This window comes from Cololabis saira, chromosome 6 (genome assembly GCF_033807715.1).
Source record: "Cololabis saira isolate AMF1-May2022 chromosome 6, fColSai1.1, whole genome shotgun sequence".
Classification (NCBI taxonomy): Eukaryota; Metazoa; Chordata; class Actinopteri; order Beloniformes; family Belonidae; genus Cololabis; species Cololabis saira.
The window spans coordinates 39,320,824-39,442,719 of record NC_084592.1 but is presented as its reverse complement, the minus strand read 5'-3'; the positions used below and the strand labels follow the sequence as shown (position 1 = coordinate 39,442,719).

Sequence of the window (121,896 nt, the reverse complement as noted above, 5' to 3'; positions counted from 1 at the left end):
AAGATGAAAAAAAAAATATTCCCCCAGTTATAACTAATATAGATAAAAATAGCGTTGGGTTGCCTTCATTCTAAGGCTTATACAAGACTTTTCATTTTTTGTGGCTCCAGACATATTTGTTTTTTGTGTTTTTGGTCCAATATGGCTCTTTCAACATTTTGGGTTGCCGACCCCTGACCTAAACCATGCAGGGCCCTGGTCCTCCAGGACCTGGATTTGGGGGGAAACGCAGGGATTTCACAGGATTAAAGATTAAAGTTGAACTGAACTTCAGCACTATTGTTGTTCTTGTTGTGGACAAACATACAAAAAGGAGCCAAACTTCAGTTTAATGATTGCACACGTTTATGGAAAAGCTTTCAACAGTACACAAAGGCTGGTTATTGGTTTAACATATATTATGATACACATAGTTTAAGTACTTGGCTAAATAAAAGTGAGTTATATATATATTTATATATATATATGTATATATTTATATTTTTTTATTCCTTTTTTAAAAAACAAACAAAACAAAGAACAGAAATATGGCAGCTGACAGAGCGAATCAGGTAAACACGGCTCTGGATCAACCTTTTGGCTCTAGATTTTTTTCATAGTGGCTACAGTCACATGTCTGCATCCAAGTCCGACATCCGAGGCGACATTCCCGCCATCCTCCGCCGTCCCCCGCCCGCTTCACAAACCCTTACCGAGAGCTCTGCACCGACGAGCAGCCCAGAACCAGGCTGCAACAATCCCATTTTTTTTTTAGTTTTTTTTTTTTTTTTATACATTTTTATATATTTTTTTACATTTTCACTTTAGATGCTTTGTTTCCAGACATGAGCATTGCAGTTCAGTTATTTCCGGACACGTGCGACAGCGTTGGGAGGAAATACTGAGAGACTTTCCTGCAGGGCTGCAGGAGTCTGGTGAAGCTGCCATTTCAACGCTGGTCCTGCTCAGCTTCATGAAACCACCCACGTGTTTCTGTAGTGTGTCTCAAACCGACTGAGAGCAGAGGCAGAGAGGATGATGGGAAGAACTGCGACGCCACTGAACATCTCCACTTCCTTCACACAGCACCTCGTTGTCCTTCTGACTTTAACCATTTTCCCTGTCTGTGCGTGATGGAAACCTAATGACGACACGCGCTTTAAAGACCCTCCGATAGTTACTCTACTTCCTGTCCATCACTTCATCTTCGCAGGAACAACCCAGTTCGTCTTTTCAGCTCTACGCGAACGATGTTTAAGCTGCAACGTCACGGTCCGACTCATCTTCTGCGTTGCTTGGCAACCCTCATCTATCAGGTAAATAAGAATGTAGTTGCTTCATGAAGCGCTGCGTTGAAGAATGTGGTTCCCTTCGTTCTGAACCTGAAATGAACGCGAACAGCGTGGCGTCCACGTGAGTTGTGTGCCACCTTAAAACCAGACCGATTATGCTGGCAAGTCGCTTGACCGCCGTGGCTGGCGTCTGTCGCCGTGGCTCACTGCATTATGGGATGTAGTATGCGAGGTAGACTGGTCACTGCATGCTGGAGATTTTCCCAGAGGCATCGCGCCCTCCGGGTGTGTTTCACACGTGCACTGCAGATGGTGGAAAGTGTATTTTAAACTGTGCACGAGAGTTTGGCACGCATGAGTAGTGTGGTAGACTATGTGGTTCTGAAAATGGATCAAGTATCTTAAATAATGGAACCTAAAACTGCCCGGAAGGATTTGGTGTAGCTGATAAGGAGCACCTAGTGGCCACCGGCGGTACTGCACCAGACGGAACTTCAGTAAAGATTGAAAAAAAGTGGACGAGACCCAGTACTCGAGTTGAAGGGGGATGAGGGGGGATGGCATCCCCCCTGAAATAAAAACAGTAAAAATCATCCCCCCTGTAAAACTGCCATCCCCCCTTTCCATCCCTTATGTAATTTCATCAATGAATGTGGTTTTACTGCTATTTCAACATTTAGAGTCATCACCAGAAAAATAACACCATAAAAATAACTTATTTGACAATTTTCACCTGTTTCAAGTAAATTTTCACTTGAAATAAGTAGAAAAATCTGCCAGTGGGACAAGATTTATCTTCTTATTACAAGCAAAAAAAATATTGTTCCCCTGGCAGATTTTTCTACTTATTTCAAGTGAAAATCTACTTGAAACAGGTGAAAATGTTGTTTTTTTCCAGTGATGAGTCCTGTTTTAAGTGTAATAAGATTTTTTACTGAAATGAGAAATTTTAACTAGAAATAGAACAAATATTCTTGTTTTGAATTTTTGCAGTGATCCATTTTACTTATCCTGTGAAGGACAGAGTCATATTGATAAGTTCAGAAAACTGTTTTTTATTGTTGTGTTTTGATGTATTTGATGTAAGCCCAGTGGATATTTAAAGCTTACAGAAGGCTGCATTTAACTGCTGCTATGTCATTCCTGCAGGTGTTTTGGTCAGTGCTATTATTTGTAATATATTATATTATTTGTAATGAGCACAAATTATCTGTCCCCATATGATAAAATCCACCATCCCCCCTGATTTTTTTTTACAACTCGAGTACTGACGAGACCTAAAAGTCGTTTCCTAGTAGACTCTGCTAGTCTCTGCAGGACAAGACCTTGAACACGCCTTAAATCTTTCATTCAGGGTCACCTCCTCTGACGGTTTTCCCGTATGTTGCTGGGCTCAGTTTGGTCGCCGCTACGTCGCTGCCACGTTGCCCTACACTCTAACCTGAAGCGATGGCGGCCGTCGTCGCCACCCTGCCACGTAGATTTAAGGCAGGACTGAGTTCATCCTTTATGCAGGTCTGCAAATACTCCAACAGCAGCGAGCAACGCAGCTAAAAGGCGATCTAACATACGATTTAAACCACAGATTTGACGAGCATCGTCTGCAGCTCGCTCGTCCCGCCCCAGTGAAGATACTGCAAACACTCAACGTTCCTTCTGCAGGCACGCCGCTTCTTTCTTACTGCAATGCCCCCTCGCCACGGAGGGAACTATGTCTCCTGAGCTAGCGCGCGAGTTCGGCCCGCGGCCTGCTGGCAGCTGACGTGGACGTTGTGGACGCAGTTTTGGTCACACTTTGTCGCAGAGCTGCAGGCGCCTCCGCTCGCTTTGCGGAAGACGTTTGTCTGGTTTCTGGCGTGTCGAGCGGGATCGCCCCCCGGCTCCAAACGTTCTCCATCAGTCTGCTGGTACTGCGCACAGACGAGCACCATTTGTGCACGTGTGGGGGTTTCAGAAGCCAAAGCAGAACAGCAAATTACAAAAAGATAAATACACAATTACAACAAACCGCTCCAACGGCTCCTTTTAAATATACAGACGATTGGATCTGTGGTAACATTGATTGGAAGGCACAGCGGTCTCAGGTTTTCACAGAGGTTACAGACTCTTCCAGGAAAAGCCTGACAACATTTAAACAGATAGTCGCTGGAGACTTTTTGAACATTTCGGAAATAATTCTGCTTTCCCTTATAAAAACGTCTTTGGTGTCCCGGATCCACCCGAGCCTCCGCCCAGCCGGCTCCAGCTGCACCCTGGTAAATGCACTTGTGAATTCATACTTCATTGTTATTCATGTGTCTTTGCTAAAGAAACAGCTGACAAGCACAGCAGACAGCATACATATATGGTACGGAGGGATATACAACTCGTTATAATAAGACAATGGCAGCAGCGTGAGTAAGCACTGATACAGGCAAACTATACTGGTTTGTGTCCTCCTGCAGGTGATGCACCTGGCGGCTCGGCCCGGCCCGGCTCCGCTCTACTCCATCAGGTAGGCTGCTATGTCCAGAGCAGGCTCCACAAAAACTCTCTCGCTCTGCTGGACGAGACGAGACCATCCGTTAGTTACACGTAAAAAAGGTAATACTACCTGTTGCACGTTGACCTTCAGCAGCATGTTGGGTTTTTTTTTTAAATTCACAACCAGAGGTGTCAAAAGTATTCACATTCATTACTCAGGTAGAAGTATAGATACTAGAGTTTAAAAATACTCCTGTAGAAGTTGAAGTATCAACTCAAGTATAAAAGTACTGGTTTCAAAACTACTTAAAGTATAAAGGTAAAAGTAATGTAAGGGGGAAAAAAGCCATTAAGGACAAAAGCCATTGAAAATGAATGTATCTTAGTATAATGCAAATATATTAAAGAAGCATATATGTGTACTATTGAGCATTAACATGTGTTTCAGAGAGCAGGAGATATGATGACTAGTTGCCTATAAGTATTGTAATGGTGCAAAAAGTCAAACTTCAGAGGCATGTTATCATTTATCCTAACCTTTATTGGAATGTACATCCAAGTTTAGTTGCAGGAATCTTAGGGCAACGGATGTAAGAACAAAACTGGACACGAACATCTGAAACAACCACAACCAAATTCACTCTATCCGGATGGAGCAATTTAACTGGATAGTTTTTTTTTAAAGGCCGAAATGAAATAGAGTAACGAGGCTATTTTTAAAATGTAAAGAGTAAAAAGTACAGATAATTGTGTGAAAATGTAAGGAGTAAAAGTAAAAAGTCGTCTGAAAAATAATTACTCCAGTGAAGTATAGATAACCAAAATTTCTACTTAAGTAAGGTAATGAAGTATTTGTACTTCGTTACTTGACACCTCTGTGCACAACTGTGAATTCATCGGCTTTGTTTTGCTTCCAGGTTTCCCTACATGACTTACGATTGAGAGCATGGCCGAATACTTTTTCTCCAATTTTTTGTTTGAATTTAAATCATAATATATTCAAAACTATAAATAAACTTTTACATTTTCCCTTTACTGCAGCAAGTTACAGGAAACCGCAAATAAAAGTAAGAGAAAAGATGATTGTGACCGCTGAAGGCCTTGAGGCCATCAAACGTAACGACTGAGCGAGTCTGAACGAGCGTCCAGAGCAGCACGGAGGAAGCTGCTGTTCTGGACACAAAACAGAAATGTGGCTTCCTCTGTAATCTGCAGCTCTACTGGGAAAGGGGTTTATAGGCGTTTTTAGGGGGGAAAATATCCAGCATTCGGAGTCTCTTCTGGGTCTGACGACTCTCAGCACAAGCTGGGTGACGCAGCGGGACCGTGACCTTAAGGTGGAAGTAAATCCACCATAACTGAAAACCGTCTTTGTGCAGCTCTGATCCAACGGAAACCGTGATGCTCTCGCTGAAGCTGCACGACGTTTGCTGTGGGTGGACTACGCTACGACTAGGGCTGGGCGATATGGACCAAAAGTCATATCTCGATATTTTCTAGCTGAATGGCGATACTCGATATATATCTCGATATTTTTTCTGTGCCATAATTGGGGTTTCCCCCAAAGTATTATAGCATAGCATCTCTGTTAGCTTCATTTTTTTTCTGAGGCAAACCCTTAAAAAAACAGTCAGTTTTAATACAAAGCCTCGTGCCAAATGTCACACAGGTACCTTTATTAACAGGTCTGCACAATATCAAAATGTATAAAACAAATGAAATAAAAATAAACTGCCTGCATATATAGAATAAAAATGCTTCTTGAATAAAATAAAACAAATATCCCTTACCTGCATAACAATTAAATTAAAATACACTGTAATTAATACAATGTAGACAGTAACAGGCAGACTTTTCCACTGAGGTTGACAGTTGTGCAAATAACAAAACATTTGTGCAAATCTCAAATAAAACATTCAAGTAAATTTGTCACAAAATAAGCTATATCAAAATCATTAAAAAAACAAATGTAAAAAAAAAAAAAATATATATATATTTTTTTTTAAATCGATATAAACGATATTGTCTCGTACCATATCGTGTTTGAAAATATATCGATATATATTAAAATCTCGATATATCGCCCAGCCCTAGCTACGACGGATGAAAACCAGATCACATTTCACTTTCTTGCAACTGTTCACCTGAAAACAAAACCATTCTTTCATTTCCTCCCCCCACAAACCTTCAATTGAACATAAACTGAAGTTCAACGGGAAATTTTGCTAAATCCTCAGCTAAGTGAATCAAGTTGTTATAGTAAACCATTTACACGTCACTGTGGCAGGCTGCAGGCTTTTCTCAATCTCATTATGCATTTTCACACTGGAAGCGCAGTTTGGCCGAATTAGGGGCGCTTATTTCCAGATTATTACAGATTGTAGTTTTTCTGAGCTGTTGAACACAAAAGATGAGAAACGGTAGTTTGTGTGTTGCTTTGCGTGTTTACCTGTGTCTGTGCGTTGTTGTCCAGGTAGTGCTGAATGCTGCACGAGTGCTCGGTGGGCAGCATGCTGGGGGGCGCGGCCAGAGGGCCCACGCCGGCGCTCTCCTGGCCGAGGACGGCGCCGCCCGCCGTGGGCTCGCCGCGGCTCCACTGGAGGTAGCGGGAACCTTGAGGAGGATTCTGGTTCAGAGAAATGTTGGTCCCGCCGAGGCCGGCGTGAGGCAACGCTGCTCCTCCTGCTGGAGCGGAAGAGAAGTGCTGCTGGTACATGCAGCTGCTCTGCGGGGCGGCCTGGCCGCCTGCAACGCCCCCCCGCTCCGTGGCGTTCAGTCCGTTGACGCCCCTCGGCCAGGAGCCGGCACACGGTAGTGTTTGGCCCTCTGAACTCGGGCCCTTAAAGCCCTGCATCGGCTGCACGAGCCCTGCGTGTGGCAGTTTCTGCTGCTGGCTCTGAGGCCACGGCTGGAGGGGGCCGTTGTGAACGGCTTTGAACGGCAGATTCTCCTGCAGACACGATCTGGGGAAGCCGACGGGAACCGTGGACGTACTTGAAGAGCTGAAGTTGTTGCAAGGAACCAGCGGGGGCAGAGCGTCTGCTCCCGCCGGCGCGGTGCGTTGGGGTTGCTGTGCAGACCTTTGCAGTAGATGCCCGCCTCCCGCTTGCAGACCGTTCTGATGCCACAGGATCTGGTTTGGCTGCTGGACCTGAACGGAGCCGGCCTGAGGGAACCCCACGGGTCCCATGGAAGCCTGCTGGCACGACGGAAAAGCGGCCAGCCCGTCGTCGGCTGAGATGTTGGGAATGGTGAGCTCCGGGAGCTCGACCGACGGGCTGAAGATGTCCTTCAGCTGCAGCTGCTGGAGCGGCGGCAGGCTGCAGTCGGGCTCGGCGAGCAGAGGACCCTGGTGGGACAGTTTCTGGCTTCTGCTGTCCATCTGAGCGGGCGCCGGCAGGCCCTGCGCGGGACCTGCTGCTCCGTTGGCCGCCCCCTGCTGGTGAGCGTAGAGGCCGTTCACCGGAGGGAACGTGCAAGCCTGAGCCGGCGTCTGGAAGACGGGCGGCTCGCAGAGCTGCGAGGCCGCGAGGTCGGCCACCCCTGCGATGCAGCTGGAGGGGGCGGTGCTCAGACAGTCCACCTTCTCCTTAAACATGTCGTCGATGTAGTCGACGATGTCGTTGACGATGAAAGCGTCCAAGTCGGCCGTGACGCCGCTCAGCTGATCCTCTTCCTGCCGTAACCTCTTGAACTCGTTCTCCCACTCCATCAGCTCTCCGTCGTCCACCTCGAGGTTCTGCAAGAGAGCGTCAAAGTCCCCGTTCTCCGTGAGCTTCTCCAGGGTGTCGATGACGGCCATCACGGACTGCTTGTCCTCGTCTTTCATCCCCGCGGGCTCGCCTGTCGAGGCCCCGGCCTGGTTTTCCGGCCACGCGCCGCTGGCCACGCTGAACAGGGCGTGGCTCTCCGTGAACAGCTGGTCCACGGACAGCGGGGACTCCATGGCCTGGGTGTACACGCTCTCGTCCTGCCTCAGGAAGCAGTCCAGCAGAGAGCCGGGGGCCATGTCCGTCTTCACTTCCTTGTTATTGAACATTTTATCGTACTGATACTGGGATACGTCCACGGTGGGGCCCGTGTCGTAGAGGATGGCCTCCCCCATGGTGCAGTTGAAGGGCAGCTGCAGTCGCCGCTGCCGCAGGTACTCCTCCCCCTCCGCGTTACTGAAACAAAAACATGCACACCGTTGACCTTGTGATGTCGGAAGAGCGTTGCGAGTGTTGTTGAGGTCGTCGGCGGCCGAATGCTCACGATAAAGCCCTCTGGTACGCGATGATGAAGTCCGGTCTGCCTCCTTTGAAGATCAGCTTGGCGTTAGACTTAGTCCACACCCAGGCGCCCGACTTGCTGAGGAGCCGGAACACGGTCAGCCCGGTTTCTCCTGTTTTAATCACTGAGATCACAAAACACAAGTATGCAGGTTAACAGAGCAGACATGGCAACTTAAAGGGGCATATGTAATCTTTTAAAGCAGCAGGCTTTATGAGGTGGAGCCAGATGCTGGACATGGCCCCACCTAGGGCTGGGCGATATGGACCAAAAGTCATATCTCGATATTTTCTAGCTGAATGGCAATACTCGATATATATCTCGATATTTTTTCTGTGCCTTAATTGGGGTTTCCCCCAAAGCATTATAGCATAGCATCTCTGTTAGCTTCATTTTTTTCTGAGGCAAACCCTTAAAAAAACAGTCAGTTTTAATACAAAGCCTCGTGCCAAATGTCACACAGGTACCTTTATTAACAGAGGTCTGCACAATATCAAAATGTATAAAACGAATGAAATAAAAATAAATTTCCTGCATATATAGAATAAAAATGCTTCTTGAATAAAATAAAACAAACCTTTCCTGCATAACAATTAAATTAAAATACACTGTGCAATTAATACAATGTAGACAGTAACAGGCAGACTTTTCCACTGAGGTTGACAGCTGTGCAAATCTCAAATAAAACATTCAAGTCAATATGTCACAAAATAAGCTATACCAAAATCATTAAAAAAAAAAAGTAAAAAAAAAAAAAATGTAAAAAAAAAAAAATAATTTTTTTAAATCGATATAAACGATATTGTCTCGTACCATATCGTGTTTGAAAATATATCGATATACATTAAAATCTCGATATATCGCCCAGCCCTAGCCCCACCCCTCAGAAAAAGATGGGGGACCATAAATCTGATGTCCACCCTTGAAATTGTAAAGTTAGAAACAGACTTTCTGTCAGTTCTTCTAATGCTCCTTCACCCACTAACCCGTCTCCATCAGAGCCATCAGCCCTCCTTGAAAGCTGCACAGGTGTGCATAACTAGGACCAGAGGTGTCAAGTAAGTACAAATACTTCATTACCTTACTTAAGTAGAAATTTTGGTTATCTATACTTCACTGGAGTAATTATTTTTCAGACGACTTTTTACTTTTACTCCTTACATTTTCACGCAATTATCTGTACTTTTTACTCCTTACATTTTAAAAACAGCCTCGTTACTCTATTTCATTTCGGCCTTTAAAAAAAAAACTATCCAGTTAAATTGCTCCATCCGGATAGAGTGAATTTGGTTGTGGTTGTTTCAGATGTTCTTGTCCAGTTTTGTTCTTACATCCGTTCCCTCAGATTCCTGCAACTAAACTTGGATGTACATTCCAATAAAGATTAGGATAAATGATAACATGCCTCTGAAGTTTGACTTTTTGCACCATTACAATACTTATAGTCAACTAATCATCATATCTCCTGCTCTCTGAAACACATGTTAATGCTCAATAATACACATATATGGTTCTTTAATATATTTGCATTATACTAATATGCATTCATTTTCAATGGCTTTTGTCATTAATGGCTTTTTTCCCCCTTACATTACTTTTAGTTTTATACTTTAAGTAGTTTTGAAACCAGTACTTTTATACTTTTACTTGAGTAAAAAACTTGAGTTGATACTTCAACTTCTACAGGAGTATTTTTAAACTCTAGTATCTATACTTCTACCTGAGTAACGAATGTGAATACTTTTGACACCTCTAACTAGGATGAAGCTCTGTTTTAGACGAGCTGCTCTAGTCTGGTCCTGTAGCTGCAGCTACGACTACTGGCCCTAACACACCAGTTTAGACTAACTAGAGGCTTTAAGAAACGATTTAAGTTTGGTTTTAAAAAGGTGGAGGCGGTGTCAGTCTCCTTAACCCAGACTGGAAGTTGTTTCCGTGGTAACGGTGCCTGATAGCAGAACGCCCATCCTCCAAATCTACAGCTTCTGGATTGTTATCTGGGTCTGGGTTGCAATGCAGACGATGCAGAAGAGCCGACCTACTGCGCATGTGGTTATCAGCGCAGTACATCATGTCAGCAGCGTGGATGAACTGGTAGCCCGAGCCTCTCGTGCACAGTTCAGTCTCCGTGTAACCCAGGATGAGCTTCCCCCTGAAAGAGACACAGAAGCGAGGCCGTGAGTTTGCTGCTGCTGGAATATTAATCAGCCGAAAAACAACAACAAAAGAAATTGCTGACGCCAAGCGGCGCGTCTCTCTTGCTCCGTCTCAAGGCTTCATTCTGCTGAGCTGGGCCATGACCGGGGGCTTGTCCTGGATCTCTGGTGATTGTTTTGACAGCGTGACAGTGATAAAACTGTAGAGGAAGCATTTGCAGCACCTGCTATCGACGCTCATGGGTGTGAAGTCCAGTTTGTGCTTGGTTTGGAAGAGAAGCATTTTGGTTCTGATCTCAACGATGGATGGAGGCTGGACGGGCATGGCGACGGAGAACAGCGCCAGCTGCGGCCTGTTGCAGCTCCCGTTTTCCCTCAAGAGATTTTGACTGTGGATGTACTTCAGCCGGCCCTGGAACTTAAGAGCCTGTATGGAAACCAAATGACTCGTTCATTCTCGTTTAGGAGTTTGGGATTTACTGTATTTTGGATTATTTTCTTACAAAACAACTTTGGACAAACCAGGAAGCCGGAGGAGTTGTCCAGAAGGCAGCGGAACCGGCACACGAAGCTCCTCTCCAGGAAGGACGAGTTCTCGGGAGGAAGCTGCTCGGGATTGTAGATTACTGCGTTCTCACCACCCTGGGACTCTGGAAAAGCCAGCAGAGAGACAACACAAGCTTTTATACGACTCACACAAAACTGCAGAGTCCACACAAAATAACAAAAAAGGGGTCCAGAAGGGCAGAGAGATCCAAACGTCTCACTTCCTGACGGTTACAGCACTCACATAAACCAACACGTTTCAACAGGTTCAAGCTAAAGGTGCTTTCGTCAACAAAAATTATGACCAAATATCGTCGTCAACGAACCTTTATCACCTGAGGAAAACGAGACGAGACGCAACGAAAATGCTGGTCATGTGAAGATAACGATAATTAAATATATAATGCAATATCATAGACCAGGGGTCGGCAACCCGCGGCTCTAGAGCCGCATGTGGCTCTTTAGTGCCACCCTAGTGGCTCCTGGAGCTTTTTCAAAAATGTTTGACCTTTTTTTTCCTTCTTCTTTTTTTCTTCTTTTTTCCTTTTTTCTCGACATTTCGACATTTCTCTCAACATTTCCACTTTTTTCTCAACATTTCCACTTTTTTCTCGACATTTCCACTTTTTTCTTGACATTTCCACTTTTTTCATGACATTTTGACTATTTCCTCAACATTTCCACTTTTTCCTCAACATTTCCACTTTTTTCTCGACATTTTGACTTTTTTCTCAACATTTCTCCTTTCGCCATTTGCCTTCATTCTAAGGCTTATACAAGACTTTTCATTCTTTGCGGCTCCAGACATATTTGTTTTTTGTGTTTTTGCTCCAATTTGGCTCTTTCAACATTTTGGGTTGCCGACCCCTGTCATAGACGAATAAAAAAACGAGACTAAGATGTGGATTACAAAATAAAAAAATGTGTCTTCTTCGTCGACCAAAATGAGACGAAATGTTATTACAAAGATCCTTAATATACATGTTTTAAGTAGTTTCCTCTGGTTTAGTGGGGATCTTCTCTGGGGCTGGGAAAAAAGAAGAGATGATCTTTGGATACACTTTCCTACATAGACGTGGAAAAGAAAACCGAATGAATGTATTCTTGAGTCTATAAGGTAACAATAATATAATTAAAGCTGCAAGCAGCGATGAACGGGCCCTCGCACTCACGGCCACCGCCCCCCATAAGCATATCAGAAACGATACCACCCACGACTTCCTATGTCAAACCATTCAAAAGTTATAGCAGAAAAAAGGGACAACCAATCAGAAGAAGGGGCGGGGCTAATTAAGGCCAAAGAAGCTCAAGGACTCATTACAGAGTCCCATGACACCACCCACGACTCTCTATGTCAAAACATTCAATTGTTATAGCAGGAAATAGGGACAACCAATCAGAAGAAGGGGCGGGGCTAATTTTCACCAATTATGGTCAAGGACTCTATACCGAGTCCCATGACACCACCCACGACTCTTTATGTCAAACCATTCAAAAGTTATGGCAGAGAAAAGTATTCTAGGGGGCGCTGTTGAGCCGTTAGGCCACGCCCATTAATGCAAACCATGAAATATCAAATGTATCGCCAGGCCTGGCTTGCATGTAAAATTTGGTGACTTTTGGAGAACTATCAAATATGGACCAATCAGATGAAGGGGACGTGCGCTTTTTCGCGTCTAGCGTCGCCACGGTAACACTTTTGAAAGAGAAAAGTAATGCGCGTAGTCGCAAGATGAAGACGCACATTTTGATGTATAACACTCCTGGGTGCACATTACGGTTCGGGCCGTATTAATTGCCGAAGGAATGGCATAAATTGCGCCACAATTACACAATTAATTCAAAATGGCCGACTTCCTGTTCAGTTTCGGTCATGGCACCAAGAGACTTTTCTTTAAGTTGCAACATGATACAGGTGTGTACCGATTTTCATGCATGTACGTCAAACCGTATTGTGGGGCTTGAGGCACAAAGTTTTCCGGGGGGCGCTGTTGAGCCATTTTGCCACGCCCATTAATGTAAACCATAAAATATCAAATTTATCGCCAGGCCTGCCTTGCATGCAAAATTTGGTGACTTTTGGAGAACTATCAAATATGGACCAATCAGATGAAGGGGGGGTGCGCTTGTTGGCGTCTAGCGTCGCCACGGTAACACTTTTGAGAGAGAAAAGTAATGCGCGTAGTCGCAGGATGGAGACGCACATTTTGATGTATAACACACCTGGGTGCACATTACGGTTCGGGCCGTATTAATTCTCGAAGGAATGGCTCATATTGCTCCAAAATTACGCGATTAATTCAGAATGTTTAAAATGGCCGACTTCCTGTTCGGTTTCGGCCATGGCGCCAAGAGACTTTTCTTTTAGTTGCGACATGATACAGGTGTGTACTGATTTTCGTTCATGTACGTCACACCGTATTCTGGGGCTTGAGGCGCAAAGTTTTTTCGGTCTGAACCAACCAGATGAAGGGTGGTCGCGCTTTTTGGCGTCTAGCGTCGCCACGGTAACGCTTTTGAAAGAGAAAAGTAATGCGTGTTGTCGCAGGATGGAGACGCACATTTTGATGTATAACACACTTGGGGGCACGTTACGGTTCGGGCCGTATTAACTGCCGAAGGAATGGCATAAATTGCGCCAAAGTGACACGATTAATTCAAAATGGCTGACTTCCTGTTCGGTTTCGGCCATGTCGCCAAGAGACTTTTCTTTAAGTTGTGTACTGATACAGGTGTGTAGCGATTTTCATGCATGTACGTCAAACCGTATTGTGGGGCTTGAGTCACAAAGTTTTCCGGGGGGCGCTGTTGAGCCATTTTGCCACGCCCATTAATGTAAACCATTAAATATCAAATTTTTCGCCAGGCCTGACTTGCATGCAAAATTTGGTGACTTTTTGGGCACGTTTAGGGGGGCAAAAAGGCCCTCCTTTCGTCAGAAGAAAAAGAAAAAAAAAATTCCTACAGATACAATAGGGCCTTCGCACTGAAGGTGCTCGGGCCCTAATAATAAGATAACCTTGTTTGAATTGTAAAATGGGTTTGGCTAAATACAATCTTTGACTAAAACGAGACTAAAATGTCATCAGTTTTTTTCGACTAAAACGAGACCAAAATGGTCATGGACAATTCTGACTAAAATAAGACTAAAATGCTCAGAGTTTTAGACTGAAACTTGACACGACTAAAAGGAGTATGAACGTGACTAAAACTAATAAAAACTACAATGATAGCTCGACCGAAAGACTAGACTAAAACTAAAATTGAAACAGGCTGCCAACGACCACACCAGTTCAAGCCCTTACGTTCTCCGTCTGCTGCGATGGGCGGAGGGTTGAGAGCGAAGTGGAGCTGCTCTCTGAACAAGCCTCGGTCGTCAGTGTGGATGAGGTCGAACACGCTCTGATGGACCACATCCGACTGTGGGCGGAGGAGACAAAACACGGGGGGTTAGATCACGAGCGGAGACACCCTGGACTTGTACACGCACACGAAGGCCGGCGTCTCACCTGATGGAAGCCCAGGTAGTCTTTGATAGTAGGAGACGAGTAAAACACCAGTCCGTCGCAGCTGACCACCATGACGAAGCCGTTCATGGCCTGAACAGGGAGCATAATGACAGTCAGCACAGACCAGGAAACTCCACACAAAGACAGTTTCATCCACTCGACATGTTGCCATTCCTTCTCATGTTACTAAAAAGGTGTTTATGGCATTTGAGAAGGGGAACTGACGCAGCCCCGTATCGTCGTTGAGGCTGGATTTTCCGCTGGGATTACCTTTTCCGTTGTTGGTCTGAAGCACACCCCACCCCCATAAATATCTGGAATTCTGATTCATCTGACCGCGAGACAAGTTTCCACCATGTGATGGTCCAACCCAGATTCCTTCTGCCTTCTTTGAGCCTGACATTTAAGGATATTGTCTCCATGTTGTTGGACTGATGCATGATGGTTCTTGGTGCAGAACCGTCTGAGGAATGCTGATGAGGCGTGCAGTAGGGATGGGCGGTATGGACTAAAAAATGTATCACGATAATTTTTGGCATTTATCCCGATAAAAAAAAATACCAATTCAACGGGAACTTTTCCTTCCTTCCTTCCTTCCTTCCTTCCTTCCTTCCTTCCTTCCTTCCTTCCTTCCTTCCTTCCTTCCTTCCTTCCTTCCTTCCTTCCTTCCTTCCTTCCTTCCTTCCTTCCTTCCTTCCTTCCTTCCTTCCTTCCTTCCTTCCTTCCTTCCTTCCTTCCCCCCTTTCCTTCTTTCCTTCCTTCCTTCCTTCCTTTCCTTCCTTCCTTCCTTCTTTCCTCCTGCTCTCTCCTTCCTTCCTTCCTTCCTTCCTTCCTTCCTTCCTTCTTCCCTTCTTTCTCCCCTTTCCTCCTGCTCCTTCCTTCCTTCCTTCTGCTCTCTCCTTCCTTCTTCCCTTCCTCTTTTCTCCCTTCCTTCCTTCCTTCCTTCCTTCCCTGCTCCTTCCTTCCTTCCTTCCTTCCTTCCTTCCTTCCTTCCTTCCAAAAATCAGCTTTACACAAAAACGTCAGATGACAAATTCTTATCGTGAGGAATTTTTTTGACGGTATATCGTGAACGGTAAAATATCGCCCATTCCTAGCGTGCAGTAATATTCCTCCCCAGTCGGTGACTGATTTGAGATTGAGATTGAGTTTTATTGTAATATGCTGCAGGACTGAAACATAAAGATGGACCTATGTTGTTTAGTAAAACCCTTTTTTCATTTCCATGCTGGCCCCAGTTTTGATAAAAGTACCTGCACACATGTTAGCTATAACTGCCACATATTGATGATCCCACCCGCACAAAGAGAAAAAGACATGTTTTTTGGATTTGCGTCAGTTTAATAGACACACTTGGACAGATTAACGCCATGCTGCGTTTCTGGATTCTGTCTGTGTGGCGCTTTACGGCGGGCGAAGAGCCACTAATCCCGCTGCCTGTTCACAATTAACAAACAATCGATGGCTGCTGCTGCTTCTGGAAGGCTGCTGGGATTGCATCACCGCCGCCTGTTGCACTCAGTATGCAGAACATGTGCGAACATGTGTCTGGCTGGTGAGCGTGGACCAACACGGAGCGGGTTGGTCCGAGAAGCGCTCGCCGTGGTCGCGGCACCCCCGCGAAACAGATCCAGATCAGATCCACAAAGACACGGCGTGACCTCGGTGCAGTTGTACCGCTTCACCATGCGTCGGCTCAAATCATCGGTGATGGAATAAATCACTTATTCCCCAGGCGTGTGCGTGTGTGGCAAACATTTGAAGGGTAAAAAAAAAATGAAAGTGGAGAAAACAAAACTGCAGAAGTGTTAATTAATGGTACAAAACGCACGTTTTTCTTCATCAGGACTGATTTTCACACATTAAAAAACACATTTTTCTAGATTATGACGATTATATTACGAGGTTCTCCCACGACTCAAACGCTCGTCGGTCCGCCTTTAGCGGCGATGGGGTGAACTACAGTATGGCCTCATCATCTGACATCTCTGCGTAGAATTTGAACCCCTTCGTTCACATCACTGCGTGGGATCACCGAGGTCTTTGGACGTTTTGAGGACACACAGCTGTACCTCTTCATCCCTTTCCTCTGACGTGCAATCTAACGTACAACACGCGCAGTGAAGCTCTGAGATGTGAATCACGGCGTTCTTTGTATTTTTATGAGCGCTGCACAGCTTGACTTTGGCATAAATGTGATGGGATGTCCGCTGGCGGGAAGATTGGTGAATTTTCTGGGATTCTTTCCAGTTGTGAGTAATATTTTTCACCGCAGAACATTGAACCCTCAATTGTTTAAAAATGGGTGCAGCAACAGTTGCTTCTCTGTGATGATTGTTTAGTCTTTCCCTTCTGGTATTTTGTGAACACGTCTGAATACTTCAGACCAGCAAGCTGCGAAAGCACCTTGCTGCTCTGATCTAGGGCTGTTCGATTAATCAATTTTAAATCGTAATTGCGATTATGTAATTAGAACGATGTTAAAACGAGAAAATCGTAAAATCGATTTTTTACTTTTTTTTTTTTTTTACCTTGTCTGCACACATATTAATGATTGATGGAAATACCTCTCAATACCTGCGACAAGTGCCCCATGGGAGAGGCTCTTTAGTGTATAGGGGGCGTTGTAACATGCCACCGGGCATCCCTCAAGCCAGATGCCGTAGACCGGCTCGTGTTCCTTGCAAAAAACTTGCAAATGTGAATATCAAATGTAATGACTGACATTACACACCTCTACCTCCTTCATGGGTTGCATTATTATTTAGCATGCAAAGACCCAGTTTAGTTTAATTAGAAAATGTCTTGTTTTATTTAATTGGAAATATAACTTACTGTATGTTTGCAAGTGCTGATTTCCTGATTTTTTTTTTCAGAGAAAAAAACTTTATATTTTATTATATTTTTTTAAACTTTTTTTCAACTTATTTTACAGAGTTTTGCACTTTATTCATTCATTTTTGGTTTAATAAGAGCAAAGTTTGCACTTAAAGCCCAATGGGGCAAATGTTCAATAAAAAAACAGCATATTTGAAATAATTTCTTTGCCTTTTGTCAATTCACAAAATAATCGTAATCATAATCGAAAATCGGATTTTAAGAGAAAAAAAAAATCGAGATTTTATTTTTGGGCAAAATCGAACAGCCCTACTCTGATCATAAACTCATCAAGGGCTGATGATTAGAAGCGCCTACATGCAACTTTCCCTCTTATATCCTGAGGAGACAGTGATAAGATGGGGGTCTCAACTTTTGCACATGACACTAATAAAGTGAATACTGTGGTCTAAGCACAGACACCAGGATGATCTCTAAATCTTGAGCAGGTCGGATGTGTTACCTGAAGTAGCAGCTCTCCCTCGGAGAAACCAGCTGTGGCCACGGTTTTCCCATTCGGCCTGTTTACCACCGGAGCCACCAGACCGCCGTTGCCGTTGGTTTTCATGGTCGCTGTACAGGAGGAAGAAGAAGAAAAAAAACGTGAGCTGTCAGCACAGATCGTATTTCCAAAGCAACACAGCACACAGAGTCCATTCATCCCTCGGGTCGCCCGACTTCCTCCAGCCGCTGCGGTTCAAACGTGCTGAGAAGTTCCAGAAGCGGGCCGGCCGCGGCGCGATGACAACTCCGCTCCGTGGTGAGTGATGGCGGCCCCGTCGTGCCGCTCGGAGCTGCGTGAGACAGCTGTAATGTTTCACAGGTGTTCTCCCTTTGCACATGTTTACAAGTCATGTCTGCATGTTTGAAACTACAGAGCTATTGCTAAAACTACTGACATGCATCCGTAGGATAAACCTTTAGTTAGGGCTGGGCGATATATCGAGATTTTAATATATATCGATATATTTTCAAACACGATATGGTACGAGACAATATCGTTTATATCGATTTAAATTTTTTTTTTTAATTTTTTTTTACATTTTTTTTAAAAATGATTTTGATATAGCTTATTTTGTGACAAATTGACTTGAATGTTTTATTTGAGATTTGCACAAATGTTTTGTTATTTGCACAACTGTCAACCTCAGTGGAAAAGTCTACATTGTATTAATTGCACAGTGTATTTTAATTTAATTGTTATGCAGGGAAGGGATATTTGTTTTATTTTATTCAAGAAGCATTTTTATTCTATATATGCAGGCAGTTTATCTTTATTTCATTTGTTTTATACATTTTGATATTGTGCAGACCTCTGTTAATAAAGGAACCTGTGTGACATTTGGCACGAGGCTTTGTATTAAAACTGACTGTTTTTTTAAGGGTTTGCCTCAGAAAAAAATGAAGCTAACAGAGATGCTATGCTATAATGCTTTGGGGGAAACCCCAATTAAGGCACAGAAAAAATATCGAGATATGACTTTTGGTCCATATCGCCCAGCCCTACCTTTAGTTTTATTAAATGCCCAATATTATCACTTCATAAATATCCTTTTTTCCAGGGGTCTATGTTAGTGGTAAGGCAGGAACATCTAAACGACATATACTAAAAGATTTCTTTACGTATTACAGGTCATATATGTGGTTCAGTGTTAGAGATGCTCTGTCACATTTCCAAGAGTCCAACATCCGTCGTGACGGAGCACTGCAGTCCCTCCTACTCTGACTGTCCGTCTGCACTCTTAACTTAACTCTAACAACTGATTGGAGACCTGGGGTCTCGTTCCAGTTGTTACCCGGCCTTTGGAGAGCTCCATCTGCTGCTCCCAGGTGATTTGATTTGATTTGTTTATTTGCACAACATAAAAAACGGTACAAAAGTTTAAATGAACATAAAAAGCATGAAAATATGTGCAGGTGAGAAAGGAAGCCCTAAATGGGCTTATTCAAAGTTCTCACCAGGAAAAATACATTGTATTGAAATAATAGCAAGAACAAAAAAACAAAAAAACAAAAAAAAAACAGCGTTAAAAAAAGATGGATATAAACAGACAATTTCTCGGTGTGCACGTGCAGAAGTGAGTCCACATTAAGTGGAAGCACTTCTAGACGCTTGATCAATAAGGCTGGTCTTCAATCTCTGTTTAAAACTATTAATAGACAGTGAAGATTTTGCGATAAGTATATGAGAGTTCCAGAGTGAGGAACCTCTGTCTTTGATGGAGAACTGACTGCTATTGGTACGACTGAATGAAGAATGGAGATCCTCAAATTGTCTGGTATTATAGTTATGAATTTGCGAATTGGTCTTAAAAAAATCTTTGAAAGTACTTGGAAGCATAGGTGTTAACAGCTTCTCAACTATCCTGGTCACTTATCTACCAAATGCTTAAAAGAAGTGGCACAATCGTTGTCAAAAATCCCAGAAGCAGCAAAACTATTAAAACTGGCCCAGAAAAATATGTTTAAAAAGTATGACCACAGATGGTGCCACAGGCTGTGGCGAGAGCGGCGCCATCGTACAACTGGACCAATAAGATCATCTGTGACTTGCAGTAATTAGACACTGCATTCATGAGCGGCTGGATAACAAAGCTAGTTTAGACAGCCGCTTCCAGGTAAGGGATTGAAAGAAAAAAACCAAAGAGCGACTTGGCAGCACGTCTCTTGGCAGCTCTCTGAGGGCGCTGTGTGAGGAGAATGTGATGTAAACTGAAACCCTTCCAGGGCAGGCAGGACTATTAGTTTGCTGTTTGCTTTGGATTGGGCCCGGCATCTCTCGTCAGCGCAGTGTTTGAAGCGCTCCGCAGGTAGAGTCACTTCTCAGTGTTCATTATTCTCCGGCAGCCCAGCGTGTCGGGTCATGTTCACAGCGGAGACACGCATGCAAATGTCTGCATCTGAAATGGTGCAATGTCTTGTACCTGTACGAAACAAAACATGCACTGTATGTCCGTACACGTGTACGTTCGTCACCACGGAGCCTAACGGGTTTATGTGCATTCGGTGCGTGCAGCTTTGAGTGTTTACGCCACATCCGTACACGGGACTGTCAGTAATCTGGAGCATAAGTGTGCTGCGAGTTTAGCTCGAGCTTCTACTGTCGGCCCCTCGCGAGAAAACAGGTTCTCTCATTGCTGGAAAACTGATCTGGCAGTCTGTGTGTCTGTACACACATAAAACACACACACACACACACACACACACACACACACACACACACACACACACACACACACACCAGCATCTGATGTGAGCACTGTTGGCCAACCAGAGTGCTTGGCTTATCTGGACGGCCACTGCAGGAAAAATCCCAGGATGCAGCCTCTCCCATCGCGTCCGTCCAACCCTGTCACGCAACTTATTACAGGAGGGAAGGGGTCTCCGTGGGCCCCCCTCAGTGGGAGTTCACACGCTGTTTACACAAATCACACATTCACAGCAGGCCCGAGGCAACAGTGCAGCCCATTAACAGCAGTGGATACAGCACAGATCAGGAGAGATGCAAGCTATCTTTATTAAACTAAAAAACACGAGGACCGACAATTAGCATGCTCTTGTTTAGCTGAACTTGCAGACCTAAACAGATCCTTAACTGCTTCCCGTTCGACCGTTGCTCTCTGTTCAGTATCTGCGTGAGCAAGTGGGCCTCTTTGTGGTCCTCTGTCTGTTTTCATTCTACGTCGCTGCTTTGAACTCAGCATCGCGCGCTTCATCCCAAACTTTTTTTCTGCCGCGAACAGCCTCTCGGCTCACGGCACCGCTGTGAGGAGGAGGAGGAGGAGGAGGAGACGTGTAATGATACTACGAGAGTGGAGCACATTCCTGAGAGTCGGGGGGGAGGCGGCAAGGGACGCAGGTCTCCATCAAAGATGGGCGCTTCTTTCACAGAGCAAGAAAGGGACGTTCACGTCTCGGTGCGGTTCATTTCATTGCCCGATTTATTGCTTTTTCTCGCGTCGTTTCACACATTTATGGCCGAGGTCAGTCCAGTGCCGGTTCAGAACTTCCATGTTTCTTTACATTTAAACAAAACCAGGTCCAGATGGAGGGTCAACATTAATGGTTGCCTGGGGAAACCAAACTCAGTATGGGCAAGTGGAACTGTAGTTCCCTGCTTGAGTAAGTAAAAACAGATGTGTTATTTTATTCCCTTTTTTAAATAATGATAAGTCATATTTTCAATTTTTTTATTAATATTTTCAAATATTTTTCAATATTGACAAGATGCACCAATTACAATTTCTGTGAATGATTATGATTTCTGATGTTCTCAGTCTTCCCAACATCATTCTATGAACTTTCATCAACTATTTAACAGTGACCCAACTGGCCAGTGAAAGACAGCAGGAAACTTCAGGTTCTAGTTCAATAACTTCGTTTTGCTCTGAGTAACTGTTATATTCATAAAATTGAGCATGCTCAGTACGGCGATGCTGTTTTGAGTTACGGATAAATTTTGTTGTTGCAAAAACTTTGGTTGTTGTTCCTCCACTGTACAAATTGCTCGTTTTACTTTATGCAGATGATGTGTTCATTTATCATAAAGAAATAAAATGTAAAAATCTTATTAGCTTTAATGTTGATCCCCTTGGATCACCAGCTAATACATCACAGCATTGACTGTAAACTCTATTATTTAGTCTGTCATCGAGAACAGATTGCCATCCCGAACTCACAAATACGTTTTCTAAGAGCTGTTTTTTTGAATAAAGATACTTAGCATCCAGTTGCTTTTTAATTAACCCAGGCGGGGCATGTTTTCTCTACGAGGACTTGGGGAAGGCCGAGGGAGCCTAAATATCCACAAATGTGACGTCATCCACAAATTCACAGGTGTTATATCAAACGTTCTTGTTGATAATCGTATCACGGCTATTACGTGTGCCCAAAGAGCACCAGAACCTGCAGATCAGCATCAACTCTGTGCAGGTCCAGATCTAAGAATCTGTGACATCGGAGGCCGGGGGCAGGGCTACTGTGAGTTCCATCTTTGAAAAGTAAAGCTGGTGATCCAAAAAAACTGTTAAAAACTGAGATTCAAAATGGATGAGAAGTGAAAGCAGAAGTTATTCGTCTCTTAATATCACTATTGTATGTTTATGATATGTTGAAAAGTGCTGAACAAGTTAAGGGATCAATTAAAATAATCAAAGGCTGCAGGTTTTTCCTTTAGTCTGTCTTCACTTTTGAACTGCAACTCAATGGAAGACATTATTACTTGTAGTTGTAATACTTGAATTTCTTTCAGGGTTTTTCATGCTTCTTTCTGCGCTCCAGCAGCTGCGCAGATCAAACCAGTGGGAGTCGCTACTGCAGCTTTCCATGCAACTGCCGACATCTGTGTTTGTTTAGACGTATGACTCAGGAAAAGGTGCTGCTATCAAACTTTAATGCTGCGAAACCCGAGACGGCGGTCGGTTCGCACTGTGATTTCAGCAAAAAGAAAAGAACAAAAGACCAAACGTTTCACAAGGCGTCCGAGTCTTCCTGCGAGGCTCTCCAAGTGGCTCCGGCTTGGGTGTAATTCGACACCGAGCGGGGCCCCCGGTTCTGCATCAGGCAGCAGCTTCCCGTTTCAGAAAACAGCTCATTATAGGATTGATGGAAGTGCAGCGCAGCGGTCTGTCGATGCAGAAAAACATCCCTGTCGCTTGGGGAGAACGGGAAGCGTTTAGGTTTTGTCAGGATTCACAAAGCTGCGGGAAAACTGGCCAGTCGTGTCGTTTTGGGCTGCGTTTTATATTCTGGAGAAAAATACTTCAAAGCGGTAGGAAGCGGTCCAGAGCCGAGGCACTAAAATTCAGGAGGGAGAGAGGAAATGCTGTCACGGGCTGGAGGTCTGCCAGATTCGGAGAAGTAGTATAAAGCATGCCAGCGATGCATAGGGGAATATTATCTTGATTTGAAAACATTTAGTTCCAGTAGATCCTGAGCAGAGATCTGTGTTCTCACGCAGATGTGCAAGAAGGGGGCAGAGCTTACCCCGAACAACAGCCGAGGCAGCAGGTCGATCGGTTCATCGCAAACCGTCTGCAGCCGTCGCTTCAGTCCCATCAATGAAATTTGGTGCAAAAAAAAACAAAAAAAAAAAACAGTTGAGGGAACCGAGGAAGATGGGTTTATGTGTGTGAAATACTGCAGTTTTTATACACCTCGTATACGTCCTCGTTCAACTTCCATGCCACTGTTGTTTGATGCTTGTAGGCGTGCCGCCATTATTTGTGTGGTTGTTTTTCACCTGCGTGGGTCGGGGTTCTTCCTCGAGTCTTGAACTACTGTTTCAAGTTCAAAAAGAACCACAAGTGACGTAGCTGTGATCTGGGTGACGACCGGGATGTCGAACAACGTACTTCTTACAAAAGTAGAGGGAAAAACATGAATCGATGTGCACAACTCTTTGGACTCCTGTGCATTCATGGGGGGTTTCAGTGTTGCCCTTAGCGAGCGCCACAACCAGCGTGCACGAGCAACCCGGGTCGGCAGCCTCCGCCGACCCCTCGGGAGCTGGGATTCTGGGCCCCCGATCTGCGCCACACTCGAGCAAACCTGGACGATCCTGACTAAAATAAACAGCGATTAGGCGCTATTCGGGAGGTGGTGTCTGTTTTCACAGATGAGCCCAGGGGCGTCTGTTTTTCACACAGAACCCTGCTCTATTCTTGGCTCTTTATCTGCTTGAATAGCAGGGTGATCTGCGTTGGACGGGGCACAGAGACGGAGACTCAAAACAAGACAGAGTTCAGGTGGCTGCGTTAGGCGTGCCCGACATGCCACCAAAGAGATTCCTATCAGACTCCCAGCAGCTGGGTTTCAGCTCTCAGAGGAGGGGGGGGGGGGGGGCACGGCCTTGCCACCAACATTTTTTTCTAAATTTAGACATCAATTACTTCGATGCTGACAGCTGTTCTTGGACAGAGCCTGGAAATATGCGCAAGTTGTGACTGACACACAAATATTTTCCCTGAGCCCTGATTGGTCTGAATCACAGCCCATAAATAAATATCATAATGCATCTTCTGCGGTTGCGATCCACCCGCCAAGCTGTGAATGGGACGACAGCTGATTTGGGTTCGGCACATAAACAAACAGGGCCCTGCTGGAAGAGTCTAAATGTCACCGAGAGTCTTGGTGGGCCGGGTAAAACCCCGGCCAAGAGGGAACGGGCGGGGAGAGACGCGGAGATGTGGTCGAAAGCTGGAGAAGCTGGGAACTACGCTTCCAGAGAATGAAAATTAGACTAAATGAAAACACGATTAAATCTGTCTTCCAGTGGTCGCTCGAGTTCTCACGATATAGTGAAAGACGAGTCACCGTGGGTCCGAAGCCAACTGCAGCCGAGGCAGCAAGAAGCTCCTCCAGCTGCCAGCTGAACATCTGTCAAAGGTCCCTCTGACCCGTCCACGCCCTCCGCTGCGTCGTGTCACGTGCACGGCTCTGCGTGCGCACGCCTCAGATATGCCAAGTAACAAATGATGTGACACCGAAGCTCATGCTGTGGCGTTGCCTAGGCAACGGTGATTGCTAACAGACCCTGGAAGTTCTCAATGGACTTGGAAAGCTACAACACATTTTTCTCAAATTTCTAACAGCGTCACACAAATATGTCAGCAGCAGCAGCAGCGAGCCACAAGCTTTTCCAAAACATCCACAGCTGCCTCCGAGAGTCACGCTATGAGACGGAGCGCCTGCCCGCTCAGAGATCTGCCGCTGCGAGGCAGCCTGATAATGTTTCACTATCTGCCCCGCAGATCGGACGTGCGGCCCCTAAAACTGCTCATGTTTGTTCTTCCCTCTGAAGCCTTTTCTTTTGCCTGATGATTTACAGGATCCCTATCTTCAGTTCCAGGCATGTCCCCACTTGAACACCCATCCCTGGCTCGTGTTTTGACTGGGACAACCCCCAAGAGACAACTTTGGTGATATGGAGAAGGCTAAGCAAGGTAATAGGAGTCCATTGTATGTTCAAGCGCATCACCCCGTCCTAACGTAGAGTTTCATACGTGGTGCGGGACAAGAGCTGTTTTGCTGTGTGGTTGTTTAACTTTTAAAAAAAAAAAAGGTTTTGAGGACCCTTAGAGAGATCTGACATCTGGTTAAATTGGACCCATAACTGTATATTTTGCAATCATTGGGGGGATTACATTTGTACATCTTTAACTATTTATGTTTTAACACCTGTCTTGATCTTCCAGTTATGGAAAGCCGCCATTTTTTTGGACTGCGTAGCCCCCCCAACTGCCAGAACAAATGCTGAACAAATGTTAAGGACAGAGGGAGTCCCACAACACAGGAAGGACACCTCTGCACATTTGTATCTCCCTTTCCTTTCTTGTCCTTTCCTTTCCTGTCCTCTCCTTCAGCACTACCACAGCAACATGATATGCAGACAGCCCCCTACTTACAGACATCTGAGTTGCACTTGCAACCTTTCATTTCTACGAACAATGTGGTCCTGAACCATAAATTAATGAACAGGGTCCACCTGAGTGGTTCGCATGTCCACCTTGAGGTCTATGATGGTGTTCAGGGCTTTTGCTTCAACTATGAAGAGGAAAAAAGAAGTTTCCGGACAACAGGAGTCCCACTGAACCCCAACCAGTGCCATCAATGTTAGGATTTACAACACCACTCTAATGTGGATTTAAAAACCACAAAATAACATTGCAAAGTGTCCCAAACTACAACTTTTATCTACATGCATCACTACAATATGGTACAGATTAACAAAACAAAACCAAAAGGACTTTAATTTTAATTTGGCTTTTTTAAGAGGAAGTGCTGGCTGTGTTTTTGTGGGACGCAAAGTCATGGGACATGTTGATATTTAGAAACGTGCTTCTTCTAAATATTGTAGGAAATGACTCCATTTCAGTGAATAAAATGATTGATATGACTGTTCTCTGGTTCAGCGGCACCAATGTTACGACTGATACAGATCTACGCGGGACTGAAGGTATAGAAAAGGTTTTAATCAGCTTCGTAAACCGTAACTCTACCTTACTGGGGTGCAGACCGAAGGCATGTGTCATCTCGTTTAGTTTACACATATGCGATAATCCCCCCGAAACCGCAGAGCCCTCCCCATCAGAAATCCCGATGTAACTCCCGGCAACGTCCCCTGCGGTGTTTCGGCAGTGACTCACGTCTTTATGTGCACGTATCTTTGTACAAATAAAAAACATGTCCTACATCAAAGAGTCAAACCTCTCTGTTTCTATTCATCCACTCCCGGCAAAGTTTCCAGCCATGAACCAGTGTTTGCCCGGCACACACGCAGACACATGCCGATGTTTGCGGCGCGCGGCAGCGTGCAGTGGCGTGCAGCGGGGACAGATGTTTGCAGACTTCACTCTTCAACACCATGCAGCTCCAGCGGTTTGTGTACATCCCATCACTCATTTGTCATCTCTGCTGCGGCCTTTTTTTGTGCGTTTTTCATGAATTTATTAAAGATTTGAATGTTGAAAACCTGTTTGTTGACTCAAGAGTAACATCAACAAATGACCTCTATGTTACATGATGTATGGTCTTTGATTTTACTAAACACAAAATCTGGCACGGCCACTTTTGCGCTTTTAATCACCAAAGCCTCTTTTTTTTTTCTTTGAAAATATAAAGTTCTGAGATACAGGTTTCATGCACACGTGTGATGCCACAAATCATTATAAAAAAGTGTCTTTAACCGAAAACTGAGTCGTGTTGCTTAAATTTTTTATTGCAGTTTAGCGTGTTTTGCCAAAAGTCCCCGTCTTGTGACTGTTGGTTTGTTGCACTTAGAAGTGCAGAATTTAGTACAAACTTTACTTTACATGTGACTTTTAACAGTTTTCCAGAAATAGAATACTACCGAGGGGAGGGGATCTGCAGAGTAACTGACTCTACCCACAACTCTACAACCATCTACTCAGGAAAGTGGAAACATGAGCAGTTATGTTTTGCACATAAAGTAAATAAAAACGCTGCTGTGTGTTTACGTTTACTCCCCCCAAAGACAGACCTGTGGCTTCACTCAACCCGCAAACCACCCGGCCAGTCCTGCAAAGGGAGCTCAGGGTGAGGGGCCGTAACACTGAGATGGGCCCCCGACTGCATATACAACCAGCTGCTCTGTATTGTGTTGACCTTGACCTAAGAACCTGTTCTGAGTCCCATGAAGCTTGGTTTCTTTAGCTTCTCGCTCAGGGATCTTATCTAGGGGAATCGTGCCGGGTGGCGTTGATGCATCATTCTGGCCACTTGGTGGGATTGTTCTGCCACGTCGACAAATTACTCAAAAAGATGCATTCCGCCAATTTTTGGGTGTCAACATGTTAATCGTTCAGCTCTCTTTTCTGTGTGATGTGACAGTTGTGTTTCTCTCCTCCAGGAGTTGTGATGCTGTATTCTTTCCCACTGCTTGTGTTCCAGGGGTTTGTTCATGCAGCGTCATCGTGAAGGAGGGTTGGTGGGTCTCCGATGACCCAGATCTGAACGCTGAAAGCTGCCCTAACAAATGCACCAAGCAAGATGTGATTAAAAGTCTGACCTATTGATTTAGGGTGACATATATCCACGACATCGTCTGGGTCATCCGCTCACAAAACAGGGTTACTGGATCCTGCGCAGCGTTATCAACATGTTGAATACTTCCTTAATCTGTTTGCACACTTGAACACTGCAGCATGTCTAGAAGTTGCTGTAGATCGGGTCTGCACTTTGTCCGGCTTTGTTGCTCTCACCTGCACTTCACAGCAGGATACAGCGAGTGAGACGTGTCGTGATGGAAACCACTTTGGAGAGACACGGGCGGCCCGGGAGGCACGGGCTTGCTGCAGAAAGACTGCGGTGGAAATCCTTGTCTCTCCTTCACAGCTCACGGAGAATGATGGATTAAGCCCTTTCAAACTTTTGATTTTTTTTCCCCTTTGCTGTGCGTGTTGCACAGTGCTCGTGCGAAGAAGTCTGTCAGACTTCTAACCAGTTAAAACGCTCTTGGTAAGAGGATAAAACTTGCATCCGATGAGCTATAAATTACAACGCAGCATAATTGTCAGCAAAGCAACACACCACCTTCCCTTCGCCTCCCAATCAAACAATGGAGCGCCTGTGCACCACACCTGCGCCAATTAGCGGTGCAGACGGCACTGGCACCGGCGGCTCCACCCTGAGCGGAGCTGAAACGGTTCCAGCATGCCGTGCATCGCAGATTCATTCTGCAGCGGTTGTTAGTGTTTGAACGATACACTTATTTGAGATGTTGAGACACCACAGAAGGAACCCCTGAAGAGATGCAACAACCAGCCGTGAGGCTAAAACCCCCTCATCCTTTCTTTGTTACGACGACAGGGCAGCTGATATCCATTAGTGTCCGATGTTTCTGTCTCCCTGGCAACCTCGGTGCGCTCAGTCACTGGTCGGTTCCAAAGAGTACAAAAATGGATAAAACTAGAGAGGTGGGGGTCATCTGTTACTTTGGTCAAACCTTATATCTCTCTACTTGTTATTCCCTCCCCGTTTATTCCAGGGACAGCAGTGGCCAAACAGGTCCCATTACCGTCAACCGTTAGCCTTCAGGTTTTTTTACTTTTCCAACTTGGCACAAAGCTCTTCTTGGACGTCCAGGCTGACCTGATTAGAGTCTGACGGTCAGGGGTCAGGCCCCAGATTTTCCGAGGCTCACGTATGTCCCATTATCGCCAACAGGATGCGTCAGAAAAGCCTGCAGGGAAATTTAATTACATCCGACTCAAACGTCCCATCGGATTCAAGGGAGGTCTTGGCAACCTCACAAAACATTGTTTTCCAACAGACATCGAATAATTGTGACAAAAGCATGTATCGGGATAAAATGATGATAGTCCGAATCCTCAAGGCAATTTAAGAATGTTTAAAACACCAAAACTGTTCTGGGTTAGTGACACTAACTGGAACTGGGTAAAGATGTGTGATGTGGTCGTAAATACGTGCATGCTGGTAGTATTTGTGGCGCTGCAATGAGTAAGAGCAAACCTGGTTCTAGTTTCTTCACTCTTCCATGTGCCGTATCACCTACAGCATTGGAGTCAAAGGTCAAGCAAAACATCCCTGAATCGAGCAGATGTTTAACACAAACATCCAGACGGGAAAAATTCTTTTTTTTTTTTGCAGTGCTTCCCACAAGAAACCCGAACATGCTCTTGAGTGCATCCAGGACTGTTTTCATGCTGCTCTCCTCTGACCGCTAGCGAAGTTCCCAGATTTAAAAAACAGTCGGCGGCCGTTTATCTTGGTGGAACATGGTTTATGGAAAAACCTTCAGCGTGAAACCATGGATATTAAAGAAGTCGAGGGGAGTCGGATCAGTTGTCCTTTCTCGTCTTTGTGTGGCTTCAGGCAGCGCTGCAGCGTTGCTGCGGTTGTACCACTGCCGGCCTCCTCACTCGTCCCTCAGCAAGTCCTACAACCCAGTCACTCCCACAACTCCCCTCAAATGAAGAAAACAGAAGAAAGTATTCCAGGACCTGTTCACTGACTCCCTAGCTTCTTAGGCTGGAACAGAAACGTGACATAAAATGCTTTTAAAACCTAAAATCCTTTTTTTGGTGGATAAACTTTGTTTGTGTTATCAAATCTTTTCTTTGAGACGATTTATTCAAAATGAGTAGACAAACGTTGTAGAAAGTGTGTGGATAGTGACATAGTCCTCGCTGAGACCTGCAGGACCACTGGACACTGGACTCTAGACCTACTACCGTGCTGCTGCGCCGAGCAACTTGGAGGAGTCTCCACCGGCCGAGATGTTAGGGACTTGTCTCTACTGTTAAGCCCTTTACTGCTGGTCCATCACATCCACCAATGAACTCTATGTCTGACATTTTTTCCTTCAGACCCATCTTGATCTCTGCAGTTTTAAAAGGAGCTCACCAACCTGGGTTCTAACAAGTCGGCTGGCTCTGATAAACTCAATCTGATGTTTCTAAAGGTAGCTGCACAAGTCATCCCACTCTTTAAGGGTGGCTCTCAATTGCTACAGACCTATTTCCATCTTGCCGTGTTTGGCAAAGGTCTTAGAAAAATGGGTGCATAAACAGCTAAGCCACTTCATCTCCTCAAATAACATCCTGTCCGATCTGCAGTCTGGGTTGTGGCCAGGCCAGGGGTCCACCACAGCTACTCTGAATGTCCTGGATGATACTGTCACCTCATTAGACTTCAAGAAGTTCTGCATCGCTGCTTTCATTGATCTCACTAAAGCTTTTGATTCTGTCAACCACTCCATACTCCTGCACACTCCATAGGATTGGCCTGTCACTGCACTCCTGTGAATGGTTTGACCGCTAATTAAAAAACTGAGTCCAGCAAATAAAGACTGAAAACATTCTATCTGACCCTCTCACCATCACTAAAGGAGTGCCCCAAGGATCTATACTAGGCCCAATGCTATTCTATTTACATCAAAGACGTAGACAAGAACGATGGCAAACCCAAAATTCACCTATACGCCGATGATACCATCATATATTCTGAGGGCCCTTCTGACTGAGACAGACTGAGCTGTAGTGTGGATGCCACAGAGTGGAGCACTCTGTGGCATCCACACTACAGATCAGTCTCACCTCAATTGAGCAGTATTTGCATAGCTTTCTCAATACTAAGAAAACTAAATGGATCATTTTCGACCGGAAACATTATCCCAGCACTGCTCCAAACATCCTCTGTGCTGATTGGTCTGAACATGAGTTTGTGACCTGCTACAAATACCTTGGCCTCTGGTTGGACTCGTCATTCTCCTTGACTATCCATATAAAGCACCTGCAGTAAAAAGTCAAAGCTCATCTGAGCTTCCTTTATCGGAACAAGGCTTCTTTCACCTGTACTGCCACCTGTACTTTCAGAGTCTTCAGAGGGTTGTGGACCCCCAGAGGGTCGCAGACCCACAGAGGGCCACTGACACATCTTCAGCTTCAGAGTCTTTTTAGAGCTACTTCTCAGTTGTTGCACTTTTTTGCGTCATGTATTTTTAAATACAACTGTGCTGAACCTCAGAGCATGTCATGGACATTTCAGTAAAAAAAAGACATGAGGAGTGTCCTTCAGCACAGGTTTTCCGAGACGGGGGAGCGTCTCAGGCTGGGAACACGCAGCAGGCGAAGGCTGCCGTGTGAAATGTTTACATAATGGTTCGGCAGCCGCACTTCAGGCTGTCTTGTTCGCAGAGCAGCAGGAAAGTAGGTGAGGTGTGAGAAGAGGCAACGCTGGAATGTCACAACTCGTCCGACTGCACGTAACATGTTCATTCATATTGCATGTTCATGCTCCGCTCAGGCCGACAAAGGAAGCTGCGTTCTGCCGCAACAGGAATTTCATCTCTGTCCTTTTCATTGCGCTCATCCTTTCAGCGGATCGTTCTGCGAGCTTTGCAGCGACGGTGCATGTGCTCTTGCATCGGTAGGACTGTGTTATTTTCACGTGCACAGGTGAAACTTCCTTCAGAATGAAAGTTCAGGATGGTAAAGATGTCCGATCCTGATCATCTGCAGCTATGAAACATTGAAGCCGCCTGCCTGGCAACTCCTCGGCTATAGAGCTCTGCAGGGCGGCGGAGACGCCTGAGCGCCTCACGCGGCTCACAATACGCATGAGTCATCATGTCTTCAGAGCCCGAACATTCAATCAACACACCACCGGTCTCAGAGAGCAGCAGGGAGGCTGTTGTGGTTGTCGTTCGCAGGGAGGGTGGAGGGAGCTTATAAACACTGAGGATGTGTTCTTTCCTAAAACCAGATTCCTGCGTGCTTTGCATTCCTGACTCTGCTGTCACATGAACTGGTAGCACGTCTTCATGTCCCGCTCTCACAGTAGTTTCATTTTGACGGAGCTGGACTCAGCTGGTCCACATACCCTGGATCCACCCCTACCCCGTCGTCCTCGGATCACCTTGCGCCCAAGAAGTATACGTTTCCTCTTGTTTAGTTGTGTAGGGGTAGTTTTCTTCTTTCTTTTTTTTTTTTTAGCCTTCTTTCAGGAAGTAAACCGAGAGGACCATGAAACGTGATAAGCATCCCAGTGGCATGGAGGTTTAAAAATAACATTCATCGGGACAACATCTCTGCAGGCGGGTCAACTGTGATAAAAACCACTCAAAGCTGCCGTCCAGACCCCAAAGGGCTACGTGTTTCCTGCAGCGTTCGCTCTGTAAAAGCTTTACCAGGCAACCTGGCAGCGTGACGAGTTTACCGTCCGACAGATCCGACGATCGAGCTGGGATTCACTGCAGCGGAGGCGGCAGACCAAGGTAACGGAGGTCACCAGCATGCATCGCGGCTGCTACAGTGGGCGGCTGCCAATCAGCTTCCCAGGTCTGATCTATACAACATGACTGACTGCAGCTGAGGGCTTTAAGTGCAGGAACCCCAGCCCAGTGGACACGTTCAAAACTGAACATTTTGCGGTCAAAGGACATACTGAACAAGTCACACACTTCACGGTAAATAAACACAGCCTGAGCTTGTAAAGGTGTCATTCAACACATCTACTGGATCATCTGGGAGCATGTGGGGACGATGCTGAGGTTACCCGCAAAAATGTACTGTGTGGACACGTGTGTTCAGAGCTGCAGGACGAGGAGTTGCATCATGGAGTTTTCAATTCGTGTTGTATTTCGGGAAGATGTCGCCACGGTGAAAATAAATAAAAACACACTTCCTGTAGCCATGGTAACTTCAGCAACAGAGAGAGCGAGATGGAGCGACAGAGTGGCTTGTTACATGTCTGATTTCTTTCTTTTTTGGGGAGGAAATGAAAGAGGAAAACCGAGAGCACTGAAAAAGCTGACGTGGTTACAGATATTGGTGTCATGATTTGCTCTCGTGAGCCACGCCGCCGTCGCGCCTGTATGGTGTGAATGTCGCCTGAATCTGCTGCAGAGGTCATGTCCGGTCGAGTGCGAGTGGCTCTCAGGAGCAGGGGCGGAGGTCTGTGGATGCAGGTCTGCACCAGCTCCTCAGACGGAGCCTCGTTCTGTGAGGATGCTTCTGTCAAACACGTCGGGCCGACTTCAAGGCCACGGATCAAACCGCGACTCTCTGATTGACAGGCAGCTTCCTAAGCCACACCTGCCACAGGAGCGCCCTGAGAACCCCCTGAAAAAAATGTGTGTGTGCATGTGTGTGTGTGTGTGTGTGTGTGTGTGTGTGTGTGTGTGTGTGTGTGTGTGTGGTTAGATGGGTTCAAATAAAGACTGACAGCAGCAACGTTATGACTTCACTTATACTGTAACACAATCCTCGTTTCTGGAGGGAAACCAGCAATGTCATCCGTAAGGAGTGTTCTCACCTGCTTTAGTTTCCCTTCAGGGGTTAATTATCTATAATAAACTGAATCAATCAATCAATCAGTCACCTTTGAAGTGGGTCTTGACCCGCAGGTATCCCACACTGAGGCGGAGGACCGACAGCTTGTCCAGGCGGAAACGCACGTCTTCAGGGAAGGGCAGCAGGTCCATCAGCCTGTCCAGCTCCCCGTTCAGCCGATCCCTGTGGCGCTTCGACGGGTTCGACTTGACGACTTCATTGTTCTCAGGGTTCTTCTTCCTGAGGGGCGGAGGGAAAACAGGAGAGAAGTGTGAGTTCAGGCCTGCAGGCGAGCCTCGCTGAGAGCGGCGGCGAGGCGCGCGGTAATTACACAGCCAGCACACCGGCGGGCCACGCTCCGAGCAACTTCACCCTAACTCCGTCAGAAACTCCGACACTCCAGGAATTAACAGGAATATACCGGATACCTGCGCTACTGCAGGGACCGAAACGCTGGCTGAGAACAACACGTTTCAGAGTAATCTCGGTTAAAACATTCAAATTTCATGCAAATGCAGACGAGTCTCTATCTGGTGCATTCCTCCGTCACAGACAGGGACAACACGATTTGAGAACCGTCTTCATGACACCTCCACCAGGAGGAGATGGATTATACAGAGACAAGCTGGTACCTGATGCGAGATTAAACGATTAACAGGAGTATGTGTCTAATATGATCAGCATTTGATGCTGCGTGGTGACTCTCGTCAGCGCCAGTGCAGCCGTTGGTGCTCCTCTGGCCTCAGAGGCCGTAAAAAGGGAACAGTTTAGCTTTATCTTCCGTCCGTTTAACGTTGATCCCTCTTTGCATCTGGCTGGCGACGTGACCGGTAAATGTATAACCCTCCCAACTGTGGAAACTTTGTCTCTACTGTTCAGGGCTGCAACCAACGACTCATTTTAAGGTCGACAGATCTATAGATTAGGGCTGCACGATTAATCGTTAAAAAAATTGCGATCTCGATTCATGCTTGAACGCAATCTCATTTCCAAATGACGACGATTAAAAAAAAAAAAAAAAAAAATGTTGGATGTTTATTGTTTTTATGTTCAATGTCAGCTGTTACAAAGTTGATGCCAGTCTTTTATCAGGCACCATCATATTTTTTGTAACGTTTACCTTTTGTATCGGCAGCTTCTTAATAGCAGCAAAAGGCAATGGGGGGTTCATCCCAGCCAGAAGAATAATTTGTTGCCTCAGAACTACAGGATCTGTTACAAGTCCCCTTTCTGAAAGGGTGTTCAACTCAGGGAGGAACAAATATTGTTCAAAATTGTTATTATTGTTTAAATTATTCAAAGGTTTGTGTAAAGAAGACAAGAGATGTTTATTGTTATTATATTTTTGTTCAGCTGTTGCAAAGTTAAAGTAATAAGCGCAATACATTTTATATTGGAAAAAAATCGTGAGAGAATCGTGATCTCAATTCTAAGCAAAAAAATCGTGATTCTCATTTTGTCCAGAATCGTGCAGCCCTACTATAGATCATTAAAATGACTAATCAGATCACAAATTTGAACAATTTTTTTTTAGCTGTTAGACTTTTAAAGTTGCCTGAGACTTTGAAAGGCATGTGATAAATAGAACACACTGAATATGACCTCTTCAGTCAAAAATATCTGATTTATTAAACTTGTGACCGACAAACTTTGCTGTTAGTTAATCAATATAAACCCCTTCATGACCATCCTGTTGAGGTATTTGCGGTTTTAACACCATTATTCATTACTGGGTTGTAATTTCAACAGCATGAAACAGACATGTGGTGTTGAGTATTTCTTGCAGCCCTGGTCCCTACACATTTTCACCTATGATTTCTGATTTCTTAAATAACACCTGCTTACTTACTTATTACTTAAGTAATAATGCACCAAGTCCTTCCCCCAATGCATTGAAAGTACAACAAAAAAATGTCTTGCAAAAACTAATAATGACAAGCTTGGTCGTGTAGTCGCCGCAACTCTGCTATCTGGGTCCAAGGACGACATGGGGTCACATTTAGAGGATGTTACTATCTATCGCTCTACCCAGCACGTCACCCTTCTGCTGCACTACATGAAGAAGCCGCCTCCTGCCACCCGGGACAAAGCACGTCTATGGACAGCCTACAAATATTGGTGATGTACACCAAGGCTGCAGAATATATGGATGATGTACCTTTATCACAATGTCAACGTGTGTAACACCAACATCACAAAAACAAACAACATATCACAATGAATGCTGGTCAATTATTCTATGATCTATATGCCATTACTATTTGACCGTTAGATAAAACGTCACTTTAGAGACGCCAGGTCAGAGGATAGCGTAGATCAGGGGTCGGCAACCCAAAATGTTGAAAGAGCCATATTGGACCAAAAACACAAAAAAACAAATATGTCTGGAGCCGCAAAAAATGAAAAGTCTTGTATCAGCCTTACAATAAAGGCAACACATGCTGCATGTAGCTATATTAGTTATAACTGGGGGAAGATTTTTTTTTCATTATGCACTTCGAGAAAAAAGCCGAAATGTCGAGGAAAAAGTTGAAATGTCGAGAAAAAAGTAGAAATTTCGAGAAAAAAGTAGAAATGTCAAGATTAATGTTGAAGTACAATCTTGAGACAAAAGTCGAAATGTCGAGAAAAAAGTAGAAATTTCGAGAAAAAAGTAGAAATGTCAAGATTAATGTTGAAGTACAATCTTGAGACAAAAGTCAAAATGTCGAGAAAAAAGTCAAAATATTGAGAAAAGTCAAAATTTTTAGAAAAAAGTCAAAATATCGAGATTAAAAAGGAAAGGAAAAGTAAGAAAAAAGAGGAAAAAAAGGAAGAAAAAAAAGGAAAAAAAAGGTCAAACATTTTTGAAAAAGCTCCAGGAGCCACTAGGGCAGCGCTAAAGAGCGCTCTAGAGCCGCGGGTTGCTGACCCCTGGCGTAGATGGAGAGTGTTCTGATGATGGAAGGAAAAGAGACACGCGAGAAAACTTGTATCTGCAATGTTGGAAGAAACAAAATTGTCCCAAGTATCACAAGTCATATCGCCGGCACAATTTTCCGGCAATAATATCGTATATCGTATCTGTTGCAGATATCGTGCAGCTACAATTACACAATCTTGATAACCATGATGTTTCTGTTTTTATCAACACTTTATTCTGTTTGTTTAATACTCTGCTGCTCTTTCTGTAATATTCCTTTCCCCCCGTAGCACTTTGATTTAAATATAAAGTGCATTGCAAATTATATGCATCATCATTACTACTAGGGTAAAGATTTTAGCTCTGTGGTGCTAAACTAACAAACACAACAGACCACAGCAGTAAATCAGAGATGCTCAACATAAGACGACCAGCACTAACGAATGAGATGTGCTGCATTTGCTCATATTTCAACCAATCCACAACATTCCAGCTGTTTACGCCAACTACATCTCTATATCGCATTGCACTTGTTTGGTTTTTTTTCCAAGGAGAGTTTACAAATTTAACCATTTCCAAAATTCCCCAGCTCAACTTTCCACGGAAAGTTTCAACAAGTTCACAAGAAATGTTCCACCCCCTTTGCAAGCTTCGACCGACCTCCGCTGAAGATGTGTCAGCTGTGCAGGAAGGTGGTGAACTACCCCACAAAAATCTCACTGTTATAAAACAAAGAGAGAGAGAGAGAGGGACAAGCAAAACATTGGCTCCAGGGCTGGGTGACTGAGTATTCGTCATGTTCATGAGGTGATGCTGATGGTTACTCTGACCTTATATAATCCCAATAAAGAGGAAACAGAAGCTGCTTCTACACAGAAATCTGATGTAAACGTTGACCATATGAGCCGATAAACATAAAGCGACCAGCAGATTCAGGAGATAAAGTCTCTTCAAAAACAAAACAAAACAAAAAACTAATAAAAAAAAAAAAAAGAGGAAAAGTCAGGTTGTGTCAAAATAAAATAAAATGAGACAATGAAAGTGGACATAATGTGAGAACCTCTGAGCGCCATCCCGGGCTTGGGTTTCACAACGTCAGGAAAACGTGACGCCAGATATCACAACAGTGAAGACGATATTTTTGGTGTTAATGTCTCCGCGCTAGGGCTGGGCGATATGGACCAAAAGTCATATCTTGATATTTTCTAGCTAAATGGCGATACTCCATATATATCTCGATATTTTTTCTGTGCCTTAATTGGGGTTTCCCCCAAAGCATTATAGCATAGCATCTCTGTTAGCCTCATTTTTTTCTGAGGCAAACCCTTAAAAAAACAGTGAGTTTTAATACAAAGCCTCATGTCAAATGTCACACATGTTCCTTTGTTAACAGAGGTCTGCACAATATAAAAATGTATAAAACAAATGAAATAAAAATAAACTGCCTGCATATATAGAATAAAAATGCTTCTTGAATAAAATAAAACAAATATCCCTTTCCTACATAACAATTAAATTAAAATACACTGTGCAATTAATACAATGTGTAACAGGCAGACTTTTCCACTGAGGTTGACAGTTGTGCAAATAACAAAACATTTGTGCAAATCTCAAATAAAACATTCAAGTCAATTTGTCACAAAATAAGCTATATCAAAATCATAAAAAAAAAAAATGTAAAAAAAAAAAAAAAAAAAAAAAAAATATTTTTTTTTAAATCGATATAAACGATATTGTCTCGTACCATATCGTGTTTGAAAATATATCGATATATATTAAAATCTCGATATATCGCCCAGCCCTACTCCGCGCTGCTGCCAACACAGACCTCAGATGGTCGATACGCAACACAGGTGAGAAGAAAGGATGAAAAAGGCGATAAAAACATTATTTAATTGAGAAAAAAACGTACCCTCTTAAAATATCCCTGCCACAGTCAGAAAAGAAACATTTTCATTTCATCCGGCCATCGGGCTCTCGTGTCCGACACCTGCCCATCACTCACAACGCTACGTCAGCACATCAAGGATGACGAATCTAGCTCAGAGAGCTATGCCCGGAGAGAAAGTGAGCGTGACCGCGTGATAGACCAAACAATATCGTAAAAGCCTTTTCACCTCCACGCCCGTTAAAAAAAGAGGCCTATTGGGCTAAAAATGACTAAAGCTGGTTTAAAAGGAGCAAAATGCTGCTGATATCTGTATTGCCAGCCAATGCACAACTGTCGAGTCTGGGGATGGGGGTGTGGGGGTGTGATTCACAGCTCATCACTCCCAACATGATCTGTAGCAAATTAGGAAGTTGGAGCTGAGACACCAAATAATAAAAAAAGAAAACAGATGGTAAATTCCCGGCAGGAGGAGCATCTTTGGCCCCGTCTGACTCACAACGTTTGACGGCAGGAAGTCCCGCGCTGCACTAACCCCCGACCGAGTTATCGACACGCGGACCGAGACGCAGCTGACTCCGTTCAGAATGACACGCCGCCTGTTAAAAGTGTGACTAATCAGGCTAAGACGTCTCTCACTGCTAAGTGTCTATATGCATGGCATTTCCACAAAAAAAAGCACCATGACACGATGGCTGGGACAGATAACTTCTGTCAGCGACCACCCTCTCGGCTCTAACGATGTTGCATCACGAGATTCCAGCTCGGAAACTGGAGAGGAAACTCAGTTCAGGCTTCCTTTTCCTAAATTTACAGAAACTCTGATGGATATTTCCTCTTCCAGCAACAGACCTGCCTGCGGCCCTCATCATACCAGAGCTCTCAAAAACAGGACTGATCTCACTCTGAAGACACGCTCCAGGGAGAGAACGGGAGCTTTCTTTGTCCGTGGGGCTGAGCGGCAGACATCAGGGTGTTCTGTCTGGAGCAAACCATGTTCTTACAAAACCCTCCGTCCTCCAAGGATTCCTGTTCTCTGGGATATGAACTCATGAAACCCGGCCTCGGCCGTGATGACACTGACACACATTTGTGTGCTGGAACCAGGCGGAGGCTCGCCCGGCTGATCCAGAGGGATGACTCAGTGGTTCTGCAATGACAACAGAGCTCTCCGCTGACAAACACAGACGGCTGCTCGCTTTACAATAGCAGCCTCTGGCCTTTAAAGAATTCAGGCTGGAAAAAAAACACGGGGAAACATGTTTTCCCGTACGAGATGATTAAAAAGGGGCTACGGCGAGACTTGATCTTCACCGGCACCGGTTACTGCCGAGCAGCTGAAGTCACGTCGCAGAAAAATATGCATTTAAATCCCTCTACACGAGAGGAGCAACAGGCAGGAGCTAAAAGGACTTTACAGGAGGCGTGAAGGTGAGCCGAGGTGAGAACCGGAGACATTCCCAGGCAGGACTTTGTCAGTAGAACTGCTCCTTCTGGCTCCAAAACATTCCTGACGCAGGAACGCGGGCCTGGCCTGCTCAGCTGGAAGGGCCTTTCAGGGAGCCGAGGCCTTCTCTAAGTTAGGACTTAAGCTCCTTCCTCATAGTCGGAGTTAGGAAGGGGTGACATCCAAGAACTTTGTGGTTACAGAGGTCAATCCAGGCCAAAAAATCTAAGTCCATCTAGATTTCCTGCTTAATCCAGTTCAAGGTCACGAACCGCCATGGGACAGGTTGTCCATCGCTGCGGTTCTTAACATCGGGCTCCAAAATCATTAAAAACAAAATCAAATAACTGTGGTCTTTCAACCGCTGGCTGACCTTTGCATCACTTCAGCTTTCCTATCCAGACAGTTGCCACGGTTACATGATGTTTTTTTAAAGGAGTCGTCTGTAAGAAATGGCCAAAACTGGTACTGCAGTCACTTTCAAAATATTGTTGAGCGGCGTGTACCCTCCCCCTCCTCCCCCCGACCAGAGGTTGCCAGGTAGGCTGCAGAATGCAGCAGGAACGTAGGCTGCCATGGCTGCGATAATTAGAGCCGAGCTGGCAACCTGGATGCCGAAACAATACTGACTTCTGATTGGGAGATAGGTGGAGGGTGGAGCTTCAGGCCAAAACAAAAAATGACAACATAAACATCAGTTGAGGGCTGCAACTCCTCTTTTTAAACTGGAATATCCTGACTTGAGTGCTGTTGTCAGTGACATAAGTATTTGAAATGAACATGATTTTTAAATATCTGTTGACATATCGGGGTCATTTTATGATTCGTTTTATTATTGCTCTTACATACAGCTCCTTTAATTCCGAATTAATTATTTGGAATTAAATAATTCCGAATTAAACTATTTTCCTTCGAGTTTACATGGAAATAGTAATTCCGAATTAAGGTTTACATGGAAAACACGCTTGACCAGCTCTATCCAATTCTGCTTACGGTCTGGGGGTTGGGAAGGGTTCTGATTGGATAGGGGGGCGGACCGGAAGTTACATCTACCGGAAGAAAAACAAACTTAGTCACTTAGCCGCTACAACTTTGAAAAGCTCACAATTTTTGTTTCCTGCCATCTGTTCTTTTAATTATTTCCAGGTCTTCCAAGCTATTTATTAAATAAATGGTCTCTGCTCTTGACCACCGTTTACTGCGTGCTGCCATCTTGAAACTTTGTTTCGAAAACAAGCCCAGCGCGGAATATAAGCGTCACGGCGATAGACGGGCAAGAGAACGAGCAGCGCAGAAAGACCGGAATTAATCTAAAGCGGAATGAGTGTATACATGATCACGGAATTATTCTATTCGGATTTAAAATCGGAATAAACCAGCCACTTACTTCGGAAATAAGTCTAATTCGGAATGGCAATTTTCATTTGGAATTAGGTGTTTACATGGTAATTTTTACTCATTTTAAATTGGATTTAATTTTAATTCTGAATTAAAGAGCAATTAACCTTCCCATGTAAACGCACTCAGTGAGTGAAACCAGAGCATGTCAGAGTGAGTCGTCCCCCCCGCCTCCCCGTGTTAAGGTGCACGTCAACAAGGCGTCTCACTTTGAAGCGAGAGCTAAGAAAGAAAAAAAAAGCCTTATAAAATGGATACAACCGACCTTATTTTCTTTAAAGGTTTTATGTGGCACTAGGGGCATTTATTGAGAAAGTAGGTAGACAGAAAACGGGTAGGGGGGGGGGGGGGGCATTACAGTATAGAGCAACAGGCCGGGACTCGAACCCGCTCTGCCCGCATGAGGCGCCCGCTCAAGCCACTGAGCTATCCAGGGCCACACCAGCCTTATTTTGAGCAGTTTGAGCTTTGGTGCCTCGTTCATATTTATAGCCTCCAGGCGGTACAGTGTGTGTGCGATGTGGCACATCATCTGGTATAAAAATAGTATGTTAGGGAGACCGGGTCTCTCAGAAGAAGAGATAGGCAATCGTTCACCAATCTGCAGATTACTACGTGTAGTTGTGAAACAACTTCAAAGCAACTCTCCGCATGAAGAGTTTACAACATCCCCATCAAAAGAGTCTGAGGATCGGCAGAAATCTTCAGGGCCTCCATTAAAAATCAGGCAAGATTACGGCTGTCAGCCCAGAAGCCCTTCAGAAATCTCTGAGAAAACGCGCGACCGTGGCCTCCACCGGCACGGACCAGAGCTGCATTGAGCAAAGACGACCACAACCACATTCTCTGGGCCGAAGCTCGTTTGAGACAGACTAAGGTCGGATGAAATAATTCTTTTTGGAAAACCCAGATGCGGCATCCTTCAGACTGAAGAGGACAAAAGTTTGCATCTCTGGTGTGGGGGTCCACTAGTGCCACTGTGTGGGCAGTGGGCACATCTGGAAGGGAAACATCCATGCTGAAGGTATATACAGGTTTTTTGAGCAACATATGCTCCCTTCCAGGCGATTTCCTTTGTTAGGGATGCAGGCCGGATGGTCCAGGTGCTGAACCAAACGGCCTGCAGTTCAGATCTTTCACTCCGTGAGCAGGTCTCCTGAGGCGGAGAAGGGAATGCTACACAGCTGTAAACACGACCCCGTGACAACGTTTTTGACACTCGCTGCAACCATGAGGTTCAGAATGATCTGATTTTCTATCTTAAGATGGAAAATGTCCTTCCTTCCAATGTCAGATGTGTTTTCTAATGAGATCTGCAGATGATCGCGCTTGCTGTTTACCTTTTACACAATGCCTCGACTTTCTGAGCTGATTTGATTTTCAATGTTCTCTTTGACAGAAAAAGAAGTGCGAGGTGTTTCAGATTACCTGTCTGCAAAAATGAAACCAAAGGTCAGGTTTGCGTCACGCTTCCTATCGCCGTGTCATCCGTCTTCCTCAAGGCTGGCCTTCTCGCTGAAATAACTGCACCTTTTAACTTAGAGCGAGCTATATCTGCGCCGCGTGCACTCGCGCACGGACAGACAGACACACAGTGTGTGCCGCTGCGCTCCGGGAGGCTTTAATCAGCAGCTCTATAATTAACCCCGATGGTTAAAGAGAGAACTTCTCAGAACGACCTGCAGGAATGCTGCTGATAACAATGCGGAGCAGTGATAACAAAAGAACAAAAACAGGTTCCGAGTGGATTTTCAGGGCTTCCAGTCGTGCCGTGCGACACGTACGCAGGAGTGCTCGCTAGTGCACAAACGACGTGGTGGTCGTCCATTTCTGACGAGACCTGCCGTTTAACTATTCACATGTCAGACAAGGAACCGGCTTAAAATGCTGACCTCGCCGTCTTTGGAAAAAAAAAAAAAAAAAAAAAAAGAGCACACAGAATACATCAAATTGGTGCGTTGGTAAGATGCATGACAGAGGGGACTGGCAGCGTGCACTGCAGGCGTCCCGGTAATAAAAGAGAGAATGTGGACGGCCGCTCTGCCGTGGAATGCCCCAGCGTGGTGACCACTGCGTTTTTGTTTTTTTACGGTCAGGCTCAATGGTGCCTTTGTGCAGCCGGGTCCATCTGGCCGTCCAGGAAACCTCAGCGCCACATCTCCAGAAACACAGACGTCTGCACACAGGCCACCTCTTTATTTTGGGATACAGACCGGCAGCAGCCAGATGGGCGCATGAAGCCATGCTTCGCTCAGAGAGCAGCGTGGAGCAGGAGAGTGGAACAGGAGAACAAAACTGTATGAACGTCGTTTCCAAAACATTTCTTTGGCTTAAGTTTAACATCTTGTTTTACTCACAAAAACATACAGATGCCAGTGCATCCCACACGCTACAACTTCAAATATGAAACCTTAGACACTGCGGGGCGGGAGGCGCGAGCCCAGGCAGCCCAGCTCACACAGAACCGAGATGGAGGAGACCTTGGGGGATCCGTGCAGCCATCATGGATGAAATGCCCAGGTGGAGGTTGATCACGTTGATCGGCATGAAGGTATTTCTGAGAGTCATTTTGCACCAGCTGGCTCCGCTTGCACAAATACGGGCCTGTATAAACGGTGTTCAGCCAACAAGACGCTTTCAAACCCTCATAAAGGGAGCAGTTGTTTACATTAATCTGAAATCAGGACGTGCTCTCACTGCTGCAGCGTTCACGGGGGAGTATTTAGCTGCACTAGAGGAAGTATAGTTTTCCAAGTTTGTTTTTAAACAATTTTTTCCCCCAGCAGCTTTAAAGAAAGATGTCAATTTGAAAACCAGCAAAGCTCATCTAAAAGCTGGAGAGACTGGAGTGAACATTACACCTATGCAGGGTTGTGCAATCGATAAATGGCTCTGTGCGTGTGTGTTTGAGTGGGTGGAGGCGTTCAGTGCTTCATCACTCTCGATGATATTGTTAGATATTTAGACTGAGATGGAAAATTTGGATCACGAGAAAGTGAAGCAGCGCAGTGGAAATGGATTAGGTGACGGTGTAATGGACCACGTGGTCGCTACAGCAAAACTGATTCACAGACGTCTTCAAAAGAAAGACAAGAAGCCAAAACCAGCTCAAGGAAATGTGGAAAAAGCTTTGGTGAATCTTGCAGAAGGAAGCGGGACAAAGATCCGAGGCGATGGTTCGCGAAGAGCTGAAATCTATCAGGCGGTATCAAACAATCAGATTCCCTCCTGAATCTTAGGTTCATGATCCAGCGAATACTTGATTCCATCACAGCTGTATTAACGCCTTAACAGGCACATGGAGGGAGACTGCTGTTCAGAGGATGATGGAAAGGAAAACGGAGGATTCGGTTTTGTTATTACATAATTCAAGAACAAGAAACAGCTTGTAACCCAACTGAAAACATGAAGAGACAATAAAACTCCCTATAAAAAAGGCACAAATATATCAGTGATGCTGTTCCCAGACAGAAATCACAGACGAACATAAATGTTCTTACACTGACACCAAAGTTACTTCTTTTGTCCTCACCATGAAATATAGCCGACTGCTCTGGAGCGGTGGCCACTTGACCACTCCACATCAGCAAGCGTGCGCTCGCGTACGCAAAGAAAGCTTCCAGATTGTTGACGTTGAGTCACTATAAATCATATGACTAAATGTCAAGCGGTGTTGAAGTGAATTGTGGATTGCGTGGGTCATCGTGGGAGCGTTGCTTTCATCAAAAGTTCTGGGGATTTCAACACTTCAAAACGAGCATCAGCCAATCAGGTGGGGCTACATAGCTAGGGCTAGCCAATGACATCCTACATGGGGGGACAGTTTCAAAAGTACTGTTTACTCGTATAGTGCAAACAAAGCAATTTCATTGGTTGTTTATGATGTGATGAGAGCCTGTCACAACCGTTAGCGTTAACGCTAGCGTTAGCGCTGTCGTGTGAACGAACCGTAATGTGTACAAACTGTTCCTCTAATCCAGACCTTCCTTCACTTTCATCTATGTGCAGCTGAGGTACAGCGGACCAATTTAGGGGAAAAATAAATAAATAAGCTATGATATGACTGTTTTTTAAATAAATCAGACCCTTTTGCTGTCTTCCAGGACTCGACCAGACCACTGTCGTGATATTTCCTCATGAACTTCTTGGCGACGCCAACATAAAATTGAATCAAAAAAAAAAAGTAAAAACTTTTTTTTTTCTTATCTGAAAAATCAATCTGAATGTTATTTTAAATCTGTCATGTTTTCGTTTACATTTAGACAGATTACAGCCCATGAATCCTGCTTTTGAGAGAATCACAATTATATGTAAACAAATACACTTGCGGAGAGAAAAAAATATGACATTCTCCTTTAAATTCACAGGAATAGCTCAAGTACCTTAAAGCAGCACTTAGCCAAATGTCTACTGTATACAAATGTCCCATTGGGCTGGTGGTGATAAGATCGGGTAATCTGCAGTTGGCTGGTGCTGACCCACAATTAACTATCACAAGGACAGACAGATCCATGTCTTTTTTCCCCCTCTTTTTTGAAGGGGCGGGGCTAAGTACATGTATAAGCACAGAGCATTGAGGTATCTGCCACCAATATATCACTGACAGGAAAGTGCATCACAATGATGCTGTCGGAAGGAAGCAGGACTTAACTCAAACTTATGTTCAAGGCGATCACCAAATAGGCGAGGACAGCAGTTTTTACTGCACAAAAGAAAGATTTAACCTGTGGAGGACTCAAAACGGCATCACTCTGCTTAGCATGAATTATGCTATGAAGCCAACAAAGGCTAAGAGGCTAAAAATAAAGTTAGTAAAGCACACAGCCTGCAGCCTCTGCTATCTTTCAACTGATTTTTTTTAAAAAGCAGTTATTATTATTATTAGTTTGCACATTTGCTTGCATAGTGACTTGCTGTTTGTATATATATATATATAAAAAATGTGTATATATCTATATACACACACACACACACACACACACACACACACACACACACACACACACACACACACACACACACACACACACACACACACACACACACACACACACACACACACACACACACACACACACACACACACACACTTGATATGTGGCTGCTGCTGGAGATTGTTGCGCAACAAAGTTTCGATGTCCAATGAAAATATTCTTGTAATGTTTCTGTATGTGGTTAACTACATTCTTGGATAGAAAAATCAAGAATTGGCAACATTTTAAGAAATAGACCAAAAAAGACCAGCTGTTAAATCCAAATGCATTTAGTCATTCATCAAATATAACTTTTAAAATGTAATATAAATGGGTCTTCTGGGGGAAAACGGGGCGATAATAATGCAATAAAATCATATGATGTGTGAAGCTCTGTGTTGAAATTAAGTTCAACTGAATCATCTTGAAAACTAAAAAGGGGAAGAGAGGTTTGCGAGGACAGCATTTGTAGTGACAATAGAAAGACATTTATTGCTGAACATGAAAACTTCTGCAGAAATGGTCAGAGCTCTTAAAAACGTACATTTCACTATTCGGAGCGAAAAGCAGCCGCCACATGAAGAAGGGGAAAATAATGACTCGGTTGGAAAAGTACTTTCTTTCATACTTCTTCTCCACACCGTGTCGGTGTGTGTTTTTGAAGAGCCACGACAACAATGCCGCGTTCCATTTACCTCGGAAATCGGAACTGGGCAGCCTTCTTGGAATGGTAACTCGGGGGTGGTGAAGCTTCTCCCACTTTCCCAGTAGGAAATCCCACTTCGAGGGGCGTTCCAAATGAAAATTCCGACTAGGAACTAGGAAATTCCGACTTCCGAGGACAAATGGAACGCGGCACAAGTAGGGAGATTTGAGCGAGGCTGCGAGCCGGCGCGCAGGGCCGTGTCGGGTTACAACAACACGCCGGGCCCGGGCCCGAGCCCGGCCCCCCCGGGCCCCCCTCCCCCCTCCGAGCATCGCGTGAGAGCGAGCAGCGACTCCGCAGCTTGATTGTGATTAATGCGCGAGGGCAAGATGTCCGTGCCAGATCCAGCCTTAAGGTGGTCCAGGGGAGTCAGGGGGAGAGAGGGAGAGACTTCCCGGCAGCTCTGATTAACATCGCTTCATCTTCATTTACTCTTTTAACAGACTTTTTTTTTTTTTTTTTTTTTAATTTTCTTCAACAAGTGGCTGAGAGTCAACACGATAAAAGTCCACAGCCAGTCGACAAGCCCAGCTTAATTCGGCGTTTGCCTTCATTTTTCAGCACAATCTGATTTCATAACAAGATTATACGAGTTAATCAGCCTCATTAAAGAGTCACCTGGGCCACCTTAAGGGGTGATTTATGGTTCCGCGTTACACCAACGCAGAGCCTACGGCGTAGGGTACGCGTCGCTGCGTAAACTACGCCGTAGGCTCTGCGTCGATTTAACGCGGAACCATAACTCAGGCTTTATTTGCAGAGCACATGTCGCGCACCGGACAATTCAAAGCGCTTTAAAGTAAAAGTAAACTTGTATTACTTTCAAATGAACCTCGAAAGCACTTTGTAGCCCGTGTGTTTTTTTTTGTTTTTTTTGTTGCACATGGCCGCGCCGCGGCGTGGGAACGGTTAAAGGATCTTACTGCTTGAGGACGGGCTTCTTCCTCTTCTTGTTGGCGTAGGTCGAGTTACCCAACATGGTGTCACCGGGTTCGGCTAGACTCTCTCCATGCACGGTCCCGCCGGGAGTTCAATTCAGTCCCGCGGGGTTGACAGCAAGAAAAGAAGGGTAAAAAAAAATAAAAAAATGAAATAAAGGTAAGCAGGTAGAGCTGCCGGGGTGGGTCCGCTGGTTCTGGCCGCCCTGGCAGCTCCCGCAGGCGTTCACTGGGCTGACCTTGGTCCGCTGCTCGGGACCGGGAGACGCTGCTGGAGGAAATGGAAGCAGAGAAAAGTTTGGCTCGCAGTTTCAGTCTGTGTCCAACCCCTTTCTCTTTGGATAAACAACGCCGCCTTATTATTACTATTCGGAGTCTCTCTCTCTCTCTCTTTCTCAGTCTCACACATACATACACACACACACACACACACATTCAGACACACACACATCCACATGCGGGGCGTTTTCAGGAAATGTGTACAGTCTGACGGAGCTTAAGGTGGTCCGAACTCTTTGTGGCTGCCAACTGTTTTCTTAACATCCACAGGGTTGGGATTTGTCAGAAAAGTTTTGACATGTTAAACTGACTTTGTTGTAAACTCCTCAGCTAGAAAACATGGGGAGGGGGTTAATGCCTTAAGCAGGCCAGGGGCGAAAATCCCGGGGGGGACAGGGGGGACAAGTCCCCCCCCCATTAGTAAAGCTGTCCCCCCCTAGAATAATTTGAGACAGAATTAATAATTTTGGAACAATGCAGTAGTATTTAGTAGTTATGCACCAAAATGAAAATTTGTGGCCGAAACCGAAATCGAAAATAATAATAAACAGTAAAATCTCATTACATTTAAAACAAGAGTCATCACCAGAAAAATAACTTATTTGACAACTTTCACCTGTTTCAAGTAAATTTTCACTTGAAATAATTAGAAAAATCTGCAAGTGCGACAAGATTTATCTTATAAGTAAAACAATCTTGTTCCACTGGCAGATTTTTCTACTTATTTTAAGTGAAAATCTACTTGAAACAAGTGAAAATTGTTTTTTTCCAGTGATCAGTCTTGTTTTAAGTGTAATGAGATTTTTTTTAACTAAAAATGAGACATTTTAACTAGAGATAAGACAAATATTCTTGTTAAGATTTGGGGTTTTTGCAGTGTATTATGTCAGATGTGCTCTATTATTGCCACCTTCCACCTAATACCATTGTTTTGTATTACTCTAAGAAAGGTCTTCTGCCTGTTTGCGAGATAGAGTTGAAAATGTCAAAATGCTGTATTAAAGGAAGGCTAAAACTTTTATTCCTTGTCCCCCCCTGGATTTATTCTCTAAAATTTTACTGTTTATTGTCCCCCCCCCCCCCAACTATGAAATGGGATTTTCGCCCCTGGCCTTAAGTACTCAAAAATAGTTTAAAATGCTTAAAACAATAGTGGGAAAGCTTTCATCAGATGTGATTTTAAACTGTCAAACTCTTCATTTTTACAAAACATACCTGGAAGATTATGTGCAATCTTAAACCGCTCAAATCACATCTCATCAGACTTTTCTGACAGCTATGTTCCAAACTGTCGTTGAAATTATTTTGAGGCGACAGGTGTATACACTTCTGCACATGCTGGGATGTTGCAGTCGTAGGATTGCAAACTCCCTGAAAAATAAATAAGGGATACCTACGGTGGCCGACAAGGGCCAAACGCACTGCAACGGCCTAATGCGTCTCAGTTAAGGAAAACGGCTTCAAGTACAGAAACAATTCAAATTCACAAACTCAAAAGAGGATCGTGGTGCAAATTAAAAATCGTGCTGCAAAAAACAAAAACAAATGCAGCATCATCAAACGCGCTGCAAATATAGAGAAACGATGCAAAGCACAAAACGATATAAAACAAAAAACCATCTTCAAAAGAAAAACGCTTCTCGGCTGAGACCGAACAGCTGACTGAACCGTTTACATCCATGGTTTAAACATACAGCGGGAACGGTAATGTGATTTTTATCTGACTATATTTATATACAATGTTTATATCACTGTACAACGCTGTACATTGTATCGTCTGGTGTAACATATAATAAAGAAACGTTTCGTAATGGATGTAAACACTGTGGTTCAGTCAGCTGTTCGGTCTCTCTCTACATCCCGTGTGTCTGTCCATTGAGCTGTTACGTCGAGAGCGCCCCCTGCAGGTTTGGAGCACTTCCAGTTGTAGTGACCGGTTATCAAGCATTTTTCTTTTGAAGATGGTTTCTTGTTTTATATCATTTGTGCTTTGCATCGTTTCTCTATTTGCAGCACGTTTGATGATGCTGCATTTGTCTTTGTTTTTTGCAGCACGTTTTTTCATTTGCACCACGTTCCTCTTTTTGCACCTCTTTTTGAGTTTGTGAATTTGAATAGTTTCTGTACTTGAAGCCGTTTTCCTTAACTATATAGGCCGTTGCAGTGCGTTTGGCCCTTGTCGGCCACCGTAGACACCTCATCGGCAGGGCCGGCCAAACCGATTTACCTTCACCCTTCCTGGCTTGGTGAATTTTTTTTAGCCCATTTTTTTGTGAGTGAAATGATTTTTTTTTAACTATTTAAGTCAAACCTGAATTTAATTAGATGCATATTTTTGAATGCCATGAACACATGGAAAACAAATTATTATCCAGCAATTCACTTTAATACAAAATAACAAAATGAACTGAAAAAAATAAGTATCTTTCTTGAACAGAAACCTGTCCTGCTTAACTTAAAATTGTATAAATCAATATAAAACAATAGAAAGAAAGCAGAACATCCATTCTCTAATAGTCTAATAGTCCCTTTTCAGCTCAATACAGGACGTGGACTTTAGTTTATGAATACGGGACGATTCTGTTTTTCAAAACGGTCAGGGCAAATTCGGGCCCTTGCACAGAGCAGATGTGGTGGTGTTCTCTAATCAAGGAGAAGACGGCCATCCATCTTCAGCGCAGCACCCCATTATTTACGTGAAGAAAGTTGCTGTCATCACTTCAGAGGGACAGAGGGCGACGATAGTTTTACATTTGTGCCGCATTTATTCACACGATGGCAGATCTAAGAACGCTGTTAGAAAGTACTCGTAAATTAACTCCAGTTGAAGGAAAGCCAATAGTCTTCATCCTCGAGCTCCAACTTTCTCGTATTACAGTTGACAGACTGGCTTTCTAGTGTGGACAGTTGACAGGGACAGTTGAAATAATGATTATAATTATAACAATAAATCCATATCCCAGAGATCCCGACTGTTGAGCATGTTGTTACATATAGTTTCAGAGAATTGAAATTGTGAAAATTGGAATTACAAATAGCACAGTTAATGGAAATGTCATGTCAAAAAGAAATGTCAAAAAAGTATTTTCATCCTTACATGGGGAGCTTTTTCTGACATTTTTTTTTTCCGACATCTGAAACGGAAACAGCTTTCTTCATCTGCAGGTCACATGACATGCAAAGAGTCACACCCACTTTTCTGTCAGAACAACTTCCCTTTGATATGAAGCAACAGGCACAACAAGATTAGTAATTGCCTCAAATAACCTCCAATAACTAGGTATAAAGCCCTTAGGTCGACACAACTTGCTGCAGACGTCTGCACTTTCATTTAAAAATTACAGGGCCAGAGCGTTTGCAGACATGGAAATAACCCAGTCCAAAAATGAGAGGTTCTGGACATCATTCACTGTTGTTCTTTGACAAGCATTCACTTTGAGCTAAATGTTGTGCTCTGACATGATGCATCATCTCCTTAAACAACTCCTTCATCACCACCAAGATTCCTCTCAATGGCTGATGTAGAAAAAGAGTCCTAACGACTGCGTCCACCTGTGGTCTTTGATATAAAGTAAAGACCACCGTCTCACCTGGTCCTGGCAAACCCATATAATCACTTGTCTTCCTATGTTTCTTCGGACTTGCACCAGACAGCAGGTCCAGCATCATCCTCTTGTCCGGCGCACATTCACGATTCATTACTGAACGCCACTTTCATCCAGTCGTCAACAGTCCATGATGGCTTCTCTTTTACCTGCAACGGTTCAGCTCTTCTAGATAAAGATCCCATTTCCTCCCGGTGATGTCGTTCAGCTTGGTCACTAACACAGAGTCCTGTTCTTATATGATTTTAACTCCTTTTCTTCTGCGTTCTCTGCAGGGTTTTTTCAGCATTTTAATGTAAAGCTAGCTAATTACTGTTTTTCATATATTCATTTCAAGTGAAAGCAATGGGTTCAATCGACCAATTATCCATTATGATTAAATATTATATATTTCAAATAAGTTCTGAAGAAAATGCTGCTTATTATGGAGGACCAAAAATGGCATACCGGTAATTAAAAATAAAAGCAGAAATGTATATATATTGAGTTTTTCCTTATACATGCATTCCTTGTTTTGACATCCCTCGTCTCCTCTTTTTACTTTACCTAATGCATTTCTGCCGTATTATGCAATTGAGGGAGTGCAGCTCCTCTACTATTGGTCAATAAACAGGAAGGAGCAGGATTGGGCCAAAATGAAGACTATTGCGCAACCTACAGACAAACTACTGGTAATAATAATAATAATGCCCATATTTATAGTTAATATACACTAGATGCTTTGTTGGTTTTATGAGCACCCCTACACTACATAACGTTGATAGATAACTTAAGAAATTCACCCATCAGACAATATTCAGTCTTCACTGAGGGCTGATGGTGTAAACAATAAGGTACTTAGAGCGGCATTATACATACACTTCTTCAACCAATGTGAGGGGTATGTATGTTTATCCCAGTGTGTCACTCCCGTTGCGCAATAGTATTGATTTTGGCCCGATCCTGCTCCTTCCTGTTTATTGACCAATAGTAGAGGAGGCTGGACCAAGAAGGACAGCCCTCCTCATTTGCATAATGAGGCAGAAATGCAGAAGCTAAAGTAAAAACAGGACACGAGGGAATGTAAAAACAAGGAATGCATGTTTAACAAAAAGGAAAAAATAAATATATACATTTCTGCTTTTATTTTTAATTTAGTCAGTTTTGGTCCTCTATAGCTTAACTTTGAAATTTAGGGAAAGACAATATGACTTTAAGCTGCTAACATGCATGAAGCTAATGTACTACAAATATCTTGTGTTGGATATGAAAATGTAATAAAACAAATGTGTGTGAAGAATCCATTACAAAGTTGTTGGTTTTTCTTTCCCCCCACCAGAGCAGGTCAGAACTCTGCACATTTGGCTTCTCTTAACTTATAAACCTGCATCTATTTAACACACATATGTTCTGTGGACTTCAGTGTCACATTGAAATGCAGTTCAGCAGGATGTTGCAACATAATCGACATTCATATACAGATCAAAATGCAGATTTTGGCTGGAGGATTTTGTTCCTCGAGATCAGGCTTCAATTGTGGGTTGCTCATGTGCTGTTCAGTGAGACCCAATCTTTACAAACCTGGACATTTCTCTTCTTCATGGACCTCACTCTGAGCAGAGGGGTGTTGTCATGTTGAAACAGGAAAGTTACCTCCCCAAACTGCTGCCACAGCACTGGAAGCACACTATTGTCTGGACTTATTGTATGCTGAAGCTTTAAGACTTCCATTTAAATCTCTGGGAACGGAGGAGCTTTACACAACCGTGACAATGTGCTGTTTGGCTGGATATTCCCCAAAGAGGGTGGGAAGGTTTCTGAAATGAATGGTACTTTTTAATGTTTGAATCTTGAGCAATGGAATAAAGGCCATGTGGTCAGATAAATCAAGATTGGGGGAAGGGGTTCCAGGTAAACAGGATGCAAAGTGGCAAAGTGGCTAGCACTTACTGTGCAGGTCTGTTGGAGCGGTAGTATGATCTGGGGTTGTTTCAGTCGGGCATGGTTTCAGCAGTGGCATATCCCCTAAAATGAAATCAGCTACCAGAATAAACTGACTTGATTGTACTTTTTTTTTCCCATAGTTGTATTTTGTACATCCCAAGATAGCAGTGCCAGGAAGCATTGCGCTAAAATTGTGAAAAAGTTGTTTAGGAAGTATAAAACATTGTTTTCAGGCATATATTGGCCACTAAAAAGTCCAGACCTTGACCCACTGACAGGCTTTGAGATGAGCTGGGGAATACTATACTTGATGGTCCCATTGGTAATTAAAAAAAATCAAAAGTGGTCCGATGAAATATGTGTGACTTTCTTGGTTTTTATTTTTTATTTATCTTCTACCACCAAGGGCGTAACCATGGTTGGGAGACACTGCTCTAGCTTCATATGATACCAGTCTCTTTACTTCAAGCTAACTTAGCTATCTCAACTAACAAACTGAGCCCTTTTTAACGAGTTAAATATTTCAAATTAATTCAAATATTAACACACTCAGTTTGACAACATCACTCCTCTTTAGCTATGTAGTTGCTTACTGTCTGAAAAAAACGTCGTCCTGCTTTTTCCGCTTTTTCGGTAACGAAGGACTCATTGCTCCCTCCACGGTTTTACACAACGCTGTCTATTGTTTCCTCTGTCATTTGGCGGTCGGAGCCGGTGGTTCAAACCGAGCCGCCGTTACATGGACGCAACCAAGTGTACAATTGGGAGGGGGGTGGTCACACACTTTAGTTTTCCTTATAAACGGAAATAAATTGATCGGTAAATTATCGAAAATAACAAGAGACGGACTGTTGAGCCAGGTTTCATAAAATTAGGAAATATTTAACAAATTTGTACATAATATTATTGGGGGGGACAGATTGGTATTTTCCCAGTATTGGGGGGGACACGACCCCCCCAAAGAATGCATGGTTACGCCCATGTCTACCACTCATCCGGGGTCGTGTCATGGGGGCAGTAGCCTTAGCAGGGAAGCCCAGACTCCTCTCTGTGGCCACTTCGTCCAGCTCATCCAGGGAGATTCCAACAGCATTCCCAGTCCAACCCAGAAACAAAAGCCCTCCAGCCTGTCCTGGGTCTTTCCTGTGGTCTCCTTCTTCACCACAACATATCAACGCAGCATCTGCATCACTGTGCATACGGCACCGATCCGCCTGTCAACCTCCTGCTCCGTTCCACCCTCACTTGTGAACAAGTTTGGGAGCTCAACTTGGGCCCCTGCTTGAGCCACCACCTTATCATTGCATGTTTCAATGATCCTAGGATCCCAGTTGTCCAGGACGTATGGTCCTCGTAGGGTCACTGAAGGCAAACAGAGGTCAGAGGCAGACAAAGACAAAGCATCGGTCTAAAAACCCTTGTGATCAGGAAAACCATTGATCTCCATTTAGCATTGCTTGGACGTGGGCCACCGCAGCCCCCCCCTATGGAGCCAGGCCTGGAGGTGGAGCTCGCTGGCAAGCGCCTGGTGGCACGGTCTGCACACATGGGGTTTGGCCAGGCACAGCCGAAAAAGCAACGTAGGACCCCCTTCCCATGAACTCACCACCTGTAGGAGGGGTTATAGGGGTCAGGTGCTGTGTGAGCTGGGTGGTGGCCCTACTGGGGTTAATAAAAGTGAATTGAATTGAATTTATCTCTGTTTCTTGCTTTAAATTATCAATTATTCTCTGACAAAGTTTGTCTCACAGTGGTGAGCTACCAAGCATCCTTGGAAAGAACGAACTTTTGGTGGAGGCTCGTAATACACACAATCATGGCACCCTCACCTCTCACCATTTCATATACAGAAAGGTGATTAAGCATATGTTCAGTAAACTTTTACGTCTTTATTTGCATCTCTTCCAACTTCTGGTGAGCGTTTAAACTATTATTTTGGTTTGAACGCAGCTAGGCTGCTCAGACACCGAATCATATTCTTTATCCTCGTCTCTGTTTGACAGACACCATTTAAGTTTTATTTTTCTGGAAAAGTACTTTTCACTTGTTAGCAGGAATGCATTCAGAGACACAAAATAACAATTTGATTGAGCAAGCGTGTTCAGTCTACTTTATTTTCCGTCTGCGGTCAGTATTGTTTTGAAGTCCATCAAGGAAATTAAAGCTCTGCTCGAAAAGAAAAAGAAAAAGAACCTTTCAGATTTTTAATCTATTTTCTCTGTAGTTATTCTGAATAGCACAAACTGTGGAGTATTCTGGCTGTACACACCGAAGATGTTTGGATTGGTGAGAAGTAGCTCGGTTACCTCCAACAAAGATGATCGTGATCGCCTCACCACACTTCAGTGACAGCCTCAAACTTGTTCCCATGGAGCACATTCACACCCTCCATCACTACTCCTCTGTAAACAACAGTCTGCTGCTGGCACACTTTTACTTCCGCATAGCAGCTGTCTGTTGTGTTGACAGTCCTCGCTCGAACCTTGTCTCTCGTCCAAAAACTGCACTTCATTGATGGCAAAGAAAGCACTCTTACCTGTAAATGGTGAAAGGTTGACACATGGAACATCCTGACACACACACACACACACACACACACACACACACACACCTACACACACGTACACACACACACACACACACACACACACACACACACACACACACACACACACACACACACACACACACAGAGTGTAAATAAATGGTTTGACAGATCATTTTGACATAAGGAGGGTCTATTTTTATCTGAGGTCCTAATGTTTTTACAGGCACTTTAGTTGCTCATGTTTTCAAATTTGCACTTGAGCAAAAGAAAAGAGAGAGAGAGAGAGAGAGAGAGAGAGAGAGAGAGAGAGAGAGAGAGAGAGAGAGAGAGAGAGAGAGAGAGAGAGAGAGAGAGAGAGAGAGAGAATGAGGGAAAAGAAATAAAATAATTTTTGTTTGACATTTGTCTTGTCTGTCTTTTTATCCGCAGTTTGTGTTTTGGTGGTGGATGACTGAACGTGCCTGAGTGGAAGCTTTGACTAAAGTTCGCACTTTCTCCCGATTTCAAAAGTTATGTTTTTTTATTTATATATATTTACTTTGACTTCTCTTTCAAGGTCAAATGTATTTATTTAGCACATTTAAAAAAAAAACAAGGTTGACCACGGTGCCTTACAATCAGATGATAATAAAACAGAAATCATAATCTAAAAGCAGGAAAATGTCCTAAAAAGCATTTAAAGGTATTGTGACATCATTTTTAACATGCTTTTAACACTATTAAAAGTCTTGGCCAACATCCCTCAATTGTGTCTAAAAGAGTGTAACAAGAAAAACTTCACTCTAGTACTCCATTCCTGGCTTTTTATTACAGTGTTTTTTTGCGCTGTGAAAAACGCTTCCTTTTTCCCCTTTCCTGTCAATCATTGCGCCGCTCCTCCTCCAAACCTCCTCCAGCCCAACCATACGCTCACAGCGGCGTCGGAGAGTTAAGCCGGGAGCGACAGGCGAAGCATGCACGGAAAAGCAGCACGGCGAACACAGCAAACATAAAAATAAAGGCATGCAAGCAGCAGTGTCCCCTTATCTTAAGTCCAGTCAGTGGCCGCGGGTCTTTTTAGCAGTTTTCCTCCGGTGTTGAGAACAAAAGAGGCTCTAAACAGCTCCGTGTTAAGCCTGATTTATGGTACGGTGCGCGTCGCCGCGTAACCCTACGCCGTAGGCTCTGCGTCGGTGTAACGCGGAACCATAAATCAGCCTTTATGGTGCGCTGGAGAGGAGAGGAGGCAGGGAGCTGGGTGGAGGGGGCGGTGATTTAGCGGGTTTATACGTAACGACCCGCCACCAAACCACATGCGCCGTTTTTGCATAGTTATGCGGAAAATCCCAGAAAGCACACAATACACTGAATGTTAAAAGTTTGTTGTTTTTTGGGTGTAATTGATGTCAAGACACCCAACAAAACACAAAAAATCAAGAAAAATTTGTTTTTCATGTCACAATACCTTTAAGAAGTAATAATCTCAAAACAGCAGTACAGTCTTATACCTGACTGTGTGTTATCCTCTACTCAGATTTGAAGGCCAAATGAACATAGCTAAAGTCTGAGCAGTGTGAATGAGAAGAGGCAAGCCAGCTTTGGAGCCGCCGCTGCAAAAGCTCCATCACCATCTACTGTAGGCTTTCATCGTGATCGTGGACCGTCTGGAGGCAGCTTGTGGGTTGACCACAGTTCTCTTGGTGTGTGGATGTGCAGGAGTTCTGGCAGATAAGAGGGCACTGTTGAATTAGAAACCTTATAAAATCAATTCAGGATCGGATGGGAGGCCAGTGGAGAGATGCCAGTACTGGAGTTACTCAATCATGTTTCTTGGAGCCAGTTAAAAAAGTCGAGACGCCGTGTTCTGGACCAACTGGAAACATCGCAGGAATGATTGATCTAAACCAACATAGAGCATGTTACGGTAGTCTAAACGTGAGGCAACAAAAGCATGGATTATTTTCCTAGGTCCTGTGCAGAGAGACAGGGCTTCACCTTAGCAATGACCCGTAGGTGGAAAAGGCTTGGTTTTACCACAGCATTAATCAGTCATGCCTTTCTGAAGTGTGAAAACTGCGCACACACACACACACACAGCCAAATATAAAGTGTGAGCATGTGTTGCTGCATTTAGTGTGTGGTTGTTGGTGTCTGTCTGCTCCCAGGGTTTTAATCTCTGTGTGCTGCTTTATTTGACCGTCATATAGGCCCTGTGTCTGTATCCCTGTAACTGACAATGGGGATGTGGTTTCCACTCTGGCAGGCTGCTTACCTCACTGGTTTTATTGTCCTCCTCACGTTTATTGCAGCACCACTCCTTATGGTCTCTATCACCGGTGATACAGCGTATAGAGGACACTGCAACGGGCTGCTGTTTATCTGCTGTAGAGAACAACAGTATCTGACTGTAGTTTATTATAAGTCCAAGTTACAGTTCAATAATTATCCGTAACATGTAGATTAACTCTCCAGACACAGGATTTCGGTGGCCCTAAACAAGATTTTGTTTCTGGCCTCAGAAACACCCGAGGTGCAAACATTACATCACATACACTGCTTACAACAGAGTAAACAGTTATTAAAGGAGCCGTCTGTAAGAAATGGCCAAAACTGGTACTGCAGTCACTTTCAAAATATTGTTGAGCAGCGTGTACCCTCCCCCTCCTCCCCCCGACCAGAGGTTGCCAGGTTGGCTGCAGAATGCAGCAGGAACGTAGGCTGCCATAGCTGCGATAATTAGAGCCGAGCTGGCAACCCGGATGCCGAAACAATACTGACTTGGTGATTGGGAGATAGGTGGAGGGTGGAGCTTCAGGCCAAAACAAAAAATGACAACATAAACATCAGTTGAGGGCTGCAACTCCTCTTTTTAAACTGGAATATCCTGGCTTGAGTGCTGTTGTCAGTGACATAAGTATTTGAAATGAACATGATTTTTAAATGTCTGTTGACATATCGGGGTCATTTTATGATTTGTTTTATTATTGCTCTTACATACAGCTCCTTTAACAAATCTCTTACTCTATGTCAGGGGTCGGCAACCCGCGGCTCTAGAGCCGCATGCAGCTCTTTAGCGCTGCCCTAGTGGCTCCTGGAGCTTTTTCAAAAATGTTTGACCTTTTTTATTCCTTTTTTTTCTTCTTTTTTTTCTCCCTTTTTTTCTTTTTTTTCTCTTTTTTTTCTTTTTCTTCATTTTTTTCCTTTTTTCTTCCTTTTTCCTTTCCTTTTTAATCTCGATCTTTTGACTTTTTTCTCGTAATTTTGACTTTTTTTCTCGAAATTTTGACTTTTTTTCTCGAAATTTTGACTTTTTTTCTCGACATTTTGACTTTTTTTCCTCGACATTTTGACTTTTTTTCTCGACATTTTGACTTTTTTCTCAACATTTCGACTTTTCTCGAGATTGTACTTCAGCATTAGACTTTTCATTTTTTGCGGCTCCAGACATATTTGTTTTTTTGTGTTTTTGGTCCAATATGGCTCTTTCAACATTTTGGGTTGCCTACCCCTGCTCTATGTGGAAAAAAAAAACATGTTTTATGTGTTAAATGAATTAAACTGAACCTGATCTGGGAGCTTTTGGTCATCAACATTCATCATTTCAGACGATGCAATGGTGGGGACCATCAATCTTGCACAGTTTCTGTTAGTTTCTGTCAGTTTCTGTTTCTGCAGAGCATTGTTTGTGCTGCACAAAATAGCACTATTACAGCATCACGTTACTTTTTTTTCTTACTCACCAAGCCTGGGTTTGGTTCAAGTTTGATAATTGGCGTTTGGTAATTGTGTTCCATGTCCTCGACCAAGAACACAGAACCAACAACCGAGATCTGAAAAACTGCTCCTAAACTAGCCAGATCTGGTTGATCCGAAGCATACCAGAAATTCTATATCAGAAAGAGAAAGAGAAATGTAAGAATCAAGGTTTTGGAACATATTATTCTGTGAAGACGTTGACTCGTTAAGATTTTATTCCTTTTTTTGGATTTTAAGAAAGAGTTACTCATTTCAGAAAATCCGCTGCTCGTGGAGGTCCATTAGATAAAGAGGGTGGCCTTTCATTGTGTCCCGAACAACCCATCCCTTCTTCACTTGTGACAGGACTGGCCTGGATGGCATGTGGAAAACCTGAGCAGCCTCTAAATGCTTGTGGTTTATTATGGCACACTGTGCACATACCCACAGACCAGCTAGCTTGGGGATGTGAAGAAGAGCACAGCCTTATAGAGGGTTTTCCCCTGCACTGACCGCTACACCTGAAAGGGTTAAGAGGAACACCGATGTTTATACTTGTGGTCGTGGGTGTGAAACCAGCTGTCAGATATTCTGTTGTCCGTCAGCACTCTGAGGTGCAGAGTCCTTTTCAAACAGGCAGAGCCTTGATGAGAAGCAGGACTGCTGCCCTCTGGGAGGAGGAAGAGTTGCGTGTGAAGAACAGGAGGGCAGTTTTTAAACACAGCAAGATGTAACTGAGCTCTATTACGCCCTCAACCGCAGCCCCGTTAACATGAACACGGGGTTATTTAAAGCAGCCGCTGATTGTTTCTGCTCATTTGCACTTGTGTGGTCGGACAGCTGCGGTGTGATCTTATTAGCTGGGTATGGAAGTTACTACTGTTTGTTTGACGGGAAACCAGAGGCAGAGACCACACCGTCATTACTCTCAGGCATTATCTTTGACAAGACGTACCCTAGGGTTGCCACCTTTCAGAAATAGAAATAAGGGACGCCCTGATTTCAGCAGTGCAGGAGCCAAAAAAAAGCCCCAAAACTTCTAAACTGAATAAAAATGTGTTTATTTTATATGAAAAACAAAATGCTTTGATTTAAAGTTTAAAGTGCTTTAATAGCATTGAACTTTCATGACTGTACAGACAGCCATACTAGCAACTGAAATAGCCTCCTATGCTACGTATGTCCACATCAGCCCAGATGTAGAATATAGATACAGGTGAAGAATATGGTGTAAAAGTTAATTTATTTCAATAATTCAACTAGAATATGGTGTAAAAGTTAATTTATTTCAATAATTCAACTAGAATATGGTGTAAAAGTTAATTTATTTCAATGATTCAACTAGAATATGGTGTAAAAGTTAATTTATTTCAATAATTCAACTAGAATATGGTGTAAAAGTTAACTTATTTCAATAATTCAACTAGAATATGGTGTAAAGTTAATTTATTTCAATAATTCAACTAGAATATGGTGTAAAAGTTAACTTATTTCAATAATTCAACTAGAATATGGTGTAAAAGTTAACTTATTTCAATAATTCAACTAGAATATGGTGTAAAAGTTAATTTATTTCAATAATTCAACTAGAATATGGTGTAAAGGTTCATTTATTTCAATAATTCAACTAGAATATGGTGTAAAGGTTCATTTATTTCAATAATTCAACTAGAATATGGTGTAAAAGTTAATGAAAATACGGTACAAATCGCGTCCCGTATTAGTTCAATACGGGACGCAACATTTTTTTCTCAAATAAAGGACAATTCCGTATTTTACGGGACGGGTGGCAACCCTAACGTACCCGCTGCACGGACAAGAGTCTGTCCTAGAAATGTTTGGTTGCTCAAAGTGTAAACTAACGTTAGAAGAGGCACACAGGTGTGCTTTACCAGTTGCTCTCTGATTCAGTGATGTGTGTCTGGACCGGTGCAGGGGGGGATTAGCCTTAGGCCCGGGAGACTACCTGTCTCTTTACCACAGACATGGTCCCTCACTATGCATTACCAGAAACCTTCTTCTTTCATCATGACGGGCACAAGTCAGGGGGAGGTTCCTGGGGCTTCATTTACGTTGGAACCACTGGCATCTGGATCTGATGGCAGAGGAGATCAAAGAGACCCGGACAACAGCAGCTCTGTTCCACGGGACCCCAGACCTTAGCTGTAAGTCCTTGTCTGCACTGGTAGCGTCATGCAACCCCACAGATTGACACGTCTACCGTGTGCTGGTCTCTGAATTCAGTATATTACGACCAGAGCCGGATTAAGGCAAAGGCAAACTAGGCATGTGCCTAGGGCCCGATTGACAGGGGGGGGCCCAGACAGAGGGACAAAAAAAAAAAAAAAAAAAAAATTTTTTTTTTTTTTTTTTTGTCTGCACACATATTAATGGTTGATAACATGCCGGTAAAAACCTAAGGCATATATATATGTGCATTATTACTATATTTAGTATACATACATATATATATATATATATATATATATAAGCATACATACGCACAGAGCCGCCGCAAGGGATGTGCGAACCGTGCGACTGCACGGGGCCTCGCGCCCCACGGGGCCTCGCGCCCCACGGGGCCTCGCGCTCCAAGGGTTCTGGCACTATGGGCCGTTTTTTTTTTTCCCCCAATTTTCTTTTTTTTTTCGCTTTTTTTTCTTCCTTTTTTCCCTTATAAATATCAACAGTCACGTTCCATTACAGACCTAAATATGTACTAGTCTGTGCATATCAATAAATATATGTGCAATGATGACGCGTGTCTGTTGTTCAATACAACTGATCAGACCAAGCGCGGACACAAGCTGCTCTGATCCAGACGGGTGGAGTTGGAACAAACTGTCACACAATGTCGAGAGAACGAGACAGAATCAGGAAATTTCCATCAGGGGATGAAAAAAGAAAAAAACTAAAGAAAATGGAAAAGTTTAATACCTCTCTGAAAGGCACGTTTGATAAATTTGTTACAAAAATCACCGATCCGACTGGGTCTCAAGCAGCCGTGGGGCCCCGCGTTGAGGCAAGCCCAGATGATGATGAGGCAGGGGAAGGTATCCAGTATTTTGCTAATTGGAGAGTTAAAATTGCGCATATAGACACCCGATCCGACCCGAAAAACCCAAAAATTTCTCGCGCGCGTGAGCGTAGCGAGCGAGCGAGGGCCCCCCCGGCCTTTTCACATAGGGCCTAGGCAAATCTCCCAGATGGCTCTGCATACGCATACACATACATACATATACACATACAGACATACATACTACAGCACACTTTGTCTTACTGCAAATTTTATTGGTCTTTGTAGATTTGACTTCTTATTTAACTATTCAATTTAATCAACACATTTAATTAAGATTTTCTGCAAAATGCTCACAATCGATAAGATAAGGATAATTTAATAGCATTTAATAGAGCGTTGTAATAACGTATAAATAATACAAATCTAAAAATAGTCTGATAGACTGTTTAACATACAACTCATTTTGACTTATTTTGGAATACAAAGAACCAACTTGACTATGACTATGTTATGTAAAATGTGAATTAAGATTTATTAGTAACTTTGGTAAGTTTAAGATTTCATAAATAACATCGATGGAGGGGGGCCCAAAAATCACAGTCTGCCTAGTGTAGTCCATTTATTTAATCCGGCTCTGATTACGACCCCGTCTATACCCTGTTTTTACCACATTTGCAACCTGCCACACAGACTCAGGATGCCCCCACCTTATGAAATACTTCAGCAGAAGTGTGGAGGTGTCGACATCAGAGGACACGAGCGGAGATAATCTTAAATTTGCCAAGGCTCGGCTTGAGACACACCGGGGGGATAGGAAATCATTTGATTTACGCAACACTGCGTAAGTAGGCTGCCAAGGTCTTGCGGTGTTCCAGGAAACCTTTGTGTCCCCACTGAAGGATGGCACTCACAGTGAAAAACTTTTTTGGTGTAAGTAAGACCTTGGGTCCTGGATTGAACTCTGCAGGAAGTAATTTAATCCCAGAAGGCTTTTGTTTCTGGTGGTGGCAAAGAGAAAAGCCTGTAAGTGGGAAAGATCGTGTACAAAGAACAAATCAAAGGTGGGAGGGGTTTCATGGTGGAGTTACAGACATGACTGAGAGTCTTCCTCCTGTCTGACCAATTCCCTAAACCACGTTCAGTTTAAATCTTAAATTTGGGGCAGCAACAAAACTATTTTGAAATAATGATGTAGTAGTTATGGATTGGTTTGGCTAAAATGATCAGAAAATTGTGGCATACACCCAATATAATGCAATATGTCATATTTTGAAACCTAAATAATCTGCAGCCAAAGAAAGCTTTTTGATGTTGGTGAATAAATACTAGATCAGTTACTTGACAAGCATTTTGTTCTTTTTGTCAAACTTTGAAAAGGGTCTGCTATTTCTTGAAGTGATTATTAGCTTCTTTGATGTAAACAATACACTGTTGTCAGTATTATTGTGGACATAAAGAGCAAAGACGAAATCAGGGAATATTTCGGAAATATTTAAAGGAATTTCTTCCACAAAATGTTCCACATTCCAGATTCATTAATTGATTTTAAAAATCAGCAGTCGAGCTGCAGTGGATTGGCGTTTTAGATGTATAGCCAGATACATGGGTTGCATGTTTAAGGCAGGTGTGAGGTACAGCAGGAAATGTCGGTTGCCATGCTTTCGAGATAATGTAAACACTGAGCCTCCTCCTAGCTGGCTCGCCCACAACCGGCCCTGGCTGCAGCAGTGAGAAATAAAACCTGCTGTAAAATGAGCGGAAATTTGGCAGAGTGAGATTCACCAAACCCCTAACTGGCCTCGCAGGGCTGGAGATCTCAATGTGGAGTATTGTTGTTTTACTGCTGGTTAATTACTCTGGTTTCAGTGTGTGTAAGTGTGCTCGGATGTGCACACAGGAAAGTATGCTAATGTAACAGTTTGGGTGTGTGAGCAGCTTATTTCCAATGTTCCAGGATGATATTTAAAGATAAAGGGGCAATTGAAAAGCAATCACGTGTACAAACAAACAAATCAGGAAGTTCCTTGGTTCGTAATGTAAAAACGTCAGCATTAGTGGCTACAAGCCCAACAACTGTGGTAACTGCTCATAATGGTAATTGTTCTCAGAAGATGACTCATTCTGAGACACTTCAACCCACAACATTCAATGAAGACATTATACTTCCAGGAACATCTCCCGGCCTGTTCTTGTCTTCATGTCTTATCCCACACAGGCTGAAGGATTCTTTTTGTTATGCAAACAACCCAGATGGTCTTGGGTGCCAAATATCTGTACTTTTCATAAATGACATAGATGTAAGTTGATGGCTAATCAGTTGAATGATAAAGAATGACGAAGCATGAGTGAGACGCTCAGGCATCGGGTGCTACATGCTGACACAATTTCCAGAGGTCTTACTGAAATATCTGCAACGTATTTTGGTGAAAATACCATAGAGATCCAGTACAACAGGTTCGGTTTAAACCATGTAGTTACAGCTCTGTTAAAAGAAGCTGGTATAGGGGGCGGAGTCAGACTTTTTATTCCTCCGCTCTTTTGTGCACAATGCAACTCCTCTGAGACCTGTCTTAGGGCCTGATTTACTAAAGGTTTGCGTGTGTTAAAACGTGTGCAAACTTGACAGCACCCGCAAACCAATGTGCGAGCTGATCTACTAACAGCGTGCAAAGACGACTGCGTCTCTGAAATGCGCAAAATTGCACACGCAATTCAGTTAGTACTTTTGCCCTGATGAATAATCAATATGGGGCGTACCCGGCAGAAATCCTAAATACTGGGAGGGGAAGATGCAAATTGCTCCATTTACCACGCGCAATGAGATTTACCAAGCCTGAAAGTAATTGCGCGTATTGTGATTGCGTCTGTATTTAATACGTTCGAATTTAAAGGAAGGTGCTAATCTGCTGCTGCTGTTATTGTGGCAAGGAGGCGACATCCAAAATCAAAGAATACGCAGAGAGAGAGTCTTTATGGTGGCCCGTTTTTCTATTTCGTATTTTTGATCTGTGCCTAAAATTGAAATATGAAAAACCAGACGTTTTTCCGTTTTTTGTGTTACCAACTGCATTTATTCTATCGCAGGTTTTCTCCGATATTGCGTTTCTTTTGGTAATGTTTAAATTTCTTTGCTGTAGTTCATGAATGTGTTTATTTGCCTCTTCCACTAAAATCTCTAACTCCAACTCGTCAAATTTCATTTTGCGCTTGTGACTTGTGACTGTGCATTCCATCCAGACTCTCCATGGCGCAGAGTTTGCGCTCGCAAACCTTAAGACACGCAACAGCTCATTTAAATACTGCTGTTTGCACCTGTTATCAATTGCGCACGCAATCTTAGTTGATCACCCGCAAACCACACGCAAACAGCACGCGCAAACTTTTTCAGTGCACACGCAATTTAGTACTCTTTATTTAGGATCTTAGTAAATCGGGCCCTTAGAGTTTTGTTTAACCACTTCCAAGACGTGGCATGATGTGATACCGGGTGAAGATAAAGCGGTAGAAGCTGAGTGATTCTCTTGCGATCTGGGTCTGTGATGTCACAGTACCCCTTAAACTCTAAACAGCTCACTTAATTACACATTTTTTTGAGACTCAGACAAAGTGTCAGGGTTGAGTTATGTTAGAGATATTGATTTGGTAGCCACCTCAGACACTGGATTACATACCTTTAAGTATAGATTTTGTAGGTTTTTTTTTCATAACGTCCCCTTGAATACTTGGTTTTACCCCATCACATTAATGATCTTTGACCAATGTGACGTTGGTTTTTTTCCTCACTAAATGACAATAGCACATCAACGTTAAAAGCCTACAACTCAGAGGAGATTGTGGTCAACTCAATGCCTGCAAGTTACCCAGTTCCTGTGGTTGCAAAACCACCCCAAACTGCCATCCATCCACCGCTGTACTCGACAGTTGGTATGGGGTATTTCTGCTGAAATGCTGCATTTGGCACTTGGCACCAAACTTTAAGGCCAATCATCTCCACTTGATCTGATCTGTCAGTTGGACATGGTCTTTAGCACATTCCTATGGTTTGCTCAGATGCAGTTTGGCAAATGTTAGCTATGTTTCCATGTTCTTCTAAAACAGAAGATGAAGCTTTTGATTCAGGATTAGAAAGAAGAGCAGCTTATCAAAACAAGCTGTACGTGTTCAGTCCTCTTCCAAGGAGGCTGTCATGTACTTTAATATATTACATGATTACATGTTAAATGAGGCTTAATGGGTCTGAAATCTTCCTAGGTTGTGTGTGTGTGTGTGTGTGTGTGTGTGTGTGTGTGTGTGTGTGTGTGTGTGTGTGTGTGTGTGTGTGTGTGTGTGTGTTTGTGAGCATTGCTCCACTCTTATTTGACAATATTCAGTCTCACCGTTGAGCATTAAACTGTGGTTTGGAAATGGTTATGACACCATTTCCAAACCACAGTTTAATGCTCTTGATTGATGTGCAGCAACGCAGCAGCAAATATCTTGTAGGACCATTTCTGATGGCTTCTCCTTTTGGCATTGTGAACACAGCTGAATGCTTTAAACCAACAAACAGCCAAACCCTGTGCTAATACCGAGGTCTCCACACCTGCTGGTGATCAGTCACTCTGGAGCTGATTAGTAGCAGCAACTGGGGGCAACTTATGCCTTACAATCCTATGGAAGCAGAAATATTGCCCATGTGACATTTTTTATTTGTTGCCTTTTTGTTAAATTTAATGACACAGTGAAAAAAAAAGTTATATCAATACTTTTCCACACGAATGCACGTACGCATGCACACACACACACACACACACACACACACACACACACACACACACACACACACACACACACACACACACACACACACACACACACACACACACACACACAGATTATTAAATCAAAGGGTGCTGACAGTCAGTTCATGTCTCCTCTTGCACAAAAGTTTGATCTGTAAGTTGCTCAAGATAAAAATCAACAACCGATAATTTAGGACATTCTGACATCTCTGACTTCAAAGGGTGAGCAGTTTTTGCTCATTGTGCAATACTTTGGATTAAACTGCTTATCTCATTGACCACACATTCGTCACTTCATTACGTTAGCGTTTTCTCATACCCTTTTATGTTGGTAGTTTTTCCGCTTACGTCCAGCATCTTTTTTTATTTTTCTGCCTTCCTCGTTGATGATTGGATCCTTCTTTGAACAGCTTCTGGATTAAATCCTGAGGTATAAAGAGATATTGTTACAGAACTATTTATTCAAGGATTCAAAGAGTATAATTATCATACCAGCACACATTTACGCAAGAGATCATGTCTACAGATAGTGAGTTAGGGTCTACAGAGCCCCACCGGGGCTCTAACAGCTCCTGGGGGTCTTTGTTCGGACGCACCTGCCCAAAGCTCCTGAGCCATAGACATATATAAAGGCTAGATGACTCGTCCGCGCTGCTGGCAATGGAGAGCGACGTCGTCACACGGCGGCCATCTTGCCACAGGAGAACTTGCTCACTTTAACATTGTGTTTAATGGTGCCTGTACTGCTTAAACAACCTTAACTTGCTCAATTCTCAACAGTTTTTCTAACATTTTGGTTTGTTATGAACGTCAGAGATGTAGTTATGACACTGCATACTTGTGAATAATTATAAACATTGAAAAACGTACTTTTATATGAAAATAACCAGAAACAGATAGCTATGACATGCTATTTATATTAAATCAATATTTCTATAGTATTCTTAGTAATATTTATATTTACATTATTACCATATAATATATATATATATATATATATATATATATATATATATATATATATATATATATATATATATATATATATATATATATATAACATTATAACATCTGTGTATATATATACATGTTATATGGTAATAATATATATATATATGTATATATGTTATAATGTAAATATAAATGTTACTAAGAATACTATGGAAATATTGATTTAATATAAATACCATGTCATAGCTATCTGTTTCTTGTTATTTTTATGTAAAAGTACGTTTTTCAATGTTTATAGTTATTCACAAGTATGCATACATCTATGACGTTCATAACAAACCAAACTGTTTGAAAATCTGTTGAGAATTGAGCAAGTTATGGTTGTTTTGCAGTACAGGCACCATTAAACACAATGTTAAAGTGAGCGAGCTCTCCTGTGGCAAGATGGCCGCCGTGTGACGACGTCGCAGCAGCTCGGACGAGTCATCATGTCCTGAGCTCCTGGGTCTGGTGTGCACCCAGGTACCTGTAGCTGGAAACCACTTCCAGGGCGGCATCTTCTACGTACAGGAGAGGAGGGGGGTACCTGCCCCTCCTGAAGTCTACCACCACCTCCTTGGGGTTTTTTGACGTTGATGCAGAGCTTGTTTTCTCTGCACCTGGTCTGCACCTGGTCATCAGGTGTTCACCTCACCTCTGCTCTCGCTGATGTGTCCCACTGCTGCCGTGTCCTCAGCAAACAGGAGGGGGCTCAGCTCACAGCCCTGGGGGGAGCCACGACTGAGGGTATTGATTACTGTTTTACAAGCTGGGCACTGGCATGTTCTACAGCACTTAAACCGATAGAGTCACTCTATAAAAAAAGCCTTAAAGACATTGGATAAAAAAAACATACTCCTATCACATCTGTCTTAAGCTTGAGTTATGGTTCTGCGTCAAAACGACGCCGTGCCTACGGTGTGTGGTACGCGTCAACGCAGACCACACGCCGTCACTGACGTGCACCTCCCGAAAATTGTAACCACGCGTCGAGGCGACGCAGACCACACGCAGACAGAGAGGGCTGTGATTGGTTCGCTTGGTAGCAATGCATTTCCGGTTTCCGGTTTGAAGCAGTCGTGAACTTTCAGCGCTCTTTTCTTCGTATACGGTATGTGTGATTTTTTTTGTTTTGTTTTTTTTTGCACAATAGTTGTCCTTATCTCTTTGATTCACTGTGACCGGAAAAAGTCGGATAAACCATTCAGGAAAAGATCGCGAATTAGCGGTCACGGGGGGTACTGCACCGCGGAGAAATGGAGTGACGGAGAAGTCCGAAGGGTTCACGACGGCGTCACGGTGACGGCGTGTGCTCTGCGTTGGGTTGACGCAGAACCATAATTCAGGCTTTATTCTAAAAAAGTATGATTTTTTAAGTTTCTATATTTATAGAGTTTTCAAATGTGCTTGTTTTATCCAAAGAAGCCTACATGGTCTAGCTCCGCCACCTCTGAGGGAATTCATTAAAAAAAGGACTGTCAAAGGCATGAACACCAGGGCCTGCGACAGAGGACATGTTGAGTTTCCCTGCAGGCACACTGCATTCGGCAGGAATGTTCTGTCCATCTTGGGGGGGGGGGGGGTATTGGAATAGTCTTCCTACCACTCTCAGAGACAGCTCTACTTCACCTTCTTTTAAAGCAAAACTTAAAATCTGGCTGAAGGAAAACCAGAGGTGTGAATATTAATTGGGCTATTACATTAAATTCGATATTGAAACTGTAATTGATAACTGTATTTCTAATGTAAGGGCTTTTTTTGGGGGGGGTTGCTGGTAATAAAACAAGTCCTGTTGTGTATCATTATATACATTTAGTATGTATACGAATGTAGCAGAACGAGGGAGCTGCCCTTAATCAACACAGCTGTAGCCAATAATTGGTCCAGCTGTGTATATAAGTGGCAGCTTTCCCTGTGTCTTGCACTTCCCCCATTGCGTCATTTCTGCCCCAGACATTCTTGCCTCTCAGGTAATGCTGCTGCTGCTTCACTCTAGTTGTTAGTCTTGCTCTCTCGGTAGGTTAAAATAATTTGTATTTCCTTGCAGAGCGGCGACTGAATGCCGTGCTCCTGTTGCGTGATTTTAGCATCTCCTGTGTAGGTCTCTCTCTACTATGGTTGTTATCCACGCTGGCTGAACACTAGTGTGGTCACGGACAAATGCTGGTGACCGTGCGGGTTTCCTCTCTCCCTCACTCTATGCCTGTGTGAACCTACTAGAAGGTATGCTATTACTTTTGCTGCCTTCCAAGTTTACTTACTTTTAGCTTGGGATACTAATTTAGTTTTGTCTATAGTAGGAAGGCTCATCAGCTGACGGAGTCCCCGGTGGTGTGACGTCAGAACCACCAGCTGATTAAAGCCACCGCTGCTGTTTCGTCTCCTGCTGCAGTTTGTTGCTTGCTTGCTTGCGCTCCCACTTGCTTGCTTGCTTGCTCTTCTGCCTTGTCCTCACTGCGGTGCTTGTCTGCTCTGCTGGGGTCCCCTGAAGTCTCGCCCAGTTCCCGGCTTGACCCCGATAATAAATGTGGCGATACAGTGCCATTTTCTTTTAATTAATTTAGTTTAATAGTCTTTGGGACCAGTGTTTGTTTAACCTTGTTTATTTCATTTCGGGCAGTGTTTCTAGTGCAGTAGTTACCTGCCCTTTTGTCTTATTTTGCATGTTTATTATATGATTATTTTTGTAACAATTTGTTTGTTTTGCAGTTGCTGTAGGCCGGTGGTGGTGTTGGTGATTTGGGTGGAGTCCTTCCCTTTTGTGTGCTGTGTGCTTGCCACGTGTGGTTGAGTGTTTAATTATTTTTACGTTAATATCTTTCATTTTTGTAGACTCCCACTCCCTTCACTAGTCCCCCTCTGCACCAGTACGCTACAGCTCCTGCCCCTTATTTATTTTGCTCTTTATTTTCATGACTGGTTTTTTAGTATTCTTTTAAAACATTGTGCAATAAAAACTATTTTTATAAAGTATCTGGATTTCACGCCTCTTGCCTTGAGTAAACGAACTTGTGTGTCTTGACTAGAGATATTAAATAATTCTTTGGGTGAAATTCCCGAGGTGGCGTTGTCAGGCAATGTGATTTGACTTTGTATTGGTACAGCCCTTTACTCGACGCTGCGACACAAATGTACAATGGTCCATACATAATAACAAATATGTACGCTACAATGCCAACTTGTGCAATAACATTAGCACACACATGTCAGTGTGTGCCAGAAAAGTGCAATACGGCATGTTCAATATGCATCAGCACTTTACAACTCTGACTCTGACAGCACTTTAACTTTATGGTCACTTAATTACTGGTTTATCAATGGTAACATTTTTTATTGCTTAATGATTTTTATCTAGCTCAATCGTGTTTTTTAATGTTGTGTTTTGTTGATATGGATGTCATATCTCGTCTCGTATGTCTGCTGGTGTCCGATTTTGTGTTTGGCATTAATTTGCCGCAGGGACGAATGGTGCAAATTAGCCTCTGGCTACAACCATGCATATTTACATATGTGTTTATTAATATGTACGGCCCCTGCTCAACAAATAAAATAAATTGAATTGAATTGATTTAAGGGTGAAGGGGAGGATACGGTGCTGGGGATTCTGTTACGATATCTAGTTTAGGACATCAAGCATTACATGTGTATGAAACACATTATAATAGGTCCGCCACTTGTAGCTGACTTGTACAGCTTGAAAACTAAGAATGATGATGTTTTAACGTCATAGCTGGAAGAGATGCCTTGATGGAGTTACATTAGGAGGTAGCACATCAGTGACTCCACCTCATTTATTTGCATATATATGTGCGTTCAAATAATAATATGGATAAAAATGTTCCAGAAAAAAATAAAATGACTAAGACATGCCGGTAAACTTAGTTTGTCTCTGCCGGTTTAGCGGATTCAGAACTCATTTACAAGATTAAATTAGTAGACGCAGAACTCAAATTGTTGCTGACACAGCATTCCAATAAACACTAACTAAACTAAGTAAAAGTTTTTGGCATCGCAAGAGTTCAACCATGCAGCAGTAATCTGATTACTCTGATGTGTGTGTTATTTGATATGGTTTGAGTTTAACGGGACTTATTTTTTCCACTGCTGCAACTGGACCCAGCCACCGTTAGATTTCACAGTTTTAATTTTTCTTGGCTGCAGTTCAAACTAAAGGGTGAAAAGAAGTGGAGGTGGACTTTCAGCTCCCTGCTTCGTCCTAATGGAGACACATAGATTAACAAAGGTCCTCAGTTTTTTTCTCTTCAAGATAAAATCACAAAAATGGCACGAACAGGCAGAGCTCGCCGATGAGGTGCAGCGGGTGGCTCCCCGTTTGGAGGTGTAGGAGATAATGGAGCTCAAACTCCACTCGGTGTTTCTGTGCTCTGGGCACTGAGGACGTGAGATATCCGTCAGCGGGTTGAAAACACTAAACTGCCTCTGAAATGTAAAGTGTCGTCAGTGGACTGTTTACGCTGCGGGTTTCTGCCGGTTTCCAGGGCGACAAAGGAAATGACCTGTGAGTCACACCGGCCTGCTGACGGGTGGGGGGCATCGAGTAGCAGGAGCTAACGTCTGATTGTTCAGAATTTTCCGTCTTTAGGGGAAATACAGAAACGAAAAAGTACCTTGCACGTGTGAAGCACCGCAAACAACTGATTTGTGGTTGTTGCTGTACTATTCTAATATCTCCATGGCAACAGGCATCCCCCACACCGCCTCAACTAAAGGCCCACTTACTGATATCTGCCGGTCTGCAGGTTTGAATCATGTAATAATCAAAAGTCATGTTATTAGGGCCCGAGCACAGTGCGAAGGCCCTATTGTATCCGTAGGAATTCTTTGGAATTCTTTCTTTCTTTCTTTCTTTCTTTCTTTCTTTCTTTCTTTCGACGAAAGGAGGGCCTTTTTGCCCCCCTAAACGTGCCCCAAAAGTCACCAAATTTTGCACGCAAGCCAGGCCTGGCGAAAAATTTGATATTTAATGGTTTGCATTAATGGGCGTGGCAAAATGGCTCAACAGTGCCCCCTAGAAAACTTTGTGCCTCAAGCCCCAAAATACGGTTTGACGTACATGCACGAAAATCGGTACACATCTGTATCATGTCGCAACTTAAAGAAAAGTCTGTTGGCGCCATGGCCGAAACCGAACAGGAAGTCGGCCATTTTGACTTAATCATGTAATTTTGGCGCAAATTATGCCATTCCTTCTGCAGTTAATACGGCCCAAACCGTAACGTGCACCCAGGTGTGTTATACATCAAAATGTGCGTCTCCATCCTGCGACGACGCGCATTACTTTTCTCAGTAAAAAGCGTTACCGTGGCGATGCTAGACGCCAAAAAGCACGCCCCCCCTTCATCTGATTGGTCCATACAGAAAAAGCTTTGTGCCTCAAGCCCCACAATACGGTTTGACGTACATCTACGAAAATCACTACACACCTGTATCATGTCGCAACTTAAAGAAAAGTCTCTTGGCGCCATAGCCGGAACCGAACAGGAAGTCGGCCATTTTGAACATTTTGAATTTATCGTGTAATTTTGGCGCAATTTATGCCATGTATTCGGCCGTTAATACGGCCCGAACCGTAATGTGCTCCCAGGTGTGTTATACATCAAAATGTGCGTCTCCATCCTGCGACGACAAGCATTACTTTTCTCTTTCAAAAGTGTTACCGTGGCGACGATAGACGCCAAAAAGCGCGCCCCCCCTTCATCTGATTGGTCCATATTTGATAGTTCCTACTTTCTGCCAGAACTTTTGAATGGTTTCACTTAGAGAGTCGTGGGTGGTGTCATCGGACTCGGTTTTGAGTCCTTGAACATAATTGGCATGAATTAGCCCCGCCCCTTCTTCTGATTGGTCGATATGTGATTGTTCCTATTTTCTGCCATAACTTTTGAATGGTTTGACACTAGCCCCTTTCACACAGAGATTCCGCAATATTGGTGTAAAGAAGTCCTGCCAATACGCCGCCTTTGTTGGTTCACACAGAACCATACAACGCCGGCATAACGCCGCTCCCGTCTGTAAATTCACACAGCATGCCGGCGTTCCGCAATCAGAGGCGTGACGACAGCGTCAGCGTCTAGTGGCATGCCGGCATGCCGGCTGTGTCATTCACACAGACCCCGTTTCGGCTCTGTGACTACCTCCGCTGCCGGCTTATTGGTGGGGCCACTTGGCCCCCCCATTCCGCCTCCGTGACTTTCACACAGAACGGCGAGGCGGCTTAAAGGCGCAACGTTCCCGCCTCGAACTGGCTGTGTGAAAGGGGCTATAGAGTCATGGGTGGTGTCATCGGACTCGGTTTTGAGTATTTGACCTTCATTGGCCTGAATTAGCCCTGCCCCTTCTTCTGATTGGTCAATATTTGATACTACCTATTTTCTGGCATAACTTTTGAATGGTTTGACATAGAGAGTCGTGAGTGGTGTCATCGGACTCGGTTTTGAGTACTTGACCTTCATTGGCCTGAATTAGCCTTGCCCCTTCTTCTGATTGGTCAATATTTGATACTCCCTATTTTCTGCCATAACTTTTGAATGGTTTGACATAGAGAGTCGTGGGTGGTGTCATCGGACTCGGTTTTGAGTACTTGACCTTCATTGGCATGAATTATCCCAGCCCCTTCTTCTGATTGGTCGATACTTGATAGATCCTATTTTCTGCCATAACTTTTAAATGGTATGACATACAGAGTCGTGGGTGGTGACATCGGACTCCTTCACCTTAATTGGTGCAAAGTAGCCCCGCCCCTTCTTCTGATTGGTCGATATGTCATAGTTCCGATTTTCTGCAATAACTTTTGAATGGTTTGACATAAAGACTGGTGGGTGGTGTCATCTGACTCGGTTTTGAGTCCTTGAACATAATTGCTGCAAATTAGCCCCGCCCCTTCATCTGATTGGTCGATAACTGGTAGTTCCTACTTTCTGCCATAACTTTTGAATGGTTTGATATAGAGTCGTGAGTGGTGTCATCTGCTAAATGTCCAGCCCTGAGGAATCTACATGCAAGTCATACAAGCTTCCACTGCAGCACGCCTGAACGTGCACAAGGGTGCGAGGGCCCGTTCATCGCTGCTTGCAGCTTTAATTTTTCTTTAAACTTTACTTTTCACTGCTTGTGCATCAAACCGCAGTGAAAATTGTTTAGAATCACACTCTTACAGAACACGCTCTTACAAAAATGAAATTACTCGGCGATTGAGCCTGGCATACTGGATGCGCTGGTATGGGTAGATTGAAAGAAAGACACTATATTAACAAGGAAATACATATTGTACTATGCGCATATTTAAATTGTGTTCTTTGTTGAATTTTATGCTTCTTTATATAGGCTACCACTTTGTTTTCAAATATCCGTAGGATGATCATTCCCAAACTTATAATACCACTTGATCACTTCCAGCTGACGTCACTAAAGTCTATGAGGGTTCAGGGCTTGAGGGTTTAGGGCGGAGATTGGAATTCAGGGGTAGACTCTGGACCAATCAGAGGCCACGTGTCTGCAGTCGAGTGTCCACTTTAAACCCCTGACTCGACATGTGCCCTCCATCCAGCTCATGTCGGTGAGTCTCTGCTTGAGCTCAGCATATCTGGTGTTAACCTACGATGCCAACCAAAGTTACCTTCAGTCTGACTCAGTTGGTCTTGATTTTGAAATGTTGTTTCAGCAGAAATATCTGCAAAGCAGCTTTTATTCTAAACACCACGCCCCCAATTATGCATGAAGCTAAAGCTGCTTGTGCTCTCGTTTGAAAGTAAAGTATGTTTTTTTTCACTTTGACATGAAGTTCAGTGGAGTATGGAGGATTTTTTGTGCCAAAATTAAATAAATAAATACATCATTAATTAATTAAATTGGGAATGAAATATATCATCAATTAATTAAATGTGTCATTAATTAATTAAAATTAGAATGAAATATGTCATTAATTAATTAAAATACAATTCATTTTAAGTAAAAATATATATTTATTGTTTCAGCATTTAATTAATTAATGACACATTTAATTAATGATTTCGTGTTGCGTGTGAATCATGAAATGTAAAACTGCATTTAATTAATTAATGACACATTTAATTAATGATTTCGTGTTGCTGAATCATGAAATGTAAATGTAAAACTGTCAGTTTCACTCGTCAAACTCAGTGGGCGGAGCTAACGCAAATCTAGTGGAATCCACTGCTTTGGTCTGTACGGAGCCCTGGAGGTGACATGGAAATTATTATTGTTATCTCGTGCGCACGACTTTTTATCTCATGCCATTCACTTCAACATATACAGCTATTGATGCCAAGCATTTATCTAGTCGTCGAAGTCCGATCTCGGGAAACTGGCTTCACAAACGACGTTTTAAAAGTGGAACTATTTCCAGAGGCGGAGTTGACACAAAGTGCTTCGACATTGTCACGTGAGCGTGCTGGACCAATCAGAGTGGCCGCTGGTCCAAGATCGCTGCCTACAGTGCTGATTTTATTTGTAGAAATAAGCTTTAAATTGCACTAAAATTACTACAAACAATGTTATATGTAAACGAAAATTAATCTGAATTATAAACCTAAGAGGCCTGCTGAAACAGTGATAATTCTGTCATTAGATAGAACATTAGACAGTGATGATTCTGTCATAGGGGTTCTCCCTAATGATGGAAATATAATACCCATATGCTCAAAACCTATGTTAAACCTGCAATAATAACATGTTTTCTATTTTAATAGAGTTGTATTATAGTTATTATATATATATATATATATATATATATATATATATATATATATATATATATATATATATATATATATTATATAGTTATTATATATTATTATAGTTGTAATATTTCTGGTTCGTTTTGTTAACTCTGAGCTTTGTTGGTTGGTTTGTTGGTTTGCTGGTGGTTTTGTTTTCTCTGTTTCTCATTTTGCTGGGACGACGGGTCCCTCCGCCGAGACACAACTTTTGCGGTATGCGTTCATTGTTATGTCTAAAAATGATGCGCAGTGCCGACCCAATCAGAAACGGTACAGATATTTTGGGATTTTTTTATATATATATATAAAAGAAATACATGACTTCACACAATACACGCGCTGGTTGACGCCTCCGCTCCGACGTCGTTGCTACGGCAACCCGTCAGATCAGTCAATGATGTGGCCCAGTCTGACCAGAGCCAGATGTGATTTGGACACTTGCTAAAAACAGTGTGGACAGTCAGCCCTGAAAATCGGATATGAGAAGGAATCAGATATGAATCAGATTTGCCTGCAGTCTGAACGCGGCCCTAGTTTATCGGAATGTGTCCCGAAGCCCTGCAACAATCCATTATGTGGATTCGATTAGCCTTGACTTGATGTTCAGGGGAACCAATGAAGTGTTTGGAATCCTCCCACTGAGTTTGACGAGTGAAACTGACAGTTTTACATTTACATTTCATGATTCAGCAACACGAAATCATTAATTAAATGTGTCATTAATTAATTAAATGCAGTTTTACATTTCATGATTCACACGCAACACGAAATCATTAATTAAATGTGTCATTAATTAATTAAATGCTGAAACAATAAATATATATTTTTACTTAAAATGAATTGTATTTTAATTAATTAATGACATATTTCATTCTAATTTTAATTAATTAATGACACATTTAATTAATTAATGATATATTTCATTCCCAATTTAATTAATTAATGATGTATTTATTTATTTAATTTTGGCACAAAAAATCCTCCATAGTGGAGAGCCACTTTTTTGAGCCTTGTGATTGTTTGAGGAACTGTAGGTTTGTAGCCTCCCCTGACTGATTGGAGCATTAAACTATTCACAAATAGGGAGATACTGGGATGCCATGAAGTCCAGGAGGATCATATTCAAGGTGAGGAACTGCTGTGAGGGAGGGGGACTCTTTGTTGTGGACTTTGACACGACACCTTCACATGTGTACCAAGCTGTCACAGACTGAAGAGAAGAAGCCAGCAGGACAAACGCTGCTCTGATGTGCTTCAAGCTGCAGTAGGTCAGTGGAGGTCCAGAGTTTAAGAAAGAAAAAAGAAAGAAGGAAAAGGAAAAGAAAGAAAAGATTTTCCTGCAATAACTTCCCTCTGATGTGATGGCGAGGAAAAGGTTCTCCAAAACAAGTCAGTAGCGCCCCCTGCCGTTAGAAGGGCGGAGACGCAGCTGTGTGCAGCTGCAGCGGAGCGGCGGCCCGTGCATGCGCAGCTGCATGCATTTTTTTAATTTGTGCTGATAGCACAAATAAAAATGTTAAACTGTTTTTGTGCATTAACTATTTCACTAAGGCCCCCAAAATAAAAATAAATAATGGACGCACGAGTTCGTCCCTTCCCTTTGGACAGGTTTGTATATTTTTGTATATAATTCTGTTTTCCAGTAAATGTCATAGCCTATCAGGGCACCACAAAGAGAAACTAAGAAAATTAAGTTATTACAGTCCAACTCAGCAAAAGGCCTATAAAAAGAAGTTGTAAAATGTACCAAATACTAAAACACTAAAAAAAATAAACACTAAAACGTATTTACATCAGATAACAGCTTCATAAACAGCACATCGTTTCTTGTTCCCATATTTCTACATGGATTTTATTTTCTATGTATCTTATTTTTGTACAACCTCTGGCAATCCGGCTTTTTCTTTTTTCTAATAGGCTTTAAAAAATGTTTCAATGTTTGTATGAATCATGTCACAGACCTGTTGCCAATTAATACAATTAGTCACAACATGTTTTTGCAGGTTTTTTGTTTGTTTTTTTGCTTTAAGTACCACTTACTTTTCCAGCCTTTTGTTGTATACAGTATGTCCCAACTTTTGAGATGTTACTTTCACCAAAATGAAGATGAATATTTTCATGAAACTGTAGAAACATGTTTGGACTTTTTCCTGCATCGTGAATAAAATATGTAGGTTTTTTTATTAATTCATATACAGGACTGTCTCAGGAAATTAGAATATTGGGATTTTCTGTAATGCAATTACAAAAACAAAAATGTCCTACATTCTGGATTAATTACAAATCAACTGAAATATTGCAAGCCTTTTATTATTTTAATATTGCTGATCGTGGTTTACAGCTTAAGAAAACTCAAATATCCTATCCCTCAAAAAATTTGAATATTCTGGGAATCTTAATCTTAAACTGTAAACCATAATCAGCAATATTAAAATAATAAAAGGCTTGCAATATTTCAGTTGATTTGTAATGAATCCAGAATGTATGACATTTTTGTTTTTTTAATTGCATTACAGAAAATAAAGAACTTTATCACAATATTCTAATTTTCTGACACAGTCCTGTATAGTGCAGATAATGCAGAAACATGTATATTTGATGAAATAGAGGGTGTATGTACAACAATATTGAATAATTTCGTTCAGGCGGCGCGAGGGCCGCCTGGAGCAGTGACGTCGGCGTCACGTGACTGTGTGTCGGGTCACCGTGGAGGACAGACAGCAACATGGCGGGGAGACTGACCCGGCTTCTGGTCCCGACGGGGAGCCTGCTTCACAAGGTGAGCTGGGGGAACCGCGGGCTCCGGGTCCGGCTCCGGCTGGTCCCGGAGGGCCGGACCGGTCCGCTCCGTCCTGGAGGGCGAGCTAAGGGCGCTAGCTCGTCCTCGGTCCGTCACAGACGGGTTTGTGGGGGAAACTGACAGCAACGCTCCGTGACCTCACTAGACCAGATACACCACTGCACATTCAATTCAATTCAATTCAATTTTATTTATATAGCGTCTATTACAACAGAAGTTGTCTCTAGGCGCTTTCCAGAGACCAGAACATGATCCCTGAGAAATTATTACATAAACAATGGCAGGTAAAAACTCCCCTAGTGGGAGAAAAACCTTAAGCCAAACAGTGGCAAGGAAAAACTCCCCTTTAGGAGGGAAGAAACCTTGAGCAGGACCAGGCTCATAAGGGGGGACCCTCCTGTCAGAGGCCAGCTGGGCAGAGCAGGAAAAGAGAAAACACAGATGGAATGAAGAACAGAGAAAGGAAAGACACATACACAATGGGTAACTGGTGCACTACAGGCATGGCTATACTGTATACGCAGATGTAGACAGCAGACACTGAGGTGGTTGGAGGGGGGGACTGCAGGTCAGGATGTCAGCAGGCATCTACCAGACATCCACACAGACAGGTGGAAGCAAGCAGTGGGATGATCAGAGGGGAGGACTGCAGGTCAGCATGCAGATCCTGAAGCTCTGGCCTGCAAACATACACAAAAGAGAAAAGAGGGGGCAGACCAGCACAACAAACTACAAGAACGATGGACAACAATGATGGCTATGAGAGTAGCTCTATAGCAGCATATCTTAGGGATGGGCGGTATGGACTAAAACATTTATCACGATAATTTCTGGCATTTATCCCGATAACGATAAAAATGACGATAAAAATGATGATTAAAAAATACCAATACAAAAAGTGTCATCGACGGGAATCTTTCTTTCTTTCTTTCTTTCTTTCTTTCTTTCTTTCTTTCTTTCTTTCTTTCTTTCTTTCTTTCTTTCTCATTTCCTCAATTTATCATTTTTACCGTGAGATACAAATTCTTACTGTGGGGAATTTTTTTGACGGTTTATCGTGAACGGTAAAATATCACCCATTCCTAGCATATCTACCACAAAGCTATGTTTGAGACTATCTATTATAGTCTTGTTCTATAGCTGCAGCCCTAACACACTACAGTTTACACTAACTAGAGCAGGGGTGTCCAAAGTCGGTCCTCGAGGGCCGTGTCCTGCAGGTTTTAGATGTTTCCCTGCTTCAGCACACCGTGATAAAAGTAGCTCCAACAGAGCTGTCCAGACCTTGATGGCAAGCTGGTGACAACCGTTAATTTGAATCGGGTGTGTTGAAGCAAGGAGACATCTAAAACATGCAGGACACCGGCCCTCAAGGACCGACTTTGGACACCCCTAGAAACGTTTTAAGTTTGGTTTTAAAGGTGGATGTTGTGTCAGCCTCCTTAACCCAGATTGGAAGTTGGTTTCATAGTAACGGTGCGATAGCAGAAGGCCCGCCCTCCAAATCTACATTTGGATACTCTAGCTAGGACATGTCCACTCTTCGGCTACACATGTGCACATGTCCACGCAGCACACCTCTAGCGCAACAGCAGACTTTGATTTATCCGCAGACGTCTAATAATATGGTGATAATGGTCTTTGTGAGTGCAGACCAGGAGCCCCTGAGCTCGTGCACATCTGCAGTCGTGTGTGCAGGTCGGCTACAAACACAACGCTGGCTAAATAAATAATCATATCAGACTAAAGGCTCTAAAATCGTAATTTCTGACATTTGAAATGATGTCTCCATACAAAGGTCCAGTCTGCCTTTATTGCGGTTGTAAACGAAGGAAGGAAATGTTTTATAGTCATTGCAGAGAAAATGCAACAAAACTGCAAGAAGCGTGCAGTACGGTGGCTTGGCGCTTAGCACTGTTGCCTCACAGCAAGAAGGTTCTCGGTTCGACTCCCTGGCCCGACTGCAGTCTTTCTGTGTGGAGTTTGCATGTTCTCCCCGTGCTTGCTGGGGTTTCCTCCTGGTAATCCGTCGTCCTACCACAGTCCAAAAACATGCATAGTAGGTTAACTGTTTCTAAATTGTCCGTGAGTGTATCTGTATATCTATGTGGCCCTGTGATGGACTGGTGACCTGTCCAGGGTGTACCACTGGCTCTCGCCTGAAATAGGCTCCAGCAGACCCCCGTGACCCTGCAAAGGATAAAGCGGGTATAGAAAATGATTGAATGGAATAAAAGAAGCATTAGTAGAACCTGTTTGGTGGAAAAGGCCTACGAGAGTGAACCTCTGACGGACTTACCTTCCTGTGAAGAGCCACAGCTCAGCTTTCTCTGGGACTCGGGGATCTTGTAACTGAAGTGTCTTGTTTTGAAGGCGGGCGTTCACACCAGCTCAGTGAGAAGCCTGAAGTATGGCTGGCTGGCCTACGCTCTGGGTGAGAGGACGACTCCTCGCTTAAAGAAGTACAGCAAAATCTTTGCGGTGGATGGAAACTTGGCCTCAGGAAAAGGAGCGCTGGCCCAGAAGCTGGCTGACCAGCTGGGTAATTATCTGTTTGGAGGGACCACGATACACACGGCTGGTGTCTCCCATCTTTTGAGGAGATGGAGCACCTCTGATTTGTTCACATCTGGTAAATCTGTCTCTCTACGCAGGGATGCTGTACATGCCTGAGCCTGACACGTTCTATCTGGACAAAATGACCGGGGAGAAAGAGCCCCTTCCTGTCGCTTTCAATGGGATGTGCAGCCTGGAAAAGTTCTACACAGATCCCAAAGCTGCTGATGGAAACAGTTACCGGCTGCAGCTGTGGATGTACATCATGAGGCTGATGCAGTACTCTGACGCTATTGAACATATGCTCACCACAGGTGTCTCCCATCACGCTCCTGTCACCCAGACATTTGTCATTCACTTCATTTGAAAATGTTTGGAATCTGAATTTAAGTCAGAGGCAGGTGGATGTGGTTCTGATGTTCATCATCCTTTGTTTCCAAGGCCAGGGAGTGATCCTGGAGCGCTCCCCCTTCAGTGACATGGTCTTCCTGGAGGCCATGTTCAAGCAGGGCTACATTAGGAAGGAGTGTAAGTAACTTGCAGCCACCATGTATGTGGCTCCTCGATGCAAGAGGAAGAGCACAAATGTATTTCCATTGCATTATCTTAAATATAAAACAGACTGACTTTTTTGCTTCCGTATTTGTTTTTGCAGGTGTGGAGCATTACAAAGAGATCAAAAACATCAGCATCTGTGAGTTCCTTCCCCCACACCTCGTCATCTACGTGGACGTGCCAGCCGCCGATGTGCAGAAGAAGCTAAAACAGAGCGGAAAGGTGCCACACTCCCTCCTGCTGTGTTGAGTGTAGATTGTTATGTGGCCGTACTCGTGAGCGAACCGCAGCTGAACATTTCTGATGGGTCAGGCGCTCCGAGCAGTCTTACCTCTTTACTGTCAATCTAATGAAATCTGCTGGTGTTAAAGCAGCACAAAGAACTTATCTTCACATCAAAGTATCATTTCATTTCAATATTTGCTCACTTTTAGCAAACATGGTTGAGTGTTGGACTCCTGTCCAGAGCTGCTGGACAGCTGCGTGTAGCTTCACGGGTGAAGGTAGCTCCCGGAGTTACAGGGAACGTCTTTGCAGAGGCTACCGACTCCAGAAACTAATTACAGAAGAGTAAATGAGAGCGTGACCAAGCAAGAAACCAAATAAAACACAACGGAGCAGTTTAAAAGCAGTTTAACATCCACGCCTGTAAGCAAACCCAAAAAGCGGAGAATATTTAAAAGTTCCTTTGTGCTGCTTTTAAGACTTGGACCTGCAGCAGAACCTACTTTCACTCATCTCCCACTAGGGCTGCACGATTAATCGTTAAAAAATCGCGATCTCTATTCATGCTTGAACGCAATCTCATTTCCAAATGACGACTATTTAAAAATTTAAAAAAAAGATTTTTTTTTTTTTTGTGATGTTTATTGTTTTTATGTTCAATGTCAGCTGTTACAAAGTTGATGCCAGTCTTTTATCAGGCACCATCATATTTTTTGTAACGTTTACCTTTTGTATCGGCAGCTTCTTAATAGCAGCAAAAGGCAATGGGGGTTCATCCCAGTCAGAGGAATAATTTGTTGCCTCAGAACTACAGGATCTGTTACAAGTCCCCTTTCTGAAAGGGTGTTCAACTCAGGGAGGAACAAATATTGTTCAAAATTGTTATTATTGTTTAAATTATTCAAAGGTTTGTGTAAAGAAGACAAGAGATGTTTATTGTTATTATATTTTTGTTCAGCTGTTGCAAAGTTAAAGTAATAAGTGCAATAAATTTTATATTGGAAAAAAATCGTGAGAGAATCGTGATCTCAATTCTAAGCAAAAAAATCGTGATTCTCATTTTGTCCAGAATCGTGCAGCCCTATCTCCCACCCTAGAAAAGCAGCCTTCGTGGTCTGTGGGAACTCCTTAAAAAACAACAAAACTTGTACTTTTGACTGAAATGTGCCTTTGAAGTACTTTTCTCCTCCAGATGTGTTTTAAAGGGGACCTATTATGAAAAACACGTTTTTTCTTGCTATAACCTGGTATAACATAAAGTGGTCTCCCCTCAGCCTGCCAACTCAGAGAAGGAGGAAAGCAACCAAATTCTGCAGTGTCTGTACAGCCGCCCGGATGAGCCATCCAGTGTGATGTGGCTTCTACGAGCCAATAAGATTCTGCTCCCTTTCGTTACGTAACGAAAATTCAATTTACATAGGTTGGCCTCCCAACCACGCCCACAACTAACTCCGCCGGCCGGAGCTTCCGCCATTTTTTCATAGCGGTGTATCGCGTTATTCAGGCAGCCAATCATCACAGAGCCTCATTATCATAGCCCCGCCCACTCAGAATCCCTCATAGATAATGAGGTTAGACACTGGGATGATAAAGACATTATTAGATGCCATAATAGGTCCCCTTTAAGTTTTTTTTGGCCTCGGCTGAAAATGAACGTGTGTTTTTTTCTTTTTCCCTCCTCCTCAGTCTTACCTGCACAATGTGCCCCTGCAGTATGTGAAAAACATCGAGGATAGCTACAAGAAGTCTTTTCTGCCCAAGATCAGGTAAGGCGGTCCAGTCGTGTGAAAAATGACTTTTATACATGAGGACATTAATAGATCTCCTCGTCTTCATCAGCTCTTAGAAAACATGACGTAATACACAATACCGTTACTTGCTGTAGAAAAGATAGATCGCAACAGCAACGAGCTCTCGCTGTTGCTCCTCGTGAGAAATCTGCAGCTGTCAATCACAGCTGTCACAAACTTCTGTTTCATAGCATTGAAAATCAAAAAAGGAAGCTTTGGATCTGGAGCCAGACTCTCACCCGTCATGTTGTCGGCCTGCTCAAGCACCTGGTAACTTTTTTAATTTGTTTTCTTTATGTTTTAGAGAAACGTCAGAGCAGCTGGCCTACAACGCGGCCCAGGTTCAGGACGTGGAGAGGGTAAGAGGCCGCAGGACCGGTGCAGACCCAAGGCCTCCTGGATGTAAGTTCTCCTGAAATCACTTTAATCTCCTTGTTGTCTGCAGATTGTGGAGGACATCGAGGCTCTAAAGTTTGAAAAGGGGCCGTGGGTGGAGCAGGACGACGTCAGCTACCACCACATGAGAATGCTGTGAGTTGTTCAGCAAACGCCCAACCGCCCGAGAGTAAACATGAGCTCCTGCCGTGCAGCTTCTTAGTTCTTGTGTGTTCTTCAGTGTGGAGGACAAACAGGGAGTGGCCACGCTGACCCACGTACCCAAATTCCTGCCCGAGATCACCATCGGAGCCCACGACTACGACGAGAAATACTACGCCTACAAAGCGGTGAGTTCTGCTGCTGCTTCGGGGAACTGAGAGGTTTCACAAGTCCAGCTCCGCTTGTTAATCAGTGGTGTGTTCAAACACAAACAAGTGTGGAAACCATCGTTTCGTAAAAATCTACACAAGGATACATTTTCATGGTGGGAGATGCGAGTAGACGTGCTCTAACCAAAGTTTCCAGGCCAATTATGATTTCCATTCTGACCTGCTGACTTTTCCTGGCCTAAATGAGGTCATTTAGGCTCATTTCTTTCTTTCTAGCTCATTTCTTTCTTTCTTTCTTTCTTTCTTTCTTTCTTTCTTTCTTTCTTTCTTTCTTTCTTTCTTTCTTTCTTTCTTTCTTTCTTTCTTTCTTTCTTTCTTTCTGTCTTTCTTTCTTTCTTTCTTTCTTTCTTTCTGGCTCCTTTCTTTCTTTCTTTCTTTCTTTCTTTCTTTCTGGCTCCTTTCTTTCTTTCTTTCAGGCTCATTTCTTTCTTTCTTTCTTTCTTTCTTTCTGGCTCATTTCTTTCATTTCTTTCTTTCTTTCTTTCTTTCTGGCTCCTTTCTTTCTTTCTTTCTTTCTTTCTGGCTCATTTCTTTCATTTCTTTCTTTCTTTCTTTCTTTCTTTCAGGCTCATTTCTTTCTTTCTTTCTTTCTTTCTTACTTTCTTTCTAGCTCACTTTCTTTCTAGCTCATTTCTTTCTTTCTTTCTTTCTTTCTTTCTTTCTTTCTTTCTTTCTTTCTTTCAGGCTCATTTCTTTCTTTCTTTCTGGCTCCTTCCTTCCTTCCTTCCTTCCTTCACGTACGTAACGCAGAACCATAAATTCGACTTTACACAAAAACATCATCAACGGGAATTTATCGTTTTTACCGTGAGATGACAAATTCTTACCGTGGGGAATTTTTTTGACGGTATATCGTGAACGGTAAAATATCGCCCATTCCTAGTAGGAAGGCAGCTAAGCTGGAAAAAGAGACTATGTGTGTGACGGGTGTGAGGGGGACGAATGCTGAGGAAGAGACTAGCTGTAAGTGTCACTGTAAAGGATGCACTCATCTACAAGTGAGATTAATGAAACGCTGCACAGACGGGGCACCTGCAGGACTGACCAGTTCATTGATTGATAAATTTCTGGGATGATTGCTGAAATTAGAGTGGGTACAAACTTAAAAAAATCTGAGCGAGTCCCGTTTCAATCAGTTTCTCTTTCACCCGCTTTCTGGTGTCCCTCTACGGTTGTCGCGTGTTTCCTTTAGGGATGGGCGGTATGGACTAAAAAATGTATCACGATAATTTCTGGCATTTATCCCGATAATGATAAAAATGACGATAAAAAAATACCAATTCAACTCCACCTTTTTAACTATAAATCTCTCTCGCTCTCAGATCCGCCATGTTTGTTACACAAAAACATCATCAATGGGAATTTATCCTTCTTTCTTTCTTTCTTTCTTTCTTTCTTTCTTTCTTTCTTTCTTTCTTTCTTTCTTTCTTTCTTTCTTTCTTTCTTTCTTTCTTTCTTTCTTTCTTTCTTTCTAGCTCCTTTCTTTCTTTCTTTCTTTCTTTCTTTCTTTCTTTCTTTCTTTCTTTCTTTCTTTCTTTCTTTCTTTCAGGCTCATTTCTTTCAGGCTCATTTCTTTCTTTCTTTCTTTCTTTCTTTCTAGCTCATTTCTTTCTTTCTTTCTTTCTTTCTTTCTTTCTTTCTTTCTTTCAGGCTCATTTCTTTCTTTCTTTCTTTCTTTCTTTCTTTCTTTCTTTCTTTCTTTCAGGCTCATTTCTTTCTAGCTCATTTCTTTCTTTCTTTCTTTCTTTCTTTCTTTCTTTCTTTCTTTCTTTCTGGCTCCTTTCTTTCTTTCTTTCTTTCTTCCTTCCTTCCTTTCTGGCTCCTTTCTCTTTCTTTCTTTCAGGCTCATTTCTTTCTAGCTCATTTCTTTCTTTCTTTCTTTCTTTCTTTCTTCCTTCCTTCCTTTCTGGCTCCTTTCTTTCTTCCTTCCTTCCTTCCTTCCTTCCTTCCTTCCTTCCTTCCTTCCTTCCTTCCTTCCTTCCTTCCTTCATGTACGTAACGCAGAACCATAAATTCGACTTTACACAAAAACATCATCAACGGGAATTTATCGTTTTTACCGTGAGATGACAAATTCTTACCGTGGGGAATTTTTTTGACTGTATATCGTGAACAGTAAAATATCGCCCATTCCTAGTTTCCTTCAGCGCCAAATGCTTTTTAAACCCGGGTTCAGACATCCGGCAGAGGGCCTGCAGCATCCTCCCAGAGGCCGTGAAGGAAATGACGCCATGCTGACCAGACTCCTGGGTTCTGCGTCTGGACGCTGGGCTCAGCTTCACTTGTTGCTGCTTGGTGTGGGGGGTCGCCCCTGCGGAGGATCGGCTGGCCTTTTATGTTCTGTTTTCTTGTTATTGCCTGAGGATAAATTGGGACATCTCACGCTAAGCTCTTTATTAAAACCTACAAATCCATATTAAGGAGCCTTTCCTCTGAGGAAATCCTCTGTTACTTTCATATTGCAGGCTTTTATTCCTGTACCCTTTCTGAGCCGCCTGGCCGGCTCAGTGGAGCTCATTTTCCCCGTCTGAAATATTGAACCGCTTGTAGTTACAAATGCCAGATGTGGAATATTCTGCCACGTTGTTGGTATCATTGGTCTTGAGGGGAAACATTTGGTTTTGACCTTTTCTGTTTATTGACTGGAGACGTCTTTGTCTCCCCCTGCTGCACGAGTCGGGCTGCGTAACGTGACGGCGGGCCACGACCCGACATTTCGCTCCGAGCCGCGATCTCGGAAGAGGGCGGCAGCGTGTATCAGATTCCTCTGAAGACCTGCAAGTTTTTCAGCCAAGGGTTTCTGCAAGTGTGAAATCATTGTTCTGGGGCTGCACTTTCTTCTTCTTCTTTAAAGCTCCATGAAAGTATGTGCTTTCAGATTATCCCTCTTTATTACCCCTCTTTTGTTTACTGACATTTGAAAATCAGGATTTTCAGAGGTAAAGAGTTATATTTTAATGTTATTTAAAGTTCATATGTGTTGTTGGAGTGAGTTTTTTTCCTATTTGAGCAAGGCAAGTTTATTTGTATAGCACAATTCAATACAAGGTCATTCAAAGTGCTTTACATCAACATTAAAAGCAGCTAAATGCAATTAAACAGTAACAAATCAACTAAAAAGGGAAATAGAAATGAAAAATAATACAATGAAATAAAATATAATATAAACAGGAAATAACAAATAAAATGATAAGAGATAAAATGGTAAAAAGCACAAGTTGTTAAAAAGTAAGGGCAGTAGAGTACAGCAGGTAAGTATTTAATTTAAGAGTACGCTTGAGTAAACAGTAATGTTTTTAGGCCTGATTTAAAGGAGCTGACAGTTGGAGCAGACCTCAGGTCTACAGGAAGTTTGTTCCACCGGTGAGGAGCAGAATAACTGAACGCTGCCTCACCTTGCTTGGTTCTGGTTCTGGAACCACAACAAACCAGATCCAGATGAACCTCAGGGGTCTGGGAGCTTCATAGGAACTAACAGATCAAGCATGTATTTTTGGTCCAAGACCATTCAGTGCTTTGAAGACCAGCAGTAAGATTTTAAACTCTATCCTTTGACTCACTGGAAGCCAGTGTAGTGATTTCATGACCGGTGTAATGTGGTCCAGTTTCTTGTTGTTTATAAGGACTCTGCTGCATCTGCCTGATTGATTTCTTGTTAAGGCCTGTAAAGATGCCATTGCGATAATCCAACCTACTGAAAATGAATGCATGAATAAGTTTAAAGCACAACAAGAGTGTTGCATTGAAAGTACATGGGAATTCTGGAACTCCTTGAAAGTGATGTTTTCTGACCTGACGGAGCTTAAACGATCTTTTAATAGTCCTGCGGTTCCCTGGGAAAGGGGCAGAGCAGCTACACGTTTCCACCAGCAGGGGGGGCACTTGTGCCGACGTAATAACCTTCTGTCTTTAACTGTGTGTTGTTCTCTGGTGCTTTCAGCTTCCTGGGAAGAAGTACGCTGTTGGCTTCAATGAAGACATCGGAGACAAATACATCTGGCTGAAGTGAATTCTCCTCGACTCTACACTCGTCGCCCAAAGAGCGTCGTCCTTGGCTGTTCTGTTGTAAATCCTGATTAATATGTATTAAAAGAATAAATTTTGAATCTACGTGTCATCTGCCCTGGTCTGAATTTCTGACATGAACTCACGGAGACGAGAGGAGCCGCTGGGTTTCTGGGTGGACGCACTGACATGTCGCTGCGGCATCGTGCACTCGGGACATCACAGCCAACCAATTGTCTCCTCCCTCAAGTGTACCCATTTAAATATGATAATGAGGATAAATATCCATTAAAAATCGCTCCACCTAACAAGGAACTTGCAAAAAGTCCAGGAAAAATAATTTCTTTGGTACATTTTTTCTGATTTAAGCTGTAAAAGAAAACAGAGTAAAGTGCTGTGGTTGTGTTGACCACATTGCATTATGGGTATCGTTCCTTGCTTTGTGTTGGTTTTGGGTTTATTATGTTCGTCCGAGTTGCGAATGTTTATGTTCAGCGTTAGTGACTCCATCTGCAGGAGGAGAGACCAGTCTAGGTCCCGGCCTCAATCACTGAAGAAACATTTTCTGGAGTCCTGCAGCACATGCAGCTATATGCAGGTATCAGACTCTGAAAGTTGCCTAAACATTCAATAAAAACATTATTCATATATTGCTGAGTCGCATCAGTTCGTACCAACCAAACATTTCATTGACATGTTAGTTTTATTTTAAAAAGACAACTTTACAGAACCGGTACTTTGCTGCAAATTGTATTTGAATGTTTTTCTGTTCAGACAGTTATGGAATTTTTTAGGATCTGGATTTTATCTTGAGTGGTCGTCCCATACGGTCGTCATGGCGACAGAGATGTCCGACCTGTCAGCAGCTCCAGCTGAAAGCATCATTCATGTTGGTCTGAACCGGAGCAGCTGGTCCAGTTCAGGGCAGAGATCCAGAAGGATCCTCTTGGTACCTGAACCAGCAGATGATCCAGATCCTGGACCAGCAGGTCACTGTGATCAGCAGGTTCCTCTAACGGAGCCAAGGCTGACATTGGGATGTGCAGGTTACATTGTTGTGATTGACAGGTGTCACCGTTGAGCTCCAACCTTTCTATGTTCATATGGTTGATTGTGAGATTGTTGCAGTTCCACTCTTGTGTAACTTATCTGGTGATGTGGGGACTGTCGTGTCCTTCACGTGTGGTTGTGAACTTATTGTTGACGTCACGTTTCCTCATATTCTGGACTTCACTGCATCACCAGTGAGTGTCACCAACGGACAAAACCTCAGAAATGTGCGTACGCCGGCCTTGATTTGTGCGTGAAGGACTGCAACTTTCCAAGTTCAAATCACTTTTTGAACATCCGACCGTGAGCATAGAAAGTGGCATGCGCACGTTTTTTGTGCGCCGCACTTTTTTGTACAGTCCAGTCACCTTGTTTAGAGTTTAGAGTTTAGAGTTTATTAATTTAGCACAAAAAGATGCATGAAGCACTGCGCAAGGAGGGAACGAAGTTCTATAGCGAACTTGTACAAGGTTCCACCCCTGTCAAAAAAACAAAAGAAAGGACAAGCAGACAGCATGCATGAGCTAAACAACAACAAAAGACAAAGATCAATAGCAACAGGAATTCAAGTACTTGAAACAACTAAAAGTAAAAAATACAAAGAAAGAACAAAAAATGTGACAAAAGCAGAACAATGAGAAAGAATATATAATTAAAGGTCGATAAAATTAAAGGTCGAGTAGAGAAAGTAAATTAGGTTCCTGTGGAAAGTAAAAATTCCTTTAGGTTTTTTTTGAAAATGCATTGGGAGGAGGTGGACCTCAGTGAAGAGTTTAAGTCAGACCAGAGCTTGGGGCCTCTATAAGTAATGTTGAATTGGTGACTTGAGGTTCGGGAGGACGGTATAGATAAGCTATTGTTACTAAACCTTGTTTGTACCTTGTTTTGTTGACTTAACCCTCAAAATAAAACAGTTTTCTTTTACATTTGTGAGCTTCTAAAGACGTTTTCAGCTCAGAATTTGAATTCCCCCACCCAACACCTCTTTTAGCTTCGTCTTTTTGGTTTTCCTCCAACAAAGTGAGTTTAAATCGAGAATCAAAGTGTGAAGAAGAAAGCACAACGAGTGACTCAGAGACATCTGGACCTGGCTGAAGGAGTTTAAACGAGTAAAAGTGTGATGTTTCACACCAGCCGCCTTGCATCTCCTTGTACCGTCGGGTGTTACAGAGCTGTAATCCTTAAATTAGCAGGATTCACACCACGCACGCTGACAAGTGGAAGTTCAGGCAAAGCTGTCGGCCACGTGTATTACACTTCCACCTTTGAGGTACGCCCACGAGAAGGTTTAAAGGGGAAATATTCCTATGGAAACACTTTCTTCTGAGCTCAAGAGAGACAAGTTGTAGTTTGAAGGAGGCTCCGGTCCTGACAGCCTGCTGCTGTGGACTGAACTATGAACTCAGGGCTGAAGTGTATCTGGTGTTTTCCCCCAAATATTCAGCTGTTCAGGTGACTCTCAAACAGAGAAAAATCAGAGAAGGTGACACTGACGTCACAGAAGCCCAGTGGGACCTTTATGGGGGAGGACTGAGTAGATCTGAATACATCCAGAGGTGTCAAAAGTATTCACATTCATTACTCAGGTAGAAGTATAGATAATAGAGTTTAAAAATACTCCTGTACAAGTTGAAGTATCCACTCAAGTTTTTTACTCAAGTAAAAGTATAAAAGTACTGGTTTCAAAACTACTTAAAGTATAAAAGTAAAAGTAATGTAAGGGGGAAAAAGCCATTAAGGACAAAAGCCATTGAAAATGAATGCATCTTAGTATAATGCAAATATATTAAAGAACCATATATGTGTACTATTGAGCATTAACATGTGTTTCAGAGAGCAGGAGATATGATGACTAGTTGCCTATAAGTATTGTAATGGTGCAAAAAGTCAAACTTCAGAGGCATGTTATCATTTATCCTAACCTTTATTGGAATGTACATCCAAGTTTAGTTGCAGGAATCTGAGGGAACGGATGTAAGAACAAAAAGTACAGATAATTGCGTGAAAATGTAAGGAGTAAAAGTAAAAAGTTGTCTGAAAAATAATTACTCCAGTGAAGTATAGATAACCAAAATTTCTACTTAAGTAAGGTAACGAAGTATTTGTACTTCGTTACTTGACATCTCTGAATACATCCTACAGTTCTCCATCAGCACCGGATCTGTGTCCAGCTTCCTCCACAGACTGGAGGTGTTTGGTGCTGATGCTGCAGACGGGGACTGGACGCAGCCGTCCCCTCCTGACTGACGGATATTTGGCCACCGGGGGGGGGGGGGGGGGGGGAAACGCCAAGGCCGTAATCACTGTTCATATTATGCCGAATCTCTCAGCGGCCAGCGTGACCCTCTCCTCTGAACTCCTGCTTCCATATTTAAACATTATCTGAGCTTAAACGAAGCGTCAGCATGTAGTAAAAGGGATCTGCTGGTTTTGATTACAGGCTTAGAGGATTCAGAGGGCAGTCATGGGCTTTGAAACTGAGAAGTGGTGATTAACTTCACCGCCTTTCGCCGCGCTGTCATGTAAATGAGCAGCTCCTCATTATGACGGTAAGCCTGCAGCCTTCCTCAGAACCCTCCTACGGTGCAAAAAGCTCTGCCTGGATGATGTCCAGCTTTACAGCAAAGAATCTTAGAGCCGCACTTCTGAGCATCCCATGCAAACTGAGTGATTACGAGTTAAAAGCAGCAGTCAAGTGTGCAGCGGGGTGAGAAATGAGCTGTGAGCTGAGCCGGACAGTCGGCCGGCAGAGCGGGCCAGGCCTCGTGTCAGGCTGAGAGCAGCTTGTTTACTCGCCGTCCAGCGGCAGACAAATCAGAGGGAATAACCGACAGCACAGCAGCCCGGAGCAGTCTCACCGAGCTAATGGAGGGAGGAAAAAACATGAACTCTGCAGAAGGAGCAATAATGCAGCGCTGCAGTTGAGCCCAGGCAGCAGAAGATGTCCTGCAGAATGAAGCCGTCACTTAACGTGATGGAGTGAGGACACAACCTCACTAATCTGTCCTCAGGTCATTGATACGATTACGCTGTCATGATGATCGCGTTTGCACGTTATTACTTAGTCATCCATAAGATGGAAGAAATTATGAAGCCATTTCCAAACAATTTAGCGAGAAAACTATGAACACGTGGAAAACTTCCAAAACCTTTGTGTGGACGTCTCAGCCGCTTTATCCCTAATCAGAGTGTGTAGCGCTCAGAAAGAAAAGAAGAAAAGAAGCCTGGGGCTACATCTAAGACCTCACGACCCCCTCGAAGCATGTTTTAAAGTTCACAAAAGTACAACTGATTACACTACAAGGCTTTTGTAACAATATGTTACAGACCAACGTGAGCAAAGGGGAGTGATGTGATTAAAACCAAGCAGGGGGTTTCTGCAGAAACACCACATCCCTCAGCGGTGGAGAGGTGGTGATGAGGGGTTGGTTTCAGCCACAGGGCCTGGTATGTTGTCGTTACCGTGTCAGTATCCCGAAGGCAAATGGGAGACCATCTATTCAACATCTGCCCAACAGGTAAAGCTTTGCTGAGACTGGTGTGCAGGACTGACAAAACCCCAGCAAACCCAACCTAAGACTACCCGATAGCATCAACATTTTTAACTCTTAGATTTACTAAGATCCTAAATAAAGAGTACTAAATTGCGTGTGCACTGAAAAAGTTTGCACGTGCTGTTGTTGTGTGTTTTGCGGGTGATCAACTAAGAATGCGTGCGCAATTGATAACAGGTGCAAACAGCAGTATTTAAATGAGGTGTTGCGCGTCTTACGGTTTGCGGCGCAAACTTTGCGCCATGGAGAGTCTGGATGGAAAGCAGGCGCAAAATGAAATTTGACGAGTTGGAGTTAGAGATATTAGTGGACGAGGCAAATTGTTGTATTCAGCACCCCTGCCGTGAAAAGCACCCCCTCGTATATTCAATGATAAGTAGACCAAGAAAAAAAACAACACACTGACACTTCAATATATTTATATATACACACTCACACAAACACATACTTAGGAGTTTATATTATATATATTTACAAATATTATGGAAGACAACACAGTAAGCAGGCTATTAATTAATGACATCAATAACCATTTACCCGATTTTTTTTTTTTTTACCCGAATCCATGAGCGCATTTAAACATGAATCATTAACACAAAACTGGACGCTAAACAGAACATGGACAACAGAACATGAACAGAACAGACGAGGGGGTGCTTTTCACGGCAGGGGTGCTGAATACGGCACAACACCGGGGTATGACAACTGCAGAACAGGCGCACAATGAGAAACACTTTTTTCTCCATGAAAACACGTGATTTATTTATTATCACAAATAAAAAAATGAATGTGCCTCCTGTGGCAACCTTTTGCTGAATAATACTCGATTTAACATTCAAATAAAATATTTCTCCTTTTGCATGTGGAGATTAGCACCTTCCTTTCGAACGTATTAAATACAGACGCAATCACAATCCCCGCAATTACTTTCAGGCTTGGTAAATCTCATTGCGCGTGGTAAATGGACCAATTTGCATCTTTCCCTCCCAGTATTTAGCGATTTCTGGCGGGTACGCCCCATATTGATTATTCATCAGGGCAAAAGTACTAAATGAATAGTGTGTGCTATTTTGCTCATTTGAGAGGCGCAGTCCTCTTTGCACGCTGTTAGTAGATCAGCTGGCACTTTGGTTTGCGGGTGATGTCAAGTTTGCACACGTTTTTACGCACGCAAACCTTTAGTAAATCGGGCCCTTAGTCTCTGTTTCTAAACAACAAAAACAAAAATCCAGGGTTAAAGGGAGGTGGGGTGTATTCACCTTTAAGTGTTTAAATGCAAAACGCTCAGCTGTCGTTGTTTTTTGCAGGTTTTCGAAGAAAACGTCTTTGACTTGGCAAAAGTCAAATATGGCTAAAGTTTTGCCCTGGAAGGACTTTTTTCTTTGATACGAGACGCATATCTTTGAGTTCAGATCACCGTCACGCATGCTTGTGAACTCTCTTCCGTCAGCAGAGGACTTCCAGATGAATGTGCTGACGCTGCAGCCTCTCACGGGGTTGTGTTCGTAGCTCCCGTAGCTCCCGGGGAACGATCAGCACGTTTCCCTTCTCTTGCTGACACAGTCTGTCCCCCACGAGGTCCTAGATGTCAGGCTGCGATTGTCGAGAAAACCTTTTAAACGTAAAATAGAAATAAAGTCAAATTAAATGCCTCTTGGTTGGTAATGAGGTATCCTCGAGAATGAGCATGTCCTTCCTTCCATTCAAATCAAATCAAATCAAATCAAATCAAACTTTATTTGTAAAGCACCTTCCATACAAAAAATTTAACACAAAGTGCTTTCCACAAACATATACATAACATAAAACATAAACATAAAATGTATTAATGCCCCACACCACAGCGGTGAAGCCGTGGTGCAGAGCTCCACAACCATCCAGGCCAGAACCACCCCCAGGACGACCCCCTGCAGGCCAGAGTCACTCCCAGCATGGAGGCTCCCCATGAGGAAACACTGGAGATAAAAGCTACAAGAAAGCAGGATAAAATACACTAATAGCGTTTAAAAAGTATAACATAACGTAAAATCATAAAAGTATGTCTAAAAAGCAAGACATTAAAAACTAAAGGAATAAGACAGTAAAATGTATAAAATAGACCATAAATAATGACTAAAATATTTAGATAAAACATTAAGATAAAACAATGAAAATAAAATACGATAAGAAAGGATAAACTAAATATAAAACAGAGCAGTAAGATCCAATAAAAATAAGGGTGAGCATAAGAAATTTAAAAGAGTTAAATGAGTCAGTTAAAAGCCTGATTAAGGAGATGGGTCTTGAGCCTCTTTTTAAAAACATCAACAGTCTCTGCGGCCCTGAGGTTCTCCGGGAGGCTGTTCCACAATCGGGGACCATAAAAAACCAATTCCCACCAATTCACTATATCTGACTGATAAAAATAAACAAAATAAACCTCCCCACAGCATGGCAAGGTTTCAAGTCCCATCTGACTTTAAGGAGCCTTCTTTTAGTTGTTTTTTTCAGTGTAAAACCCTTCCTGTCAGGCTCCAGACATGTTTTCACGTTTCATGTCGTGCTGCAGGGCCATTTCTTGCTCTATCCAGACCATGCAAACACCTGGAGCTCTACGAGCCACTGGGGGGCGCCAGAGCTGAATGTTCGTCTGTATCTGGGGGCAATTAAGATGACCTGTTTGCCAGGAGTCGTTAGGCCCAACTCCCCAAATGATTCGGGGGTGCTTATGAAGTAAATTTTTTTTTTTTTTTTGTTTTGATTACTTCGCCATAAATTTGTTTCTCTATCCTCGGTTTTCACTCAAAGAATCTGCATTAATGAAATCCAGTCCATATCTCCTGACGCTGGCGACACTGACCGCTCTGTCGATGCGTCACCATCGACTCCAGTCCGTGTTTTCTTTGAGACCCCCCGACCCCCCCCCCCCCCGCTGGACGGTCCACAGAGACTCATGAACAAATCTGTCAAACTAGTCTCTCTCACAAGTTATCTTGCTTGAGTAGCTCAACTTCAGATGTTTTTTTATTACGAGAGGTTATCGTGACTGTGGCCTGTTTTGCTAATGAAGAGTGTTTTTCTTTGGTTTTATTGTGAAGTGTGAATGAATGAATGAATGAATGAATTGTTTATTTCGGTTACATTACATTATTTGCAATTCAAACTGTGTGTGTGTGTGTGTGTGTGTGTGTGTGTGTGTGTGTGTGTGTGTGTGTGTGTGTGTGTGTGTGTGTGTGTGTGTGTGTGTGTGTGTGTGTGTGTGTGTGTGTGTGTGTGTGTGTAAATGAAAAAAAACACTTTCATACAAGTTTACACTCATCAGTTTCACACAAAAAATAATAATAAACTCTGTAACCGAAAAAGGAATAGGCTGAAGCCAAAGCTTATTTGCCTACCCTGTACTTTCCAACAGAAAACCCAGATTATCTGCAATATGAAAAGAAACAAAAAGAGAAATTTCCCTTTAAATTGTTCTGCTTAACCAAATTATACTCCAATCATTTAGCATTGTAATCCTTAATTATTTTACTTTTCAATATTTTTTTAAAATTCAACAGAGATTTACACAGTTTCACTTCATCACTAAGTTGATTCCATAATTTGACTCCCAAAAATGAAACACATCTATATTTAACATTAGTCCTCACACGACATCTTTCAAAGACCCACAGCCTTCTTAAATTATAATTTGTTTCTCTTAATTTAAAGAAATGCTGAAAACAAGCAGGAAGGCTATTATTCTTAAATCGAAACAAAATTTCTAATGTTTTTAAATATACAACATCTATGAATTTTAATATGCATGACTCTACAAATAATTTATTAGTAGTGTCACGATAAGAAACTTTATTTATTATTCTTACAGCTCTTTTCTGGAGTTTAACTATAGGGTCTATATAAGTTCTATACGTATTCCCCCAAACCTCCACACAATATGACATGTATGGCATGATAAGAGAGAAATACAGTATGTGCAGACATTTTTTATCCAACAGATCCAACAGTGTATTACATTCTGGCATGTTTGTGGATCGTCTCTAGTGCATTAGGACTCTCTCTTGCAAGAAAACGGCCCTGTCTGGCAGTTCTTCAGGAAAGTCAAACTTTGTTGCGTTTGTGACCTTAGCGGTCCGACTGCCCCTTTACGGCTGCTGGAGCCTCTTGGTGACATCTCTGATTAATGCTCTTCTTGTCTGGTCCTTGAATTTTGGTGGCTTGCCATTTCTCTGCAGGTTTACTGTAACAACAAAAAGGAAAAGGCACTAAAGATATTTGTTACTTGATTGTTTAACCTTTTCTATTCTCTTGCCTATTAAAGTTTATCAGAGTTGTTTTAGTGTGTGATTGATAAATGGGCTTCGTAACACGCTGGAGTGTGAGGACGAAAGCTGATCGTGTAACAGCTCAGTTACACGGAGAAAACAAACTGATCATCGGTGAAGTTCGGAGCAGAAAGGACAGGACTCTGAAGTTGACTGTTGTCAGAGTGGGTTGTATCATAATCGACCCGGTGGGACGGTCCTGGGGCTCCTGGTTCGGGGTTTGGGATCATTCTGCTGACCTTTTCGGTCCTGATGTCTCCTCAGAGGAACTGATTTCCTGAATGATTAACTTCTTTCTGCCCCAATGGCAGCGGTCCTCAAAGTATGAATGATGAAAATGCTGCGGATCGCAGCCTCCACAGTCATATGATCTTCAACCAGTTAAACATCTGTGGAGTTTGTTTGAAGTCAGGAAGCTGGCTCAAACTTTGTTCAGTTACATCCTACAATAACCCTAATATTAATATTAATATCTGAAACTAGCTCTGCCAGAGCTGAAACGGGGACCGGTGGAGCTTGGATGGGATTAGCAGGCTCTGGGCCCGCAGGTCAGGGGTCTCAGATGGGTTGAGGAAGCCCACCGGCTCAGGCCACTGAGTGGCAGGCCACGTGACTTCAGGTCCCATTGGACCTTCACTAGTTTCTGTTTCAGTTCTGGGAGCACTGATGTCGGACACTGCTACGTAGTGGTCCAGTTAGTCAATTTCTAAGGGTCCTAAAGTGATCCAAAGGGATCAAAGTCACTTGACCGCAGGACCGAAGTTACTGAATTTAAGACAGTCAGGCATCAGTCAATTATTATTAAGGATTGTAATTATTATAAATTATCCTAATGATGGACAACTTTGTGTTTTTGAATAATTTTACTTGCAATGTTGTGAGACTGACTCACTTTTTGAACCGGCCCCTAGTGGTCATTCAAGGAACTTTAATTTTTCTTACTTCGTTGTTGCACCCTGAAAACTAAGCCATCAGACTGGCACCAGCCATCATCAGGGAAAGTCTTTTAAAGGGGCATCATCCAACCCTGAGAAGCAGCTTTGGTTGCTCGGACTCGGTCCTGACCGAACTGCAACGCTTGACTGCGATCGGGCCGTTTCCGTCAGCTGCTCACCAAGCTCCTCCATGCTTCCGTTTCCTCGTCCCGAGAGGTGGCAGACTGTATTTCAGCTTAGGACACATCAGCAGTGTGCTCGGACTCAAAGGGCCTGTTTACATGCACCTCATCATTTTACATATCTGCAAGTGACTGTTAACTGATACTAATATCTTTTACAGCAGGATGGAGCACACGTGGTAGAAACCTGCTTTCAGGCGTCTAAAAATGGTAAGATGTGACGTATCGTTGCTGTTAGTGTTTTCATCAACAACTAATGAAACAACACATAATTGGGTGCTTCTTCAACCAACTGTGCGGTCAGATTTCCCACAGGTTCCCTGACTCCGTCTGTAATGGTGTTTCTGGACAAGCTGACGCTGTTAAAAGTCTATTTATGGTCATATAGGTTCATTTAGATAGGGATTACACCGTGGAAGGCACCTTCAGCCACAATAAAACTTCACTGTCCTGCATCGCTTTTTTTAATATATATATAACATGTGCAAATGTGTTCTGATGAACATGCAGGCAGCTTTTTCATTATCGGATGCTTTATTGCTGTTCTTGATGACCCACGCTGGCATGTTTACGCCGTCCCTTGGCATTGAAGCCTCGGCGTAAAATGCATTGTTTGGGTGCTGCCATTGTTCAAAATCAACGAAAGCGTACCGGCTTTTCTCTCTTAAACAGAAACAGGCTTCTGCTCCCCTTTTCTATTTAAATTGCCTTCTTTCTTCATAACCCTTTTTTTTTATTAGTCCCCAAAACTCTGTCTGCTGGCTCTCCTTCGCTTTGGTACCAGCTCACCAACAGCCCCCTCTGCGGATTGGCATCTAGCAACAGCTGGACGTGATCCGGACAGCCGTACAAGGCCTAGACGGCTCAGCAAGGCTGCTGGTGGATTGTTAGCCTTATCGACGGCACCGCCAGACCACCTTCCAAGTCAGCTCTGGGAGTATCTGGTCACAGCCTGTGCGGTTGCCCACCTGGACGTCCAGGAGAGCTCCGATCCATTTCCATCGCTGGCACCTTTGGGGGATGCTGGCCTCAAACAAACCCAGACTGCAGCACAATCTCATGTTCACCTTCGCGGTTCAGATAAAATGAGGTGGCGTGCTGGATTCAACCCGTGGGCCTTGAGTTTCACACATGTGGTTCACATTTAGTGAAGTGTATTTATTGCAGTGCACTTGATTCTGGTACAAACAGATAAAAACATCCAGAGGAATGACCCTACCGCAGCCTTCCTGGAAGTTTTACTGTTTTTCCCATAGATCTGAATGTTCTGGTCGAGTTCTCTTACGTCTAGAGTGCTGAGTGTGAACGAGTGGAAGGAGCCAGCAAATGGCTCCTAAAAGCCAACGTCAGCAGTTTCTCTGTTTGGGCCAATGAGCTGTGGAATTCACTGTTAACAGATATGAGACATGCAGGCCGAGCACCCATACTTCATTCACATCTCTCTCTCTCCCTTTCTTTTCTGTTTTACAAAGCAGAAGTGGCTTTGCAAAGTAAAATCCCACCAAGAGCAGACCCCCATTCCCACCATCTCCGAGCTCGAAAGGATTGTTCTTATGAAAACAAAACAAAACAAACAAAGAATTTAAAATGATTACATTCAAAGACCAAATAAAGTCATTCAATAAAACCTGATTAGAAACCAGACTCAGTTAAAGATGAAAATGAAGCACATAAACCACAAAAGGAACCTTGTTAAAAGTATTAAAAGTAGGAAAATATCCTGAACTCTGACTAAAATGTTTCATTAGTCTAAGATGGATCAGTTGGTCCTGGCGCCATCCACGTTGAGGAGGGGATGGATGATTGCTCCGGAACCGGTATCCATAGCAACGCTGGCTGAGAGGGTTCAGGGCTGTACAGAACAGCAGTGGGGAAAAGCATCTCCTTTCTATTTACCACTCTTGATGGTTACTTGTACAAGTGGCTTTGAGTTGGCCTCCAGAGCCGTCTTTCACGGGCCTACCGGGGTTCTGATGAAGGCTCTCGGTGTCACTGCCGAGGTTGTACAGTCCTGATCTATTTTACAGTCAATCCAGGCAGTGCACAGGTTGGCTTGGCATCGTCGGGAACTAGGCCATCGTCGGGAACTAGGCCATCGTTGGGCACTAGGCCATCGTTGGGTACTAGGCCATCGTTGGGTACTAGGCCATCGTTGGGCACTAGGCCATCGTTGGGTACTAGGCCATCGTTGGGTACTAGGCCATCGTTGGGCACTAGGCCGTCGTTGGGTACTAGGCCATCGTTGGGTACTAGGCCATTGTTGGGTACTAGGCCATCGTTGGGCACTAGGCCATCGTTGGGCACTAGGCCATCGTTGGGCACTAGGCCATCGTTGGGTACTAGGCCATCGTTGGGTACTAGGCCATCGTTGGGTACTAGGCCATCGTCGGGTACTGGCCTTTTGACCAAAAGTTGGTCAGCGAAGTATTTTGTTAAGTTGTTCAACAAGATCTTAAAGAGAGAAAGGATAGCTGATGTCCAGAGTTGTAGTGGCTACAAAAGGTATAAAACCGACGAGGCACACAATGAAGATCTGGGAAAGGGTACCAGATTTGGGAGCAGTTGGGGGGTTTCATCCCAAGAAAGAGCATCAGAAGCGAAGGTGAGGAAGAGAGCGAAGGCTGCGTGAAATGGGTGAAAAAGAGTGTCTGCAGTTATCTGTGAAAGAAGAGTAGCAGAACGAGGAAGGACAGCAAAGAGACCAGCCTTCCTCCACTGCTTGGTGATGGCATCACTGACAAAGAGGCAGGAAACAGAGCTGGAAGTGGCAGAGATGAAGGCGCTAGGATTCTCCTGAAGTGTGACAAGAATGAAAAGGAGCACATTACAGAAACAGCCTGGATCAGACGTGTCAGTCAGAGGAAGAAGGGTTAGATTGACATGGTTTGGACACATACGTAAGAGGGAGGGTGAATAGTGAAAGGATGCTTGAGGTGGAACTACCAGGCAGGAGAAAAGGCAGAGACCAAAGAGGCTGAACGAGGATATGCTGCTGGTTGGAGGGACAGAAGAAGATGCTGCTTCCAGTGCAAGAGATGACGTGGGCAGGATGACCTAAAAACCCCCCAGACATAAACCAGGCAGGAGGTGGAACCGACTGGCAGGGTAAACTGGTCTGGTAAAGTAACTTAAAGTTTGAATAGTGGAAGCAGGTTGCATCTGTCGGCATGAAAACAGGATGTAAGCAGCTCATGCAGCCTTCAGTCTGAATATTCTCCTGATCATTGTGAAGTCGGGAGTCGTTTCCACCCTCATCCCTCCCTTCTGCAGGCGTTTCACACAGCGTGCATGCAGATGATTTGACCTGTTACAGATGACAGTTATCATCCTGTCAGTACTCATTTATTATGACCATGCTCCACTATCCCACCCTGCTCTGCCTCAGCTCAGGAAGTTCAGATGCAGCGTAGCTTTAAATATAAATGAAGACGAGGCGATGTAAAAGTCCTCCCATTAATCAGAGGGATTCAAGCCGATTTCTGGGTTTAGGAGTCAGACGTTGCTGCAGGAGCTTTGTCACAGAGCTGATGTCCAAAGCAACACTTTAAACCTGCATCTGAAGCCCACAGCCTCCAGGATTAAAACTAATTTAATGCTATATAGCAGAGTAATGTCGCTTCATAAGGCAAATGCTGTTCTGGTGAAAAGCCTGGGGAATCCTTACAGTGACTCAGTGATGAAGCTGAGGGGGGGGTGGTCACTGGTGTCGGCACTCCAGCGTCGTGGGGCCCCCGAGCTTTCAGCAGGCCAGCAGAGCAGGCAGAAGAAAGAGGAAGTCGCTGTAATCGATGAGGCCAGTCACCTCCCATCAAGCACCTCAACGAAACTGCTCAATGCAACGATTTGTTCACGCTCCAGTTGGGGCGTCTGTTGAGACCGGTGGTCTCCTCAGGCTCCCGGGACGAGGCAGCAGATGGCAGTATTGCTATCTGGAAGCGTGTTGTCAGAGCATGTGGGAGGGGGGGGGGTTGTTTCGACAATCTCCAGCTCACTGTGTGTGTGTGTGTGGCGGCGCCATACATGCTCCTGGATATTTGAGTTTCTGTGTGAAATTAGTGCAGAGACCTTTCTCTCCTCTATCTGGCTTTTATTTGGAGTTGAAAACTGAGAGGAGCCGCCGGCTACAAAGAGTCTGTCGCTGCTGCATCATATTACGGCTGCAAATATTCACTCTCATAGCGTCGGTATGCATCAACACAAAGAAGAAGATGAAGGAATACAAACTACAAAGGACAAACATTGACTGATGGATAATTTAAATAAATGACCATTTTTTTTTCTTGCCTGCGTTTGTTGAAATGTAGGTATTTAGAAACTATCATCTTGTTATTGTGGCTGGTTGTTCAATTCCCACATATCTGAGTAGGTGTTGCTGTAAAAGCAGCTATTCTTTGTTGACTCAGTGGTGACCTCATTCGCTATCCAAAAGTTAAATAATTCATTTATTGAGAATAGCAGTTTTAACGTAAGCATGCTGTCAGCTCCTCATGCAAGAACACCCACAAGAGAAAGAATAAAATCAGAGAAAAACACCGCCACAAAGGATTTCTCACCGGGTCAAGGTCTCGAACAAGCCAGACGGTGCCCTTTTTTCACAAGCTGACACACTTTCCTGAGGTCACAACAAAGTTTCTGTGGCATGTTTTGGCTAAATGCCACAGATACAATACAACAGCTCTTTTCTCCAAGCATGCCCTGCATTTAGATGCTGAGAAATAAAAACAATGGAAACATTCGATGTGTGATTATGCAGGGAATACTCGGCTTTCAGGGTGCAGAGAACACTCCGTTCAGGAGAGTTTTCTCTAACGTCGGCTCTCTATGATCTCATTGAAGGCAGGATTTCCATATATGGTCATGTTTCCCAGGTAGCTATCAATGGTAACTTTCAAAGTGCAGGTTGTGTAACGAGAGTTGAGTATGTTTCCAACCCAGATCTGCTGCCACCTGTGTCCCTGGAGGTAAGGGGAAAACTATCCGACAAATGTTTTTCCTTTCATCGCTGGCATCCATTTGTCTGAAACAAGCTCACTGATTCTAATGACATGGCAGCTAATTATAATCAACTGTGGAGTTGTGGATATTTTCTGATTCATTTTACAGAAATTCACATCTACACATACATATACAGAAAAAAAAACACAAATATGGTGAATGACATCATACTTAATGTTACACATAGCAGGCACTGAGCATAGTGATCTTATATAATCTCTGTGATCGTCTCTGGTGAATCAATGTTAATATTTACATGTGTGGAAGGTTTGAGGTGTGGAGCTCACATACAGGAAATGTCTTAAATACAGTGTTAATGATTAGATTCCTGTTTTTGTTGTCTAGTAATTTAGCTTATTTTCCTCAGTTGTCCTATGTTTTACATATTTCCGTAGATATTGTTTGTTTCACTATAGGAGGACCACTTGACAAGCCCTTATGGGTTCTTTTGGTTCCTCCCACACATTTTCTGATATATTGCATTTCTTGTTTATTTCCTTTTTTTCTACATACTGTTCGTCTGTACTTTTTAAAAATGTTGTATATTTTTACGTGCAAATAAACTAAAAAACTAAAAAAATAAATGATATGTTGAAATGCAGGATCAGCAGCAGGAGTTGTTCATCAGCCATTAGCCCTTCATGTCTGCAAGCCTCCAGGAACTCGACCAATCAGACAACACATGAGCCAAACCTGCCCATTTTCAGGAAGAACCGGAAAAGAGAGCTCTGCCAGGCGTAAAGCTACTCTAGAAGTAACAGATTCAGATTAGATGACAAACAAAAAAAGAGGTTGATACAGCCAGTTTAACCTAACAGTTAAAGGAGCTTGAGGCCGGATTGTGGCAAGATTTATGAAAAAAATTTGTATACATTTTAAGTTTTCTAGTAATAATGTCAGATGAAGCGTTCCAAACCAAAAAGAATGAGCCCTCTAGTGTATCTCTCCTTTGCCTTGAACAGGCTGTGTGCTGCAAAATGTGCTGCAATTCGGTCCCGAATTTCCCGCGCTGGGCTGCGGATGTGACGTCACATGACGCTGCATGCACGTTCTCCCTGTTCTCCCGTGCCGGCTTCACTGTTGGCTGCAGTACCCCCAACGGCCGTCGTGGTGAAGGGTGGCGCTAGAGAGTCTCATTTCTTAAAAGGAGCCTCAAGCTCCTTTAAAAGAAGAAACCTGACCTAAATGTGGGTGTCAGCGGTTTACTTTCTGTTATAACTGTTGTTCCTCCCAACCGCTCCATCCACTGGACGTGTGGAGGTGTCACCATCCCCAAATCCATCACCACTTGGCTGAAGTAAAGTGTGGCATGAAGACACGGCATATGTTTCAGGATTTGAGTCCCGGAGGACCGTGACCCAGTTTAACCTCCAATGTTTCATATGAATATTAATGCTGCTTATAATTAGTCAACATTTCCTTCACGCCACCTGGCTGAAACGCTTCCGCCTCCTTGGGGAGGGAACTTTGTTTCATGAGACCAAAAAGAGTCAATTTAAGCAACTAATATCTTTGAAATGATGACTTTATGGTCCCTTTGCTATACCTTTTGTACTTCATGATGTTTTTCCGTTGGTAACACGACAGCACGACAGCATGTCGGTCCTATTTTTACTTACTTATGTGGAGCTCAGATGTGAGGTGTAAGGTGGAACTGGAAGCAGATTTTGCTTTTTGCTTTTTTGAAGCATGTTTAGTCTTTACTCTCTTGTAGCTTGTGCCGTTCCATGGAGTAATGAGGACTGGTAACCAGTGGCTGGAGAGAATGGCCAAGGAATCATGTAAGTACTGAAATCTTAAGTGAAAACTAGTCCAATAGAGGGTCTCATTAAGCCTCTCAGAAACCTTTCTCCAGCTTTTACAGAATCATCTCGTGTCTGGCTGCATGAGTAACTAGCTGCTTTTATTTAACTTCTGCTTTTCCCTGCCTGTTGTGCCACCACTGTGGCACGATGGGCTGAGTTACCACTGCATACTTGGCACTTTCTTTTTGTCTAATTATCACTCGGTTTAAAGAGTTTCTGCACAGCTGAGGTCTTGTTATCCTCCTTTTAACAGCCACCGTGAACTGAAGCCTTTCTGCAGGTGACATTCACAGCTGCCAGAGACTCGGGGATCGAAATAGCATAATATTTTTAATATGTTAACATTTTAACATTTTCAGGACCAAGAACTGCACACAATGATCTGCATCTTATTCTAAGACATGACGCTGTTAAACTAGCTGGTGCTGTTTTGAATGGACGCAGCGCTTTAGTGAACCCGTGATAATGGACCCAAAATATGCTCCGCTGCACTCTGAAAAGTGGTTCATAATTGATGGTCACTAACCGGACGAATGTAAGCCAAAATGGATAGTGCAGCAGCGCTGAAACCTCGTATTCAGACGCAAGTAATGTCTAAGTGTCACTGGTTTGTTAGATTCTTCTTCTTCCTTAATTCTGCAGACGCCGAACGGTTCTGCTTTTTAAAATAAGGTGCTAACTGTAACATGCTTAAAGTGAACACAGCAGAACCAATGACGCAGAGCATTTACTTAAGGATTAAAAACTTGAAATGTGCTGAGTGCGTCTCAAAAAAAAGGATAAACTGTTGCTTAATTAAGTATTAGAGGTGAAGTCGGTTATGGTTACTAGGAAGTTAATTCGTTTATTTAGTCATCCCTCACAACCCAACATGTTTAAAGGGTTTCCTCGGTTTTAATGAATGAATGAAAATATATTTTTTATGGACTGCTCCAGGAAGGAGTGGCAGTCCTCGTCCTCGTGGAGGCTCTGGAGGAGCGGCCAGGCAGGTCGCTGCCCTCGTGACTCCAACCCCGACAAACACAAGTTAGTGGATAGATCCTCACGGTTTCTTTTTCACTTCCTTTATAGTTTCATTTACATCAACAATTCACGTCGATCCAAGTTTTAAAGGCAGGGTAAGACATTTTTGGATGATCCCTCATCTTTTCATGTGCCTCACAGTGGCTCCTTTTTGACTGGACTCGCCTCGGTCTCAGTCATTTTCCATTACACTTCAGTACCAGCTCATGGCAAGGTGGCCCGAAACGTCTACTGCACGGATCCCCCTCCGGATGGGGTCGCTGGCCACGAGGCACAGAAGATTGTCATATTTTGCTGCACCAAAGTTTAGTTGTAAAGTAAAAACCACAGTTGCTGTTAGCGGGTTTTACAGTTTTTCTCGATTGCTTTGACACATTTTGCACATCATGGGTCAACTTTATCTAATGCTCACACCTTCTTTGCACAGCAAGAGTCCTCTCTGGCGAATCAGTTAACTATTTCTCATTGCTTTCACACAATTTTCTTTGACTTTTAATACACTTTTCAAAACAGTTAACACACTTCTCACAAAGAGACACAAAACATAACTGATTTACCATGGCAACACCTTGCAGACACTTTGTAGCAGCCAATTGGAACTGCTCTCTCAATTCTAAAAAATATCAGCACCTGTGTGAACTCTCTTTGCAAAACAAAGCAAGTAGTCCTCAACCTATCAAAGAGGTCAATAGCTTGAAGTTGACACCAAGCACAGATCGAGGAGGACGTGGATGAGAACATGTGGCCTGATCGTCAGGCCCGTGTCGACAAAGCGTAATTTTCCTGTATTTTTATTTTTTTTTTCATATTTACAGGGTTTCATTTGATTGTGTTTCATTTACAGTATTTTCTTTGAGAATTGACCTTTGTTGTACTGCATATTGAACCCTGTCATTTTGATTGCTTACAGTATGTGCATGTGACAAGTACGGCAATAAATATTTTTCTGTCAGAATCTTGACATTTTGTACACAGTAGAACAAATGTAAATCAGAGGTGTTGACAGGAACTTCAGCAATACAAAAACAGATCTACAATATTTTACTGTATACACATTTTCTGATTTTACTGTAAATACTCTGTGACAGTATATTTCCAAGTTATATAACTAAGTTAGAGTGCTCAATACAAAACCCAAGTTGTAGTATGTTGTCAGTTGTAAAATAGTCAATACTATGAGGGTGTTGAACAAAAGTTGATATGGATTGCTGTAGTTTCAATTTTGTTATCCATTGTTAAATAAATGAGAAAACATACATGTTCAATTGAGAAAAAATTGTAGGTTTTGATGGAAAAGTTTGGTTTTGATGGATGTGTGACAAGTTTTGAAAAAGTGGTGTCATTCTGCAAACATCATAAAGTGTTTTGGTTATTTCAGCTTCTGTTAAGGGCTTTGTGTGAGCTGTTTTGAAAAAGTAAACTGTGAATGGAAAAATGGGCCAAAATGATCGAGAAAAACTGTAAATAAGGCGGATGGGACGTTACTCTCTGGCCAATCAGGGGCCTGCAGCCTGGTGAGCCAGTCAGCTCGGTTGGAGGCCGCCCCCGCTTTGTTTACGGAGCCACGGTTGTACTCGTGACATGGGCAGGTAGGATGGCGAGGAAGTGTTCACTCGGCCGGGTTAGCAACAGCCCTTAATCCCTCACACCACCATGAAGCTTCAAAGCCTCAGGTTGTTTTCCAGAGTTAAAAAACCCATTTGTGTCATCCTGATAGGAAAACATTTTGAACAACTTAGTGACACTAAAAATATCCTGAGCAGTGATTAGAAGCGCCGATGATGCTGAAGCAACCCCCTGCTGAGTCATCAGCTTGAATAACGGTGTTATTTACGGCTCCTGTAACGTGCCGCTGGTATCAGATTCAACATAGTCAGTGATACGTTTGACCATGTCTTCCAGCTTTCCTCGGGATTTTGTTCTGCATCTGCTTCATCCTGAAACAGCCTCTTCTTTTTTGCATTTTGTTTAGTTTTGTTTCGAGTCTTTGAAACCTGGTGTCCCCCCCTCACCTGCCCCCCAAGTATGCTTTTGTTTCGCTGCAGATCCTCGTCGTGTCACGTTTGCTTGCTTTCTTCCTGTTTTCTTCTTCTACTAATTTGAAAACAGGGTTTTGCAGCAATAAGCCCATTTTAGTTTGTGTTTAGAAAGTGATTTTTGCCTTCTTATCTGCGCATCTTTTCCTCACCAGCAACAAGCAGATTTTCTTGCCTTGTACTGCTTTTAGTTCCGCGTGAGCCGTTAATGACTTGAGATGCTAGCAGGTAAACAGGGTGAGATCCAGGACGCCGCCATCACTCAACTTCAGAAGAAACAGCACAGCAGCTATAAATAATTGGGGCTAAAATGCCACTTGCCAATTAGCGTCGTTATATTGCTGACATATGTGTGCAGCCGGGGCTCCCTTTCACACGCCGTCCCGGCACCACCAGATAAAGATAATTTTAAATGCTGACACACGGAGTGCGAATGCAACAACACGAGCCATCTGTTTGGATAGCTGAGAGGGTTCACAACAAACGGTGTTGTTCTGCGACGTGACGGCACAGCTCTCCGTCATATGTCCTGACACGTCTGATAATAATTATTGATAATCTGTCCCCTCCGGAGCTTTGCGTGTCGCTCGGCCTCAGACGTGAGATTGGAGTGCAAAGCGCCTCCAGGTGTTGGTGGATGCGTCCAGTGTATTGATGCCATGCTGAACCCCGTGTGTGCTGTTAACTGAAACTACACCCCGGGGGAAGCGGCGTGATGTCTGATACTGGTCAGACCTCATGCTGGAGCACTCGTGAGTCGAAGGTCCACGACTGACAGGGTCAACCCTATGGAGCCAAATCAAGGCCAAAAGTTTAGCTAATTTGAAAATAAAATTTGAACCTGAAAATTCTTTTTTACAGTTTCAATTTTATTTTTTTCAGTATCAGATCTTTTTTTCAGTTTCAAATCTTTTTATTTCAGTTTAAAATCTTTTTTTCAGTTTTAAATCTTTTTTTTTCAGTTTCATGTCTTTTTTTTCAGTTTCACTCTGCTGTCACTCATGATACCACGCCCCTCTCAGTTGATGCCACGCCCCCCACGCCAGATCGGGGCCAAAAGTTTGAACCTGAAAAAAAAATTTGAAACTGAAAAAAAAAGAAGTGAAACTGAAAAAAAAGATGTGAAACTGAAAAAAAAGGATGTGAAACTGAAAAAAAGACGTGAAACTGAAAAAAAAAGATTTAAAACTGAAAAAAAGATTTGAAACTGAAAAAAAGATTTGAAACTGAAATAAAAAGATTTGAAACTGAAAAAAAGATCTGATACTGAAAAAAATAAAATTGAAACTGTAAAAAAGAATTTTCAGGTTCAAATTTTATTTTCAAATTAGCAAAACTTTTGGCCTTGATTTGGCTCCATACAACCCTGGACTGCTGTTTGACTCCATCAAAAACTGCTCTGACTCCTTCTATTATCTTCCTGCCGAACATGTAGAATTTTAAATGAGTTTTCTTCCAACAGTATCTGTCTCCTTTTGGCTTCTTCTGCAACTCCTGGGTGTAAAAATCACACTAGGACTTTGAACTGTGCTCGTAATTTTAATCTGTTTTAATCTTTAATCTTTAATCAGTTTGCTACAGCGGGTTTATAGACACTTAAATAAAATAGTAACACCAAAATGTCTTTTTCTGTCCTTCTTCAGGACATTCGCTCTGAAATGCTTCAATTCAGCTCTATAAGGAGTCCCCTCTGAAAGCCTGTCTGCTCTGATGGCTCAGAAATGGTGACATGTAAACCAGCAGCTCATTTCCTGTTTGCATCGTATCAGCCAAATCCATCGCTCTGCAGTGAGAAAGATTATTCATGTGCTTTTACTTCTCAGGGGTAGACATCCCAAATTAAACCCAACGTTAGACTGTGCAATGCTCAGAGGAATAAAAAAAAAAGAAGCCCAAGAGCAACATCAAAGGCTCTACAGGCCTCGGCAAATATGTTAAATGTTGAATTTAATGACGGTAGCGTCAGGAAACGCCTGACAAGGAAGGGTTGCCAGGAGAAAACCTTATCTATCTGTCTTTTCTGTCATCACAGTACTTCTGGATCAATATACCGGTACAGGTGAAACAAAAGTGAGCGTGTTTGGTTGTAAAAGCAGAACAGTATTTTGAGAAAAGCACAAATGAGCTGTCAAACACGGTGTTGAGGGGTAATATGGCTTGTTTTGCACCAGCAAGAGCTGGGCACTCTGCAGTCATTGAGCTGCTCATAAGGTCTTCAGTGTACCAGAGTATTGTAGATGCTAACGCGAGGCCATCCGTGCAACACGATCAGAGATTCTCCACATTCGTGGGATCTTATTTATTGACCGCATGTGTTGTAGATGATGACATATTCAAAGATGGAAAGGTGAATCTCCGCCCATCTTTACTTCAAGAGATTCCACCTCTCCAATCACATCTTCTGACTCGTTTACATAATTAGCTGTTAGATGTTCCTCTGGGCATGATTTTGTTGCCACTTACTTTTTCCAGGCTTTTGTTGAATTGAATCAAATTGAACTGAATTGATTTGAATGATACTTCATTAATCACCAAACAAACGTTATACGTTTGCAATGTAACTTAAAGGAGCATGAGGCAGGATTTATGAAAAAAAATCGTATACGTTTTAAGTTTTCTAGTAATAATGACAGATGAAGCGTTCCAAACCAAAAAGAATGAGCCCTCTAGTGTATCTCTCCGTTGCCTTAAACAGGCTGTGTGCTGCAAAATGTGCTGCAATTCCAGACCGGAATTTCCCGCGCTGTCCTGCGGATGTGACGTCACATGACGCTGCATGCGCGCAGAGCCGCCTGGGAGATTTGCGAGGCCCTGTGCGAAATGGCGGGGGGGGGCCCTTGCGCGTGAGCGTAGCGAGTGCGCGCAAAATTTTTGGGTTTTTCGGGTCGGATTGAGTGTCTATATGTGCAATTTTAACTCTCCAATTATCAAAATACTGGATACCTTCCCCTGCCTCATCATCATCTCTTGCCTCGACGCGGGGCCCCACGGCTGCTTGAGACCTGGTCGGATCGGTGATTTTTGTAACCAATTTATCAAACGAGCCTTTCAGAGAGGCATTAAACTCTTCCGTTTTCTTTCGTTTTTTTCTTTTTTCATCCCCTGATGGAAATTTTCTGAATCTGTCTCGTTCTCTCGACATTGTGTGGCAGTTTGTTCCAACTCCACCCGTCTGGATCAGAGCAGCTTGTGTCTGCGCTTTGTCTGATCAGTTGTATGGAACAACAGACACACGCATCATTGCACATATATTTATTGATATGCACAGACTAGTACACATTTAGGTCTGTAATGGAACGTGTCTGTTGATATTTATAAGGGAAAAAACGAAAAACAAAAACGAAAAAAAAAAAAAAAAAATTGAAAAAAAATTTTTTTGAAAAAAAAAAAAAAAAAAACGGCCCATAGCGCGAGGCCCCTTGGGGCGCGAGGCCCCGTGCGGTCGCACGATTCGCACACCCCTTGCGGCGGCCCTGCATGCGCGTTGTCGGTGGCGCACGAGTAAACATTGGATACTGTACGCGTTTGAGTCATGGAGGCAGCTTCAACTTGAATTGGGACTGAAAACAGATGCTGACATGGCTCATTTCCTACTGACCAGGTAAAATAACATTGTAAGTCATATTTAGAGCTTGATTTGAAAATCACATGAGATTACACACGCGCTCCCGTGCCGGCTTCGCTGTTGGCTGCAGGAACCCAGACGGTCGTCGTGGCGCTAATGAGTCTCATTTCTTATTCTTGCCTCATGCTCCTTTAAGATAAATATGGAGTATAGCCAGTGTGGTTGAATCCTTCGGAGTTCCTTACGAATGCTTTCATTACAGGCTCCAGTGTCATGTTTGTCACCTGGCAACAACTGGTGTGATTCACGGATGAAAACTCAGAGCCAGCTGTTCAACATCTGGGGTGCAGAGGCGCTCCTTCACAGTCGCGTCGAGCACTCCTGCCCCGCGCCTGTCAGTCTGTCTGAAGGGTTTTCTTCTACCCTTCAGAGTCTCACACTCTACATGACGACTGATGGGGGAGTCAGCTCCTTTCTCCCTGTGCTCAACATCCCTAACCTCTTCAACTCATCTGCATTTTTTGTTTTTGTCTGATCATTAGCTGGTCATTAGCTTTTGAAAGCTCACTCTGTCTCAGAAACAGTGTGTGGACCGAACATCTTCCTGGCTCAAATGAAGTCTTCCTCCTCTTTGTCTAGTGTGAGTCCTCTTTTGCAGACGTCATGCTGGGGTTGCACGGCAACTGAAACACTGACAAACAGTCCAAAATCCTCTCAGACCGCAGGGTGCAGAGTCTTCTGCTAATTAATGATCCTGATAAAGGAAAAAAAACTTCTGTTCTTGATAAGTCTGCAGAGAGCGATAATGTGAATGGAAATCTACGTGGTTATCTTGTGACTGATACAAATGGTTGCATAGAAAATGTAATTTCAAAGCCACTTCCCTTATCTTTGCCACACATTCCCATTTTGAAAGCCTTTTTTCCTCTCATTTTTGTGGAACAACAAGATCCTGAGATGCATGTCAACTATCCCTTTGTTTCATCTTTTTCATCAGGCCCGTTCCCTGGCATCGCTGAGGGGAAGATATTCGGGGGTGGGGGGGTGTTGGCCGTGAGTGAGTGCCCTTTGCATCAGCTCGGAGAACAAAGCGATGAAAAGGAGCAGCGAGCCGCCTGATTGACAAGCCTTCTGTGGGGCTGTTAATCTTCCCGTGTGAGTGCTGGAGTTATCCAGCTGGACCTCGCTGCCCTCACACTCAGAGTGAGAAGTCAAGTTTGAGAATTAGATTACACAAGGACGCGCTCCGCCGAGTGGAAGTGGCGGAAAAGGAGGAATTCTGGGTGAGATCTCATCCGTCTAAGTGCTCGCGGCAGTTTCATTCAATATTTTGAGCTAACTAGAGTTTTACCAGGGGAAGAGTGGAGGGCAGAGGCTTTTAAGCAGATATGAACTTTGCTTTAGACAAGAATCAATGTCAAGCTGCGATAAAATAAACTTTACTTTCACTCTTACTGGGCTGCTTTAAGGATCTACTTTTATTATTATGTATCAGGGTGAGAAGTGGAAAAAGCCCGTTTCCACAGGTCATTTTCCCCGTGAATAAACATGTGCGGAGGCTGCTGCTCTCTCCAAGAAGCCTCTCTGACAACCGGCAGAGGAGGATTTCTGTGCAGATACGTCAAGTTTGATGTGTCTTCCGTACTCCTCACTTTTGACAACTTAATGCTTGAGCAGTTTTGTTTCTTCTCCACCTTCCCCGGGCCTTTTGCTAGAAGAAGACGTTTGTGTGTTTCCCAGAACATCAATGATTCCTTTAATTTTTCTGTTTCATGCTCCTTGATGCTTCAAAGCTACGAAGAGCTGAGGTTTTCTCAAATCAGTCGCTCCCAGCTTCACAAACAAGTCGCTGCAGCCCTGCAGGCTCGCATGGCTCATGGGGAGGCAACGGCGGTCTGGTCTTCAAACAGAGGCACGGCCAACAGGCGGGGAACGGTGCTGCAGGCGGAGATCAGGCTCTAAGTAAGGTGAGAAGATCTGCTATAATAAATGAAACGCTGAGAGAAGGAGTTCTGGCATCAGGTGGAAGTGGCTGCACTGCAGAGTGGGTGGAGTTTTGCACTTTTAATTGTGATGATGCCATGATGGCCACTGCGTTTCTTGGGTTTTGACCAGTTTACAAGTCCTAAACCAGCTTAAAATTGAAGCTCTGGATGTCAGCAGAGGTGTCAAAAGTATTCACATTCATTACTCAGGTAGAAGTATAGATACTAGACTTTAAAAATACTCCTGTAGAAGTTGAAGTATCAACTCAAGTTTTTTATTCAAGTAAAAGTATAAAAGTACTGGTTTCAAAACTACTTAAAGTATAAAAGTAAAAGTAATGTAAGGGGGAAAAAAGCCATTGAAAATGAATGCATCTTAGTATAATGCAAATATATATTAAAGAAGCATATATGTGTACTATTGAGCATTAACATGTGTTTCAGAGAGCAGGAGATATGATGACTAGTTGCCTATAAGTATTGTAATGGTGCAAAAAGTCAAACTTCAGAGGCATGTTATCATTTATCCTAACCTTTATTGGAATGTACATCCAAGTTTAGTTGCAGGAATCTGAGGGAACGGATGTAAGAACAAAACTGGACAAGAACATCTGAAACAACCACAACCAAATTCACTCTATCCGGATGGAGCAATTTAACTGGATAGTTTTTTTTAAAGGCCGAAATGAAATAGAGTAACAAGGCTGTTTTTAAAATGTAAGGAGTAAAAAGTACAGATAATTGCGTGAAAATGTAAGGAGTAAAAGTAAAAAATCGTCTGAAAAATAATTACTCCAGTGAAGTATAGATAACCAAAATTTCTACTTAAGTAAGGTAACAAAGTATTTGTACTTCGTTAGTTGACACCTCTGGATGTCAGGAATGCATTTTTATGGAGTTCGTAAGGAGGTTTTGAGCCAGAGTTGGACATTTCTTTCTATATTGTTTGTATCACTGCAGGAAAACTGCACGGTTGGTAACAGAAACACGACTGCAGGCGGAATTCAATGTGGTCACACTCAGCCGTTGGGTGGCATCGTTGTTACAGAGTTCACTTGAAGCTGGTTTGATGCTCGCTGGTGCAGTTGTTGTTTTCACACTGACCCAAGTGAACCAAAATGCCTTCGAGCTGACCGAAACAGCGGCGATGCGCAGATGAGGGACGCAGACTTCAGCGTAATGCCGTATCAGACTGTATGTTGACTCCTGGAATCACTTGTTCCATGAAACATCATTATTTTCATCAACAACACAACAAACCTCAAAGACTCCGGGAGGTCAGGCAAAAGCAGACGAAAGCAGGCGACGACATAAACGGAGACACAATTAAAGCCGCCTCCGTCCTCTGCAAATCCCCTGCATGTTTGCTGCGTCTGTCATGTTTGTGAGATGAGTTTCATTAGCTCTGTATCTGGAAGCTCCTGTCTGTTCAGGTCCATTTCCTTCATGTCCCTCTGTCATGTGTCTACTCGCGGCTGATAACAAGAAAACAGGCTGCTGCCTTTTGATTTCCTACAATAATTATTTTGTGATCAGGAGGAACGGCCCGACAGCTGCAGAATAAATATATCCAATCCCAAGTCTTCAACAAATAAAATGACTTTCTTGTCGGCACATTATGGATGAGAGTAAACAGCTGCGGAGACCTTGCGTGCTGGGTTTTAGCCAGCCGTTGGCCTCGACTGATGTTTCCTGTTATCTTAGCTGCCTAATAAAAGAGATAATGAAGCAAACTTCACCTCCAAATCCAACTCCAGGTGGAGTCCACGGGACTGATGCACACAGGCGTTCTCTAAAACCATCCACAGTGGGGTTTTAGCAGTACTCGAGTTGTAAAAAAAATCAGGGGGGATGGTGGATTTTATCATATGGGGACAGATAATTTGTGCTGATTACAAATAATATAATATATTACAAATAATAGCACTGACCAAAACACCTGCAGAAATACTGCAGGAATGACATAGCAGCAGTTAAATGCAGCCTTCTGTAAACTTTAAATATCCACTGGGCTTACATCAAATACATCAAAACACAACAATAAAAAAACAGTTTTCTGAACTTATCAATATGACTCTGTCCTTCACAGGATAAGTAAAATGGATCACTGCAAAAACTCAAAATCTTAACGAGAATATTTGTCTTATTTCTAGTTAAAATGTCTAATTTTAGTTAAAAAAAATCTCATTACACTTAAAACAACAATTTTCACCTGTTTCAAGTAGATTTTCACTTAAAATAAGTAGAAAAATCTGCATGTGGAACAAGATTTAATTGCTTGTAATAACAAGATAAATCTTGTCCCACTGGCAGATTTTTCTACTTATTTCAAGTGAAAATTTACTTGAAACAGGTGAAAATTGTCAAATAAGTTATTTTTCTGCTGTTATTTTTCTGGTGATGACTCTAAATGTTGAAATAGCAGTAAAACCACATTCATTGATGAAATGACATAAGGGATGGAAAGGGGGGATGATTTTGACCGTTTTTATTTCAGGGGGGGATGCCATCCCCCCTCATCCCCCCTCAACTCCAGTACTGGGTTTTAGAGACCCCTAAGCAGCACCGGCCCCATCAGACCTCTGTTTTGGTTGCATCAGCTGCCTGTCTGCAAAAACGATCATGACTCACATAAACACACTTACTATCGGAGTGGAGGCTTCCTCAGTGGGGAAAAGGCCTCTACTCACCTCTGGATAGTGCACGGTCGAGTCCCCCCGCCTCACCAGATGCTGAAATGTTGTTCAGCGGGGTTTCATCCGTCTGCACCTGAACGCTGACCTGCTGATGTGGCCGGGGACGACTCTGGGGTGCAGGTGCAGGTTATTACTACATCCAGTACCTCCATGAGACATCCTTAGCAGTGACTTCCTGGATGATGGGATGTAGGCCAGTGAATTGTTTCAATACGAGCATATAACTGTCATCTGACGACAAGATGCCTCTGGAAAGGCTCCTGGGGAGGCATTTCAACGGCAGGTGTAAACACACGTGCTCAGAGCTTTCCACATGCGGCCCAATCACTGACAAGGCATACGTGATGCAGTCTGTGAGGTTTCTGAGTGGGTGAATCTGAATCTGGTGTCATCTGATGCACTTCAAGCTGGGGATGGTACCTATTTTCCTTTTCTTTCTTTCCTCTGTTCAAAAGAACAAACATCAAGGCTAAAATGTGACTCTGGACCTCCATAACAACGTGTCATTTAAGAAAAGGAAAAGGAGTATAGTATTCCTCAGCAGAGACTGAAGTCCATCTTTTATCCACAAAATCCTGGAAAAAACGAATAAAAAAAAAAACAAGAAAAAACAGAGCGAAAGCAATACAGTTTCTGCTCTATTTCACATTAGGTGATTATAATGTAAGTAAGTAAGTAAGTAAACTTTATTTGTACAGCGCCCTTCACAGACCATGGTCACAGAGCGCTTCACAGTTAAAATAAAAACACAGTTAAGGGATACATACAAATTTAAGATTAAAAGGCCAAGACAACACATTTACGCTCATAACAGCCCCAAGACAATTAGGCAAAAGCCTGCACAAATAAAAAGGTCTTTAGTTGCCTTTCAACAGACAGAGTCAACAGACTCCATGGAACGCAGAGAGAGTGGAAGATCGTTCCAAAGCCTGGGAGCAACGGCCTGGAAGGATCGGTCTCCTATGGTCTGGAAGCGAGTACGAGGTACCATCAGCAGATTCTGATCCACAGACCTCAGAGCCCGAGCTGGGGTGTAGGGCCGGATCAGATCGCTGATGTAAGGTGGAGCCTGACCATGCAAAGCTCTGAAAGTTAAAACCAGAATTTTAAAATTTACCCTAGAGGAGACTGGCAGCCAATGAAGATCTTTGAGAATAGGGGTTATGTGTGACCTCCTATTAGCGCGGGCCAGAATTCTTGCTGCGGAATTCTGCACTAGCTGCAGGCGAGACAGCTCCTTCTTGTTTAGACAAGAGAACAAACTGTTACAATAGTCCAAACGCGAGGACACAAATGCGTGAATGACCAGCTCCAAATCTTTTTGCGACAACATTTTCCTGAGTTTCGAAATATTCCTCAGATGAAAGAAGCAGTTCCTTGTCAGCTGTGTGCAGTGTTGCACTAATGACATGTCTTTGTCAAACACAACACCCAGGTTTCTTAGGCTCGGTTTAACAGACTGGCCCAAGTCACCCAAATACTGGTTAATCCCAGGAATGGAGGCATCAGGGGCAATGGCACCTGGCTGCTTCTGTCAGGTCGGACAGGACGAGACCTAACGTGTGCAGACGACTCAGGTCTCCTTCTGAACCTGAGTAAGCCCTGGATACTTCTGAACTTTTCAAAGAGAGCCACTGCTCTTTTTTTTATTGTACGTGTCTCTCACATACTCCTGTACCTGCTCATCGCGTTTGTGACTGACAGAAGGGACAATACAGATACAAAGAGGGAGAACATATATTTTACATTTCATAAGCGTTTTGCAAACTTCCGGGAGACTTCGTGGCTGTTCTTCTTCTTCTTCTTCTGCTGTTTTGGGTCTTCCTCTGCTGTCAGGGCGAGGAGCAGCGAGAGAGACTTAAACTTCAAGCTGCCGAGGTGTAAAATCAAAGCCGAGAGCCGAGAGGAACTACAGATGAGAGGAACTACAGGTGAGAGGAACTGCAGGTGAGAGTAACTGCAGGTGAGAGGAACTACAGGTGAGAGGAACTGCAGGTGAGAGTAACTGCAGGTGAGAGTAACTGCAGGTGAGAGTAACTGCAGGTGAGAGTAACTGCAGGTGAGAGGAACTGCAGGTGAGAGGAACTACAGGTGAGAGGAACTGCAGGTGAGAGGAACTACAGGTGAGAGGAACTACAGGTGAGAGGAACTACAGGTGAGAGGAACTGCAGGTGAGAGTAACTGCAGGTGAGAGGAACTACAGGTGAGAGTAACTGCAGGTGAGAGGAACTACAGGTGAGAGTAACTGCAGGTGAGAGGAACTACAGGTGAGAGTAACTGCAGGTGAGAGTAACTGCAGGTGAGAGTAACTGCAGGTGAGAGGAACTACAGGTGAGAGTAACTGCAGGTGAGAGGAACTGCAGGTAGGAGGAACTGCAGGTGAGAGGAACTACAGGTGAGAGGAACTGCAGGTGAGAGGAACTGCAGGTGAGAGGAACTACAGGTGAGAGTAACTGCAGGTGAGAGTAACTGCAGGTGAGAGTAACTGCAGGTGAGAGTAACTGCAGGTGAGAGTAACTGCAGGTGAGAGTAACTGCAGGTGAGAGTAACTGCAGGTGAGAGGAACTACAGGTGAGAGTAACTGCAGGTGAGAGGAACTACAGGTGAGAGTAACTGCAGGTGAGAGTAACTGCAGGTGAGAGGAACTACAGGTGAGAGTAACTGCAGGTGAGAGGAACTGCAGGTAGGAGGAACTGCAGGTGAGAGGAACTACAGGTGAGAGTAACTGCAGGTGAGAGGAACTACAGGTGAGAGTAACTGCAGGTGAGAGTAACTGCAGGTGAGAGGAACTGCAGGTGAGAGGAACTACAGGTGAGAGTAACTGCAGGTGAGAGGAACTACAGGTGAGAGTAACTGCAGGTGAGAGGAACTGCAGGTAGGAGGAACTGCAGGTGAGAGGAACTACAGGTGAGAGGAACTACAGGTGAGAGGAACTGCAGGTGAGAGGAACTGCAGGTGAGAGGAACTACAGGTGAGAGTAACTACAGGTGAATGAATGAATGAATGAAGTTTATTCAGTCATTGCAACACAAAACAACACCAAACAAACATTGTGCACAACATTAACATTTCATACAAAACCAAAAAAAATGTGTTGAACAATAACTGAAAAGGCATAGGCAAAAGCAAAATGCTTATAAAAGCCTATCCTATAGTACCAACTTTCTATTTTTGGCTACCGACTTCCAGAAAACCAAAAAGAGAATAGAAAAGCAAAGAAACAACAAAAGGCAAAGAAACAATAGAAAAGCAAAGAAACATTTACAGGTGGTCAATTGCACTTATAAGATTCAAAAATAGCTTTACAAACCATTTTCTTAAATACAACAAAAGAATGACATGTTTTTAAATTTATGTTGGCATCATTCCAGAATTTAACTCCAGTGATGGAGATGAGAAGAACTACAGGTGAGAGGAACTACAGGTGAGAGGAACTGCAGGTGAGAGGAACTACAGGTGAGAGGAACTACAGGTGAGAGGAACTGCAGGTGAGAGGAACTACAGGTGAGAGGAACTGCAGGTGAGAGGAACTGCAGGTGAGAGGAACTGCAGGTGAGAGGAACTGCAGGTGAGAGGAACTACAGGTGAGAGGAACTGCAGGTGAGAGGAACTACAGGTGAGAGGAACTACAGGTGAGAGGAACTACAGGTGAGAGGAACTACAGGTGAGAGGAACTGCAGGTGAGAGGAACTACAGGTGAGAGGAACTGCAGGTGAGAGGAACTACAGGTGAGAGGAACTACAGGTGAGAGGAACTACAGGTGAGAGGAACTGCAGGTGAGAGGAACTGCAGGT

The 121,896-nt window shown here is 43.3% G+C and overlaps 2 protein-coding genes across 3 annotated transcripts; one reads left to right on the top strand and one right to left on the bottom strand.

Annotated features, from left to right (window-relative positions):
* Positions 1 to 327: 327 nt before the first annotated feature.
* Positions 328 to 48,048, bottom strand: LOC133446177 (aryl hydrocarbon receptor-like). 2 transcript variants are annotated; one of them, XM_061724092.1, is made up of 11 exons: positions 47,645 to 48,048; positions 33,457 to 33,647; positions 17,558 to 17,667; positions 14,218 to 14,307; positions 14,014 to 14,128; positions 10,685 to 10,812; positions 10,387 to 10,589; positions 10,049 to 10,158; positions 7,989 to 8,130; positions 6,184 to 7,900; positions 328 to 3,813 (listed from the first exon to the last, which is right to left on the bottom strand). In XM_061724092.1, the coding sequence occupies exons 1-11, from the start codon at positions 47,698 to 47,700 to the stop codon at positions 3,754 to 3,756; spliced, it is 2,922 nt and encodes a 973-aa protein (XP_061580076.1). In that variant the 5' UTR covers positions 47,701 to 48,048; the 3' UTR covers positions 328 to 3,753. The 2 variants fall into 2 exon arrangements, with proteins under 2 accessions (XP_061580076.1, XP_061580077.1); XM_061724093.1 differs by having other exon boundaries at positions 328 to 3,810; positions 47,645 to 48,047.
* Positions 48,049 to 79,936: 31,888 nt separating this feature from the next.
* Positions 79,937 to 90,087, top strand: ndufa10 (NADH:ubiquinone oxidoreductase subunit A10). Its single transcript, XM_061724109.1, has 10 exons — positions 79,937 to 80,056; positions 82,451 to 82,619; positions 82,732 to 82,947; positions 83,075 to 83,161; positions 83,289 to 83,410; positions 85,100 to 85,179; positions 85,508 to 85,562; positions 85,649 to 85,734; positions 85,820 to 85,928; positions 89,911 to 90,087. Exons 1-10 carry the CDS (start codon positions 80,003 to 80,005, stop codon positions 89,977 to 89,979), a joined length of 1,047 nt encoding a protein of 348 aa, XP_061580093.1. The 5' UTR covers positions 79,937 to 80,002; the 3' UTR covers positions 89,980 to 90,087.
* Positions 90,088 to 121,896: the final 31,809 nt, after the last annotated feature.

What these genes read in the sequence shown, in the direction of transcription:
- LOC133446177 (XM_061724092.1), bottom strand. Translation starts at nt 47,700, where the DNA reads ATGTTGGGTAACTCGACCTACGCCAACAAGAAGAGGAAGAAGCCCGTC. An exon ending in AAGAAGCCCGTCCTCAAGCA is followed by an intron (nt 33,648 to 47,644) that starts GTAAGATCCTTT and finishes TCCGCCCCTCAG; the next exon opens with GAAGAAGAACCCTGAGAACA. An exon ending in ACAACTCCTCCGGCTTCCTG is followed by an intron (nt 10,590 to 10,684) that starts GTTTGTCCAAAG and finishes GTTTCCATACAG; the next exon opens with GCTCTTAAGTTCCAGGGCCG.
- ndufa10 (XM_061724109.1), top strand. Translation starts at nt 80,003, where the DNA reads ATGGCGGGGAGACTGACCCGGCTTCTGGTCCCGACGGGGAGCCTGCTT. An exon ending in AGCTAAAACAGAGCGGAAAG is followed by an intron (nt 83,411 to 85,099) that starts GTGCCACACTCC and finishes CCTCCTCCTCAG; the next exon opens with TCTTACCTGCACAATGTGCC. An exon ending in AATACTACGCCTACAAAGCG is followed by an intron (nt 85,929 to 89,910) that starts GTGAGTTCTGCT and finishes TGGTGCTTTCAG; the next exon opens with CTTCCTGGGAAGAAGTACGC.